A 122732-nucleotide genomic window follows, 5' to 3' on the forward strand; every position below is an offset into this window, starting at 1 on the left:
TTTTTATTGTAGAGTTTCAATTTCCAATGCAGAAAAGAATCTTTTGATTTATTTTACATTTTTTTCAGTTCCTGATTTTTCAACATCTAACAGTAAACTGGAAGGTGGTTCAGACAGTTTAGCTAAAAATAAAAAGATTTTTTTTTTTTAAATTGCTCTGTTTTTCTGAATTAATGACATAAAGAAGAAACCTACAAACTACTTTAAAGAAGAATTAAAAAAAAACAGCTCTGTGTTTCAAATGTTTTTTTTTTTTAAACAAAATATCTCATTAATTCAGAAAAACAGAAAAAAAATTAACATGAAAAATGAGCTCATATATTCAGAAAAACAGCTGTTTTTTTACATAAAAAAAATTATCTCATTAATTCAGAAAAACAGGACAATTTTTGTTCTTCTCAAGTGAATGCGATAAACTTACACAAAAGAGAGGTAGAGAGATGAAAAGTACAGTATCGGGAAATATTCAATCATATGTTAATATTAAATCATTTTGATGCTTTGTAGGAACAGTAATTGCAATGCTAATGAATATTAGGTTAGCAAACAGAACATCCGCCCGACCGCAGAGCAGCCGTGTTTTCATTGTGCATCATCAAAGTTGTGGTCGGCCATGTTCAAAATACTGAACGTAACCAATGCATTCAACTCATTCTGACTATTCCTGGGTCGTGTTCAGCTCTGACAAAATGTAGCAAAGCATTTATTTAAACAGATACAGGGGTGCATTGAACATCTGATGTGTTTGCAAGTGCACTGCACTCTAACCCCTTTGTTAATACTGCAGCGTTTATGTGCATCTCGCTGCTGGTTGGGTAACACCTCTGACACACCCACCGAACGAGAGAAAATGTACTTCAAAGCCTGTTGCACACACATGTTGTTCAGACCAGAAACCGTAGCACACACTGCACACCGTTTTCAGATTGAACGTGACCCTGATTAACTGCTGCCTTCACATGGAGTCGAGTTTATTGTGTTCAGTTGAAGATGGAAAGCTGCAAGTTCAAAAGTCGTGTCCATGACTTTCCCATGTGGCATTTCACAAGTTCATGAGTTTCATTTGAAAACAGCAATTGTTCAAAATGGTCAATCAAATATAAGCTTGTGAGAATAACAAATCATTAAAAAGATGAATGGTTTGATTGTTTCTGTGTTAATGACGGATCAGCATTTCGGTCCAAAATATTGTTCTTGCAGACCGAAATCCTAAAATGATAAGGTCAGTCGATGATGAGGAGACACTATGCCTCCCTCGCCATCCACACCATGGCCACCATGTCGGGAGAGGAAATAGAGGGCAGAATTGTCAAGCTGTCATCCCAAGACAGAGTCATCTCAGCTTCGCCACATATTAACCTGAGTTTCTCAAAATATTGCAGCTTTTCCTTCTTTGTGAGTTTCAGCAGCTTCCACCCGATTTCCTGAACGTTCCTGTGGTTAAGACATCCTGAAGTCGACCTGAACTGATTAACCAGCATGCAATGCATTCTGTTGTTTACGTGATGTTGGTGCAAACACTATATTGGATTTTGAGGCTGGGGTTGGTGAGGTTCCTCCAACTTTCCAAGTCAAAAATCCGACTTCAGGGAGCGTTCAAGTTGAAATTTTCAACTGGGAACTGGAACATAAACCACACCCACTTCTAGTCTCCTATCCAATTACAGATACAGAGACGGATCATTTTGTAGCTTGAACAGATACAGATACAAACAATGACGTCTCTGTGCACCTCCGGTATTTATTTTGCATGTGTTCACTGTACTAACCTGGCATTACATGGTGTACCATGGTGTACCACGGTGTACCATTTGTACCACATAAAGCTGGTTATTAAGCAGCAAGCCTGAAAGGGTGTTTATTACAGAGGCCTGACAGATTGATTCTAAATTATAATTAATCAGTTGATTTTGACCCACAGATTGTGATTGTGCCCTGTGAGTTTCATTTATTCTGCTTTTCTTCTGGCTCTACTACAATCACCGTAGACCTGCAGGACTCCCAAGCAAATTAACAGTCTTCACGCTACCCTGCAGCCATAATGAAAATATCAGTCAATCAAAACCCATATTATGCTGCGAAATCCTACCACATATCTCCAGACCTGCATACAAATAGAAACTGCAGAATAAGCGCTCGGCCTGTTCCAGCTTTATGGCTGTGGCGGTGTATCAGTGGAGCAGTATTTAAAAGCCTGTCTGCGCTGAGCACGTCCACGTTTTCTACTTTGTTGTCTGTTTGACGTGCAGTAAAACACATAATCTGGATGTTAAGATGCTTTGGGGAAATCCAGCCTTAATTCTTGGAGGTACAGAGGAGCAGGGCATGCAGGGACGTGGGGCCCATCTGCGACCTGTCTGCAGGTCCGGTGATGTATAGCTGTGGGCTGGACGGCCACAGTCGGGGCTGTGTGTTGCTGCTCATTGTGCCATGGCATTCAGGGCACTTCAACCCCCAGTCCCTCCTTACAGGTACCCCGCAGCCCGCCACCGTGCGCTACTCATTTACTGCTACACTGGTTTTCATAATTAGCGCCGCAAGGCCTCATTAAATCTGCTCTAATGAATAAATATTGTATTTCATAGCCTGATTACCAGATCAGCTCAATGCTTGAGCGTTGTAAACAATTACTTCCCTAAATATTCATCACCCCAAAGTGGATGATCATTGGTATTTAATACAGGACTAGTATTTTCAAGTGCATCTTTATTATACTAATAATAGTTTTTGAAATGTTCCTTTTGGAGGGAAAAAGGGAGGATAAAAGAGGAGTTGTTTACTAGAAGTTGTATTGTTGCTATACCCTAAAAAAGTATTGTATGATATGATCATGATTTTCTCTACAATGTTATTAATGGAGTAGAATAATTCTCAAGCTGAACATTGTGAAATGTTTCAAAATATAATGTTCTACTCATATGTATGTAAAAGTAACTGGGCAACACAGTTTTACACATAATATAAATGTATCCAGTAAACGGATTCATTTTATTGTTGTTTATTTGCTGTGTCAGTATATATTTCTTTTTTTTTTCAGTATTGATGTTTTGATTCATTGTCATGTAACAGTTGTGTAACTAATAAACACGACTGACTTAATTAGCAATTAGTCATTTGTAAATCAACACAATTATTTGATTACAAATTCTTATGGGCTACTTCAGTCACATCAGTTAATAGCATCAAAAGGCTCAATCACTTGACTTGACTATAGTCCAGTGACTGAGGACTTAATCAGTGACAAGTCCGAACCTTAAAGGAATAGTCTGACATATTGGGAAATAAATTTCTCATTTGCTGAGTGAGAAGATTGATTCTACTCTCATATTTGTAGGGTGAACATGGCTTATTTTAGCATAAAGGCTGGAAACAGGGAACAAAACCAAACTATAGCCTCCAATAAAACTCACTAACTAATATGTTGTATTTAATTTGTTTAATCCGTACGAAACTGAAGCGTAAAAACGACAATTCAGCGTTTTACTGAGGGTTATGTGCCAGAATATTTCTTGGCCGGGCACAGGTTGCCAGGCAACCACGAGAACCAGGAAGTCACTGGGTGAGACACAATTTTGTTAGCTCTGGATGGGCTAGCTGTCTCCCCCAAGCCAACCCAGTTTTTTTTTTTTTGTTTTGTTTTTTTTAGAGCCATTTTCCCCAACAAAAGTTAAGTGACAAGATCAATATGACTCTCATGTTTTTATGCTACAATATGTAGCAGGAGCCAGTTAGCCATTAGCCTGGAAAGACAAAAAAACATGGTTGTTGTAATATTGTAATGGTAATACATGAGGGGCTCAAACTTATGTGACATAACATTTAACTGAGAAACATTGAGGGGGGTGCATGCATTCACTCAAAGACTGATCTGTTCGAAACAGCTTCAGCTCATGAAAAATTCTTCAGTATGTCGGTGCACCGCCACAGTTCAGACAGCTGAAGCTAAAGAAAAAAGAATATGCACACATTTTAAACAATTTTATACATTTAAAGGAATTACCACTTACGTGCTGTGCAGGTATGCTCTCATTGTCTCCATGGATCCCAGTGGGACATCCATACTGGTGATCTGGTGAAGTGTTGCTGGTGTCCCTATGGGTGGCTTTCTTCATTTTTCCAGGTACTACTGCTATCACTGCATCTCCCATTTGCTTAATGAGTGCAGAGCAGCAGTTATAAGATCATCTAAAAGGGTGATATCAGATGTTTCATGGGTAAAAACGTCATGAGCGAATTCAGAGTCATTGTAGTCCCGGACCATGCAGGCAGACTGGACCTGGAGGACCAATAAACTGAGGAAAACTGCTTCAAAGCCTGAATGGTGAGTCATGCCATCCTACATGTACAGACAACGCCTCAGCTTCAGTCGTTGTTGTGTGGTGATGCCAGGATTACACAGGAGTCGAAATGTCTGGAAAAATAAAAGATCTTGACAAGTTGTTTGAGTCATAAAGAAGTTAAATACTACAGTGCTGTTCATGTGATCATCTGTTTCGTAAATGGATGGTTCCAACATTTTTATTGTGAGTAATATGGTATTAATATTAAACTCATTATATCAAAAATTAATGCATGAATAAATAATTTGGGAAAGAAAAGAAAAATATTAATGGTCTCGAGCTCTCCTCCTGTCTACCAAAATCCTCGCCCCCAACCCCGGACTGCATTTAGGACTCGGTTCCATCTGCAAGATGTGAGAGTAAAGTTTGCCAAATCCTCTCAAAATCTTTCAGCTTGTCCTTAATGATGAATCAGATTCTCTCAAGTTGAATTGTGTCTATCAGTTCTGTGACCCCATAATTTTAATGTTTAACATCTTTCATTTTCCAGAACAATGGGATTAACTTCTTAGCAGTGATAAGGACATAAACCAGGACATGTTGTGCCTGTTTCAGTGCCTAAACTCACCTATCAGAACATTAAGTACCTCAGACAAAAAAAAAGAGAAGATATCAACCCAGTAAACTTGTATTTTTGAACAGAGCTGTGAAGTAATAGCATTGCTCACACATGAGGAGAGACCTCTGGAGATATTTTTTTTCTTTGGAATAGTGTAATCTGTGTATACAGTTAAACTGTATTAAACAGTGATGTGCATTTATGGAACATGTGAATGCAACTCCAACTCTCCAATCACTTTTCCCACTCTGCTTTTACAGTGGCTGTAGTTGGACGGTTTAGGTCAAGTAATGTATCTTATAAACAGGATATTATATGATCTGACCCTGCTAACCCCTTTAAGCATCCATCCAACCTATCTGGCCTTGCGCTCTCAAACCAAGGAAGATGTACTTTTACATAACTTCTTACTTTAAGGAAGCTAAAAATTGATGACTTATTGTGAACATTTTCAGACTTACACTTAAAGACAAAAATTTGGAGGTGTTATTTGTAGGTTATTACGCAGTAATTTAATCACTTGAGATCAAATCGGGCTGTATGTGGCCCATGAACCAAAATTACACTAATATAAATGTTGATAAACCTCCAACCTTCTGAAGATCTTCAATCACCAGCAGCATTCGGGATTTTTCTCCTCCATGTTTCAATAACAGCAATTACAGCCGCCACCTTTCTGGACAGAGCGATGGTCAAGTCAAAGAAAAGTGATAACGCGATTCTGCGGTGATCAACGCTTTAATGAAAATGTACTGCAACCCAGTAAGTACAAAGCAACCATCACCAGAACAGTATCAACAGTTCAGCGTTGCTCCTCTCGTTAGGAGTGCGGCGCCTGATAAATACAAGCAGCAGTATGATAACCTCCACCTGCCATTACCCTGAAGAAGAAATCTCAACCGTTGATTATTTTGAAACAGTATCATATAATCAGAGTGTGTCCTGCCGCAGGTCGAATGAAGTACATTTCAAAGATGAACGACACAAAGGTTAATTCCATGTCATTTTGTGTGGAGGATTACACTTCTGAACAGAAAACGCAGGCCATAACTCTATTGCCACTTCAGTGCCACCTTCAACCATTTCTACTTAACAGTGTAAGGCAAGAAAATGAGCCAAAGAGACTGGAGCAGAGCGAGAATGTGCTTTAACAGGATCAAATGATTTACAGGTATGAGATTCCCATTAGAGTGTGCTAATTGTTTCCACACCATTAGTGACAGTTATCTAATGAAGGATATTTAACCAGGCGCTGTAGTATATCACACAGTTCCTGTCGGTTCAGAAGTGAGAGGCAGTGGACCCCGGTCTGTGCCCTTTTCCACCCGCACCGCCTCAGGAGCGCTCGGATCATTCGGCCATTTCTACAGGACGCCTCGACTAAAGCAAACATTTTGTTTTTCTTTTCAACATTTTCCACTTTCGGCAGACGTACAAAGGGATAAACGACTTGTAAAAAACACAAGCATACATTTGCAACTAGAAAAAAAAAAAAAGGCACAAAGACGGATTCCTTGGAAGCCAATTCATGTTCAAGTGGGCTGTGTAAAATATATACATTTAAAACAATGTAAGGTAAAATACAAAAATACAGTAGATCATCTAAACAAGCCTGTTTTTTTTTGCAGCAGGTTGATGATTCAGGTATAAAAAAAGGGGATTTTCTTTTTACATATTACAGTATGTACATCAATCATCTTAAAACATTTAAGATCAGGGGGCTGTCAACAGTTTAAGGTTGAGACATTTTGCTAACATTTGTTTGTTTCCCCCCCACAATCAACCAGTCTTAATGTAAGGGCTCAGTATCCAGCTTTAGGTTGAGAGAACTGGCTGCGAGTTCTTCCCTGCAGATGTCAGTCAATGCTCAAAAAAAAAAAAAAAAAAAAAAAAAGTCAGAGTTCACCAACAGAAACAATAAGCATTGTGTTGCAATGCTTGAAACATTAGGAACATTATTTGAACTGTGTGCGCGCATGTGAAAATGGTCATTCAGGTCCAGGATGAGCTTCACTTGCTGCTCTCCTCCATCTCCTTTTTCAGGCTGCAGAAAGAGGAGAATCTCAGTGTTAAAAATAGACATTTAAATCAAACCACACCACTTGAAACTTTGCAGTTACTCCACTGACCTTTTCAGGTAGGCGTGCACGTTGTCATAGCCATGATATTTAGCCAGGTAAACCAACACTCCTGTAGCACAGCGACCGTCTCGGGCCCGACAGAAGCTGCAGTTGCAGATCCCTCTGCATGGCGGGCACTGCCACTCCTGACCAGGGACAATGAGAAAGAAAATCAGTCACACACATGATCAAATGTCAAACTGTCTTGTATAAACTCCTATAACAAAAAATGTTTTTATTTATGCTTTACATTACACCCCAACTTTTTTTGGAAATTGGAGCTTCTATGTTTCATTACTCACCGGATCCATCAGAGCGTCTCTGACCTCCTCTCCGTATCGGTTACGGAGACAGGGGCCGCAGAACTGACCCCTCACCCCCACGCACTCTGGATTACGGCAGTTGGTTTTGGTGTCGATGGTTTTCTGGCGGCACTGGTGGCAAGTGGATCCCTGAAAATAAAGAGAAAAATATCTGCATCGTCAACTAAAAGTTTTTGACAAACAAATGCAGCAGCTATGTTCAGTGTTGCAGTGAATGTGGGACCTACAGTGGAGCTGTTGTACACTTTATCTCGCACGGTGTTGCAGATGTTGTCCAGCTCTGCCTGTGTGATTTCATCCACAGGCCGCACCACATGCGGTAACGCCTTGGCACCGTTGAAGGTACGGCGACGAGGCTGCACATAAAATAAACAGTTGCTCAGAATGCAAATAATACTTTTACTGTATTTCAGGAGAATCTGATGCAACACAAAGGTGCACACTGTGACATGACTTACTGGTTCATCATCTTCCTCATAGTAGCGACTTTTGCGAACGAGGCTGAACTTGTCCTCGGGCTCTTCCTCTGGAGGCGGGCTGGGGGGTCCGTCCACCAATGTGCGGGACCGTGTGTGGGGTCGGGACAATCGCTCTGGGTTTCTCCTTCGAGCTCCCGGAGTTCCCATAGACCGCCGAGGAGCCTGCCGGGGCTGAAGAGGGTCAGACGGTACCAGTTAATACAGAGCATTGTGATACCATGTGATATTGTAAAGATGAGGGCTGCATTTCCGCATCACAATTTTCATTTTAACTGAAAAAACGACTCAAATATTTATCTGGAGATTAATTACCGTAGTGGACGCTGACACTGCTGCCCGTCTTGGGAAGAGTCCAGGTACTTTGTTCAGTTCTGACATGAGTTTTGCAAGCTATAAAATAAATAAATTATAAGTGAGATACAGCACTATGAAAATGGAGGCTATTCTGGCCCAAATCACTTCAGAATACAAATTAAACTTGAAGCAAATACAGAAGATTGTACCATTGCTTTGTTCTCCTTAATATTCAGGGCTCTCTTGTTCATGAAGTTCTCCTCTTCCTCAGAGTCAGAATCATGTGCTTTAATTTGAGGCAGTGGTTCAGATGCAGGCCTCTTCTTGCCCGTCTTCTTGGTGGGGAACGTCATGGCAATCTTCAAGCCGCTGGATCTGCGGCCACGCCTCGGAGGTCCAGAGTCGACTTTCTGAAAGAAAATACAGCTTTCGATTAGAAGAAACATTCACGGGGTCCGATTAAGTTCTGAAATGTGTTTCAGTTGCATTGCTCCTAAAAACTCACCATGGCCTTCATCTGACTGTTTATCACGGTCTCCTCAAACCCGCTGCATGTATCCTCCTCCGATGTGGCCTCAAACACCTTCGGTTTCTCTGCTGTCCGCCTCGTCCGTCTTAAGCTGCTCCTCTACACACAGACACACGATCTTTAGTTGCGGATGGTGCAGCAAAGACCCGACACTTTCACTAACATTTGATAAGAATAGTTCAGACTTGGTATTTTATCGTTACCGTATTTGCAAAACCTCCGTCAGAGCCAAAGCTATCACAGCTGTCATCAGAGGAAGAGGAGGAAGTCTCCATGGGAATCATCGGCGTGCTGCGGAAGCTCCTCAGACCCATCCTGGTGGATGGAGGCTGGGCTGCCAGTCTCTATAAATCAAAACAGGTAAGTTTAGAAAACAGACCAGAATTGTTTCACAAATGTAGGCAAGTCTGAATTAACATTTATATAACAAGTAGCTGGACTTCTTTTAAAGTGATTTACAGTAGAACTACAAGTAACTGTTAATTCATTATCAATTAAAGGTCCAGTGTGTAAGATTTATGGGCAGAATATGGCAAAAAAAATGTAATATAATATCCATAAGAATAAGAATTGCATTCTCCTTCACACTTGAAAGGGGAGCATGAGACAAAGTGCTTGCAATCTGCAAGCTCAGATGGCACAGCACTAAATCCTACATACTGGTCCTTTAACTTTGAGATTATTCAGTTGGTCAATATTTGGTAAAATTCAAACTGCTTGATTTGTACAAAAACCTTCAGAGCGAAGTTTAAATCCTCCATCCCAAAAGCTTAAAATTAGCAAATATTAACAAAGATGGGATCTTTTCGGTTTATTTTTGCTATAAATAAATAAATTAAGTTACTTGAACTGTTTGTCTATCAAGTGTAAGTTTCTATCAATAGACTTATTGATTAAGCTTAAATAAAAAAAACAAAAAGCGAATGTTCAAAGTCTTTAGCCTTATCTTAACGGACACACCCCTGAGACAAAGCTAGCCAAATGTAGGTAAGTAGGTCATATCTATTTCAATACAATAACTAAACTTTTTCAATTCAAGTCACATGCATTTCAGTCACTCTAAATGAACAAGCCAAAATGAACATTAGCTAGATACCTCCTTCTTTACTTTTCTATTTATTGTTAGAGGGGATGCTGCAAAATCAAAGCTTGTTAAATTAATGAAATTATTTACTCTTTTCATTTGATACAAAGCATACAGCTCATCACACCCAGTTTTGTAAGTTTGTAAACTTTCAAACTCTCGATTACCGTTAGTTAACCGTTAAAGGAAATGTAGGATTTAAATGGCAACCCAACTGATACAACGTGGTCATAAAGAAGATTTTAAAAAACACACACGATCGTTTCTAATGGGATTGTATTTTTAAAGAGAAGTTAAGATGTTTTTCTTACCATGGAGCGGGTGGAGGGCATTTTTCCTTCTTTCTGTCCCAGATAAACACAGGAACACACACTCTTATTCACTGTGCAGCAGCAGCTCTGCAGTGAACAATGCAGGTCCTGCAGCTGCACGCTCAGACTACACTCTGTTCATTTCCCGCGCCACCAGAAGGTCCTGAAAGATGCATGAAACGTAGTCCCGTAGTTTAATAACTTAATAAACATTCTGTAAACACTTGAGACCACATACATGACCGAAAGTATTGAGCAACATTTTAAAATGTTTTCGATATTTTTCCTAGTAATCAAACGGCATTAACGTCTTCATTTTTGGGGCATTTAAAAAGCGAGCGCGATGGTTCTTCCATGTACTCTGCCGTGGCGCGAGTTTTTTATTTGACGATTTGCATGCAAGGCGGGTAAATTGTTGAGCCCCGTCCAACTTTGAAAACAGGCCAAACTTCGAAAGGTATTTTTGTGTGTAACTTCAGCTTTACAACAAACAGGACGTATCAATTGTTTTGACTTCATAGTACAAATATATCAATAACACTTTGGGTTACAGTTGATAAAAGTATAAAAGAGATTTATTGGCAACGAGAACAGGAAGACAAGGAAGTTTAATTTAATAAAGCTAAATAAAAGAGAATAATAAGAACAGAAAGAGGAAAGATAAGAGTGGCAACAAAACACAAGACAAACGCAGGATGTATGCAAACAACAGGAAGTGGGCACGATTGAAGATTTTGAGAGGAGAACATAGCTTGACTGGGTGTGGCACACCAGAACAAATTAAACTTTGCACTGCTGGGTTTATGACCACTGTAAAACAATAGAATTAGTTGATCATGGAATATTTCCTTGCAAAAGTACTTCACAGAAAAAACACAAAAGAGGCAGCTCAGAAAGTAAGCAATCTTCTTCTTGAATAAAGAAGTCTGAAGATTTATTCACGCTCAGGGCATTATAACAGTTTATTTGGTTATTTTTTAAGAAACTTGGTCGATAATACAAACGTTTTTAAAGCAATCATACCACTGGTTGCCATGAGGTTTTTTTTTACACTTACTAACACACATTTCTCGATACAGTTCTTGTAACTGACATGCAGCTCAGCACAACAGTTAATCTCACAACTGAAATGCACTAAAACATGGGTGTCATTCTCAGTTTCATTCTGGCCCACAGCAGCATTGTGGTTGCCCTTCAAAGGCCAGTTGTAAGACATATGCTATATAATAACCTCTGTGTTCCATGATTATTGATTTTAGTAATAGCTTCATAATCAATGACTAGCTCTGAGAGCAGAGGTCTAGATAGATTATGACAAACAGGCATTTAAGTGTTCTTCACGAGTGTGTAACTATAATGGTGCTCTCAAATGGGGTCATGTTTACCATGTTTACAAGATGGGCCCACTGAAACTTCCTCTTCAAGTCGTGTTCACAACATTGTGAACTGGAAGTTGTCTGTTCAGCCACAATAAACTGACCTTTTGTGAACATATTCTGTTTGCAGGTTACCTTTTTATTCTTGGACTTTTTATTGCTTTTCTTGTATGTTACACAAATGAATCATGCATGCTGCTATATGCTTTAATAGGCTTAAGTCCTTTGCATTTGGCCACAAGTTCTCATCAACATCACGCCTTCTGTTCTTTCCTTTAACACGCTTGGAAAATTGTCTTTTTCTAACTCTGATCCATCCCTGGTAATCTTCTGCAGATTCTGTCCAGACATGCAGAATTCATTGTGTTGCAAAAGAGATATCTGATCATTTGGCTGCTTGTCATAAACTTTCCACCTCCATGTAGAAAAGAATTCCTCTGTGGGGTTATAGAGGAAATACAGAGTTGGGTGGAAGGAAAAGTGACACCATCCTGGGATGAGATATAAACCAGCCTGTGACTGGATGAGAACAGTGAATTTTCACATCCGTCCATACAGTCACAAAATGTTCTGCATTCCTCACAACAACATAAGTCTTTCATAGAGGTCATCAGGGAATGAAAACAGACACACAGTGTTGTGTGTCCTCGTTAGAAATGTATGCATTTTTATTTCTTTTTAGTTGCACCAGGATGTAGCAAATTACAGTCTAATTTACAGTATTTTTTGTTGTTTTGTATGGAAAATAGTTTTAAACCATTTTTACAATACTATGTAAACATGCAAAATGGAGTGCAACTACCAAAAGTTTTTGGTGGTGGTTGAGTTTGAGCAAGAACACTGATCACCGCGTGCATTTTCTGTGAAAGCAATGAAAAGTGATCCACAGTTTAGTGCACAGACCTCTATGTTGTGCTGACTGAGTCTGGAAAAAATGTAGGACTGGGATTCAAATGGTTTACAGTAGGGCTACCAGTAACAATTACGTAATAAATTAAAGGCCCAGCTCTGGGGATTCATTGGCAGAATATGGCAGAAATGGAAATATATTTTCATTTGTGTACAATCACCTGAAATAAGAATTGTTGTGATCTCCTACACAAGGCCTATTCAATTTGGCGGCCTGTGAGCCAGATCAGACCCTATAACAACCTCAATCCAGCCCTTTCATCATTTATAAATATGGGGAAAAGTATATCATTCTGATTTTATTTAAATAATCTGTTAAAATTGTACATTTATGGGTGTTTGCAGCTGTTTATCAGAACAGCACGCACACCTAAAGTGATTTATTCCAAAGCTTTACTGTCCAAAATAAACACAAATTAAACTGTTTCCATTCTTAGAATCTTTTTTTAGTGTAAGCTTAACATCTTTTCCATAACAACTCAACAGAGTAGTTTACACACACTCATCTTCACCAAAAGAAGAATAATGAGTCTTTATCACAGAGGTGTGGTGTACTAAGTAGCCTACAATTTGTAATGAAGACAAAGAAAGGTATCTTTTAAAATAATTTTACATATTGACTTTTGAATAATTCATTTTGAGGACCTTTTGAGCAGACAGAGTCTTGGGGAATCCCTGTGATTTCTGACGCCCCGGGACTGGGACCCCAGGTTGGGAAGCAATGTATTAGAAGACCATTATTCTATTAGAAGGCTAATTAGCCCATTCATTGGTTCTGACTGTTGTTAAGCACAGAGAGACACTCATTGTTTTAAAAAGTTTTAACTCAGGCTGTTTAAGCAGAGGGAATTTAGTCAAACTGAATGAAAAAAAGATGTTAAAAAACACATCATGTTTATTAAAACAAGATGCTACCTTTCTAATCTAGCATTACAAAGGTGGATTGTTTTTTTCCTGTATTTTTATGCATAATGTTTGTTTTCTGATCATGAAAACTAATTAATAGGAGAAAAAAAATTTAATTAAATTCCTGATTTTACAGGTCAGATGTAGGAAACGTAAACGTTGGCCCTTTGGCACTGCACTTTCTCCAAATCTGGCCCTTCTTAATACGTAATTGAATAAGTCTGCACTACACACAAGATAGCACTAAATCCTGTCCACTAGTCCTTTAAATTCTCAATTAATAGTTTGGTCAATAAAATGCAACAAAACGCTTGTTTGTCCAAATAATTTAGTTTAATTTTTTAATCTTAGAAGCTTAAAACCAGAAAATATTTATGTTGAAAAAGCTGGAATCAGTTTTTCTTTAAAAGAGCATTTGCTGCAAATCAACCAATCAATTAAAGAAGCGTGAGCTAGCAATTGTAAAAAAACTGAAATGCAAAAAATAAAGTGAAAAACAATGTTTGAATCGTCCACTTTATAACAATAATAAATATATATTAACCTGAAAGGAGGTGTGTGTTTAAAAAATAAAAGCTTACATACAGTATATATATGTACATATCATAGGCATCAGTGTGATTCTCTTAGAACAGGCAGTTCAGTTTTAAGCCTTTAAGCAGACGTGATAATTCGTATGTAAAACCCTCTCAGTGCTCGACATGTTCAGCCTACAAGGAGCTGTCAGTTCATGTGTGGCCCACATTAAGATCTTCCTCCAGCTCCACGCCCTCCCCTGCCCCCTCTCCTCGGTCGACCTCTGACTTGTTTATTGTCCGGACGTGGTAATCTCTTCTGTCGCTCCACCTTGATCCACCCCCCGTCGTTGGCTTTGGCCCCCTCTTTCTCCTCGCTGGGGCTTTCTGTCACAGACAATATACCTGGTATCATGGGAGGGCGGTTCTGTGGTGCGACGCTGTAACTGTTGGACCGTGGCCTCCCTGGTTGTCGCCACGTTTTGCTGGTTTTATTATGAATATAGTTACCTCTACTATTGGTCCATGCATGCCCCCTACCCTGCCCCCCTCCCACAGTTAACATGTTGCCAAAATAGTTGTTTCTGCGTTGGTCGTACATCGCCCCGGCGCTGAGCGGGCGCTCTCGTTCCCTCTCTGAGGCGCTCTCTGACGTGGTGCTGGAAGGGCTGCTGCCCTTTGACCCAAGATGGAGCGGGGAGAGTTTGGCGGACAGGCTGGCGGTTGGCGAGGAGCTGCGTGAGTCGATCCAGGCAGATCCATGGGCACGGTTTGGAGAGCGCCGCACAGCTGCGGCATAAGAAGACACCTGGCTTTCATGTGCAGACAGGAACTGAGGCAGAGTGCGGGCGTCAGAGCTAGTGAAGGCAGTCAGAGGGGCAGTCGACTGCAGGGATTTCTGGGTCGTCAACTGCCTCAGCCTTACATTGTACATCCACATGGGATCAATATCTAAAAAAGAAGATATGCACTAATAAAAACAGGAGCCCATTCTGTGTTCATACTGTTAAATACACTCATCATCGCTTGAATTCATAGGAAATTCAACACCAGCAATCATTATTTGTCCAGCAGTAAAAACTGTGGTAATGGTTTATTGGAAGGGGTGAGAATTCATGACACTGTCATAACCATGACACCACACCTGTCATAAACATGAAGGGATCTTAACGAATGTTTATGACTGTTCTGTCATTCAGTAATTTTTAAGAGGGCCAGACTGATGTGGTATTACTGGGAACGGAGCTGATAATGACATTAGGGAGTAAACAAAAAAGAAATCCAATGTCATTATATCGGTCGATATTGCAATGATCCTTCAAATGTGTTTATTAAGTTCTGGTGACATGGACATGTAATGGAGACAGGATGTAATTTAGAATCTTAAAAATAAACTTAATTGTCCAAAAGGATGTCAGGGCACTGAGACAGTATGTATCAGCAATGGGCACAAATACATCAAAAGATCATGAAATGTCATTAATGGTTAATTAAAACACAAGTAATTTGTAATTTAAAAATACAGTACAAACTGATATCATATTTAAGGTTGCCTCAGTATGGCTCTGACCTTAACTGCCCTACAATGAAAAGATGAGCTCTTCTAATTTCCCACGTCACACATTTGAAGCAACTAATCAGGATGTGTTGGAGGTGGAAGGCTGTGAATTCAGGAAGTGCATGCTGGGTTGTTTCATCCCGTCCTCACCTACGGATCGTCTGTACAAGCAGCTTTTTAACACAAAGTTGGCATTAGGCTCGTTCAAGTTGAACTGCAGGCCGTCACAGGAGACGGTGACAAAAAGCTGCAGTCAAGTCCAACAGTTTTTATCAGCGAATACACGAGAAGTGACAGAAATATTTACGTCCTGTTTAGATCATTTGTAGTCTACCTGCAGTCTGCATCACATTCAGATAATTACAGCTGAAGAAGTAAAGTTTGCAATCTTGATTGCTGAAGTTGGAGCAGAAGAGATCCTTCTGTCCCATGATCCTCTGCTTTTTATGTCTTCCTTGTAAAGCTCTCATTTTGATAAGTCCTATATAAATAACCTTTATTATAATTGTTATCAACCACAGATTCAACATTCATTGCACAACGTAAGACTAGGAGACTTTTCTACAACACGTGATGTTACACTAACTAACTGTAACCAACTGCACCCACGTGCGCATGATGTCAGAGGAAGTCGGACAGAAATCTACCCAGCATGCACTGTGCAGTGATCACGAGTGACTGATTCTGTGCAGGCCTGGCTCATCTCGAACGAGCTTATTGTTTAAGAACCCCGATCCTAACTTTACTTCAAAAACGACTTAATTAACTGAATGACATTTGACGACAACAGTCATTCGTAAACATGTCATGTCATGGTTATGATGGTGTGATGTCAGTCTAATGCACACCTCTTCGGTTGCTTCGGCACTCAATAAAAACACTATAAATAAAACAATTACCAGAGTTACACTTGTCTCTTGGGTTCCAGTCGATGTTCGCCGGCGTCGTTTCAATGACCAGTTCCACCGTCTTGATCTCGTCCTTTCCTCCACCGAGACTCCACGTCACTGCACAGCTGTGTCTGGTACACTTTGGTGACTTGACATCATTCTGAAGAGTCAAGTCATAAAAGAAGGAGAATATATGAATAATTATCTTTGTTGCACGTTTACTTTAAATGGCTGAAGTGTAGATTTTCACTGCATCACCTCATAATTGACGATGTAGTCCACTCTTTGGTTTTCCTGTATTCCTACGATCCATTTGTCCATCACAAAAGGTGGCTGCATTACAATGACATGAGTTCATAAAAAAAATCTGACAATGACAAACACAATACAGCCCACCTATAGGTCAAATGGAGTTACGTCAGAAACATAGCATAGACGACATGTGTCAAACTCGAGGCCTGCGAGCCAAATCTGGACTGGCACCTCATTTTATTTGGCCTGCAAGCAACAGCAAAGAAGAAGAAGCAGAAGCAAGGTGTCCATAAACTAATGTCCCAGAATGCACACGACTGAAGACGTCTAACGCTAAATGATATGAATAGCAGTCATTCTTGAATTTTGGGACAAAACAGTATTTTTAAGTGGTTTTTATTTGGACTTCTCAATTATGCTGGAAAATATATTTCAAAACAAACAATCATTAAATGTAGACGTCAACTCAGCCAGATTTTCTGTGTTATATAACTGACAAAATTATAGTTTTTTTTTTCACAGCATAATTGTAGTGAGTAGCCATTTTCTCTTAATGCTAATCAACATACACATTTTTAAACCATAATTCTTATTTAACTTTAATTTAGAAAGGCTACAGTTTTGATACAGGTGAGACAGGTCCTTATAGTTAAAGGTATAGCTAAAACTTTGTATGCCTGATTAAATCATGTTTTTGTAAATATCTGAGGATCTTGATGGAAATCTGGAAGACAACTTTAAAGGGCCAACATTTTCATAAGAATGTTCATATTTTTTCCACCTAAGTTATCAGTAGGTATTGTTAGTTTTAGATTTTTATGGCTTTTAACACATTTTTTAATTGTCTTAAGTTGTGAATTGTGTTTGGGTAAAGGAAGTTTTCTAGCACAGAGCAAGTTCAGACATTTGATTACAAAACATTTTACAAACTACATACATTTCTTATATATAAATCCTTTAAGAATACATTTTAATCAAAAAACTGGAATTAAAGTGTTAGCAGTAATCATTTTTATAGCAGCGTAGCAAAATGTTGATCATAGAGTGGCAATTTATGGAGAAATTGGACAGCAAAGACATGTTTGTGCTTAATGGAAACAAGCCAGTGTCTTATAGCACTTTGTATATTTAATTTTTTAAGCTGTATAATAGTTGTAGGCTACACTTGAAAGTTTGCTTGTGATTACTTTTCCTAGACTTCTGCAGAGACAGTTATGTGATATGATAACAAGTAGATACGTTTATAAAATCTTTACGCTTACAGCCCTTTGAGGGCAACCGTAACACTGACGTGGCCCACAATGAAACTGAGTTTGACACCTGTGGCATAGATGATATTTAGCACTGATTTTAAAGGGAAAAAATGTGTTTCTGTCGACACCTTAGTCATTCGCAGCACTTCCACATCCTGACGGTTGGCATTAAAGACGACATCTTTAATGTAGGTTACAGCGACGTCATCTCCATCCAGCTCGATGTACATTTTCCATTTGCAGTCCTTGAGAAGAAAAGAGCTAATGGTGAGATTATGTAGGTCTGGCACACTCAGACACTGCACCTGATTGTATGGAAAAGTTTATAATTGCAGTATTCTGTGTGGAGAACTTGGTCACTCTTGTATATAAACCAACAGCACAACCTAGAGGTGGTTTCATGGTAGTGGCCACAAAGCCTCATACAGTGGGGGAGGACAGACATTAAAACATGGACATATTATAAACAAATTGCAAAGAGACGAAAAATCAGAAATTTTATCAAATGCAATTTCATATAGAATATTTACAGCAGTTTAAAATTACAACATTACAGTGAGAATTGTCACATTTCATTAAATTCACCAGAGAAAAAGAAACAACAGTAATAGCAAATATTTTAAAGTATATTTTAAATTCCTTGTCAAAAATTTGATATTATTCTCTGTGGGATCCAGGATTAATTTCTTGGTCGATTTTAGGTGATAAGGGCGACGTTTTTTCCTCACGAGTTGCTGCCTGCGGGACACATCAAATCCTCACTAGGAGGCACGAATCTGAACAATTCCCCAGCCCTCTTCTCCCGCATACTGAATGCTGACGAAGCAGTAATGATTCTGCCAATCCCCAAAAGCCGTCGACGACACCGCAGGTCACTGCTTAACCACGCAGGGTTCATGGCACGGGCCAATCCATTGTGTAGTGATCACAGAGAAAGACATCAGAGGAGTGGCACTAACACACTCGTCTGAGGAGCCTTCGCCCTCTCCTGCATCGTCCCCGGGGGCTGGAAGCGGCTCAAAGGGGAAGCTTCAGCAAGCCTCTGGCTCAGAAACACACCAGTGGCCCCGCGCTGGCCTGGTGTCGGCACTGGACGGTCGCACCGGGGCTCCCAGGTCCACGCTAGTCTAATCACTCCAGCAGAAACAATGTCTGGTAATGATGCCTAGGACCCGAGTGCGTCTAATGACAACTCATACATAATTCAGCACCTTTCACTTGGCTGCACGGTGATATCCTCATTAGTAGGGGACCCTCAGTGGCTGTCAGATGGTGGCCGCACAATCGCAGGCCCTCATTTTGTCTTTGAGAAGTGCAGCTGCTTCCATGACATCGCCAGCAAAGAGGGGCGAAGAAAAAAATGCAGTGCGGGTTTGTTTTATTTAGTGCAAAAAACCTTCCAGTTTGTAAAAACAAGGCTGACACGGAACCTGACACCAGGCAGGGGAAAATAATTAGCTCTCATTTTCTCAGCCTCCTGTTTCCTTCTCCCTGCTGTGTTTTCTACCCACTAAACCACCACATGTCAGAAGAAATGGGAGGCAATTAGCAGGCTCGTTTCAGCCCTGCCGAACACACTGAAAGAGGACTATTTATGATGGGACAATGAACAGCTGAAAGATTAAATAACGTTTGCCTTTTAAAAAGAAAATGACTTCTGGCTAAATGGGCTATTTTTGATTAAATTCAAACAGCAAGTTAAGAGCCACCCTTTCTCCACAGTTTGAGACCCTAACAAAGGGCTGTGAGCGAGTCGAGGTGGATGTGCTACATGGCTGAGAATGAAATGTTTATTTGTCTGGTTTTATACATGTCTGGTGATGCCTTCAATGGTCAGTGTAACAGCCGTCATCGTGATTCCTCAGAACAAGAACGAGGCTGATTCAATCACGGCCAGACAACAAGCCTGATCACAGTGGATACAACATTTACTTGTGATTGTTCTTAATATTTTGGTTGCCCTTCACAGATCAAATCATGAACTACATCAGCTGCTCACAGCTGCAGAATATATTGAGTGTGTGTGTGTGTGTGTGTGTGTGTGTGTGCACTTCATTTGAACTTACAGATCTGCCATTTCCTGGTTTCCAGTGGTATCCATACACCAGCTCCAGATTTACAGTTTTACTTCTCTCCACCTCTTTTTCCAGCTCATCCTGGGATGACAAGAGGTAAGACTCAAACACACACAGAAAACAAAAAAACAACAACCTCTTCCTGAAGATAAAGAAGAAACTACTATCTAATCTTCTAAGGTTACAAAAGAATAAATGTGATAAGCGATAGAGTCCTATGATGAGCCTACTGACGCAGCGATAACCTCCACTACCCCGACAGACTTAATGATAACCCCAAGTCACCTATCCCTCTAACCTAGGGGTGTCAAACTGGTGGCCCCAGGGTCATTTCTGGCCCCCTCTCCCCCTCTCTCAGGCCTGTGACATGTTGGCAAAAATCTAATATAAATTAAATTATTTCATTTATTTTTTTCTAATTGTTTCATACAGTTTTAAACAACCCTTCAATTGAATTAAATTCATTTAAAAATATTGTATTTATGTATTTCTGAGGGATTACATGTTGCAATTCACTGATATTCCATATCCACAAAAGAATAATCTGTTCAACAACATTTCTCTATCAGCAAACACGCTAGCAGAGCAAAGTTATCAAATGATAGTTATGATAAGTTATGCAAAAAAAAGCGAAAGCTTTCGCAGCACAGACAAAAAATGACAATGCTCAGCTCGCTGTTTTCATCAGTGATATTAATGTTCAATTCAAAGTGACAGAAGAGTAACTCAGTTTGTCGAATGTAGGGTTAATTAATGTATATAAAAATGTATGGAAACTGTACTACTTTCTTTAAGTTAGTAATGGGAGCAAAAAACTACATTTTCACAAATATTGCACTTTCTTGCAGGACATGAACACTAAAGTGGCCCCGCTATGAGATGACAGTCCGATCAGTGGCTCCAAAACAAAAGCAAGCACCTTTTGTATTGTATTGTTAACATACAAAAAAAATTAATATAAGTAATAAAGTATATTAATTAAGTTTCTATGAAAAATTAATTAATAATGAAGGATTCTTGATATTTAAAGAGCATTTTTACCAAGAAACAAAACAGAATAAGCAGCGATTTACATGATTTTGTTTTTTGATTAGTATTTATCTTATTTTGTTATTTATTGTTTACTTATCTAATTATGTTTTTTTTTTTATTTCTAAGTTATTATGTCATTATACAAAATAGGGCCAAGTAATATATTGATATAATATCAATGTCGTCTGTCTAGCTGTCCTATTGTCATTATATCCACATTACTGACGATGCTTGATCAAAAGACTTTGGTCAAAAGCATTGTGAGACTAAAAATATTGAGATATTGTTTATAAGCCATATTGTTCAGCCCTAATACAAAGCTGTACGCGATAGTATGCTCTCACTGAGAATTAAATAAAGTTCCAAAAAAGAGGAAGAAGAGGAAGAAGAAGAAACTTCATACCTTCAGCAGAGGTGGGAAGTGGACTAATCCGAGGTAATCATTTGTTAGCTTTTCAATTTCAGCCTGACAAGGAGAAAAGGGAAGATTCACTGTAATTCCATATATCAGGGAGCATAGGATGGATTAAAAAAAAAAAAAAGACAGTTGGTTAACTGTGTCTTGCCTTAAGGTGCATGACGTGACCTTTGGACTTGACCCCCATGTCCCGCATGTCGTTGTCAGTGAGCAGCAGTAACCTCTTCCCAGTGATGTGATTTTCTTTAAACAGGTCAGCGTACAGCTGCATGCCACATGGACCCTCCCCTGAGACAGAAAAGATTACACTCAGTTTATAAACAACACATGAAGGCTGGGCTGCACCAACAAGACTTCACTTTTAAACCCGATTAAATCATAGTTTAACTTTAAGTTAAGTTGCACCTAACCCTTAAAATAGCTTGAATTAATAAAGATTAAATTTAAAACTCTGTTTAGTTTTTACACTATATGTAGATTAAATTTCACCATGTGAATTCACCAAGTTCTCTCAAAGAACAAAATTAGCCATCATGAGTAGGCTAACTAGGCTAACTGAATTTTTAGCTAGCTAGCAGACAATATACCCCTTTTATTAAGCTTTTAGCTAGCTAGCTAGCAATGTCATGCTAACGTTACGTTAATTATTAGCTAGTTACTTTGACAATAAAAGTTAACTTTTTTTTTTAGCTAACTAGGAAACAATCTAATCTTTGATTTCTAACTTAACTGTTTTACCTAGCTAGCAAACAATGTAATGTTTTGTTAACTTTTTAGCAAACTAGCTGACCTTTATATATATAAATATATATATATATATACAGACAATACAAGTTTTTAAAAAACTTTTTAAGTAGCTAGCAAACAATGAGACAATTTGTTAACTTTTAAGCTAGCTAGCAAACAAGTCTACTTCTTGTTAAGGAATGGTTTTCCCCTCCTCTTTGATACATACTAGGTCCCGAGTGCACTTGGAATTTACTTATTTATTTATTTATTTCTATTCATTTTAATTTGGGTTAGCAGGCATCTCCATACTGATTAAACTTTATTTAGTTTTGGTTTAATACTTGGGTTCACAAAACATGACAGTAGTTTTTAATAGCGCAACAGAACTCTGCTTAATTTTAAATCTAGATTTACTCATTTTAAATCTAGTTTAGACTCTGATTAGACCTAATGTTATTGGTGCAACCCAACCCAAAGTCAGATTTAAGATCATCTTGCATGACACCATTCAAGGATAGGACATTATGTGTTTGAAGGTATCATTAGTTTTGTGGCTGAAAGATTGTAAGTAAAACCTCATGGCGTACAGCATGAAATCAATAAAGATAATTATACAAAAAAAAAGATCATCTTGCAGGATATAACACCTGAACATAAAGGAACAAACCTGCGCCAAATATTTGTTGCATCCAGAAATACTGAGGGAATAAAAAGGAAATATATTAGTTTTAATAGCAATCATGTGGTGTTAACATCTTAATGAATGCATTAGTTTTAAGGTAAATGCAATGACACTGACCACATGCTCCTCTGTCCACGTATAGATGTCAAGGGTGGGCAGCAACTGCATAAAAACAAAAGACAAACAGAAGTAACAGCAACAGAATATAGATGGATACAGACAGAATGAAATATGTGTGTGTTTATGACAGACAGATCTTAAAGTGAAAATCACAAGACTTAAGTAAATGTTATTAAAATGGAAAATAGCCATGTTTTTCATGTCTTTCAAAGCTATTACTTTTCCAGTTATTGTGCTGTGCGATTAAGACGACTTGCCTCTAATGGTCTATATCAAACCGAAATGTCCATCTGACTGATCTAACGTGATCTATTTGAATGATAAATCATTTATTGCTCATTAAATGTAATCAGGCAGAAACTTGCCAGCCAAAATAAAGATTTCATCATTGTGCTCATGAGACTGGTGTGTAATGACAGAAATAATGCAATGGAAAATTGGAGGAAAGATGACTAAATGAATGAGTAATCCCCATTCACTGTCTTCTTCCCACGACATCTGATAACAGCTCAGATTGTGAACTGAATGCCGCTCTCAATAGACAGTCACTGCTGCCTGCCATACATCTCAGTGCAGCCCGCCGCCTCATAAAGCCACTCAGCCCTGCAGCGTTTTCCGCCTCCTCCAGAGCTGCCGCTCGGAAGTAAACAGATTCAGAAACACTCTGACACTGCCAAAGTCTCGCTGGAGTGACTTAGCAGCCACTTTTCATGCAGCACATTGTGTTTCACAAATGTGCTGCTATGCTTCTTTTTATTCAGACCAACGGCATGTTGTTGACAGAGGTACCTAGATCTCAAACTCAAAATGCAGGGCACAGTTTTTGTGTTTATGAATCTGCAGGAGAGAAAACACTTTTGAGTTGAGTTTAGTTCACACAATTCTGCCCCCATGTGGACTGAGTGAATGATGGGTAACCAGACCATGAATACGGGGAGTGACCAAGTGGCATGAAGTTAATATCACAAGTAGAGCAACAACAATTAAGTTTTTAATCAATTAGTCCAGTGGTTCTCAACCTGGGAGTCGAAACCCCCGAGGAGGTAATGAGATCATTTCCAGGGGTCGCCAGATGGTTGTGGAAAATAAAGTAAAATAACATATTGTGGGAAGCAACAAAGAATGAGAGGCAGGAAGCGGCTCTTAGTGGCGTCAGCCCCTTAAAGAATTTAACATAGAGAGGCTCAAAAATATGTCAAATACAGCTGGCCAGAGGAAATGTGACAGACACATCGATACTGGTGAAAACTACCAGCACAAAAATTATAATTACCGTAAACCACCATGTTCTGAACTGACACGAACACTAACAAAGACTATTATTGGTATTTTGTAATATAAAATAGCAAAGTTAGCAAACTGTTCAGTTCGGTAAGCAGACTTCCTGCTTTTAATTGTTTATTATCATATGAAACTGAATATCTCTGGGTTTTACTTACAAAAAGCGACATTTAAAGACATTATCTTGAACTTTGAAAAAACTGGATGGACATTTCTCACTATTTTCTGGGTGAAAACTGACAGTTAACTTTAGCCTTTGCTGATAAATGGCAATAAAACGACTGCAAGTAAAAATTCACTTTGGACAAGCAGATTTCTAACCCTCTTGCCCGAGCAGGGAAAGTGAAAGAAAACATTATTCAGTGTCATTAATGTTGCACCCTGGTTTGGTCCACAAATGTCTTATTTTGTCCACAACACAAAAGTATTCAATTTACTGTCAGAGAGGAGCAAAAAAACAGAAAACATTCAAATTTGAGCGTCTGAAAACAGATAAATTGGACATTTTAAATGAAGGAATGATCAAAACAGTTGGAAACTAATTTAATAGTCAATTAATTGTTATAATCTTTGCAGCTCTAAAGTCACTTAGAAACTATATATGTTTCACAGTTTATTTGGCATTTTATAGACTGATTAATTGAGTTTTACTGATTGATTAATAGTCAAAATAATCAGCAGATTAATCAATTATGAAAATAATCACAGCCCTAATCAAGAAGCAGCTCAACAAAAATGCCTAGAGAAACATTATATTTTATTAAAATGATGTAATTCTCTGTCCCGTTCTCTCATAAAAACAGGGCTGCACGATATGGTAAAAAAATCTTTGTTTTTTTTTTGCGATTATTTTGAGAGATATTGTGATATGACTCACAGTTAGTGGGAATGATCATTTTTGCATCGTAATTTTCATTTTCACTGACAAACTCTCATGCTGATGTGACATTTGTTGGGGTCTGTACCAAACAAACATGCTTTCTTACATCTGGAGAATAGGATTTGTAGGCCATTATTATTATAATGCTGTTTTTTTCTTTAAAATCAAAGCATTGCAGGTCCTGTGATTTGGATATTGCACTTGGCCATATTGCAATTTTGATAATATTTCAATTAATTGTGCAGTGATACATAAAAATATAAAAATCAACATAATTCTCAGGAATTTCTCATGCTGTGTCCTTTTTCATCACCACTGGTTCATGTATGGAAAGTAATAAAATCAATCTAAGACAGACAGATGTTGAAGAGTTGAAAGAAACTGATTTATTGGCAAAAACGTGAAGGATGCAGGAAAACATCACATCAAGAGGCTGCTAGTGGCAACTAACAAGTGTGAGAGCTGAATGTTTCAGGATGACCGAAGTGTCTGGATTTCACAGAGGGAAATGCAAATATCGGTGAGAGTCTGTGTTAATTGTTATGTCTAGTCTAGTACGTACAGGGCTTTATGGCACAGGAGTACAGGCGATGTTTGAACAGGAATATTAGCTTGTGGCAGGAAGCTAACAAGCAACAACACAGGAATACAGAGGATTACATCCTCATGAGACTGACTGATGATAACAAGCGAAGGGGACAATTTAATGGGCTATGCTCAGGGAAGCATGTCCTTCCCCCAGATGAAGCATAATACCTAACTGAACACTAATGCTAATACGATTTTCTCCACTGTAAAGTGCACGTCTTCAGGCTAATATTCAGTTAGAACATATGGTGTGGTGCTGTCTGTGCAATGTGTCTACAGAAGGAAATTATTCTGTTAGAATCAGTACTGTGGCGTCTTTGGCAAAAACTCATGATTGAGGTTTCTAGTGCAGGAAATGTATTATTCAAACTAGGGTGTCACGATGTGCATGTACTGACACTAGGGTTGCAAATTTTGTGTAATTTCCTTAACAAGTAGTTGAAAATGCTAACAACTGATTAATCAATTAATCATTAATAATTAATAGGGGCGTTACGATTCTCCAAATCCATGATTTGATTTGGCTTTTGATTTTCAGATCAGTTCGATTTTCAATTTACTGACAGCCATTCTGTTTTTTAGACTATTCAGAGCCTTGATTTGTAAAGATCAACAGATCAATAGGCTTCATACACCAATGTCTTTATAAGTTAAATTTATTCTTGAGAAAGGCCCTAAGAAAAGTCACATTCATGACTGTGTTCTTAAGATAGCTCATTTTAATAGTTTTTAAAAGTTGACATATAATATAACTTTTAATACATAATATACATATAAACTCTCTTTTTTCTCATTTTAAGTTTAAGCTTGTTATTACAAGGATCTTTTCTTTTTGGAGATCCCTGTGGACAAAAGCAGTTTCCACCACCCAAACTGATGCAAAAATTAAAATTATCTAAATAAAAATCTCCAACTGCATCTTTTTAACTTAGCTTATGTACTACCCACTCTTAACTTTGCCTTGGAAAATGTCCGAAATCACTTTAATGGTCTTGTTTGCTTACGTGGGTCATATAGAGGCATCCCCGATAAACAGAGCCAGTTTCATAACCAGATAAAAAAATCTGTAGTAGCTTTAAGTTTCCTCATTCAACAAATGCCTCTGCCGGGCAAAAAAAATGTCAAATGAGGTACAATTTCCATTTCTTGACTATCGATTAATTATCAAAGAATACATTTTTAATTGGTTAAACTCTTAACGCATATTAAGCGATTAATGAGTAATCATTAACATCCCTAACTGACAACCAGGATATTAAAAATGAAATATTGATATATATATGATATATTGAGGACATAGATACAATTCAAAGGACATACAGTATGTTCACAAGGTGCTGGAGAAAGTGTCATTGCACTTTTTGCACACGCTCTCTCTTCACCTTCCTATACGTGTATTTTGAGTGAAATTTGCAAAAAAAAAAGACAGCCAAAATCCACAAGATGAACATGAATTTGACTGATTCTTATTATTACTGTTATTATTATTCCCAAATTTTCTAAATTATTAAATTATTCTGTCCACTATAAACATGTAGTGAAAACCTGATATCGTGACAGCCCTAATTCAAACATTATTATCAATCTTTTTGAGCCTAAGACTTATTGAAAAGTTAAAAAAAAAAAAAAAAAAAAAAGCTAAAATGAGGGAACGAAGCTGACAGTCACACAGCAAAGTCCCTCTCCTGCTGTTTTGAACCTGGGTCAGTCAGGGAAAAAAACATGTACTTTCTTATCCTGGAAAGAGACCGCGTCTCAACAACTGCACTCCACCACATCCGGAACAAATTGGCCAATCTTAATGTCAGCAAAATGTCACTTCATCATAAAAGCCTGGCCTTCTCTAAGCAAGTGGCTCACGTGGCTCTTTTCTTCACAGCATGGCACCATACATCTGGTACATTAGGCATACAGTAAATGACATCCATAATATCCATAGGTGGAGGGTTACAAATACAGGTAGATTCTATAAGATGTTTCTATGCTATATTGAGCTGTTTCTCAAAGCAAATCATGAATATAACTTGGACAAAGCAGAAGAAATAGTATAGTTCTCCAGGGACAAATGATTATTGATTTAACAAGCAATCCATTAGGAAATAGTGCCTCCACAACACCAATAATGCATTAAGTGGAATCATAGATGCAACTGTGGCGACACAGAGCGTCGGAGGGCTTTATTCACTGTCATCAGACCACGCGAGGCGTCCCGTCCCCAGAGTCATGTTGATTTTGTGTCCTTCTCTGACACAGCTCGACACGGAGGAGTTCTGCCTGGCCTGCATGTTGACCTGCATGCCAGAGTGCAGGACAGGCCGGCCAAAGTCCAAGGAAAACACGTCGTCAAAGCCTTTCATCATGGACTGCAGATTCCCCTCCTCGTTACCGGAGGTTGTGATCTGACACGACATCTGTGAACTGTTTGATTCCTCCGTCTTACACTGATAGAACGACTTAGCACTTATCTTTTTTGCCACAGGTAAGAGGAGCTGAGAGGCGGAGACAGGTGGAGAGCAGGGACAAAGAAAAAGAAAAGAAGAGAGGATAGAACAGAAAAGGAAGTAAGTAAACAGTTTCAAAACCACAAAATAAGAGTAAATAAGAAAAGAGGACAATTTTAAACACGAGATGGGATTTAGAAAACTAGACTGTAAGGAAGTTAAAGGGATAGTTCGGATTATTTGATGTTAGGGTGACCAGATGAGAATGTGTGAAATTCAGGACAGTGAGCTGGGGGTCGGCGTGTCATGCCAGAAGGATTAAAAAAGAATAATTAAGAATAACGGCAATCCTAGAACAGGTGACAGACATGTTACACTACATTTTTTTATCACAAATTTCTCCTGCAGTGGAGGCTGCACTCTCCATCATCTGGTTTAAACTGGTCAGATTACATAAGCAATCTGTTATTTATGGCCTAATCAGTGCAGCAGACAAGTGAAGGTACATCTATTAAAACACTAACGTATTTTACATGAACATCCATGACATTTTTTAGTAACTAAATGCAGGAATTATGGCTTTCATAACTGATTTGAAAGGTATTTCAGCCACCTCACAAATGTTTACCTAAATCAATTTAATAATATCAATTTAAGTGTATGCTATATTTTGTATTGTTCCAACAAGAAATCTCTCTCCAAACCAAACAGACTTCACTGGCAAAATCTGCAATTTTACCTCAATGAACAAGGGAGCTGCTGGTCTAAAGCTGCCTTGATCGGTTAGTTCATGTTGTTGTGTGACTTCGGTGAATCTGAACTATCGTTTTAATACACAGCAGTTCCACAATAACACAAACAAACTATTACATCAAGGCAGCGGTAGACCAGCAACACCCTTGTTCTACAAGGTAAAAATGACTGACTTTGCCTAAGGAGTCTGGTGGCTTTGGAGAGAGTGATATTTATTTGCTTTGTATAACAGCAGGTTCCCTTCAGAAAAGGCTGTCTGATGGCAAGATAGTGGTGAAAACTGATTTTTTAGGGTTTTTTAAAGTTAATGTTTTGGGGTTTTTTTTGCCTTTTTTGATAGGACAGCTGAAGTGTGGACAGGAAAAGGGGAAAAAGAGTGGGGAGATGACACGCCCTATTGGTTCGCTGCTGACCCACAGCCTCGTGGCGTGGGGCGTGTGCTCTACTGACTGAGCTACCAGGCCACCTGACGGACCGTTTTCGAAGCAGCTAAAATACATTTTGTTGCTGACCCTCTCCACAGCAGTACATTGCCTAGCTTCCCCTGCTGGTGGCCCTCTCCGCTTCTCCTAAATGTGGTCACACCAACCAGCATGTATTGTAGGTGATACACTGATAATGGACAATCGCCTTGCATAACCCCACATCAAATAAGAACAAACAATCCCTTTGACAGAGCAGAACAATAGAGCAAGATAGGAAAAGAAAGGAAACTCGTGAAATGTTTTTCTTTACTTCATTCAAAGATTTTGTTTCAAACTCAGACTATAGAATCTGTGTTTTCTTGAGTGACAGCCTCAAAGATATTTATATACTACTGTGGCATTCATTTTTAGGAAACAACTGCGTTTTGTTCACAGAAACAAAAGTGAAAACAAGGAAAACCAGAACACAATCTGCTGTGTCTTTTGCATGCAAGAAGTCCAATGCAGGCAATCAAAAGAAAACAACACAGCCATGAACAGCAGGTCAGAGGCTGGACGCTCACAGTTCATGATGAATTCCAGTGAGGAATGCAGCATTCACTCCGTGCATCATGATGCAAATGCACTTTTTGGCCATCCATGCACTACGCTGCACATAAACGCAGCACTGCCAATAATATACACTGCCCCATAATGTTCTCATAATGTGCCTTTTCCGTCACTTCTCATTCCACACTTTTTATTTTCATTTCACTGCTTTCCCATTTCCACTTCAGCTCAGAGGAAGAAAAGAGGATTTCTGCCCCTCCCCTAATGAGACTGAGAAAACACGCATGTGAACAGCAGTGTAAAAGCGAGGCGCTTAACGCCGTGACCACTTGACAGTTGGTGGTGTCTGTCCTGAGGGTGAAGGTGGACTAAGGTGGAGAGGGGACGATGAGGAACTCACCGGGCTGTTGGACTGCTCGATGAGTTTGCGCTCCCACATCTTCAGACGCCGCTCGCGCTCCTTCAGCTCCTGCTCTTTGGTACTCAGGTCTCTCTCCAGCTTCTTAAGTCTCTCAAGTGTGGCTTCAATCTCACACCTGCAGTTTACAGCAACAGGACAATGTGAGGTGTAGACGTGTTGAAGCCTGGTTTGCTTTAATATTTTTTTTTCTTTTTGTCAACAAATCCCATTAAAAGACCACTGTGTATTAGTTGGGGACTATTTTTAGCTGCAGATGAATTCACATTCTAGTGCATAGAGACTATTTTTGCAGCAGAACCGTATATGTGGGATTGATTTAGTAATTGACTCAAGTACAGTGCTAGTATTCATTAAACTGAAGAAACATGTCATCTAGTGCAATGCTGTGGCTCACTGATGTGTTTTAACCCCTAAAAACATTCTTGTTTTCTCTTCATTTTACCTTCATTAGCTGTAAATAGCAATCCTCTGCTCCAGTTTCACATATTTGAAGTGGACATGACTATTACACAGAAAAAAAAACGGTGCCAACACCCACTAAAATTTGGCTTTTATCTCCAGTGGGAAAGGGTACAATCAGCATTCACTCTCGGATCAAATGACTCTGCAGCAGTCGTGAGTATTTATTGGCTCCAGCTCTGATTGGCAGTGATGGAAACATGACACCTGGGTGCCCCTTTTGTAATGGAGTTAATCAAGATTTGTCACTTCTGTCTGTGACTTCTGCGGCTCTATTGTTCCCTTTCCATACACATTTTCTCTCTTGTTTGACAGGGTTTGACTCAGTGCATCAGCATGACAGGGCCACTCACAGGAAGTTGTGTCTGAACAGAGGCTTCATAAACCTGTGTGTGCAGATATGCAGCCAACGCACCCGACAGCAGGTAATAATATATCACTGGTTAAATGATGATAGGCTTTATATGTAAATTTACAATTATATTCTAATTTGAAATGTAGTCAAACAGGATAGCGTCGACATAATTATGAAGTGTAATGCATTTTTCAAACTCAAAATGTTTTCAAACAAATGAAATATACAGTCATCAGTGGAAAACTTCAGTCTGGATACCAGCAGACTGACTGCACATGACTCCGAAATTGTGTTTGTGTCTGAAAGAAAATTCAAAATATGATTAAATTGGTGAATGCAACAAGTTCTCCCAAATCACTCGTACGCACCACTTAAGAACAAATTCGTTCGTACAAGTGGTTCTCAAATGAGGACAAGTGTTTTTACGGCTGTATTCTTCCATTAAATGTGGAAACTTCAGGATGTCCTTTAAGTTGAACAACGTTTGGCAGCACAGGAGTTGTTTTGTTATGACTGACCCACGTTTTAGTCTTTTCATGGGATTTGTTAACAACAAGAAAATATTTGTCCTTTAAACAACACAGTGTTAAAAGTAGTGAAATCAATCAGTGCCAGGACAGTAAGCAGTGACACACACTAAAACAAAATAAAAACTGCACTCCTCTGTAAACAACCCAGTGATGCCCTGCAGTCAGAAGGTGATTAGTCTGCGTCTGAAGCTTTGAATGCCAAGGACAGGACAATGTCTCATGTTCACTTCACGCTGGGGAAGTTTGTTTTGCCCAGCGGGTGGGGCCGCACAGTGTGTCGTGGAAATCCATGCTGAGCTTCAGCCCAACAAAATCTCAGTTCTCACACATAAACACACGCAGCCCAGGCAGGAAAAGCCCATCTTTACTCCACCCTTCTCTCCGTTTCCTCCACCCTGACACTTCCCACCTCAAACACTCTTGCTCAACTTCTCAAATTAGCATTTCATGTCTTCCTGTACATTGTCGTAGTTTAAGAGCTTCTTATACTGTCTTATCCAGACTGTTGCAACACGAGCAAGTGAATGACTCCTTCTTATTCTCCAAGCTTGTTTCCAAACTGATCTTATACACAGTGCAACAGGAGACATCTGTTTAGTTTTAGTTTGATATTTAACTAGTGACTCATATAATAAACTCACACAATAGTGCAATATTACTTTCGCAACCAACACAGCTGGCGCTTGCCATTTGATCTTTGTCTGTACAAACAATTTACAGTGGAGTCTGTGGGCTGCTAGTGTACTGGATTTGACATGAAACAATGCTCTCCGTCATCGCCTATACTGAGTTTTACTGTACACACTCACTGTTTAGCTGCTGTTTTTAAATTATTTTCCTGTTTCTGTTGTCAGACAACAGTATGAGCGTATGGTGGCTCGTAAATGCTAACGTTACCTGTTAACCAGGGAAACTAAGAGTATTTTATGATCTTAAGGGCTCATAAATACAGCCTAAAAATACCTATATTTTGTGATCACAGAGAGGGTCAAAGGTGGCAAAAAGCTGCTACACAGACCCTGAACTCTGTCTGAGTGAGTATATGTAGGAAAATGCTGGTTTGCTGCTAAAAAGGAAGCTGATGGTTTAAGATGCTTAGATCCTAGTAACAATCAGGAAGACCATGTCATCACCGCCTCACATGCATTATGTCAATATGTTCAAAAATGCATGCAAATAAAAACAGTGATGATGGACAGGAGGAGAGAACCAGCTGAGTCTGTCTGCCACACTGCTCAGGACTTTGTTGTCGTTTTTTTTGGTCATTTGGTCAGGATCATCTGCCCTAACTTTAGCATTAACCTGATTCTTAATCTAACATCAGCATCAGGTTTAAATTCTGATCCCCTTTTGACTTTGTGTTCTAATAACAGCTGAGTAAACTTGGTATCCAGCAGAACCTCCTGCTCCTCCTCCTGTTTCCTGTACTTAGATATACTGTGCTCTAGGCTCATCTATGTTGAAAATAATTATTCGAAGATGGCTAACAGATGTTGTGGGGGAGACCTGTTACATAGTTGCTCTAAGTTAGCTAATATTAACTAATGATTGCTAATGATTGGCATAGCTTAGCTAGCTAGTTAACTAGTGTTTTGCCAATGTTAGCTATCAGATGTAACTAGCTAGCTATTGCTGTAGATTAGCTACCTAGTTAGCTAGCATTTTGTTAACATTAGCTATCAGATGAGGGTTTTTTGCTATCGGATGTAACTAGCTAGTTAATGTATGATGTAGATTAGTAAACTAGTCACCTGGCCATTGGCTAACAGACTGTGTGCATCCCCCTCAGACAAAATATTTTGCTCAATCTGTGGATATCTATGTGATCAAGAGTATGTTATTTGTGTTGTTTGAGCCCTTAGATACTCAACAATGGAGCAAAAATGGCCAAATATTACTGTTTTGCAAAACATAAGAGACCTGTTCAAAGTAAGTAAAATTCATCAATACTACTGTATGTCTGACTTGTCTCTTTAGCCAAATCACACACATTAGGCTATTGTATGTGGTCTTCTTTTTAACTAATTTAATATTTTTCACTTCCTTTCACTGAACTCCCACTTAAACTCTTTGGCAAGGCCCAAATCACCACTTTGAAAACCTCTGAGGTAAGCAATTAGCAAGAGTTTTGCTAATGTTAGCTTTCAGATTTAACTAGCCAGTTAATGACTGATGTAGATTAGCTAGTTAGTTAGCTAGTGTTTTGTGGACATTAACAACCTTAAGTTGTGACTAAATGTCATGTTCAAGATTTGGTTTTCTCTTCAACATAGGCAACCCTAGAACGTAGCATAGGTTAATCTAGGTTCCACGAAAAGGGGCGGGACTTTAGGAAGGGTCATGACACAAAACTAACCCATCAGCTTTAGTTTTACTTTGTGTTTAGTGCTAATTAGCCAATGTTAGCATGCTAACACACTAAACTTGGATGGTAAACATACCTGCTAAACATCAACATGTTTAACATTTTCACTGTGGGCATCTTAGCATACTGAAGTTAACATTTAGCTCCAAGCATCGCTGTACCTAAGTACACTCTCACAGTGCTGCTAGCATGACAATGAAGAGGGCTATATTCATACACTGAATACCCAATATGCCCAAAATTCAGCCCTTTAACCTGACAGAAAGTGTTGATTTGAAACTCAGTCAGCTACAGTAGTAACACAAAGCAACTGCACTAAAACTTAACAGTCTGCAAGGTGTGTTGAATCTATTCCTTAGTAACTCTGGGCAATACAATTCAGCTAATTGAAAAAAAAAAATGGTACTAAGCCCATTATGTTGAGGTCAACATAATATCTCTTGGTTCTTTCTGCTCGGATCTCCCACCAGCCTCTGCTTCCATTTCCCGCCAGCTGAGTTTATAGCATCTAACCTCTTGAGCTACAACAAATGCGTCTTTCTGTGTCACACATTCTCGGTGTCTGTTTTCCAGCAGCGAGATTCACTCCAACCTGCTCCACCTGCAGATGGCTGCCTGGACATGATGCCACCAGCTCAACTTCTGAGGAAAAACCTCAGAGCGCAGACAAGCCCCGCAGAGAGGCAGACAGAGAATAAAGTAACAGCTGAGACTCAGGCTGTGCTGAACATCACCAAACCTCCAGCTGCTCATACAACCCAATTAAACACTTCTACTTGAAAAAGATGGTGATTATTTTTAGGGCCTTATGGGTAAAGAGAGGAAGTATATCCAGATGGATGATTCTTTGGAGGTTTTTATGCCTTTATGTAGCTATCAGTGTAATTATTAAAGATCTATATGCACGATCTCAAGTCTTTTTTTGTGTTTCACGGCCCCCGTCAGCTACATTTCCACATCATTCTTTGAAAACAGTTGCACATTTCCTTAGGCTGAGGCAGTATATTGGTGAAAAAAAAAAGAGAGTTATAAATACATTTACTGGGCCCGAAGAATGGCTGATCTCATTACCTCCATTCAGCCTTGTTGTGAAGGAAAGAGTTGCACTGTTGAGGAAGTTGGCTGTCATTAGACATGGACTCCAAAGTAGAGAGGATCTGCTTGAACACCGGCCTTGCCTAAATCAACATACAAACATTTGTTGTGTGTGGGATTCAAATGACACGTACATGTGTTGTTAATTTGCATGCTATTGTAACTCAGTGGATCACTCACTTTAGGATCCGTCACCCAGCAGCTCCTCAAGAGCTCGGCGAAGCTGGCGGGACAGCCACTGGGGATGGTTAACCTCTGAAACACACGCACACAGTCAGTCAGTCAGCTGCAGGATGAGCTGCTAGTTAGTGAACTGAACTACACTGAAGTGACGCTAATTTAAAGGAGTAGTTTGACATTTTGGAATGAGCTTGTTCACTTTCTCTTTAAGTTGAGATTAACTGAAAAATGTCCCTCTCCTTCTGGTGTAGAAAGGTCTTTGATTCCATTTGAATTGTGCCACAAATTACACATATGTCATTTGTCCATTTAAAACAATTTTACAAGTCAAGAAAGTCTCAGTTTGTCGTAGTTTAGTTGAGTTTTGTGTGAAACTGCATAGAGAACCACATCTCTCGTCTCACCCAATATACGTCATCAACACCAACATTGCTGTCCTTAGTGACGTTATCTTACTTGAAGTGTTTTATTCAGCGACTTCTGGTGCTTTTATCAGCCGTGAAGAGATAAAATGAGTAAGAACCACTGTTATGTGTCTACATCACACTATGAAAACAAACAGGCATCGTAGCTTCGGTGGCTAACCATTAGTTTTTGGCAGGGTTAGAAGTAACTAATTAGAAATACTCAAACCACTGTAATTAAGTAGTTTTTGGGGGTACTTGTACTTTTATGAGTAAATGATTTTCAAGTCTCTACTTCTACTTGTACTTAAGTATTCATTTCACCATGTAATCTACTTGGTTACTTTCAAAAGAAAAAAAAAAAACGGAAAAACAGAAAAAAAAAAGAAAATTAGGAAAAAACAATGGGTTTTGTGTCTTATAAATTCTTAATGATTAATCGATTGTTAGCATTTTCAGCTAATGGTTCAGGAAAACACACAAAATTTACAGCCCTAGTTTGGAGAGGTGACTGTGACGTCAATGGTTTAAAGTAACTAATACTCTGAGTAGTTTTTGGGCTTTTTGCCTTTATTGTGACAGTGACAGCTAAAGATATGACAGGAAAGGGGGAGAGAGAGAGAGAGAGAGAGAGAGAGAGAGAGAGAGAGAGAGAGGTGATGACACGCAGCAAATAGGCCGCAGGTGGGAATCGAAGCAGCAGCCGCTGCAGAGGACTGACAGCCTCAAGTAAGTAATTAAGTTTCTTTAACAGCAAATAAACTTCAGTTTTCTATGGATTAAGCAAATGATATATAACACGTTATTTGGTGAAATTAAAGGTGTTTGGACAGAAGGCGAAACAAATGTTCACCTTTTGACCATTTGTGTCATATTTATTGGCTACAAGCAGCCAATGCACCAACTGTGCAGACTTTAGCCGTAAGCTAGCTAACAACATACACACCAACCGTGTGTGCGGTATTGTGTGTTTGCATGGCAGCTACGCCTCTGACTGAACTCACCAGAAACTCCAGGTCCTCCTGTCGTTTCCCTGCCTGTCTCTCTCCTTTTTCCTCTAGTCAGTGGAGGTTTATGTGAAGCCAATTCAAAAAGTTCTGGGACAAGCACAAATCTTTAGCTGAAGTTGAAACATTTAAAACTCAAGTGGACGACCTTTCACATCTAATTGTGCCCCACGGGAAAATTAGCATCTAATCAAATCTGTTTGAAGACCCCGCTTCAATTGGTCTCACCATTTACACTAAACTTATGAAAGAAGAAAACATTTCATTGAAGGTGAACATGTCAAATTTTACAAATGCAGTAAACAGTAGCCTGTTGATTCCACTGGGCACAGCACGTCTGGTCCGTGGTTTTGATCCCACGTCCACATACGCTGCATGTCCCACCAGCAGCGTATCAAAAGCAGAGTGTGTTTTTTGTCCTTCTGATAATGCTGACTTGCTCAGATTTTGTTGATTTGGTCTTCTTTCTTTGATTTTTGTGCTTCTTCCGTGGATAAGTAGGCTACATAGTTAAATAAGTTCCTGTTTTGTCTGTTTTTATGATCACAAGTCTGCAAAGGGTGTTTATTTTGAACACTGACCAGAATCTCTACGCTTTTTCTTGGTCTGACTTTCTGCCCCATTGATCTGCTCTGTGACTGATGTCGTATCCATCAAACATAGATAAGGTATATCTGAAGCTAAGCAGAGCAGAGAGCCCCTTCTGGGATGTGCTGCAGCGCTGCTGGTGGAATCACAAACATTGTGTAGAACGGCAGCGATCAGCTCCGTGCCCACTGGAATCAAGCCGTAACCGATATAGACTACTTCTTTGTCGCCCATTGAGAAAGTCCCCAGACGTGTTTATGTAGAGCAGGGAAGCGCCACCACTGTTTACTCCCGTTTCCAGCTTTTTATGCTAAGCTAAGCTAACCATCAGCTGGCTCTCGTCAAGAAAGCAAATAAGAACATTTTCCAAAATGTCAAACTATTTCCATGACAGATATTTCACACCTATGACCCAAGCAGGGACATAAGATCTGAATAAAGTACAACCACGTTAAGGTGCAGTCAAAAAGTGTTCCTGACATATTTCTAAAATCACTGATGATCCAAAACATTGATCCAGTGTGAAGGAAAGTTTATTCATCTGGACAATAATGACTCCCCAGTTCTGAGGGTCATTACTGTGTACAAACATGAAATCACACACTGAAGTACCTCATTTTTCTCCACCACGAGCCAGGCCACTTGTAAACCTTCCAGGCCTTTGAAGGGGATCTCACGGGTGAGCATTTCCCAAAGCACCTGCCACAGAAGTCAAGAACGAGGGTCAGTAAAGTACGCATGCATGTGTGCGCTCTGCCAACATACACAACATGTATGAATCTTGTGTTTTGCCTCTTTGGGTGTCTGGCTTTCACAGAGGTAATACATAAATACTGCTGAGCAGATAAGTATATTTTATCTACTTACGTGGCAGCTGTATTCATACACAAATACACATTAAAAACATGTTTCTGTCTTTCTCCGAGACAAAATGCAACATATAAAACAGACAAAAAGATTCATTTTAGATTTCCAACAATGATTAAAGGCTGCCATGACTTCTGAAGCACAATAACAGTACTCAGTGAGTATTCAGCAGTGTCAGACATAACGACCTGCGTAGACATCTTAAAAAATTAGATCATGAAAAGGTGAAGGAGCCATTTTTCAAACACCCACACGCTCTGTTGTATATGTGTACCATATTTCTGCATTTCTGCACTTCCAGCTGCCTCTCATTACATGTATGAATGTGGTCTACTATAGAAATGAGCCTCTTAGAAAAGTGTTTGAGGAGGAAAACTGCAGACTTTAAATTTGCAATAAAAAGCACTCATTGCAACCATAAACATTATCTGTTTATCTTGTAAAAATCCTACACACATCTGACGAAACAGTTTTTGTCAGTTCATTGGGAATTTACATCAGTAATTTAATCATATATAGTAGAAACTGCAATTTTTAACCTGATTGCGGTTAACCAGTAGTGATTTACAGCTTGAGAATACCTCCAAAAGTATTTAGAAAGTTTTCAGAATAAGCCAAATGCATGTTTCTAAGATTCTGATACTTATGCAAACGTACAAATCACTGCTGTTGTCAACTTAAAAAAAAAAAAGAAATGCAGAAATGAAAATATCAGTTGGACGGGTGGAGTGATTTAACTGCAATTTCTTCAAATGCATTCAGCATACTCCCTTCATTTTTACACAATAACAGAATAGAAAATAAGAGACATTTTTGTGTTGCTTAGTGAGATAAGATTCTAGAGGACAAGCTAAACAAAAACTATACACCAAAATAAATATTGACAATTTATGTTGTTTATGTGTCTCCTGCTGGGGAAGGTAAGCATTTCATGAACAATGTCCATTATAACTTTCCACAGTTGTTGTTCCTTATTGAAAAGTTTCAGCTGATCTGCATCCTTCCAGTTAGTTGCTATCATTCTTTTAGCTGTCATGCATCTGCATCCAGTTGTTATAACTTGTTTATAAACCATCAGCAGTATGATTTCAAAGGTACAGTGCTGGATAATAATGAGTAGTATAGTCAATAATCTTACCCAGGTGTTGTGTAAAATTTTCCCATTTTATCTTGTTTGCAATGCCATCGAAGATCCGAGTCAGATCCACCCACCCTATTACATCTAACAGGGATTAAAACATGTTCTATTTACAAAATTATAATTGATCATTCTGTTCTTTAATTGATTTGGATGCTTTGTGAAGGTTTTTCCTGATATGATCCCATTCTTCACTTTTCAATGATCTACCTAAGTCAGTTTCCCAATTTCTTTGAACTGCCATCGAATTTTTCCCTGATTTTTCCCTTTGATGCAATTTTTACATTCTGTCTGACAATTGGTGGGTATGATTACATCTTCTCCTAAATATCTGCTCAATTATGATCTTATTTACACTTATTTTAAAAAGGCTCCATTTAAAAAAAAAAAATCATCAGATCATCCTTTAAAAGCAAAATCGGGTTGGATGGCTCCAACTTGGTCAACTCAGCATGTGAGTTTCTTTATTCATCAAAGCCATTAACTTCTGTAATCTTTAATGTGCATCAATAGCACTTATCAAACAATTAAAGAAATAACAGACATAAATTTGTATGTTGGAAAAATCAAAATTAAAAACCACAACTTATGAACTCTGTATAAATAGACTAAAAGTGACTTTTTGCAGTCTTATTGGGGTTGGAATTTAGGAGAGTTTAAGAGAATGAAATGCAACATTACATTTAATAAAACAAGAAGCTCCTTCTGATCTATAATGGCAAGTTTTGTACATAATGTTTCTTTTCCAATTGTGAAAACTAATAAAGTGGAGAAAACAACAAAAAGGTACACATCTAACTTCGTATGTTTACGGGTCAGACAAAGGAAATATAAACATCCGGCCCCTTGGCACTAAACTTTTTTCAAATCTGGCTCGTCTAATAAAGTAATTTGAGTATGCCTGGTCTGCAGAAATCTTCTGAGTATGCAAGGAAAGGAGAGGAAATGAGAGTAGTGAAGAGGAAGTGGCACAATAGACTGGAAAGTTCCAGAGGCCCCTCTACAATTATGGAAGCAGTAGTGTGTAAGAAAGTGTGTGTGCACGTGCGTAAAATATATCCTTCTACGATTAATGTTGGTGCTTTTATACTACTTTAATTAATATTCATCTGTTTATCACTTTATATTATTAAATGGCTTTGTTAAATACTTGATTCTGATTGGTCAATCAGAGCATTATAAGTTCTGTTATTTCTGTAACAACATACTGTTGTTAAGAAGAACAGACCGTTGCTATGGACACAGTTCTGATCATAAACTCTGGAGGAAAAATACAATATAAATAAATAACTAAAATCATTTTAATCTTAACATTTTGTGTCTTTTGTTTTTGTTTTTGGTAAGTCGCCATGTAATAAGCGGGATAATATATAATGAGCAGGTCACTGTTGTGAAATAAACCTCTTCAGGATGATTCAAGACTCCAACGTGAATCACACGAATAATCGTTATTTATTTCACAATGGTGACCTGCTGACTACATTATTCCTGACATGCTCAGGCCTGTTATGACAGCATTATTATTGTAGAAAAATAATAAAATTTCAGTATTTAAAAAAGAAAAATAGGTGAAACTGTCCTAGACAGATATACCTACTCTGAAGAATGCAACAAACACCAAAACAATGATCTTTACCACTTGAAATGTATAAATAGAGGTATGAGTTACACGAATGCTGCTTTCACCACCCCTCCTTCTTGTCACTCACCACACCGTAGGAGAAAGTGTCACAGGTCTCAGACACCGGCAGACTCTGGATCACCTCTGGAGCCATCCAGGGAAACGTGCCCACCAGTGACATGTGTGTAGTGTGGGTCAGGAACTTAGATGCCCCAAAATCACAGATCTGAAGTGATGAAAACAGAATTGAGATTAGCATTGCAACTAAACAAATTGCATCTGGTGAAGTTAGCAAATGCTACAAATGTGGGTATCTACTGCACTTTTTTTAAATAGTATGCAGAGGAGGGAATTACTTAAAAAATGGACACATTCCATCAGCGATATCAAATAATAGATCATAGTAGTTACAGTGCAAACAAATTCCAAGGTGTGCATTTTTATATTTTAGAAAAAGTTGTTATAACCTGTAGTTTATGCACACCTGAGGGTAAGAAAGGCTACGACATCAATCACGTCATCAATCTACGAGATCAATGACGGATGATTTAATATTCCACCACTCTGACCTGAACAAATCCAACTGCCATCACAGTTCTTGACTCTTCAAATTTAAAATAAAATTTATTCTATTCATTTATTTTATTTCCTTATAAAGTTCATCATAAAGCTCAAATATAATCTGGCTTTTATAGAGCAGTTTGCCCACAAATTCAAATTAAATGCTTCGACATAATCTGTCAGATCAGATATTATTATAGCCAATATTTATTGGCTGTAATTTCATTCTTGGAATAATAAATGATAATATAAATTTCCCATCACTGGGCAATGATTTATCAACCCCAATATTTATTGTGTATCTGTAATTGAAACCAACACCTGTCATTTTCCTCCACACATCGACAGACGTCTGACATTTTAAAAGCAGATGTTCAGTAGTTTCATCTTATTTTCATCTGCAGCTCCAATTGATTCCAGACACGTAATATCTTGCTTAATTTCAATTTTTTACTGAAAATGATTTTAATAAACACCTGGGAGTCAGATTCTGTACTTTTGCTACTATAATTAACCGTACTAGTACCTGTATTGTTTTAAACGTGGTACAGAAAAAGTATCGATGCTTTCACAATCTTAGTGCAGAGTTTCTTGCGTGTCCTTTTTTCTTGTTCCAGCTTAATGCTTCACCAATCCACATTGCTTTTGTTCTAATACCAGATGCAATATTTCTTACAGAATACTATGTTTAGTTTTAAACCAAGCTCCATAGCTCCACAGCCTGCATCTTCTTTACTTTTGTACAGGAAATTCCTTGTTGTGACCTCCCTGGTATGTGGTATCCCTGGTGTTTACTCTACTGTATTTGACTCTGTTGCTATTTTCATCGATGCAGTGTCACATGCAAATGCAATTTGGAACAATACGCTCTTGTTTCATCTCAGAAAATTATATCTATAATTCATCAGACACTTACAGAGAAAAAGAGGCTTCAAAATATGTCTGGATTTATTGAGCAGTTTTCTATAATATGTACCGATTCGCTTGCAAATAAAACGTGCAGTGGATTGTTATGAGTTTATTAAATGTCCTATCGATTAGTCTCATCCAATAAAACACCTACAGTACAGTAAATCACACCGGTGATGCAGTCAGTGGTTTCTTGTACATGCTAAGTTAGTCACTGCCCTCTTGTGTCCACAAACTGTAGGTAAATAACACACCCAGATTTTATGCTCATATTCCTTTTAAATTCTGAAATAAAAGTTGAAGCCATCAGTTAACCAGACAGTATCACCACATCAGAGCTGACTCACTGGGAAATCTGAGCTAAAACTCCACAAGTCATAATAAAAACCTACCTTAAGAACCTTGTCTGCTGCCAAAACAACTGAAAGAGAAAATAACGTGTTAAAGAACACAAAACATTCACGTGTAGATGAATTAATATGTGTTGGACACAAAAAATGATGCTGAAACTCAAATCCATTACCATTCCTGGACTTTAAGTCTCTGTGGATCACCTTAACAGGGGCCTCCGAATGTAAATAGTGCATTCCTAAAACGGAAACAAAGATTTTTTTTTAGAGAGATTTCACTGGAAATTCTTACAAACTGGTGGCTCTGATTCATCACATGGGGAAATAAATAATACACCCTTCAACTGCTAATGTTCCTCACCGTTTTGAAATACTGTATGTGTAGCGTAGCAATGAGCTGAGGGAGACCCAGAGCTGGGAATTCATTAATCAGCAACATCAAGACTCCTTAACACTTGATTATTTATGTTTCCATGTAAAAATACACCTACACTGCCTGCTCACACTAGAGCAGGTCACCCGAGTCAACATCAGTGATGACAAATAATAAACGAGGTCTTAAACCAGCTGCAAACAGTCAAACATTCTTTCCTGCCTCCTAAAACTGTTTCACACTTTCACCGCTAAGACAAACTTTTTACCCAAATTTCTGATTCAATCTGCTGATAGAAGGTACCACATTACTAAAACTTCCTGTAAGTCTAAAGTTAAGATAGGCGTAACATCTTATCTTAGTTCATCCTGTCTTCTAAATGCATGTACCTACAGTGTATTATAGCAACCAGCACTATTTTACATGTTACACGTGTAACCTGCTGTTATTTTGTAAACAGGACAAAAATAACTTCTTCTTAATTTCCTAACCCCTGCAAAAATAAAGGTTTTAAATTAATTAATACAAAGATATTAAGCAGTTATCCAGTAATATAATCACGGAGGTAAAAAACTGTCATATTCACCTCTGGCGATCTCTGCAGCCCATGTCATGATCTGTCCCATGTCCATTTCCTCACTCTCATCGCTGGACAGGTAATCATACAGCGACCCGCCACTGGCATACTCTGTGGAGAAATGTGAGTTCGTATCATCGGCAGTGTATCAGTGACTGACAGCTCGCGATGGTGAAATGTCTTACGGTGACAAAACTGCCCTCTCGAGGCGTTACATTGTACATGTGAGTGCAGTATGTGAGAGCATTATGTGAAAACAATTGAAAATTGAAATTCTGCCAGAGGACGCCTGGAAGCCAACTGACAGCGTTGTGTTTACAGATTGCTCCTGTAACCGTCGCTGTGGGTGAGCTCAATTTGTCACAGTGTAAGTGAACATTATGAGCTTCCCTGTCCCCTCGAGAGCCCACGTTATCAAACCTATCAAAAAAAAAAAAAAAAACACAAAGGAATAGACTGTCTGCTTTGTTTTAAAAAGTTTCAAACATTTTTTTTGAAGGGCTTGACACTGTAAAAGCCTGTAAAATGTAAAAAAAAGCAAATCAACATTTTGCTATCTGCAGACAGACAGCTTATGAGATCTTATGAGGTAAAGAGCTTGAATAAACAAGCACTATCATACCAGTTAAAACAGCAGGAAACCTCTGTTTGTGCATAATAACCCAATTATGAACCAGCACAGTAATGTAAACATGCACCGGCACCAAGACAGGAGACTAATTAACTATCATAAAATACACCAATGGATTTTATCATATGAGACTGCTTTTGGATGAGTTTTTTTTTTCACTTGCAGTGTAGCTAAATATGGCTGACAGTAGACACACAAACATGTGACTAACAAGAGCCAGTGTGTAGCATTCAATGATGCAAACACCTTGTCTCACCCTCCCCTTCCAATCCAAACATACACCACTGGGCTTGAAAAATAAACGTGTAACAAATGTTAATACAGAACAACAAAACCATGTTTTACTTTGAATATAAACTCAAATAGTTGCAAAATACTTTAAACCAGTTTGCATTGTATTTCCCAGCAGGGCTGTGCATTAGCAAGAAATTGGCAATACAATACAAATCACAATACAGGGGTTAAAAGTTTACTTTTTTATACAATCAGGTAACAACACTGCTATCTAGGGGCCATTTAGGGTGTATCCTGCAACATTTTGCAAACTAAGGTGCAAGGCGCAACAGAGGTGTATTTAGTCTCTTAGTTAATCATAGGTGTGTTTTGGGTGTAACTTGAAGGAAATCAATCACGGTGTCGCCTCTCGTTCCCTTTCAGATCCAGATGCACCTGCTTGTGGTGCACTGCTATTTAAATGACAGATTTGGCAAGTTGTAGAGGTGAACAGAGAGGCTGAAATGAGCCACTTGAAGTAAAACAAACACTGTGGTTTACCTGCTGGTCGGGTGAGTCGAGTCATGGGGGGCGGGGTCTTTAAATAACATGCAGCGACAGCTAAGTTCACCTTACTTAACCTACATATGTGTGCAAGTGAGGACTTGTCTGCTTCTGTTTTTTGAACCTTAAAACGTTCAACCACATTCCACAGATAATAGGCTACCTGTAGTTATGTGAAAACTCCACTTTCATTTTCAACATCCACCTCCTCCTCCTCCACCTCTAATGTCACAGACAAGTTTAAAACGGCTTCTACGAAACAACAAACAGCCCTGTGGTGTGTCTCACAGGTAAATGTACTTTCACCCCAAAACAATGACAAAGCTTAATTCATTATGTTTATGGGACTGCTGAGTGGCAGCAGATATTGTTAGCGGAGACAAACAGGTGTCTCAGACAGGCTGCAGATATTGGCTGTTAGACAGAGGCAACTGTCCAGCCTGAGGCTATACAGTATGTCAACAGACAGAGGAAATTTATAACAGAGCTGATGAATGTGGACATGGCTTGGTCAGGTTGGCCATAAACCTTTTTCCTGTATCTGGTGCTAATTAGATTCTGCTTTGATGAATAGAGACAGCGGCCAGCTCCTTGACAACAAAAGCTTTCTCTTTCACAGCTGTAAAATACTACAGCGGCTGTCTGATAAGGTGCCATGTGCTCTGAGTCTTCCTCCCCTGGTCAGATGCAATTCTGCAAGTCATGCCCTGAAACTGCAAATTTGGTGATCACAACTTCAACTGCTTTCACTGAGCGGTTTAAATTTGTGTAAAGAAACAATAAATATGTGTTGTGAGCTTTTCACGCCACAGAAACAGGTGTTATTAACCCCTCAGCCAAATTTGAATGATTAAAAAAGGGTTAGGGTGTCTCGGTGTCAAACACCATTATGACCTGAAAATGACCTGAAACACGAATGCAGATTTTATTGGACTCGTTCTGACATTTTTGAGCCACCAGAGCCAGAGGACGGTGACAGGATGGTATTTTCTTCCGTCTTTGTCGAGTCGTTGGTGCTGAAGTGAGCTGAAGTGAACTGCAGGGCTGGTTTGGACTGAAAGAAGTCGCTTAAGGTACGTTCGTGTTGTTCGTGTGTTGGTTCGTGGGGCTTATATAGTGTTGAGACATATTTCCAGTCCGCCAAAAAATGCATACCATAAGAATATTTGCATAACATTTAAAGGTCCAGTGTACAGGATTTGGTGGTATCTAGCAGTGAGCTTGCAGGGTGCAAACACCCTCGGGTCACAGTGCATTATGGCTCCAACACGTTACTCCACCTGTGACACCAATTCAGCAATCAACGTGATTGCACGCCAAGATTCACGGCTACAAATTGTCATCAGTAGCCCTCTGGTTTCAGGCTGTTTTAACTGACTCATACCTGCCAAATACCTTTTCAGAGTCCGGAACAACTCTGTGGTGAAGAATGCAGGAAGACGGCGTGGTTAGTTTTTTTTTTTTTTTTTCCTCTTGTGTGTTTAGCAAACATAACACACAATCTTTAAGCTACTGTTAAGCTGCACCCTCAGCTTACCTACACACTTTAAAGCAGACTGAAGTAACATAACTACCCCTAACTATGGCATAAAGCACTTTTCTGTGGCTTTACATTGCTGGTATTTCTCTCACACACAACAGTTCTTATTTTCAGGTGATTATACACAAATGAAAACATGCTTATGAATATTATATTCCATTTCTGCCAAATTCTGTCAGTAAAGCCCCTCAATCTCATTGAACACATGAGCAGACAGAAAAAAAGGGTACATGTAACTGCAAGACAAGGAGCTGAGCGTAAGATGGGGCAATCCATAGAGTTACCCAACTTTGTTAAAGTGTCATATTGAACAAGATGTACTGCAATGCAGCGTTTCAGTATCACGCTCCATTCTTCAAAAAACAGATCTAATTATTTCAGAATGGTATATGGTCTATGTCATGATTTAAATGATAAGAATGTTATGCAGTAGAAAACAGACTTTGCAAACAGGTTTTATTTTTCATTTTTAATCAGCATTAAATAACTTAAGGTGTTTAAAGAAAATGAATGTTTATGAATGTTTTGATCACGTTTTTTTTTTCTTTTTATCTTGAGTGAGTATTTTGTTACAGGTTTTTCTTTTTAGGTGCTAATTTTGTTAATTGTATGAAGGGTTTTTGACAACACAACACAATTTTGAGCCTGCATTTACTGTTTTGAAAACTGAACCAGCCTTTTGTTTCTAACAATTCATCCAAACAATAGAGAAATACTGTAGTAGAGATAAACTGACATTTTTAACAATTACACACTCAGCCTTTTTTTTCCCAGTTTTTTTATCCTGTGTATTAAAGTGTTTTTACTGTTTTATAGTTTTTAGTTTTTATTGTTTCCCATTGTTGTCTTGACTTGTTTTATTTGTGGTAATTTTAATGGCAGTTGAATATCAAATTCCCTTCATGGGATCATAACGATTTACCTGCCTTTATTTGACATGTTTCTTTATTTATTTACCATTTCACCACTATTGCAAGGTTATATCATGGCTACTTACAGTTACACGTCAAATTCATTCTACAACCAAGTGGGGGGGGCAGCATGTCACCAGAGTAACTGCTAACTGTTGCTAAATGTAGCTGCTATCTGTAGCTGCTAACTGTAGCTGCTGTTAGCTCAGTTAGCTCAGTTAGCCATGCAGCTAAAGGTTCTAGGGGTCGGAGCCTTGGGAAGTGTTGGTGTTTACACTGTTTGCACAGGAGCTTTGGACCACCAGAAGAAGAAGGTTCTCAAGCCCAGGGCAGGAGGTGAGGGTTAGGGTTAAGGGGGTTAGGCAATGGGCACCAGAGCAACAGCCAGGCGCACTGGGCGCACTAAACACCGCATCCGAGGCCGATGGAGGCAGGTTTGACAATGGGGAATACAGTACTTTGGTGATGTGCAGCGGCTCCTGCCAGGACTATGACTCTGGGGGTGATGAAGACACTGCAGATGGAGTTCAGAATTCAGAAGGAGTACAGTGACTTTTTTCTGTTTAATAAGGAAAACAGAAAAAAAAATTACACATGCCACAATGCTGCTTGAAACAAGCAACCAATGGCAGACTTATACCTGCAGTGTGCGTCTGGTCAGACAATATTATTGTAAACTGAATATCTACAAAATACATTTTTCTTTTATCAAAAAATTGCAGCTCCTGCTGTTTGGATATTGGATAATATTCCATTTAATTGTGTAGCTATGCTACAAAACAAGGACTTTGAAAATGTCAGTTTGGATTCTGGGACATTTTGATGGTGGCACACTATTTTCTTGATGCCCCCGGATCAGACAAGGTTCCTAAAAAGGAGAGCTAAAATAATCAACATGATATTCCACAAGTAAAAAAGTCTGTTGAGAGAAACTGTTTTGGATCTAATCCTTAAACACCCTTGTCCTTGATGGAGCACACCTGTGTCTCCATTTAATGTCTGTTGAGCTGCTTTGTCCTTCAACACAGTGAAGAAGACTGTCCTGTCAAAACACTGGTAAAATAAGTAACCATTTTCCCCCAAAAGCTGTGCTTTTCCATGGTCTGCACCTCTCCAGTATTGATGTGCATTCCTCCCTCCTACCTCCTGGCTGTCAGTCCACTGCAGCGGCCCTGGTTCGATTACAGTCTGTGGCCCTTTGCTGTGTCACCCCCTCTCTTCCTGCACCCTTTCCTGTCTATCTAGAGTTGTCTCAAGCAAAAAAAACACCCCGAAATATATTAAAGAAAAGTAACTGACGGATTAATTGTGATGGTAAAAGCAATCATTATTTTAAAGCCCTAAAATAAATAAAAAAAACTAATAAAAATCCCACTCATAACAAAATTAGACAACAATGTAAAAAGGCAAATTAAGAAACTGCCCAAAACAGGAGTGTAAGGTGACGAAAGTATCCAATCAATGGTCTTAATTAAAGAACAGAGAGGGGAGGTCAATGCTGTTACAGTAAGAACTAAGGCTGCATGCATCTCTGCAGCACCTCTTGTCGCACATTTAACCTTTATCAAACTGTTTTCAACAATATTTTAATTAATTGTGCAGCCCTAAAAAGAACGTATATGACATTTCCACAGGACAGCCTCTGTACTCCTGCCTGATGAAAGTTTCAACAGAGGCATTGAGGGCCCCTTCGCTGCATGTGCTTCATTCTTCTCAGCCTCTAACCTAGACACAAAAACAAACAGGGGCACACAACTACTGTATCAATGTGTGCACTTCCTGAACCCTCTGGCATTCACTAATGCTTCCATAGAAACCTCTGCATCATTCAGTGTTGAGCAAACTGCAAATGGTGCAAACACAGTCAGCTGTTGCGTCCTCTATCGTGATGTAACCCAGTTGATCTGTTGGACACTGATTGTTAATGCGATTTACTGTATACATGATATGGTCAATATCAATCATTCAATTAATTTTAGTGCAGCATCACCATGCAGCGTGGTCACAATACACTTTACTAGTTTGGTTGACTCATGATAAACACATCTATCATCACACCCAAGTCTTCACCCTCCCTTGGTTTTTGTTTTACATGACAATTGGCTTAGTTTTATGTGCACGTTTACCTGTATGAATTTTTGCCCATATTTATATTTTGATCTGTATCCAGCTACAAATGTGAGAAAGTTTCATGTGCATATTGTGTATTGTTGCATTTTACCCTAACATTCATGTACAGCCTGATGACACACACTTTGTGATATCGAGCTATAATAAACTTGACTAAACTTTACAATTAAAGAGAATACACAGGACAAAACATATGGCAGGCAGATAATAATACTTTAAATGACAGAACCACATTAAAAACATCATTTTTAAAAGGATGTTTAAAAAGATGATGGACCCAACTAAGTTTTAAGTGAATAAAGGCAGATTTTCAGTCTTGCTTAAAAGATTTCAACTGAATGTGCTTCTTTTACATGTAAATGAGGGTCACTCCAGAGATGATCTGAAGGCAACAGATTTTTTTTGTTAATTGAAGGAATGACCAGGAAACTAGCACTGAGAGAGCGAAGAGGGCTTGCTGGTGTATGTGGAGTAATTAAGACAAATACAAGTGAAATACAGTCATGCAAGACAAACTGTATTCAGAAACATCTTACCAGTAACAATTCCATAGTTGGGAGCCTCAAGAATCGCGCCATAAAACTGGATGATGTTCCGGTGGCTGAGGACACTGAGGATTTCAGCCTGAGCAAAGAACACACAAGGAGAAAACAAACATTTGAAAATCATTACAGACGAGATGTAAGTCTGCAGCCACGCTGGCGACCAACGGTGCTTTGAGCTACACGCTAATGTAAGCATGCTAACAGTCTCACAATGACAATGCTAACATGCTGATGCTAAGGAAGCATAATGTTCTCTCCACCATCTTACTTTAGCATGTTAGCATTTGGTAATTAGTACTTAGAACTAAGAGCAACACAAAGTACAGCTGAGGCTGATGGGAATGTCACTTTTCCAGATCTTTGTCCAAAAAATAAAGTGTTCACTTCAAGGCAATTCATCCAAATGTTGTTGAGACAATTCACAAATTGCAGCTCTGTATGTTATGTCTGTTTCTCTTTTTATGATCATGAAGGGCGCTACAAGAGACACACAAATAGCCAATCATCATCAACAGGTGTGAGACAATGAGTGCAGACGGTGAGGAAATTAGTAAAAATGACAGGTCAGCTCATCAGTATTTAATGTGCATCAGAGTGATGTCTTTCCTTTAACATTTTTTAAATCTATCTGTGGAAATGTACATATTTGTGTGTTTTTCATTGTCAAATTCTTACCTGTGTGCCTTGATAAACAAAAGTGGTTAAATTCAACCATTTTTCTCCTGGTCTTTATTGAAAATAAGTACTTAAAAATGACCTATAATGATCAATCTTTTACTGAGATTAAACATTTTAGCATAATACAGATATCAGTTCCATGGGAATCTATCTAATCTAATAATTGTTGAGACACTGGACTAAATAACACAAAAGTTGAGGTCATGATGGAAAACTCAGGGGATCACCACAGTCAGCAGAATTCATCCTCCTGGGATAATAAATGACTGTACAAAATTTCACACCAATCCGTGAAAGAGCTGGTGAGATATCTCAGTTTGGACCAAAGAGGTGGACTGACTGATCGACAGACATTTCCATCTCTACAGAGAACGCAAGAGTATATAAATACATGTTAATATAACATAGAGGCCCAGAGAGATCACTGTGAAGCCATTCCTAGAGTGAACAAAAACCTGACAAAACCAGTTCATTTAATTGTAGCCAAACACTATAATTAAATGAACAATTGCCTCAATGTGAAAGGATTACATTATTATTTTCACTGAACAATCATCTCTCAAACAGTTGAGTGAAGTTGAATGGATATCTGTGATCTTTTACAATTTCATAAAAGAAACGATGAATAATTTTCTGAACATCTTATCACAGGCCAACAAATGTAATGCAATTTGCCTGAAACGATTTCAAAGATAATTCTTTTTTGTCTCTAAGACAATGAGCCCGAGCTTTCAAAGAGATTTCAAGAGCAAAATACATTCTTTCATTTGGCAATAATGTTTCTTTTGCAGCACATTTCTAAGAGTGGGGGAGTATAATGACCATGAGTGATGGGTACAGAAGTCACTACATCCCCCCTAAATGGGGTAGCAATTAAAATGATTACTATACTGACAATTAAAAAGTATATGAAAAGCACAGGCAATTATGACTCCTACCTCGTTTTCAATCTTGAGCAGCTTTTTCACTGCCACCTCTTTGTCCTGGGAGATCCACCTGGCTCGGTACACACTCCCGAAGCTGCCGCCGCCACAGTTCTCGAAGAAGTGGATGTCATCAAACTTGATTTGCACGAAGGAGGCGCTTGGAGACAACATCTCATAATGACACTCAGCACCAGCTCAGCTTCTGAGGGAGGGAAGGAAAGACGTCTGGCTCACTTAACAAAGTCCTCCTGTGTATGGCAAAACAAACTTACTCCTGCTGTGCAAAACACTTCAAAGCGCAGCTTCACTCTGAAACACTGAGGGTGTGACTGCAGGTTATGATTCTGCACGTAGTGTCAGCGTGATATCCCTGGTTTTAGCTCTGTGATTTAGGGGAGATCAGGAGCAATTCTAACTTCTTTTTTTTTTTTTTTTTTACATTTTCCTTCATAACTCTCTCAGGGTGACCAGACGAGAACAGGGGAAATTCGGGACAGGGTCGTATCATGTCAAAAGCAATAAAAAGTACACAGTATTTTAGGGTAACATCAGAAAGTAACTCATCTTTTCAGCAGCCAAGATGGTCATTAAGCTGTAGGAGCTGACAACACAGTCATCTGCTCTAATTAATAATAAAACTGATACATTTTCACCAATAAGAACAAGACTATAATCTTAAATTTGTTTCAAAAAGTCAGTGTTACAGTTGCCCCCTTGTTACCCTTTTAGTCCCTGCCCCCTTTTCCTCAAGAGGCTCTTGCCTTTTGCCAGACTGCCACTGTGAATAAGAATTCGTTCTTAATGACTCGCCTGGTCAAATCAAGGTAAAATAAAAAAATAAAATAAAATAAAAATGCCCCCTTGCCTGGGGATCATATGCATTTGAAATCAAAAGTCTACTTCTATTTTTGCAGCAGACTAGGCAGCTATTCTAAAAAACACATTAACATCTGGCTTTGGTCTTCAGGGGGAAAAGGTACAATCAGCATTCATTTCTGGGTCACAGATATTTATTGGCTCCTGCTCTGATCAGCTGTGATGGAAACACGCAGGTGAACACACTAATCTTTGCCCCCTTTCAGCAGAGGCAGTGAAAGATTGTCTGCTCTGTATGCTGTGACTCTTAGCTCCTTTTTCATCCATATGTACTGTTTGACTTGACTTGGTTTGACTCAGCTCAGCATGGTGGAGTTTGCAGCAGCTTGAAGGTGTTTATTTACTGATGACAAGCATCTGAACAGCGGATAAACATTTTACATCCGAAAAACTCTTCACAAATGACAGCTTTTATTATGAAGTAGCAAAATTGGGAAATATTACGTTTTCATCAGCAGTAACTCAACACAACTCCTATCAGCTGACAGTGAACATAAAATAAAGCAGATATATGCGAATAAAAACAGCGACGCAGGAGAGAAACTAAGGCCGAGACTCTGACTGAGCATGTGCAGAGTACGTGTCATCACTGATAAGAGAACTTGACTGTGTTACAGTCACCCCCTGTTACAATGCCCCAGTTTCCCCTACTGACCATCCTCTACCTCTTTCTCTGCTCCACGCACACTTCTCATCATCAGTACTGGTAAGCAATGAGCTCAGGGTCCAGACTCTGCTTGTATAAGGACGATGGCATGCCTGGTATGCTGCGATCATGCAGCCAAAGTCACAGACTATTCCAGCACCTTCCACTGTGTTCAGTACAAGTAAGGCCACAAGCAGAGGGAGTGAATAAAAATCTGATGATAAATACAGTTATACAGGGTACAATTACAGCGTCAGATTGTAACTCTGCACTTAAGCCATAGAGGTGGAGGAGCAGAGGGCAGCCAGTCATAGGTACTGACTGGAGAATTCACCAAGCATACATGTTTTTGATGGTGGAGAAAACCAGAGCACCCAGAGGAAACACATGCAACCACAGGGAGAACATGCAGACTCCACAGAGAAAGGCTGAGCGAACCGAGGATTCAACATTAATGTTTTGTTTGTTTTGTTTGTCAGAATGCTATATATTCATACAAACTGGCTCAGGTATTAGAGGTTATAAATAACAACAAAGAATAAATAAGTTAGTTGCCATAGTTAATCTAGGGCTGCAAAATGTCAGAAAATAGTGACATTGTGTCAAAATGTCAGGGTTGCCAGGTATGTGTGACAAAACCAGCCCAGCAGCAGATCAAAACCAGCCCAACAGCCAATCAAGCCGGTGCCAGCAGGCGAAGAGCATAGGCACGTCATATTTGTTTATGTGGGCGTGCATGATTTGCGTGGCAGGTCCGTTTGTGTTTGTGCTCATCTTGGAGTCAGTTTGGGAGGATTTAGAAAATACATGTGTGTATTTATAGATATTATTAATGTAATTTGCACGCAAAACAGGTCCACCCAACCAGTGGACAACAAATCATCCTGCTGCAACACTTGCACATGCATTTTATGCTATTACTTAAACAATTAATCAATAAACAATTAAGTTCAATAGTATAATTCTTTTTTAACACTTGCCCGGTTGAGCAAATGAGCTGCTAATTTTACTAGCCCAACATGGCATTTTGTGAGGGTCAGCAATCCTTATTGTTGAGCCCTGAAACCCATGACCGTCTTGCTGTGAGTCAGAAGTGCTAACCACTGTGCCACCCTGCTGCCCAATCCTGTCCTAAAAAGCCTCTGACTGGAGAAACCCTCGTTTCTGTTCATCTTTTCTGCAAAAAAAAAAAAAAACAAGCTCTTCCTGCCCATGCTGAGGCCATACACGCAGTACTTGTGCAGGCCAGGGTTAGAAATGTGATGCTTCCAAGCCGGAGTGCACACAGATTGATTATGATATCCTTTTGTTTGTCCTTATTAGCATAAAAGCATCTTGCAAAGAAATAATCCCATCATTACAGGAAATTGTAGCTCTGTTATTGTTCATAGGTTCCCCATTTACAGCTGAGCAATTACTGCTTTTAAAAGGCTGTTACCTGGGTCTTCATTGGGATTGCTATCCATCCCAGCGGGAAATGCCTCCATTGTCACAAAGGGGAGCCATTGCTTTCTGCTGATTTACTTGTATTCATGCTATACTTAGCCTCACAGCAATCTGCTCAGTGGATCAGCCCACAGTATTGTCCGGCGTCCACTCAAGAGGCCAGGGTTACTGGGATATGGTAGCACTCCTGCTCTCCCTCCTGCCAGCTCGCTCTTAACAGCAAACATTGCAGTAAGCACTGCAACAATAACGGCCGGATACTGGCCATACGTCAAGCCACAGGTAGTTACTGTATTCACAAATGAATATGGATGAAACGATGTTTGGTTTCATGATAAACTGCAATAAAACCCCAGATGATTAGTATTACTGTTCCAAATTTTAATTATCATGATAACTGTCTTTGATTACAGGGCTTAAAAAAAAAATACAGTAAATACAGTCCAGCATCAATCGAGCCTCCCACACCTCATTTACACCTGGTATTAAAATCTTAATCTGGATATATTATCTGGATCGTTGGACAGATTGTGTTTATGCCTACAAAAGATCTGAACACAGACAGGCAGAAATTATTTCAGTGTTTTCATCAGCACTTTTTGCACACATTTTACAAACACTGCGATACAGGTAACTGTGATAATTTTGAATAAAAAATAAATCATACAGCCCTGTCAGCTTCTGTCTCACATCCTAACAGTCAGCAGCACGGTGACAACCACAGAGACATCCAGATGTTCATATCAACAAGGTTGGGTCAGATTACTTTGAAATGTAGAAAATAAATAATGTAATTAAATCCTTCTTTGATTGCTTCAAAATCAAACACTGAAAATGCTTCACTTATACTAAAAAACAGGCATAGCCACAAATATTTGAGATCCACAGTCTTTTTTCACTCTTAAACATTTCAAAACATTCATCATTTAGAGGCGGTCAAATCAAATTACCCTCACAAACACAGTACTGGAACAAACTACAGATGTTCTCTTGGGTGTGTTCTACAACATGTGTGATGGTGTTTGTTTTATTAAAAAAAAAGTTTCATGCGTTTAAAAATTTCCGTATTTTAAAGGCGTAAAAAACGTAATCCTTGACAATGTAACTATAATTTGATTACACATTTTTCAAATGTAATCTGGGCCGATTAGAGTTAGGGGAGAGCAGGGCATAAAGTGCAATTTTTCTCTTTGCACAGAGATGCATTTATTTAGAGCAGTCATTCTCAAATGTAGGAATGCCACGACTCAGTTTGATATCTGAAGATCTTCTGCAGGCCACCCAAACCTTTAACCACAACTCTGACCAGCACATGAGACTAATCGCACCAATGATGAGATAAGATTTGTTCTGGTGTTGTCATCAAATACAGTGTAACAACTGTTAAACTAGATCAGATAAATGAAGTATAACATGTAATTTAAAACTCACAGCTTTGTTTTATTAGATCAAATTACTTTTTTTTAAAATTAATCATAAATATTTTATATTTATAAAATTCAAACTTATTTTTCATGACCTCTTAGGCCCACCTGCAGCCCACACTTTAGGATTCATTGATTTAGAGTAACAACATTTCACTGAGAACAAAATACACACGTCCTCCGCCAATACCGACCTTTTTAAGGAAGATTTTGGATGATTTTGGGAGCAATCAGACTGCAATTTGACAAAAGAAACACAGGTATTGGGCAAAAATAATGGTTGGCTGAGTGACTTCCTGTGGACGTCACAGTAAGTTCCATGTTGCAACTTTCCCCTCTACACTTTCGGTCCAGCTCTCCCCTACTTTCTTTGTAAATACAAAAAATGTAACTGTATTCTATTACAGTTACAAATAAAAAAAGACATAATCAGATTACAGATACATTTAGTAAAATGGGGATTATTAGGATTACAATTAATAAAGAACAATATACTACCATGTACAGTGCACACACACACACACGCACACACACACACACACACAGCTGTCAATTCACTATCATGACCTCTAGAGAAAAAAATGCTTCACTGGGTGGAAATTCCACAATGTCTTTGTCTTTAAATCAATCAATCAATCAATAACTTGCATGCAACAAACGAAGGAACAGCTGGACTAACTAACAAACCTAATTACCAACACTTACAGCTGCAATGATTAATTTCTTATAATCAATTATTAATTTAATGCATCTATTTTGACAGTGATCAATCTTTTTGAGTCAAATTTCAAAAGTCAAAATTATCTTATTTCAGCTTCATAAATGTGAATATTTCTGGTTTCTTTACTGCTCTGACAGTATTAAGATGTTTGAGGACGTCATCTTGGGCTTTGATCAACATGTTTCACCTTTTTCTGACATTCCATGCACCAAACAACTAAACTGTTACTTGAGAAAATAATCTGATTAATCAATGATGCAAATAATCATTAGTTGTAGCCCTAAAAACACTTTTTCACACATTTTCCTGACTAATCAGTTAGTTGGTTGGTCCATAAAATGTCAGAAAATGGTGCAAGATGTCGATCGGTGTTTCCCAAAGTCCAACATGACTGTTTGACGTTTTCTTGTCCTTACACAGTGACTCAAACCGATGAATCGATTATCAAAATAGTTGGCGATTCCTTCGATAATCGTTGCAGCTCTGCCTGTTAGATCCTGATCATGCTCTGAGTGGCTCAGATTATTTTTGGTAATTTGCATGACAGCATGACTTTATAAAGACATGATGCGGATAGTTAACAACAATCAAACATGAAAAAACAAACCGGCATCAACAGTGAAGAAAATATCGCTCTTGTTATGACTACATGTTTACATAAGTCCTCGATATAAACTGCTTTCCCTATGACACCCGAAGTACCATCAAGTGAACTGTACTACTATCGCTACACATCCTCGTCTTCGGTCTAACAAAACTCTAATACTGTTTATGTTCACATGGATGCCAGTGAGCTGCCATGAGAAAACTGCCTCCAACTTTTACCCTCAGTATGAGTCGTTATAAACACTCAGGAACTGCTACATACCGGCATTAAGTGTGAAGTTTGGTCGTCGGTCGGTGCAGGAGGTCACACCGGGCAGAAAGTCAACTTTCAGAGAGAAAAAGCAGAGAAATCAGAGTTCCGGGAAATCTCATGTGACGTTTAAGGATTTCTCCACTCTCTTTCTCTCTTTCTGTTTTACTGGTTGCTCAACTTCTTCCTACGGCAGCAGCGGCTGCAGCGGCACTGACTGGACCGAGGCTGCGTTCACCCACCATCCCGATAACAACAGCTCCACCCGCTGGAGCGCGCGGGGACTGACTCCATGGACACACGGCGTTGTTTTTGTTTTGTCTTTTGGGTTGTCTTTTTTTTTTTTTGTTTTCCTGGGACACTGGTGGTCCGTCTGTGGTCCGCGGACCAGTCGAGGTCCACGATGAAACGGGAGAAAATGCAGGATTTGTCAGCTGCTGTTTGTAAACGGACCAGAAAGATTGTTCAGTCTCATTATTAGTTAACTAAAACTAAACTAACTACAACCAGGAAAACTTTTGCTTAACTGAAATAAAAATTAAAAGTCAGCTTTGGAAAAAAAAAAATAATAATAATTGAAATGATATTGTGTAATAACAAAAATCACTAAATAAAAATATACAATAAATATCTCAGTTACAGTCTTTTGGACTGATCAGTAACAGCAATGTTATTATAGTTAACTAAAACTAAACTAAAAACCACAACTAGCCATGATTTGTTTTGTTTTTTTGTTGTTGTTGTTTTAGGTAGGTGAAATAAAAATAAAAATTGGCCTTTTCATTTGAAACAATATCGTGTAATTACAAAACTAACTAAAATAAAACAAAAATATACAAGAAATGTCTCAGTTACAGTCTCTTAGACTGATCAGTCACATTCCCAAAGAGGTTATCATAGTTAACTAAATCTAAACTAAAAACTACAACTAGGTGTGAAAAAAAACATTTTAGTTAACTGGAATAAAAATGAAAATTAGGTTTTATGAAAAAAAAAATTTAAACAGTATTGTGTAATTACCCAACTAAAAGATAAATAAGAAATGTCTCAGTTATCATCTTTCAGACTGAATATTCAATTTATTATGAGGTCATAACTCAACTCAGCAGAGTGAGTGGATTGGTCTGGACCCAGGTATAATAGTTCTTGTCAATTTGGTCAAATTTGTCAACAATAACATTGGTGGCATGTTGACAACAGGCATTGGTGCAGATGTTTATTGAGGCTTGATGACTGTGAGCCTTCAAAAAGTGTTGTGCCTGTATTGGCAAAAACCCCCAGTAAAATAACTAAAACTTACACTGAAGTTGATAAAAACTAAACTACAGAGTCTATACATTTTGTTGTGTTTTGTTCTTTTTTTTTGTTTGTTTATCTTGCATAGTATGCCTTTAAATGTTTCATAATGTGAACTTTAGGAAAAAGTTACTTTAAAGCCTAAAAATTAATAGTACTGGAATTCTGCTAAATTTTGGAATCTTTTGTCAGTTTTATTTTGTTTTCATTGTCTTTTAAATGTTGAATTCATGCATTATATAAAGCATTTTGAATTGCCTTGTGTCAAATTTGACATTCAGTGTTAATTTTTTGTTGATATTGTGACATATTAATTCAAATATATATTTAGTATTGTCTTATTGTTAGAGGTAGTGATGCACTGTACTGCATTATACTGATGTATTTAAATCACAATATATTCTAAATTAATACCTCCCAGAAAGTGTCAATCAATACTGAACACTATTATTTTTTTATAGTTAGAGTTTATGGCTGAGCTGTTGTAATGGACTGCATTAGATTTTACAGGTGTCTCTAATTAAGTGGTCACTGAATGTATGTAAGATGATAAGCTCATAATTATAACGTCCTGCTTTACAATGTACTCAAGAACAGCTGGTTACACATTAATCCATCAGTGCTAATGTAATGATATTGTGTTACCACCCTACATACATTCACTTCTGATACTTTAAAGTAGTAGGTTTTAAAAAAAAAATATTTTTAGATTCTACTCTTACTTATGAGAAACATAGGGCTCACTTTTGATTTTTGACTTTTAATACCAACCTTATTTCATGCAGATTTCATATTGGGAAGATAACAAATTTAAACATATTTAAATACGTAAATATAAATATTGTTAATAACAGATTATTTGTGGAGAATGTACAGTATAAATGTACCAGTTTAACTATATAAAGTTATGACTGTAAAGAATGTACTGATGAAATAACAAAACAAAGCAATAATGACAATACATCACACAAATACATCTAAAATATTTAATACTTAAAGCACACAAAAGTTTGTCAGACATTTACTGTATCTCAGAAAGAGAAATGTGCTCACATTAATAAAAAGTCAAACAATCATAATAATTGTTTGCATGCTGAGGTCAAAATAAATATTTGTATACAGTTTACAACACATAGGATTCTCACAAACTTAAATATGTATAAATATTGTTTGATACAAAATATACGAAACAACTGAATATCAGGAATATCAAGACTTTGCATTCTTAAAGCATCAGCATCACATAGTGTTTACGTCTAAAACGTTAATCTGATGAATGAGATCCCCCAAAGATTAATTTCTTCGACTGTCGCTCTTGTTTGACTCGGAGATGATGGTGATATCTGCAGCACAGTGATATGAGAGGTACTTCACCCACCAACAATTACTGTTGTTAAAATACCACAAATTACTGTAATAAAAGGCTTAACAAGTCAGGCAACGGCGTCTGAAACAATATCTCATTATCTGATACTTCATTAGGTCCTCCATGTGACAGCCTGTACTGGAGTAAATTCATCCCAATGTGGTGAAGCAGCATCAGTGTAACATTTCTGTCCCTGAGTGATCTCAAGACCTGCGTGGCTCAAGTCCGTGAGAGAGCTGAGTTAGCGTCCTTTGGTTGTCGATCACGTGGAGCTGACGCACGTATGTCCGAACTTCTGGGTGGTTCTTGCTGGCCAGAGGTGAATCTGGACCTGGCAAAATTGGACAGATGATACAAGTTCCCTCAAAGAAAGTCCCTTCCCTTAAGTGTTACAAAGGAAAAATCTAAGATAGAATTTTTTCTCAATTTATCACAGAGGCAAATCCTAACAAACTTATCTCAGGTTAGGAAATCCACTGAATCCAGCATTGTCTATCAATTTCTGTCAGTTACCTAACAACCTACACTGCTTTTCTCATCTTGCCAAGCTAAACAATGTTGTAAGTGTTAGTTATTCTCAGTGAAACATACTAAAAATACACTGAAACATACAAAAAACAGGGCAAAAACAAAGTTGGGCACCTAACTTTTTGCTGAAAATCCAAAGATATGCAGTGATAGCAGTCACAGTCTCCACCAATATGGATTAAGTAAGTTTGCTAACACTACTGTTAGCTATTGTTATTGTAACACTAACAGTGTTAACTACCATGCTAACAGTAGTGTTAGTTAGCTGACACTACTGTTAACTACTGTTAGTTACTGTTAGCTATTGTTAACAAACACTAATGGAGTTTAACTACCATGGTAACGGTAGCGTTAGTTAGCTGACACAACTGTTAACTACTGTTTGTTAAACAATGTTAACTACCATGCTGGTGGTGTTAGCTAGCTAACACTACAATTAGCTACTGTTAGTTAACACTACCAGTGTTAATTACTGTGCTAACAGTAGTATTAGTTAGCCAACTCTACCATTAGCTACTACTACAGGTAGAAAAGTGAAAATTAGGACAGCTTAACAGTTATTCTAAGGTGAGGATAGATGATTTTGGGAAGTTAGGATGCGCAATACACATTTCCTATCTTACGTTAGGATAGGAAGTTTGGAACTGTTCATTTGTGGCTTTTTTCCCCACATCCTTACCCTATTAACCATGGTTACCAAACAGTTAAGATAAGATCTGCGAGTTAGGAAGTTTCTGTAATATGGCCCCAGGGGACTAAGTTAAATGTATTATTTGCAATCGAGCTTCTGGGATGCACACTTACTGAATGGTTGGCTCCTACAGTATTGCAGTATCTTCACTGTGTTGGCTATCATCCGCTGAAAGACAAAGAGCTGTAATCAGCAACAGACATCTGCAGTTAACTGAATGGCTAAACAAAGATTTACACCATGTGTTAGGCAATTATCTCCACCTTCAGAGCCTCACCATTTTCTCAAAATTGACCAGATTGTCGATACATGTCTTGTTGCCCTCATGAGTGAAAGTCATATCTGCAAGAAAAACAAAGCAAGTAAGTCAAAGCAAAGGGAAGAGAAAATATTTAGATGCAGTTCAACAACAGACACGAAGGTCAAAACTATGTTAAATTTAAAATTAACAGTCATCAGACAAATAATTCTGACCTTTGATCAGCAGCGGCATGAAGGGAATGATGGGAGGATCCAACTTGGCAACTGCCAGTCGGTACGCCCGGTGGTTCCTGGACGGGTCCTGTGGAAACAATCACACTGTTCTGAGATCTACCGTCACTGTGTTAATCAGATCCATCACTGGGCCGGTGATGGATCTGAGCCACACTAGACGAGCTGACAGTGCAAGAACACCGATTTTCAATTCAGCATACGCTTGGACAGACAACACAACAACTCAAAGACGGAGACACTTTAAAGCACAAAATGAGCCGTTTCAACTCACCATCAAGTTTTCAAATTCCCCATAAAACTTCTTGAACTTGCTGGGAAGTTTCTGTGAAAACAAACAAGACTAAAAGTTAAAGAGATAGTTTGGATTATTTGAAATGGGGTTGTGTGACGTACTTATCCAAAGTCATTCTACCTACAGCAGCTGAGTACTAGCATGGAAGCTAAGCAATGTACGGCTGTGGACAGAGTTAGCAGCAAAACACATTTTAGTCACTTAAAACAAGGTCCAACCATAAAAAGTCAGTTCAGTTAATATGTACACTATTTTTTAGAACTAGAGAAGCACCGATTCCAATTTTCTTAGCCGATTCCCATTTCCGATTTCTTTAGGGTCCGACCTGCAGATTCCAATTTTGGCCGGCTGCAATTTTCAGTCTTTCGAAGAAGAAAACACAGTCACACAGAAAAACGTCCATATTTAGAACGTTTATCTCTTTAACTTACCATCAGACAGTTTGTTTGTGTTATTGTGTGACGTTGTTTTGAAAGGTTAGTTCACCAAAGTGTTGAGAGTGATAGGGGGTTATACTTCTTCTTTTTCGTTTACTTTTCTCCAAACTCTTTGGACCCACTCGGTGAAAGCTGGAGGTATTCCCAGGCTATCTGGCTACTAGTTCACCTACCTTCCAGCTCACAAACTTCTGTTTTAGAAAACTTTTATTTTTTGGGATCCATCTATCATCAACGTGAACTGAACAAAGAAGACAGAGCTCACTGATCACGAGAACAGGGACGGGCACTGGCGAGGCTTGCACCGAGGGATCTGCTAACCGTTAGCCAGCTACTCGGCAAGCTAACCCACCTCCCAGCTGTTACTCTATTCTTGAAAGTGCAGCTTCCTCTTCTTCACCCTCCAGGTTAGGGGTACTATCAGATACATGTAAGTAAAACCTCTAGACTTGATTACTCTGTGACACATAAGTCACATAATAGCACATAATAAGACAAACAAACTAAGTGATCGGGGCAGCAGTAGACCAGAAACTCCCGTGTTCTGCGAGGTAAAATTGCTGATTTTGCCAATGGAGTCTGGTTGAATGAGAGAGAGCGATCCTTGGCTTATATAATGGTGGATTCTCATCAGAAAAAGCTGTCTGACAGCAAGGTATAACGAGAAAAATATCCTAAATAATAATTACCCACCTCCCAAGTCTGATTCAACCTGCACACTGCCGGGTTACTCAGTCCCATGATTATAGCAAAGAAGGCGTTCAGATTCCTGTACTCCTTACAGCTTTGACAGAAAACAAGAAAATGTACATTAGAGTAGCGAATAAACAAAACTACACGTTGAGTCAAAGAAAACAAAGTCAGACAAAGTCCTGCTTACTGGGCTGCAATCTTGATGAACTTCTTGAGAAGCTGCACCCTCTTACTGAGCTGAGAACACAGACAGATCTCTGTGATCACCCAAAACTGGATTTCATTAAACCTCCTCAGGAACAGGTCCAGGTTCACGGTGGTTTTCTTTACATTTTGCCTCCCAAATGTGTGGTAGATGAGTTCAAGCTGTTGGACGCCAAAGAAAAACACAACTGAGTGTCTTGTGAGTAATCTAAACCATATTTAAGAAATCGTATAATGAATCGGTTCGGCTTATGCCACCTGGTCTCACAGTCATACCTCATGTACACAGTGAAACAGCTCCCAGTCATAGGAAGTCATGTGGTACGCCACATCCTTAGAGCTCATTAACTCAAAGCTGCCCAAGAGCCCTGTGGAGGGACCCTCCTGCTCAGGTAAAGGGGTCTAGAAAAGAAGAAAAAATTCAATTTATTATTTTTTGTCGTGCAATTAAAAAAAAAAAAAAACAATGCTAGGACCAACTGAGGAATATATCTTATTGTGACATGAACATTCTTAAAATATTAACAAGAAATAATAGAAAAGTCAAGAGGGCAATTAAACTGCTTCTAAGTGTAAATACTGTAGTTTCACTGTACAATAAATATATAAAAAGATTAATATATTTTCCCTGTTGGACAGAAACACTGTAGGTCTCTAAAAGCATTACTTCTCAGGAAATGAAAAAACTGTGTTACTATTTTCTTTAGTTAAATATTTGTAAAAAAAATACAGACAGACATGACAAATAACAAATGGAAAATGTAAACGGCAAACTAAACTGGAGCTCCGAGGTTTCTGTCCAACAGTGGCAATATGTAGTTATAAAGAATTCTGCACATTCATAATGCTGCTTAAAAGCTCACTGGATCTTAAAAACATGGAAGACAAATTTACATTATGCTATATTATTATAAATATTACAGTCAATAATATAAAAAAGCGTGTTTGGAAACAGATTTCAGAGTAACAGTCATCAGAGATGTACAGTCATGCACTGCATTAAGTGACCCCTCTCTTGTATGATGACAGTGTGCTGTGTGTCATGTTTTGTTCTGGGAAAGACTAGCTCACCAAAGAATCCAGCTGATCCCTCCGGCAAGCAAACAAACGTCCATTTATGCTGAGTGTGGAGAACACCGAAATATCATTGGGCTTGAAGATGACTTTCTCTGTAGAAGAAAGACACAACATGCAAGGGTTAAAAATGGTTTCAATTTATAATTTAGAAAATGTTGCACACCAACGCCCGACAAAATAACTCCAAAAAACGAAAGAGGATCCCGCTCAGATTGTATGAAGATGTTTAAGTGAGGTCTCTCTACGGCCTGTTTTAGCCAGCATACCAGTCTGTTGGTTGGTCCACCACACTGGTGCAGACTGAAATATCTCAATAACTGATAGATGGATTTCACTCATGGCTCCCAGATGATGTTTCCTACTGACTTTCATGATCCCCTGACTTTTTCTCTAAGACCACCACCAGGTTTCTGCTTTAGTGAAATGTCTTGATAACTATTTGATTGATTACCATCAAATTTGCCATCAGGATCAGCTTCATTTGGCGCTAATCTCCAAATGTTAGCGTGCTAACAAACTGCAAAATATCTGCTTGTTAGCATTGTCATTGAGAGTGAGTTAGCAAGCTGATGTTAGCATTTAGTTCAGACCTCTACTAAGTACATCTACTTAAGTACTGCACTTAAGTACAATTCTGGGGTACTTTACGTGAGTATTTCCATTTTGTGCTACTTTATACTTCTATTGCAATACATCTCATAAGGACATATTTTACTTTCTACTCTACTAAGTTTATTTAATAACTTCTGTTACTTTGCAGATTCAGATTATTATACTGATGCTACCATGATGACCTTTCTTTCACTAAAATTCAACTTGAATCCTTTTTATCAGTCAAGTCTGAGGAATCACTTTTATAGATAAAGATACATTTTAATTGATCCTCAGAGGGAAATTCATATTCTACCCAGCATTACATATAAAGTCATTAAACTTTGCTCTGCCTTTACCAGCTGCAAATTAAACTGATTAACAAATTAATGCAACAATAATTATAATCCAATCATATAATGTGAAGCACAAGTTAAAAGTTTGGAAACACTTTTTATTCACTGTTCTTTCTTTATTTTTATAAGAAATGGTTCAGATTATACCAACAGTGTGCAGAGCTTCATCAAAGCACAAGGTTGCTACTCTGAAGAATCTAAAATATCAAAAAGTAAAAAACTTGCTGAAACTGCACACTTGTAGGTCGACTTGCAGGGTCACTATGCACCTATTATGTACTATATGCTGCTAATCATTCAATTTGCACAGTTGAATTTTTCTAGATGTTGTTTTTTACATTTACAATGGCTGTATCCCTATATTGTTGTTTCAGCTCACTCCCTGAGTGCTCTCTATGTCTATTCTCTTTTAAGAGCATTGCTATTGTATAGTATTGCTTTTATGTATTTTACTTGTGCCTTGCTGCATAACCAATTGCCCTCTGGGGGCAAATAAAGTTGAAAGTTAAAGTTAAAGTTGACAGATGCGTAGGAGAAGACCATGGGTCGACAGTAAAAAGCAAGAAGACTCTTACACACGTCTTGTTCACTTTAATAACTGTGTTATTAAATCTCTGATTTAATAAACTCAAATCTTTGATTTAATAACAACCGCAGAAGACAATGTGCACGAGTCTTTCTGCTTTTTAAGAATCTAAAATATAAAACATATTTTGCCTCGTTTTCACATTTTTTGCTTACTATATAATTCCATATTATTCAACATTTAAAATAAACTTTGAAGACGAGTCCAAACTTTTGATTGATACTGTATATGAATCTGGAATGGGCCATTCTGCACAATTAATATTTTTACTTCTGGTATTTTAAATATGTTTTCATGCTAGTGCTTTTGTATTGGCACTGGTACTTTTACTTCAGTAAAGGATCTGAGTACTTCCTCCACCTCTGACAGGTGGCTACAGCCTCACAGAGCTGCTCAGTCTTTTGTAAATAAATGTGCTTGTTTTATTTCTAAAATATACTTAACAAAGTGGTTGGAGTAGTTGTGGTGTGAGAGATGATGATAGTACTGGACAATATATACTGTTATATTATAATTAATATAATATTTTACCTGTCATACAAGAGCTTTTTCATGCTACATTATACACACAGGAAACCTGCTGACAGTCTTTATTTTTTCTTGCAAATCCCAAGTTCATTAGTTAGATAAACAGTATATGAGCTCCATGATGATCAACTCCAAGCAAAAGAGAAGCTACAGCTCTGTATTTGTTAACTTGCCTTTCAAGTGTGGACGAGTAAGAGCTACATTAGTTCTTTGGCACATACAATGGAATAACACTACAGTAAGAAGGAGTCACCAACCTGTGTTGGAAAACTGAGCTCAGGTTTTTCTCAGGCTGCTTTAGAGGCCATTCTTTAGCACATCCTGTAGCAGCCGTTCACAGTCAGCAAACCCGCAGCAAAAGACAGCTCATTTGTCACTAAATCAGCCGGGGATTCATTAGTACTGTACAACACCCTGCTTGTGCCGCCCCCAATCATTTGATTAACAAGTAGCTGCCGCCGCTCTCACCTCCTGCCGAGCTGAGGTTGACGAGGAGCAGGTCCTCCGCTGACCCCAGCTTGTCGGCCACAGCACCGATGACCTCCCTGACTGAGGCGGCCACAGGGACACGGATCGTTGTGTAGGTGTGGTCACAGCAGTAGACTTTGAACAGGACTGGAGGCATGAATCAGAGCAGACATGGGGCGGTCAACAAGAAGGAATGAGGGAGCGGTGAGGCAACACTGCAAAGTTAGTTGGATTTACCCAAGTCTAAAGGTCATTAGATCAGGGGTCATGGGGTGATTCAGAAGAAAAACAGATATAGCAGCTGCATGTAGCAACAATATATTGTATATATGATTTTAGTCTGGAACTTGTATTATACACTGACCCAAACGTGAAGTCTTTTACTCACTTTCATCATTACTCCTGATGGGCTGACGTTTCTGAAGCTTCTCATCTCCCATACTGAACTGCCGCAGGAGGACTTTGTGCTGCGACAAAGTCGAACAGATTCAGGCATCACAACACAACACAATCTACACATAAACTTTAACTTAAAGGAAAAAGAGTCAGTATTTTACCTTTTTCTGTGAGACTCTGGCATCTTCAGTGCTAAAACATGAAAAAGAAACAATGAATCTAAAGTTAAGTATGTTTGCTCATCTACCAATAAAACCCGAAGAGAAAAGACATACAGGAGAAACACGGTGACTAAACAATGATGCATACAGATTTCACAACATTTTATGGTAAAAACAGTAACTCACTTTCGCTTTACAATCCTTTCCAGTTTTGTTAGTTGATCCCTGAGGGTTGGAATCACTTTGGCGTCACTAGAAACCGCCATGAGAAACTCCTGCAACACACGTCCAAAAGAAGTATTAGAAGTAAACAAAAAAAACATAAGAATTTCATGATATCAGGATTTCTAATATAATATGAAATATGAATAAAATATGCCACTTAGTCAGTTTACTTAATGACAGAAAAGAGGACCCTGAAGGAAAAAGGTTGGGAACCACTGGTCTACAACATAAACTGTCACTGAAAGATTAAAAAAATCAATAAATTTTTCATTATAGCGCATTATTATTGTTATTATACTCTAGTTAGTTATGTTACTCGTGTCTAAAGCTGACCTCCAGGAAGGCCACCGCGACATCCTCCTCCTGCAGGTGATCTCCATGCACGGCAGCCCACTGCATCACCAGGCGGATCACCCTGCGCTTGTTATTCAGCGTGTAGTCCAGCTTCTCCTGCTCAGAGCCCTGCGAGGCCTGGGCATGGTAGGTGCACAGCAGTTAAAGATCAAAACAACATAAGCAGAACAGAGTAAGGTCAGTTTCACAGGGACGTGACGCAACATTTAACCCGATTATGTAACACAGCGCTGAAAGGATATTGGGCCATCAATACCGGACACAGCTGACTGTTTGGGATGAAGACACAGTGCATGAGCACAAAGTCATCTAAGGCTGAATCTGTGGCAAAAAAAAAAGACAGAAGGTTATGTCAAACACCTGCGAAGCCAGCGTAAGAGCAGATCAAAGAGTGTCCATCAGGCCTCGATCCACGTGGCCCTGTGTCTGTCACCTCTGCGGGCAAATGAAAACCATATGTATCCACACGAGCGACAGTAATTAGATCAGTTCTGTGATGTGCGGCTAATTATAGACGAGAACAAACAGGTCAGGACAGAGCAGAGCGAGCAGACAGAGCAAGACAGGAGGAGGAGGAGAGGAAATTTTGAGAGCACTGGTGGACTCAAGGGGAGCACGGAGGTTAGTCGCCCCCATGTTAGAAAAAATGCGTCAAAAGTGCCCTCTTGGATGCCCCTATGATACAGAAAACACAATGAATTGCCTCTAGAGTGTCCCAATGTCCAAGACAATGTGATAAAGTGCCATCTTGGGTGCCATTCGAGTGGACAAAATATGATAAAGTGCCCTCTCTAAAGCTGTTTGACTGAACAAAATGTGATAAAGGGTGTTCTAGAGTGCATTTTCAGTGGATAAAATGTGATGACTGCCCTCTAAAGTGCCTTTCAAGTGGACAAAACATAATCAAGTGCACTTTAAAGTGCACTTTTAGGGGACAAAATGTGACAAAGTGCATTAGAGTGCTCTACAAGTGGACAAAGCGTGATCAAGTGCGCTCTTGGGTGCTCTTTCAGCGGACGACTCACAATAAAGTGCACTCTAGAGTGCCATTCGAGTGGACAAAACATTATAAAGTGTCCTCTAGAGTCCCCTACAAGTGGACAAAATGTGATAAAGTGCGCTCCAGAGACCTCTTTGGGTGGACTAAACATGATAAATATGCAGTTGATTCCCTTTTTATTTATTTATTTATCTTTTTTTGCAGCCCCTAAGACACTGGGAGAGAGAGAGAGAGAGAGGACGAGAGAATAAATACATTGCATAGAAGAAAACCCTTCACAGTAAATGATCATCATATTGATAGATTGTATTAGACAGCATGATGCATGCTGAGCAGCACTACCTGACTCTGTGAATTGAGAATCCAATCGCATCATTTCAAGGAGGTGCTCCAAAATCTTCTCCGGAGTCCCCGACATTACCTTGTATCTGGAGCAACAGGGAATAAAACACACCCTTCACTAATCAAGAAACACTGGCTCTTAATGCTTAATGCCACGGCTACGGCCCTCCACTGATTTGTGTTACTTGAATGTGTGTGTGTGTGTGTGTGTGTGTGTGTGTGTGTGTGTGTGTGTGTGTGTGTGTGTGTGTGTGTGTGTGTGTGTGTGTGTGATTGCTTCATTTGATAACAATCCTATTTACAATCACAGAGTTCTCAGCCGACTCAAGATTAAGGGGAGTCCAGGCTAAGAGCTGTCAGAGAAGCCAAAAAAAAAAAAAAAATGTAGGGGCATCTTCTCCGTGAAGGGAAATCAACACGATCCAGCCTCAGTTGTTTTCATTACTTGATAAGAGGGAGGTGCACAAGCCATGTTGTGTCTTCCCCACTCAGGACGGAGAACACAGTCTTGACACTCTCATGTGTGAGGAGCCGAGTTGATTAGAGGGCGACCCCAGACAAGTAATTGTGACTTGCCAGACCTTCTTTTTCCCCCTAGGAGCGAGGCCATCATTACCATTAATGTGTCTCTCTATATTACAGCGAGCGCGGCGCACTGACAGATGCCTCTATTAAGACAGCACTTGCTGGCCGCAGTGCACAGGACTGCTCTGTGCATGTGCTGCCTACGCATGGTCACACTCTGGCGGATAGAGTTCAGTCTTCAACGGGCACTTCAAATGTTTGTAAGGATAAGGAGGGTGTTATTCTATATTTTTCTGTTTCATTTATCCATTATATCTATATATTTTTGTCCCATAAAAATCTATCTAGCCATAGATTAATTTAACTTAGCTTAGCTGTCTTCAGACGCAATCAGGCATTGCAGCAATAAGCCTTAGCTTTGTGCAGCATTGTGGAGGGTGTGAAGGCTGTTTAGATCATAACCGCTGTGAAACAATCAGGAAATGATGTTTTAAATTGAATTATTTCTCTAATTCACCAGCTTTCTTGCTCCCGGTGCTCCCGCTGCTCATTCAGTCTCTATCTTGCACGACCACATCTTAGACAACGATCCAATGTTTTTTTCTGTTACGATGAGATTCTGATGTCTAAAGTTTACTTGAAGCAGAAAATCTACTTCAGTTTAATGGTGAAAAGTTCTGTGTCAGTTGATCTTGATGGACTGTGTTCACGTCCAGCCAGAGTTGTGATGCTGTCCTCCCACCATTGTGGACTGGGATTTGGTACTTGTGGCTTGTTACATCCACCTGTGCTGCAGACAGTGCTGAGAACTGGCCCTTATTTCCCATGATGCATTACAAACACCAACAAAATGTTGGTGACTGTCATTTTTGTGCTGGTTTATTATAGTTTCAACAACAAGTGAAGTCGCTGTTACATTTCATCACTCCAGCTGTATTTCACTATATGGCCTTGGAACGTGTCCCTTTGCATAAATATCAATGTAGAATTTCTGTGAAAGCTTTCATTTATATCTGGTTTTCCACTGCATATCTTCAATAAATTGCAATGTAGAACTTTTGAAATGAGATCGGCATGTCAATCGGTAACATAAGTCTGATATCTGATGATTGAAATCCATCAATATCGGACCCAGATACTGATACTGGATTGGATCGGTCCCATCTATTCCAAATCAGCATGCACTCTCTCTCTCTCACAAAGCAAAGGAAGCTTCTTGGTGTTGCTATTTTGCAGCAAAACTGCAACACAGACCCAGATGTCCAAACCTGGTACAGAAAACAAAGGACGCAGCTGTGGAATATCATCTGGTTCATGAAATCTTCTGGATTTAAAAGATATTGTAAGCTGACTGCAGAGCTGTCTGATCTCCAGCTTACATGACTGGCCACTGCAGCGTGACGTCAGGTTGCGCAACTCCAAAAGTTGACTCTGTTTTAACTTTCGCCACCCTACGGCCCACAGCCTAAACATACTGAATGAGATGCCTGTCCTTTTGGCCGCAGCGCCTGATTGTGTCTGAATGTGCCCGTATCCCTCTGTGCCTCAGAGCTCCACTCCAGGACCTTTAAAGACTTATAAAATATCTATATTCTATATACTGAACTATTAACACCCATGGTGCCTACTGGAGGTATAGTTGTCAGCAAATATATTAATCTGCATACAACTACATTACAGTGTGATATAAACCATGTACCCAATGCAACATCTGCAACATAATCAGAAATTAGTATTTTCCTTGGCCTGTTTTGTTTAAATAAGATGTAAAGCAAACACACACTCACACACTGCATTTAAACTCTTCCTGTCTGTGTGAAGTGCAGTGGATTGTGGGTAGATTTACTTGTAGTTGGAGGATGAGGCTCCGTGGCTGGAGGTTCGACTGCCGCTGAGGCTCTTCTCTAACACCAGAACATCCTGACCGTGCTCCTTCAGACGCACCGTGTTAGCCTCCACGTCCTTCACACACACACACACACACACACACACACACACACACACAAATTATACATTTTAAAATACGGTATGAACAGGAAGATGTGTGAGCTGATGAAGACGTGATCAGATCAGATCAGTCCAACACAATGAACCAGATTGTTTACACTGGAAAGTTGTCTAGTTCTGTTTGTAGTGAATATGTCCTGACTCTGATGTCATAAACAGTGGTGGACTAAGTATTCAGTCAAATGTAGTACAAAGTACTGCATTCAGACCCTTATCAGCAAAATTTACTTAAAGTATTAAAAGTAAAAGTACTCATTGCACAGAAAAACGGTCCCTGTCTTTTTTTTTTCTATTATATGTGATGACTTATCTACAACTATTACAACAACTGATTTCTAGTACATATTTAAGCCATTTAGGGTGGCTATTGCTTTCTTTACATTCTGCCTACAGACATCATATTCAGCTCTCTGTCTCTCTCCAGAGAGATTAAACTGCCGGTCACATCCCAGCTCAACCTGTCAAATCTCCGCTGCTGCCTGAACATTGAATTCATGACACCATCAGAGCTCCCAGATGGAGGTTTTCCACACAGCAAGTTTGCATCCACAGCTAATTAACCCCAAATCTGCCTTTTATTTGCACAAGTCATTACCAGTATATTTCAGATGTAGTGGGATGACTCAGCTAATGGTTGCAGAGGGCTGGGGTTCAATCTCAAGGGGCAAATTCAGTAACTTTTATGGCTGCGGTGCTGAGTTTTTGCCAACAGATGGCAGTAGCGCTTAGTAACTGTTACTGTTGATGCATGACCAGAATATAAACAGAAACTCACCCTCAAAATCCTGTTGAAGTCCTCCTTATCTACTCTCAGGAAGTGACAGTTGTCCTCTCGCAGGACAATGGAGGCGGCGCGGGGGGCGTCATTGACCAGAGCGAGCTTTCCAAAGTCGTCTCCTTCGTGAAGAGTGCAAACGACACCCTGCGCAACACAGCGGACTGATCAGTTACTGACCAATCGATCAATCAATCAGTCGGGTTTGATGCTTTAAGAAATAGTCTCATCCCATTGGGAGGAATACCTACTTTTCCATAGATGACCACGTTGACGGAGCCCTTCAGAATAATATACCATGATGTGCCTTCCTCTCCCTGACTGAACACTGAGAGACAAAAGAAACACAGCTGTCAGATTATAATCTGACTCTGTAATGCATTTATACATTTGTTGTTAGTTGTTATATCATTTTATTAGATCTATTTGTTGTCATTATTTAGTCTCTGGATTGTTTTCTTTTTAACACTTTGCATTTCATTAACTTTTATCCACTGTTTAGAGCTTTTATTTAATGATTGATTTAAATTTATTTATCTTTATATTTTAAATTTTCATCCTGCCTCTGATGTTTCCTCATGTATGATAGCATGTTCTTGTTTTAATGAGTGCTCTTCTTATTTTAGTTCTTTATTTAATTACAAAATCATTGCTTTGAGTGTGTGTGTAGGTGGATGGGGGTGGGGGATATTGTTTTATTGTATGAAACACTTTGTGTTACATTTTGCTTGTGTGAAAAGTGCTACATAAAAAAAATCTGATTGATTGATTGATTGATTGATTGATTGATTGATTGATTGATAAAGTAGCAGTATGTAACAAATGCGTGTCCAAAAATTAGTCCTGCAACTCAAACACAGATTTTTTTGTATATTAAATAGTTTGAAATCTTATTTTATAGGTTGAAATTCTATTTAATATACGATCTGTGGTGAAAGCGAGGTGTTTCTGTGAGTCCGTCACTGTAAGGTGATCTGCTGTTTATAACTGTCAGTTGTCTGTCAGTGTAAAGCTAAGTCTGTTATCCTGAAAACAAAAGCCCACCGCTCTGAAAATACACACTCTGGAGTTGGTGTTCAGTGACTTTCTGCCAGACTCCATTAACATATTGCTCAGTTTAACCATTCTGAACATTTACTCTATCTAAAGAATTATTATTTATTTCTTACGACTCATAAAGAAACCAAACCAAACCAAACAAAAACACAAGTTACAGATCAGAATAGTGTTATTGTCAGAGAAACCAGTATTTCAATTTAACATTTCCTTAGTCTCTGATAGCATATCACAGTCATTTTAAGATTTATTACAGTAAATATGTTACAGATCTCTCCTTTAAACTGTTTCACATCAGCTTCATAGGAAAGAAATGATTTGATCACATGACTTACACACTGTTCCTGCCTTTGCATGGGACTCAAAGATCAGCACTCCTGCCAGCTCTCTCTTAACCTGTGCAAGCAGGGGAGACGGATTCATAACTCAGGATGATCAATATCAGCACAACTTTTTTTTTTACTTAGTCATGCAACAGGGAGCAGCCATAAAGAGCGCAGCCTCACAAAGTCTCCTGCTAATCAATACCCCACTGGTGCAAAACAGATTTTCCTAAAATTGAATGTGAGCTAACGTGCAAAAAAAAGGTGTTCAGTTTGCAGCAAATACTTTTCTTTCTGTTTGACTGTGCAGCAACACAAACTCATGATTTTACTTGAAGAACATCGAAATCCAAATATTTGTAAATGTGTGATAATAAGTACTGAGATTACTACACATGAACACGTGTGTTTGTTCATACTCTTGAAGTAATGACTCACTTCTGTCTTTTTAAAGGAATAGTTTGGATTTTTTTTTAAGGTCGGGTTATATGAGGTATTCATGCAACCCCACTCATACAACCAAGGTCAGCAACAAAAGATATTTTAACCACCCCAAAAAATCAATACAAGTTTAACTGTAAGCTATATTTAAAATATTTTCACCACTTTACCTTGCCATCAGACAGCCTCTTCTGACAGGAAACTGTCATTAAATAGAGTACCAGTCAAAAATTTGGACATTCCTTCTCATTAAATGTTTTTTCTTTATTTTTATAACAAGGGCCAGTTTATACAACAAGTGTGCAAAGCATCATCAAAGCAAAAGAATGAATCTAAAATATCAAAGAACAAAAAGTGCACACATGTAGATTGGCAGGGGCATAAGGGAATAAATATTCAATGATGCTGTTGTTTTTAAATTTTGGATTACACATACAGAGGACAGTGGGAGAGTATTTTGCTTTTTAGGAATCTAAAATATAACACATGTTGCTTTATTTTCACATATTTTGCTTATTATATAACTCTACACATTCTTTCATAGTTATGATGTCTCCAGTATGAATTATTAATTATTAAAATAAAGAATAACTCAATTTGATACATCAGTAATTCTACCTCTACCTTGTTTGTTTGTGTTATTGTGTGACTCTCTGATGAATCTGAACTAGCCATTTTTAATGTCAAAGTCCCACAATGACACAAGCTGTCAGATCCAGCAACTCTCCTATTCTGCAAGGTAAAATCTCTGTTTTTGCAAGTGAGGCTGGTGGCTTTAGAGAGCGTGATATTTGGTTTATATAACAATGGCTTGTCATTGCAAAAAGGCTGTCGGACAGAAGTGAAAATATTCTAAATATAGCATACACTTGAACTGAAATTGATTTTTTTTAGGTGAGCCTTTTTTTAGTTGGCTAAAGTACATTTTGCTGCTGATCCTGTCCACAGCAGGACATTCCTACACCAGTACTCTTGCTGCTTCTCCAAACTGGGGCAATGTCATCCACCATCTACTGTAGGTAGTAGACTGACTGTGGATAAGTACCTCATCCAACCCCACTTTAAAAAAATACAAAATACTGTGTCGCTTTAAATGTCACAAGAGTCTAGTATAGTTTTTACAGCTTCAGGAGACAGAACCGATTTTAACGTCTGCACAGGGACCAGCTGTACTCACGGTGGTGGACAGGTGAGATAAGGCCTTTATATGGAGCAGTTCTTCATAAATGATCTCCAGATCATCTGCGGTTCTCTCAGACGGACTGAAAAAAAAAAGGCAATTATGTAAATGAAATCAAGACATCATCACAGTGATTCACTTGACTTAATATTAGATTTCTTTACGGTTTCCTCAGGATCATCCTCATGTGGGCGTCAGGTCCGATCTGCGAGAGGAGGAGCAGGGTGTCCTGCAGCTCCTCTTGGCTCTCCTTCCTCTCCTCCTCACTGGGCAAAGGAGCGTCCTCCTGCTCGTCATCCAGGAAGCGGTAGAAAAGGTATTTGTCCTGGAAGCTGAGCTCCTGGTCCACTGCGGCACACAACGCAACACAGACAGCAGGGCTTGAATTTAAAATCTCCGCTTCGCACGTACACAACGTGTGCAGACAGAGACATCACAACGAGTCTCACCATGGTTGAGAACACCCTCTTCCAACAGCACCTGCCACATGCCCACAGCCTGAATACGAGAGTGGATGCAGGAGCTCTGCTGCATCTGCCAGTCGACCAGCTCTGTCCCCACGCAACACTGCCTGGGAAAGACACAACGCTTTATAACATCTTACACAAAGCTCAGCGGTTACATGATCATGTGTTCGCTTACTGTCTGTTTTTATTAATTAACTGTGTTCTGGTCCTGTTTTTTGTTTCTGTTTCTTCACTAATCTGTTAACACGGTGTTTAAAAAAAAAAGCCATGAAAAGCTCATGTTCAGTAGGGCTGTCACTATTCTCCAAATCCACAATTCGATCAACTTGACATCAAATTTTAAAGTGGCAGTTCCATGTTTTTTTAGCACTGACTGCCATTGTTAGATTTGATTTGTAAAGATAAACAGATCAGTGATTTTATGCCCTGACACCTGTCATTTACATTTTTAAATTCTTCTTTAAAAATGTTTATATGGTATGAAGTATGATAAGCCATGTTGTGTTGTCTGTGAAGTCTTATCTTTTGCTATGGACACGTGCCAGAGGTCATAAGTAGGTAAGATTGGAGAGAAGAAGAAAAATGTACATTGCTTAGCTTCTTACACCGGTGCAACAACTGCCATCTACTGGAGGTAATACACAGACTGTGGAAAAATCCAGAAAGACTGAGGTAAAATTTGCATTTGCACTTTTCTGCATTTTTGCCATAATGCTAAAATGCAAAAAGGCGGTGGACACTGTTGGCCACTGCCATTAACCCTTGTGTTTTTCAAAGTTTCCTCTCTTTCTCTTAATCTTTGCACTCATCATATTTGTATTTGCAGATTGCTTTAATGTTTTTTTTTGTCTTTTTGTGGATTTTTATGTTAACAAACTGCTTGCTTCACAATACCCACCCCAACCACAGCCTGTTCACCCTGCTGCCATCAGGCAAGAGATACAGAAGTATCCGCTGTCGGAGCAGCTTTGAGACCCCTCAATTCATTTTATTCCATTTATTATTTGTTCACCCATTTTGCTGCATATATGTTTTTTAAAAAAGTTTTGTTTTTGTGAGTAGCATAGAGACTCCACCTTGCATCTTGTGGTACAATAATGTGCTGCAAAATGATAAATAAATCAACCTTGTAACCTTGAGGGACACATTACGTACGTTGAATTGATGCAATCTTCCACAAATATTGAAGAATTAAGATGTCAACTAACCTGTATGTCTTCAAGTGGTATTTCCTGTCTCTGATCATGTGAGGCGCCCTGGAGAGGATGGCATTGCGGAGAATCTTCCCCGCCCGCAGGATCTTCTCAGACGGGACCTACACAGTAGAACTCAAGTTAAATCTCAGCACGATAGAGTCTTTCTGAGCATCTGCCACACAAACAGGTAATGATGGAGGTCCCTACATACAGAAGGCGATTGAGTTTACTACCTGAGAAATGCATTTAAGGTGGGGTTTGGCTGGACTTTCAATGAATGACTTCTGCAAAGTGAAATGAAACAAAATATAAGAGGATTTGAAATAAAATACATCATGGATGACAATGAAATGAGGCTTTTCTGATGATTCAAAGCTCAACATCACAGAAATCAAGTGAAAATAAAGGTTTGTCATTGCAGAGCAGTGAAGTAATTGGCAATAAAAGACATCAGGGGGACAACAACGTGTCAGACAAGTGCTGTTCCCGTCACTGTGGGCCCCAGGATGCCTTCGTCACTGCTACTGTGTGACTCACAGCTGACATTATGTGTTTATTAGCTGTTCATTTTAATTGAACTCATGGCGTCTTTATTGCCTCTCAATAAAATAATAGTCAGTTACCAGTCCTGACTGGTGCATTCAATTGCCTTAATGGGTCACAGATACTGTGCATTACTGTATATAAGTGTGTATCTCTGTTTTTATCCCTGCTGAGGCCACGGGGTGGGCTGCAGGGCTGTGACATTTAAAATGCATTCTGCACGCTCCAGAGAGCAGCGTAGCTCGTGCGTTTATGTGAAGCCTTTAAAGTTCATCACTTATTTACAAGAAAATTGGTCCACTCACTATCCAAAGAAGCTGGGCTTTCAAACTTAATTACATCTATATGTTAAAGTAAATTATAACTGTTTGTTTATTACACAACAAGAAAATATGCTATAGGTTGCTCTTTTTTTTTTTACAGATACTTTGTTACTGTGTTTAGGTAGGTATCTGTACTTTACTTGAGTATTTATATAAACTTTTACTCCCTACATTTTAACACAAGTATATGTGCCTCCTACTGAGTAGAAAGTACTATTATTAAAAGAACAATAACACATGACAGTTAATTGGCAAAAGACAAAAACAATGCAAAAGACGTAACAAGACAAAAGGAAGTCTTGAGAAGGCGTGGAGAAAAGGTGTCTAGTGAATCTGTCAGCTGCCTGTGAGAGGATTTTTAGTACAAAAGGACTCACTTTTTTGAACCAAAAGGGCACTCCTCTTTCCTGAAGATTCTGGCATTTGCCAATGTATGTTTATGTAAGAACAAAATCTACAAAGAGCACACTTTGGCACATTTTAGTGGTGACATATTTGTGCAAAATAAATGATTATTTCCTCAATTAAATTGCAAAATATTTTCTAATTTCAGATATTTTTAATAACTGTTTTCAATATTATACATGAGCATTATAGGTTTTTAAAATAAACAATTAGTTTGACTTTTTGGTGTGATTATTCATAGGTGCAGTTTACAAATAATGTAAAGAAAGAAAATTAAACCATGTTGAGGCTATCTGGTGAATGAGGCCCTTTGAGAAGCAGCTTCTGTTGAGGCTGAACAAAAGATTTTGGTGTTCCTGTAGAGATGAGAAGATTTCTAATTGAAAAGAAGGGTTAAAAAGTAGACCTGAAGCATGTTCTTGTGTTGATCATAATGCTTCAAGTTCTGCTGTTGACATTAAACAATGATTTGCACATCGTAGCAGAGTTAACGTTCATTATTTTCAGCATGTATATTTTTTATTCTATTTGAAATTAGAATAGTCTTCAAATTATATTAATATGACATGAGGTTCGGTTAGCTTTGTGCAGAAACAGCTGGTGCGAATGTCCTTGAGTAGAGAAACTGAGGCGCTACTTATTCAAGTACCTGTACTTCTACTTGAGGAAAGAATGTGTGTACTTTTGCCACCTCTGTCTTTTTTTACGTAACAGAACAATCATGTCGCCGTGTTGAGGCTAAACTCTGGGAAGGAACAAAGCGCAGGGGTCCATAAATCAGCTGCGGTGCCACGTTATCAACCCAGTGGTCAGGAAACGACCACAGGAGAAAGGTGGGACAGGAACTGATATGGATGGAGACAAAAACTCCACTCATCTCGCTTATATTTAGACCAGCTTTAAACAATCTTCACATTCCACGCTCATTTACATCCTCTGTTTGAGAGGTGCCTTACGGTTAAGGACGTCAGGCGAAACAGAAGCACAGGATGATGTATATCCAGGATTTGACCCGCTGCCAAAGTGTTTACTCACAGTAACACTCTGCTGGACAGGAACAAGGCCAATAAACCAGCACTGTCTCGCCCTCACAGCCTCTCTCTGTCTTTTGCAGCACGTGGCAACACTTCATCACATAAATAATTCATGCGTATCGAGCAAACTACCTTATTCTGATGTTTGGAGACTGACACATATGAGTTGTTGCTTATGTTCTCTTTGTCCGGCATTCCTGTTGGGAGAAAACACAGAGTATATTTATAAAGTGACTTATGATCTGTGACAAACAGAGATTGTTAAGAAGAGTGTCCTATTTTCACTCGATCTAACCCCGGAGGAAATGTTGAGTACAAAGGCCCTGCAGGTCCGTGTGTTGGAAGAAAATGCGTTTTACATGATCTTGTTTTATTTTCAAAAATTATCCCGACATAATAAATGTTTTTGGGGCTCCAATCTGCAGGAGAAAATCGTCTACGTCTCACAAACCTGCACTAAGCGATTTAGATTTCTCCTTAAATAAACACGTCATTAGACTCAATTACTGTACAGAGGCAGTAACGTGATGTAGCAGAGGGTGTTTAGGGTGGGGTTATTTATTTCTCAGTGTTGGGACCTTTAAGGCACCGCTGTTCCCCTCCAGGACAAACAGCACAATCAGTCAGTGCTGCTCAGTCACAACTGTATCTGCAGGGAAAAACTCGGCTATTCTTAGACGTGCCTCTCAGACTGCTGATACCACAAAAACCGATACAGAATCAACTCAATACATAGAAAGTGGAACACAGCCAGAAGAGTAACATCATGCTCGTAGCTATACATCCATGAATAAAAGTCAATCTGTTTCTGTATGACTTTGTTCACAGTGCTCTGTGTTATTCCTGGCTTCTTCAAATTTCTGCTTATTTTTGTATCAGTTCTTCGCTGTAAAGATTTTTCTATTTGTGTATATATTTGTTAGCATTTAAACAAGCTAACCCCTGGACAAACAGCGTCCAACAGGGACAATAATAATAGAAAAGTTACAAATTTAAACAGAAGGGTTAACGGCTGTCAGCAACAAACTGAGTGACAGCTTTTTCTTAGTAGACCAACACAGTCAGCAACAAAATCAAGGTTATTAATGTTAACTATCACTTGTAAAAGTTTGATTATGTCCCAAACCTTTCTCAACATCAGAGTAAAACTGGATGTACAAAGTGTCTTTTGGCAACAGAAGTACCGTCTTTTACTAACCTTAAACAACAGTTTAGGCCAAAATGCACTAAAGTCTGATGCTCACGTTTGGAGGTGCACACATTGTTTTAAATGGCAGAACACGCACTGAAAGCATCTTGATGCACGTCAAACTGCCTTGACGCTCGCACTCTCGAACTTGTTTCGATTTTGGAGCATCAAATGAAGACCGGAGCTTTTTCTTCTGCAGCTGCAGTTTATGTTTGGGAGAGTTAGATGGAATAAAAAAGACATTAACGTGAGGAGCGAATGCTGATGGAGCTGCAGCTCCACCTGAAATCAGGTAAAAGAAAAAACGACCCACAGGAGAGAGGGACAGTGTGTTAATATGGACAGATGTGCTGACTTGATATAAAAACTTTTTATGATCATGAATCATAATATTTCTGTACACTTCTGCAGTGCATGATTTTTTTTTTTTACTCCAAGTCCGATTTGTGTACTTTTAAATATTTACTTACTCCATGCCAATTAATCATAATCACTTTCTTTTAGCTCCGTTTTTGGTCTCCACCAACTCCTGAGGGAAATATCTGGATATTTAGCTGTTAAATTCTACATTATGTTCATTTGTCAGTTGTTGATTGTGCTGAGCAGGTAGTGCACAGTGAGTTTTTCAAGCTTTTCACTGAAAACGACACTTTGAGAGCAGTGAGAGTGAACTAAAAAAGTGAGCTGAAACTCACTGTAAAGCTCACTACATGTGACCAGATTCATTATGTTATATTATATTTATATTGTCATTTAATACACTGTTAAAATAAAACTGATTATAGCCTCTTCAAAGAAGAGACTCATTTTGGTGCATCTCTACATCTGTGCTTCTTTATTGCTTTTTAGGGAAATTAAAGGTTCAGTAAGCGATTCTAGAGAGAGATTGTTGATTACTGACTCTTTATTCCCAGGTCGTCAGAATTACCAACGCTTTGAATTGGTGGCTCAAAGATTAATTCCCAAGATGTAAGTATCTGACGATCTGTGAATGAGACTCAACGACCAACTATCCTGCCAACGTGCGATTGGCCAAAGTTTCAGAGAGCGAAAAGAGCCAGGAGGAGGAGCAGGAGTCCAGTTTTCTATCAGACCACTTGAATTACTTCAGGTTATTTTGGAACTTTGCCAAAAATAAAGTGCCTACGCCAGCTTTAACACAGCTGTCCATCATTTTACTTGTGATGCAGCCATTCTGGTCCATGTGTCAACACACCACTCATTCAAGTGTCACAACAATTTAATCACTACAATATGAGTGCAGTGTACAGTATGCATGTGAGAGAAGGATCCAAGAGTCAACATTAGTTACAAAAATCTAAAATTTAATTTGTTAGTAAAGGACTTTATCTACTTTGAGAATGTCACAGAAAAGTGTCTCATTTTATTGAATCACTATGAAAAATAAATAGGGGTCACACTTTATTGTACAGATGTTACAAATCGTTAGACAAAAACTAGAAATTATATATTCTTTATTAGACCTTCATAGAACTTATTAGGGGGTAATTAAGGACAAACTACAACAGAACTGCACAGGGGGTCCCTGAGACTTTTTCTGCTCCTTTTTCAAAGTGAAATGTTAAAACACTTTTCAAGCATTTTCGAGATGCATTTTCAAGCTTTTCCAGCTATTTAAAGCTGTGATAAATGACATATTTATACACAAAATGATGGCGTCATGTCTTCATCGCATTAAATCAGATGTTATTGTGCTATTATCAACCACAATTATGTTTTGTGATAGAATTCAACAGGTGATAAATTAAAGGAAAACTGTAAGCAGGCTTGATTTCCTTTTATGGTTGTGAATTCTGTGCATTTTCCTCAACTGATAGTTGAAAATGCTTACAACTTATAAATCTTTAATAATTAAAAAAAAAAAACAACAAGCTCTATAAAAGTACAGAAGCCAAACTGAAAAAAACTAATATCATTCACATGCAGGGTAAAGTTTGTGATGTAATTCATTTACTACAACGCCAACAGCAAAATAGCGTCTTGAAAAGTAACAGATGTCAGAAATACATCATCTGTACTTGTATATGTCAGAATATGTCACCTCCAGGCACTACAGGAGTCATTCTTCCACTTAGACTGTGGCAGACTGAAAGGACACTCATCAACCTCTATTTCTTTTTTTCTTTTTTTTTTATCTATGTAATTGGCAAAGACATAGTATAATTGTTCACTTGACTGGCCAGGGGATTTGGGCTCTCAACAGCTCAAAAGCGATACAGTTGTCTCATTTTATGCGTTTAAACTGGCAAAGACCTCAGAATTTGTATTCACCGCAAAGTACGGCATGTTACGACTTATTACTGTAAAACAAAGTGTGACCCAGATATGTTCATGCTTTAAAAGGCGCACAGGTAAAGTGGTAGTAAATGCATGACATGAGTGAATCAAACAATTCTGACTTTAAGAGCTGTTCGCACTGAAGTGCAGCAAAAGCACAGTGTTGTTGTAACTAAGAAAAACTATTTAAAACATGTTTAATTCATTCAACTTCACCGCTACAGTTACAGAAGCACTAAGCTGCCGTGGATGTACTGTACCGGAGAGTGCATCAGCCTCCAGCTGCTTGATGCTTGTATGATTCTGTCTTGGTGTATTCATGCATTCAGTGCATACTGGAAATCCCCTAAGTACTGCACTGTATACTGTATATAACAGTGATGAATACTAAAGCAAACACATCAACTTTTCAACGCAGCTCAAAAGGCTACGGCAGACACATCAGAATCATATGGTGAGTTCGAGAGTGTAAGGTTTTTAAAAACTTTTACGTTTGTAACACAAAATAAAGAAACATTTTCTTTAAAATATGTCCATCATTTATGAGCTCTTTAAAAAATGCATGACAATATACAGTGAACGCACTGGCAGTGAGTGGACAGGCTCTCTGGATTTTCTCACGGCACACTGCTGTTCATCATTTTTATGGTACATGACTTTGAAACAAGTTAAGTGCTCTGTTTGAGCAAAGCAAAGTCAATATTGAGTTAACTTGCAACAGAAATGCATCAATAAAAGTATGAGCTTTTATCACAATGCAAGAGGACAAAGGAGGTTGGGACAGTTAATGGAGTTAAGCAGACAAAAATGTTATTACGTATTGTACAAAGTAAGAATTTATGTTATATTACACCGCCTAAAAAATGTCTGACCCCATTATATAAACAAGGAAAAGAGTTACTTCTGGAATATTTATAAAGTAAAGTGAAACCAGTTACAGTAAACAGAAGTTCTTGATAAAGTCTTTGACTGGAGACAATCTGCATATCATGATTTCAATAGAACTTTTCTTATCTGAACCTTTGTATCTTGAGTAACTAATATGAAAGCTGCAGAATGTAAACCCAATGCATTACTGCGCCTGTTTCTGATTATATACCACTGAACACACTTTTTAAAACATCCTACCAAACCATGTGTGCACACTGCAACATTTAAACATCTGGGAGCACCTGCACTGTGCTGCTGATGTTTTGAAGATCCTGTAACAATCAAATTCAAATCAATGCTCAAAGAATGCTTTCGAATCGACGACAGCCTGTACCATGTGAAAGTCGATGCAACGCCTGACAAACTTTTGTGTAAAACAGAACAGAAACAGATAAACAGAAAGCTGAGGGCTACTTACTGTCAGCACTACAACCACTTTCCATCACACCATAGGGTGGAACGAGCAGTCCAGCCATGCACTGATGATATTTCTGTAAAAGTAAGAAAATACATAAACAAATCAGTCATAGCAAATATCAATTTTACGGACATACGTTATATAAACCACACTAAAAAAAAAAAGCACATCACCATGCAGTGGTAATGTGGTTGCAGTACATGATATAACAATCATTAGAGGACTGTAGCATCATTAAGACAAAAGCAGCGAGACAACTTTTCAACTCTCCCTCTTGCGTTTCCAGTTGACCCTTCCTAAGTCCCGCCCCTTTGCCCTCTGCGCTCTAGTGACAGTTGATCCAGTCTGGTATTTCGGTCAAATTTCTTCTTTCCTGTCTCTTGTACTTAGATATTCTACATGCTCAGTTCTTCCATGTTGAAAAGAAAACAAAATTCTGAGGAGGACCCGTAAAAGTGACATATAGTCACATCTAAAGTCGGCTAATGTTAGCAAAATGCTTGCTAACCAGCAAGTTAATCTTTATCAGTCTCTAGCTAGCTAGTTACTTAGCATAATGTAAGATGTAATTCTATATGTCACTTTTACAGGAAAGGAGAAAGTTGACCGAGGTGCCACGTTTGCTCAACTGTTATTGGAGCACACAGCAAAAAGGGGCGGGGCTCAAGAGGCGCCTGTATACAAGAAATGACCAACACTACTTTTGAAATAAGACAGAAGAAAAAAAGCACTCAAGCGGTGCATTTTAAGCTATTGCAATAATATGCATTGCATAACAATAACATCAATCTGGCGTGTATGACACTGTTAGATTATTAAAACTGATGCATATGAGAAGCATTTTACTGTTGTGAAGTTAGTGTTTGGTCCAGTGAAGAACAGACTTTTTTTTTAAACATTTCTCTAATTTGGAACCACTTGTTTAATTGTCATAATTCCCCACATTTGATCAGATCATCATGTTTTTTCAAGTAAAATCTAAATCTGACATGTCACGAGTAATTCCAGCTATCAGATAAATGTAGTGAACTAAAAATCACATTATTTCCTTCAGAAATGTAGTGGAGTCGAAGTGTAAAGTTGCATATAACATTCTCAGAGTCAAATACAAATACCTCAAACTTGAACTTGAGTAAAAGTACTCGGATCACCACAAGATACAAACATCCAGTGTGTTGTAGAGGAGGGGATGAAATGTGTCCGAGGGGTGTTTGATTCATACTGTTGAATTGAAACGTCCTCGGTTCCCTCAAACATTTCCTCTCTGTCTTTCATTAATGTGACGTCTATTAAATACAAAATAAATAAATAAATAATACACCAACTCCTCTGACATCACTTGTCTCCAGGCTGTGAGGACAAAGAACAAAGTCGATGAGAATTTTGTTGATATTTCATCCTCATTATTCCAAACATGCAAAAGTAAGTAGGGTTCAATGATTAATGATCACAGAGAGGGGTGACTGCCCTTTTGTATTCATTTGTCATTTGAATAATACATTAAACACAACTTTGAGTCAAGCTTGATCCTCAATTTCAGTTTCTAGTCCTCTTCGTCCTTTTCTCCGTTTCTTCCTCCCCATCACGCACTTAGATTGTTAGACTGATTTATCATAAAGCATTTAAACCTTATTGTTGTTCAAAATGCGGAGAGCCACAGAGCAAACAGAGCACGACAGTACAGTTGTACATGTCGTATACCATCACCGTGTCCTGCAGCATCGCACATGTTATGTAACATCACAGCGCACCAATGCACTCTTGTAAATGTCATGTTTTTGTTCATGACACTGATGCGCAAAGAGGTCAATCCAACCATGAGCCCTGAAAAAATTATTGCATCTTTCACTGCGAGGCAAGATCTCGGGTCGAAGTGGAACATCTACCGAGGTGGAGCAGTTTTCTAACGGCAAGAAAAACACAATGCTGGAAATTCAACATCTTGATCACCACCTAAATCTAATGAATTTATTCCTTCACTCAAGCTGTCTGTTTGGATATCTGTTCACAGGGTATATAGGGTAATGTTTACAGTATTACACTGTATTTTCAACAGTGTCTTCCTGTAGAAGCTGTGTGCAGTATGTCACTGTCAATTTGCAAGGTATTTTGAGAAATATTACAATATCTTATAATATGTTTGATGTAAATCAGTTTATTTAAAAATGACAAAGTAGATAGTTCTACAGTAACTTTACTGTGGTATCACTTATCGCAACTTGCAGGCTATTTTTCCAGTACTTTACTGTAGTTTTTAACAATAAACCTTTGACTGTGCTGCATCTTTTGAAAAACGAACACTTAATTGTATAAAAGTCTCCCTACCACATAAAACATCACTCGAATACGAGCTGATTCTTAGAATTTCAGTATATTTTCCACCCCAAACTCAGTTTTTAAACAATTTGTCAAGCAGACTGATGTTTGTAGACTAATCTGTGGTAGAAGACAAACAAAAACTGATTATGTGCCAAAGCAACTACGTTATAAGTCAATAAAAAGCTGATTGAGGAACATTAGTGACCGACCTCCTATCTTCTGGTCAGAGGAGACTGAACGAAAGCTGGAGCATTTGTTCCTGGATGTTAATGCACTCTCAGAGGTCATGTTTTAAATTCAATTCGACCCTCTGGAGTCAGTTAATCACTTTAGCAACCCTTTAGGGGCGCACAGCCTTTTCCCTCAATTAAGGAGCAGTTTTTTTTAAAAAGCATTTCCACGTATCCACTCAAAAATGAAGATTGACATGCCGCTCATTAAGATACTAAACAGCATAGATTAAAGTCAGCGAACAAAAACCACGCTCAGATTATGAAAACGTGTCCTTTGTTAGGGGGATTTGGTACAGGTGCAAACAACAGATTTAATTATTCACAGTTAATCGAAGCGACAGAACTGAAGTCACTTCAACAATCTTATCTGTCTTTGTTGACAATTAAAGGATTTGGGATTAGGGAGGAACACTTAAACTGAGCAGCACATGAACAAATGAACTCAGCCCCTCTGAGCCGATAAAGCCGCGCTCCCTGAGGGGTTGTATCCTGCTCGCAGGGCGGGGGTGTTGTTTTACAGGAGGATTACGAGCATTGACAGGTGTGTAAAAAGCACTCAGTTTCTATTTTGTTAGTAATGACGTCTCTGACTCCTACGACACACAATGCATTTGTTTCCAGGAGGAGCTTTGTTTTTGCGACCTCCGTCACCAGCCCTCTTTTTTCATTTTGTCTGTACATTACTGTATCAGAGCTGAAACCATTAATCCGATTGACCAGAAAATTTATCGACAATCAATCAATCCATCCTTAGACTAATTTTTCAATCTAAGCTTCTCAGTTGTGAGGGTGTGCTGCTTGTTTCTGTCTATGTTGAATATTTTGCAGGTTTTGGGTTGTTGGACAGACAAAAACAAGACACTTGAACATGTCGTTGTGGGCTTCAGGAAACTGGGACAGGCATTTGAATGCCCAAATGATTAATGGATCAATTGAAAATTAATCAGCAGTTTAATTAGAATAATTGCAGTCCTCCAATTATCTGCAGTTACCAGTCTGTCCATATTCCTGCCTTTGTTTGTGTTCTGTGAAAACTCTGCAGCTTGGAACTGTTGTTTTGCTTTTTGTGCTCATCTCTTGGATAGGTAGGCTACATAATTAAATTTCTTTTTTTGTCTGTTTTTGTGAACACGAGTCTGCATGGGATCTTTTGTTTTTTTTAAACTGACCAGCTTTTTTATGCCATTTCTGTGTCTGACTTCCTGCCCGCTCAATCTTCTCTGCATACATACTCAGTGTGTGCAGTATTTGCAGAGCAGCAAACTGCTTCTGGGACGCACGGCGGCGCTGCAGGTGAAATCACAAGCACTATGTAGAATCGCTGCGACCAGCTCCAGCACAGTGCAGCCATGGCCAGCCGGTTAGCTTAACTTAGCATGTAGAAGCAGCTACCAGGGCTCTGTCCAAAAATATATTCTTCCTACTGGTCTTTATAGAGCTAACTAACTACTTAAAACTTTATATCTAGTTAATAACATCCAGACAGACCCAGGCTGATTGCTTTCCCCTGTTTCCAGCCTTTAAGCTAAGCTAAGCTAACCAGCATCTAGCAATAGCTTCATATTTAACATACAGACATGAGTGTGGTACCTATCGTCTCAACTAACTCTTAGCAAGAAAGTGAGTAAATGAATTTCCAAAAATGTCAAACGATTCCTTCAAAGTCGAAATAGACAACTTTTCAAACCACTCCTTATTGTTTTAAGGTGGTATTATTGTTTGTACTGCTGTTGGAAAAACAACACCCATAGCTTAGCTCCATGAAGAAATGATCAACACCACTTTGGAGAAGAAAGAAGCATGTTCTCTGAAGAGGCAATGTGAAAGCTACTGAAATAATGCACACCACATGTGAATATGTTGAACTAAGGTTAGCCTATTTCTTCATGCAAACAAATAACCTACAGCAGGGGTTGGCTTCAGGTTGGAGGTGGGCATAGTGCTAGAAAACATTTAGAGGAAAAAATGGTGCCCAGTGGCAGCCAGATAAAAGCAAGACTTATTATGAACCAGTCTAAACCCTGATGGTGTCATAACTCTATAGCCATTACACAGTGAAATCAATATTTACTCCATAATGATGAGTTAAAGCGAAGAAGTTGTCTGCTGTAAATGGATCAGTCTGATTATTCACACATTGGCCCTTTAATCCCAGAAAATTATTGAAGCATTAAATCATTTCACACATCAACTAGAGGGATTAAAACTGCAGATACACTCGAAATTCTGACCAAATGTTTGGATAAATACATAAAAGGCATTTCTGGCGTCCCAACTTAAAGATTTATAAGCTTTGCTAATTAGGAAATCCTGAACAAAATGTGCGTGCCATGTTCCCTTCAAGTGCAAATTCAAAAATTCATGACAACAATCGCTGACAACACCTCACGTCACAATAAAACAACCGCTGGGTGTGATTTGTGCTGCTATACTTCCCTGTAGTCTGTCACTTTATAACCATAATACTGGCAGAGATGTTCTCATCATCTATTATGTCCAGTCGTAGAGGGAAGATGTGCTTTTTAGGATCACTACACATCAGCATTCACTGACAAATGGACAGTCAATAGTCATGAGGCACAAACTCCACCGGGACTCACAGCCGGTTCTGCAGAGAACATCTACTGTTGTATTAATGTTCCTGCCTACGCGCAACGTCTCCATCATGGGTAAACCTTTAGGCCTGTTTGACGGGGCCACGATTTGACATCCAGACAGCAGACGTGGTTTAGTCAGAGAGCTCACAGCGTCTGATTCAAGTCTATCTCTTATGAATTATTGTGTCATTTTTACAAACACTTTCAGAATAAGAATTATGATGTTTGACGTGGTACAATTCTGATTTTACACTCGAAAAAAACAAGGGTTCTTCCTTTTCTATCCAGAACCATTTTCTTCTGAAGAGCCCCTTTTAGAATAGGGGTCTCATCAAAGGATCTTTGTAAGAACAAGTGGTCCATGAGGAACCCTTGTCATCCAAAGAACCAGTTCATCAAGGGTTCTTTGTGTCCCCAACAAAGAGTTCTTGGTAGAGTCAACTAGTTGGGTTCTAGATAAAAACCATTGGAATATAAAAGGAGCCTTAGTAGAAGACTTTGGATGAGTCCCAAGGAAGGTGGAAAGGTTCTTGACAAAACCCCCAGAGAGGGTTCTGGGTGGAAGCATTGAAAAAAGTTCTCCTGTGGGGCCAAGTTGAGGAACCCTTTATGGTTCTATGAATCATAATTTAAATGGGTTCTTGGTAGAGCCCATGGATGAGTTCTCATCAGCACCTGATGAAGGTGGAAAAGCTTTTAATAGAATCCACAAAGAGTGTTCTGGCTGGAAACATTACACCATAGAAGGGTTCTCTAAAGAACTTCTCATTAGGGACTCTAGGTGATACCTTTCACAGATGGTTCTAGGTATGAGTCTTCAAGTTGAGATCAGAAGAGTAGAGTAGAACCAGCTCAGTGGTTTCTATATAAAAACCCATGGAATATAAAAGGGTACTTGGTAGAACCCCTTGAATTCTTGATAGAAACTGCAGAATGGGTTCTAGGTGGAACCACTATACCATAGAAGGGTTTCTTGTAGAACCTCTCATTGGGGATTCTCGGTGAAACCTTTCACAGACAGTTCTAGGTATAAGTCTTCAAGTTGAGATCAAGGTAAAATGCTCTAAAAGGGTTCCAAGTGGAACATTAATAAAATGTTCTACTGGGAACCAAAAAGGGTTCTCCTATGGGGACAAACCAATGATATCATTTATGGTTCTTTGTATCATAATATAAAAGAGTTCTCGATAGAACCCTTAAGGTGGGCTTTTGATAAAGTATAAAAAGGTCATCGGTTGAACCCCCTGGAAGAGTGCTTGTTAGCATCTGAGGAAGGAGGAAATGTTCTGGATAGAACCCCCAGAGAGGGTTCTGGATGGAAGCATTGCACCATAGAGGGGTTCCCAGTAGAACTGCTTATAGCAGATTCTGGATTAAACTTTCACACATGGTTTTAGGTATAAACCTTTCTGTTGGGCTCTAAGTAGAACCACCTAGGAGGGTTCCAAGTGGAACTTTTATAAATGGTTCTACCAGGAACCAAAAAGAGTTCTCCTGTGAGGACAAACAGAAGAACCTTTTATGGTTCTAGGTGACATCTTTATTTTTAAGAGGGCAGGTAGATGTGTAGGAGTCTAAGTCTCATCACATCAAGACTCCAGGAATAAAAACGAACTTTCATCTGATCTGAAGTCTTTGACTTCAGGTTTCTGCTTTGTGCTTCAACCTGAAATAAAATCCATCACTGACAAAAGAAACACGTCTTTATCAACACATTTCATTCATCTGTAGTCGAAGCATCTCTCAAGTGGGAGAACCAAGAAAGAATGTGGCTCAAAACTGACAAGAAGAAAATATCTGGAAACAAACAGATACACAACAAGAACTAAAGAATTACTTGTAGATTAAATTCCATCAACCTTTGGAAAAAGCACAAGATCTTTCTTAAGTTCTAAGTACTCAAACTGCCGACCACGAAATGCCACAGCTGTCAAAATAGCTGTGCAACTGGCATTAGAAAGATACACTGAACTGTACGTGATTATTGTAGTAATAGTTGAAAAGCGTCAGTCACTCTAAGGAGAACCATTTTGTGGCAGACAAAAATACCAATATTTACAAACACCGGACATATTTGGCTCTATAATTACAGGTAACCATGGATAATCTGGGCATGGACCCAAGGGCCCAAAGGGTCAGGAGCCTTGGGGGCTTCACCTGTAAATGTCATTCATAATACAATCTGACTACAGAGACAAATAATAAGCATGAGAAGACACAAAATGACCACAAAGAGACACAAAACTACAGAGAGATGCATAACTACAAAGAGACTGAGCTGCAAATGTTGTGCATTTTCCTTAAACTAAATGCTACCAATCAATAATAATGAGATACAAAACAACACTTTCAAACTTTTTCATTTTTTTTCTCATTTTATGTTCAGGTTTCTTTATTCATAAAAATGGCTCCACCAGGCAAAACGATGTCAAATGAAGTGCGATTAGTAGCATTTAGTAGCAATTATTTATCAATTAATACCGTTTTAATCTGTTGAATTCTTAATGCCGATTACATAATCGATTAATCATTACCATCCATAAAAGAGACTCTAAATAAATGTAAATAGATGTAAAGCAACTACCAAAAAAACCCCAAAAAAACAACCATAAAGTCTGATGATGGGGCCTTTTGCACATCTGTCCAGGGGCCCAGTGTCTAATAATTCTTCCATGCAGGTCAATAAATAACATCCACTATGCTCATGACATTTGATCATAATTTTGAAAAGACAAAACGAAACATAGGGGTTGCAGATTTTGTGCATTTTCCTTTACCACTTAATTTTCTCAGAAAATGCTAACAATCGATTATTTGATTAATCATTACGAATTAAGTAAATAGATATTTTTCTCATTTTTTTTCCCGATTCAACAAATGACTCTGCCACCCAAAACAATATCAAATGGGGAGCAATTGCTGCCTTTTCTAGACTATCGATTAATTATTGGTTAAATTCTTAACTGTGATTAATGATTAGTCATTAACATCCCCAGTTCAAACAGTTTAAATAAATAATGTCTGATATACTTGACTAATAAACAGGTAGACGTAGAGTACACAGACATCTCAGAGTCACCTGAGTGTGTTAAGGGTATGATCGAGCGTTCATCCTCACATAAAAAGGGGGTTAGAGATGTCTGGAATACCAGATGTGCCGCTCTGTATTCCTCCTGTGAAGCTCGGTCAGCTGTTAGAGCTTATTTGCTCTCATGCACTGACTTCACTGCTCACAGCAGCAGGAGAGCTCTCACAAATCCTTTAACCTTGTCTTCTACTGATAATGTTTCATTTTTCTCCCTCACACACCTTGTGTATAAAAACAGTTTGAAGACTTGTCACCAGGGAGTGAAAAAAACGGCTGAATATTTGGCCCATATCTCTGTCTGATCTGGTTGCTATGCTTTAAAGAGTCCACCGATAAGTGCAGTCTTATCTGTGTCATAACGGCAGATCAGTGAAGATATTAACCAAGTCATCTCAGTGCATTCAAGCTCCACCTCTGTCTTTCACGCTTCAGCACGTTATTGCATTGTGGGCATCAATGTGCATGAATGCACAGCTATATTTTGAATAATTCACCCCAGATTACGTAACCTATATAGTGCAAAATGTTCTCAAAGCATTCTCTGATTGTTCTAAACTCTTACAGGCACACTTCAGGCCACTTGGGAAAACAATTGGGGGAAAACCCCCCCAAGAGTTTCACTTCACTTCCTCACACTTCCTCCAAACAGGAACACTTAGGATACACTGTATATTCTAGTAAATCTCTAGTATTCTCTTCTGGTGAGCATAAAATTTTACTTAAATTTGGGTTGCAAATTCTTGAATTTCTAGATAGTTCTGCAACATCAGCCAGAGCACCTCTGAACAAATGCCTATCCAGCATTTTTTCACTTTTCCCAAACGTTACACAGTGTTTCTCATGCAACAAACATGCCGGACTGTTCAAAAGTTTGCCAAAGATTACCTAACGAGGTTACCAGCGTCCCATGCGGTCTAGTGTTGTTGTTAACGACTGCGAGGTCCTCCACACCCTCTTAATCCAGGTGTTAGCACACACTCCAAACAAGTAAGTCCCAGAGCATGGTCCAACATGATCCAGAAGCTCCGTCACCGCAGCAGCAGCCCGCACGCCGCTCTGAGAGCAGAGTGAGCAGACTGTGTCAGCCCAGCAGAGTGCCAGTCAGCTGCTGACTTCTTCTGAGCAGCAGTTGCTAGGTGATTACTCAACTCCAGTCACTGAGCACACAGGAGAGCATGCTCCATCTCTCCCTCTCTCTCTCTCTCCCTCTATCTATCACAAGCCTTAGCTAACCTACACACACACACACACACACACACACACACAATAAGGAGTAGTTGCTCATTTTCAGCTCGGCCACCTTGACAAAGGAAGAGCTACAATCTGGTCCGTCTCGCAGGATGTGAGGACCAATAATCAGAAGTCTAAAAACTGATTGCAAAAACGTCCCTGCTGCTTTCATCAACTTACAACTCCACGGGGAGACATTTTTCTCTGGCGCAATTTAGTTACACTGGTGAATTTTCCTTTGTGCCTCCAGTCCAAACGTACAGACAGTAACATCCAGTGTCCCGTTCAGAACAGTGAGCTCCTTCCTCTCAAGGACACAGACCAGATGGTGTCTTATCTTTGACCTTGTTACTTATCAAAGCCACAAGACAGCTGCATTGAGCTCCCTAAACGTTTTCCAAACCAAGACGTTAATAACATTATCAAGAGCTTATAAATATATACAGTAGATCTTCCAACATTGAGACTAGATTGCACCAGGATTAATTTAAGATTTAATTTAAGTTTAGCAAAAGTAGGTTTAAACCAAAACTATAGAGTTCGATCAGTGGAGACGCTGCTCTTCTAATAAATGAATCAAAAATAAAATGTAAATTTAAATATTATAATGATTTCCAGTGCTGCTCAGGCCGAGTGACAGAGTAAAAGAGGGGAGAAACTTTTGGTTGATCTCTATTCCTCAGCAATATGTTAAAGTGCTTGCTAGCTAGCTAAAAGTTAACAAAACATTAGGCTGCAATGTTTGCTATCTAAACTGTTTGCGAGCGAGTTTGAGAGCTCAATAGAGCAAAACTTCTATGACCAAATAATAGAAGAATAAAACATTTTAAATTGGAGTTCAGAGTTTGGTGCAGCAGTAAATTTAATATAGGTTTAGAGTGAAAACTAAAGTTTAAAGAAAGGTTTAAATTGAATCTTTCTTCATTTTAAGCCAGTTTCAAAGTTTGGTGCAACATAATTTAAAGTTAAATAAGGTCTCTCCAGATGCAGAAGCTGCCACACAGTTCTGGTGGGTTGTGGGCGATGACTGAGAGGAATTATTTATGTAGGAATCTATGCATCATTTGTGAGGAAAGATAGTTTCCCTGTAAGTTTTAAAGTAAAATATATCAAACTAAGTGCTGTCTAATGCACTAGTTCCCAACCTGGGCGTCCTGACCTCCAATAGAGGTCACCAAAGCGTCACGGGGTGGCGATGTCACTCTCTGCTGAACGGTGTCATCCTGCATCATAAACAGTTAAAACCAGAGCTTAGAAAATGATGGCAAATCATCAATTTGTCAAAAAAAAAAGACAAGCTTATTAGTATAAACCAGTTTTATTATTTGAAACTACTGCCCTTAAAGAACTACCGCTGCACAGTCAACATGTGAATTTAAGCGTGTTTTTGCAAGAGTATGTCTGTGTGATCTATGTTTTCTGCATATGTCGTTGGTAATGCAGCTGCTTGGAGTCTAAAACAAATTTCTCTGTGGGACAATTAAGTATATTTTATTGTATCTTGCCTCATCTTAGAGAATAAAAGTCATTTAAAAAATAATAATTAATCACACTCACTTATAAGTCAAACAAACTGTTTCATCAGTTCATTTCATTTGCTGGTAATTTGTGGACGACAGTCTTGATAAAGGTAATGAATTTAATAATGGAAAATAGTCATGGCTCATACAATGCTCATTAATTGAAAAGTAAATTTGAACAGATTTAATATTTAATTGGTTTTGTTCAAGCCTTTCCAGAAGTGACAAACAGTCATACCACGTGTTTAATGAGGAGTATCGTGAAAATATAAAAGACATGACCCTAAACATGCCATTTGATGCTCACTTCTTATAGCTTTATTTCTTTTGTTATTTCCTCATTTATTGCATTCAGAAAATATGACAGTATAAAAAGTGAGGATGTAACTCAGAAACAGTGAGACGGAGCTGGACAGGAGACCACCATGTCAAATCGTACTCCCTGCAGTTTACACTCCCGACTGATGGAACAAACAAAAGAGCTCAGCTGCTGCAATTCCAGTAAAACCACGTTAAAGGAAACAACGCCTTCTTTTGTATTTGTCACTGGTCATCCTGAATTTGATGGAATAAGCGCTTGTACTGAACAGGCACAAATTTAAGATGAGGCAAATGCATAATGTATTTTGAATGTCATTATGATGGACAGAGCAGACGGAGGCACTGGACAGAGAACATACTCCATTTTCCTTCTTTCCTCCCCATGCTGCTAACAAATTTGATTTGAAATTTAAAATTGATTTACTTTTTTTTGTTTGAATTCAGTTCAGCTGTGTGTTTGACTTGAAGATACAGCTTCAGCTCAGCAAAAAGACAAACACATTCGAGGTGATGATATGGAAGACAGAATCTGGAAGGAATCTGGTTTGTGTGTTGACTGAATAAGCCCTGGACACGTTATTCTGCACTACGGAAGTGTGCTGGTGTTTTGTGACTTCACAGTTGGTGAACTTTCATCCCTGATCTTTCTATCTTATTGATTCAATTTAAAGGGATAGTTGAGATTATCTGAAGTGGGGTTGTATGAGGTATTTATCTGCACTGGTGCACAGGTGGAAGACGCTTGGTGTATTGCAGTTCAAATAGCGAGATGGAGCCTCAGACGGTATATTAAATATGTAGAAATCCTTATTTAATATACGATCTATGGTTGAAGCGAGTTGTTTCCCTCCCCAGGCTCGAGGAAGCACTGCAGGCTGCAGGAGCACTGCAGGAGCACAGGACACACACAGCATCCTAATTTGATAATAACAAGCTATGACAAGTCCTACGCTGTAAGTTGATCAGCTGTTTATAATTCTCAGTCGACGGTTAATGTAAAGTTAAGCCTGTTATCCTGAAAACAAAAGCCCGCTGCTCTGAAAATACACACTCTGCACTTTATATGAAGTGTGTGCCTGCGTTACTGCCTGCCAGACTCCGTTAACATACTGCTCAGTCTTAACTGTTAGAAACATCTACTTCTTCTACAAGTTTATTGATTTCTTACAACTCATAAAACAGACATTAACTTATTCAACAAACATTCAGAATTCATTTTGAACTCTAATTAACATGAAATAGGCAAACAAAAACAGTTATTCTGGGCCAGAATAGAAATTTCACAGGGCGGCACCGCAGCTGCGGCGCTGATATCAGAGAAGCGAGCGCTTCAACTTTGATGACTCTGAATTCTGATGACATGTCATGGTCATTTTATGTTTTATTACAGTAAATATATTACATATTTCTCCTTTAACATTAGACTTTACAAGAGTTCATGAGTCAAGTTCAGCCAAATCAAACAATGCTTTTAGAAAGTGATGGGGGCAAAATCATCCATTTCAAAAAGTGGTGTGGAAATGTCCCCAGTGTAAATGGCATGAATGGGCCAAAATATTCTAAATATAGCGCACACTTGAACTGATACTTTTGCTGCTGACTCTGTCCACAGCAGTACATCAGTAACCTGCTGCTTCCTGATGATAGTGACCTCGAACAACCCCAAGCCGTCCATTTAACCTAAACCTAAATTCTTAAGTAACCTCTGTAAAAACTGTCACAACTAAACATGTTGTGGACTGAATTAAGAAGAAAAAACTGAACTGATAATAATAATTTGTAACAAAGCCAGCTGTCATGAGTCCTGTTTTATTGTCCAGGTTGGAGTTCAGATTGTGGGCGTTCGATGATGTAACAACTCTGTGAGCAGAGATAAGGAAATACACAACACAAATGTTTTGATATAATCTTCCTGCTCTTTCAGTGCACATTTCCGCCGTACACTTGGAGCGACTTTGGCTCTGGATGTGGCACGCTACTCGGATGCTGAACCACAAGAGGATCCATGTGGCCTCGTTTTTCCAACCCCCCTCCACCCAATCCTCAGACACCAGAGGGCACACTGCGTCCCTGCCACTTCCTGTTCATCAGCTTTCTCCGCTGGCTGCCCACCAGGCTTCTTATATGGACTGATGATAGTGACACACCAATCACCCCCCCACCCACCCACCCACTCTCTCTGCTCAGCACCCGACAGATACGCCTCGAGCTCAAACATGCATGCAAAATACATACAACTGAAAGCATTCATAACACAGTGTTCCAGTACACATGCTTATAAAGCCTATGATGTCTAATTTGTCCCACTGAATCCAGAATGTCAGAGCTTCCGGATAATGAAAGCAGGTCTGTTCAGGCCACGTGCAGGCTGTAAGAGAGCTGTCTTACAACCATGAAGGCAAAAATCACAACCGTGTTGTTTCAATCACAGAGCCCATCGGAAGCAGGAAACAAAGGGGAGAGCAAATTGATGATCAGGCCATCTAAGCTTGGGTCAGCATGCCCGTGTGTGCTGAGCTCGGCTCATGTCTACTCTGTTAAACAAACAGCACGCGGCTGCTCGTTCACAGAGACTGTGGCCGTCAGCAGCGGGAGAAGATAAATATCAAAAAGTTGCATGCATGAGTGGCACTCGTAGGCATTCATACATGCAGTGAGACTGACATGTGTAGTTTTGCATGCACCGCTGTCACATGCAAGAAACATTAAAGGGACGGTACCACACGTTTACCATCAGATGGCCTTTTCCAGCGATATAAGCCAAATATCACTTTCCCAAACCAACAAGACTCCACTGGAAAAAACATTAAGTTTACCTTTGGAGTAGCTGGTCTACTGCTGCCTCAGTTGGTTAGTTTGTGTTACTGTGTCACTTCAGTGAATCTTAACTGACCATATAAATCATTGAAGTCACACAATGACCACATAGTCACATGTCGATGATTTGTCACCGCCCCTGGGCAGCTGATACCAAGGCAGAAGGTACCCTGTGGCTGCAGTATCTCATGCAGTCAGACAGCTGTTTTTAACATGTGATTAACACTGTGAAAATGCAACAGTTTGGTTAGATTTATGCACAAGGTCTATCATATGACTGTTTGGGGTCACCATAACAACATGAATGAAAATCCTGTGAGGAACATAAGTCATATGTCACTGAAACAACTTGCGATGCGAAAGTCACGTGATAGAAGTCATATCGCTATGTGCCCAACAACTTTTAATAACGTTTTGGTTTCACACACAACATGAACATCGGTCCCCTGGGTGGAAGTCCTGAGTTTCTCTGAGTCGAACACCCACCCCACCCCCTCCACATTTGGACTTTCTCCCTCTTTACACTACGTCAACTGCCAGAGGGATCTTACACAGATGCAAACGGGTACCGTCCGTGTCTGTATGAGTCACCGAGGGGCAGTGACAGTTTGTCGGTGTATCAGAAATTGGGACTGAGACCTTGCTGCAGTAACACAAACAAACAAACTGATTTAGGTAGAATTACAGTTTTCGCCAGTAGAGTCTGGTTGCTTTGGATAGACCACTATTCAGCTTATATGGCAGTTTCCTGTTGGAGAAGGCTTTCTGGCAGCAACGTAAAGGGGTGAAAATGAGTGTAAATAATACACTGAATACAGATAAGTACCTCATATGGCCCCACTTCAGAAAACCTGAACTATCCCTTTAAGGCAAATGAGGAACAGGTAAGATTGGCGTAAACAAGCATTAGCTTTCTCTACATAGCCGCTAATTTACAGAATAAGCCCATAAAGATTTTAGGAGAAAGAACCAAAATACACTGAATAATTGACATGGACAGTCATGAATAAGTAATACCATCCATTGGTTCATTAGGGCAATGCTGGGCTCACTCCAGAACAGTTTTATAAGACTGCTTAGCCACAGGCGTTCTGCAGGAGGACAGAACAGTGTGGGGAGGAGGATGAGGAGGAGGAGGAGGAGGAGTATAATTTTGTTTCAGGGCTTTCTCCTCGGCGTGAAGCAGGGTAGGTAGTAACTTTACCTCAGCATCACTGCTTTGCTGTCTCCCCACATCAACTGGCATCAATCAATGCTACCCAGGACTTCGGTGCTGTGAGCAGTAAGAATCCTCAACTCATGCAGCTTCAGGTTTTTCATGCACCACAAAAAAGGTATTTCAGTTCAGATAAAGCCTGTGTGAAGTAGCTGAAGTTTGTTTATTTGAACAGTCAGGAAGACACTCAGGGAAGTTGAAGGCTTTTTGTCCCAAAAGTACATCAGAGCTGGCAGGCAAAGTCTGATGTCTGATGCCACCAGTAACAAGATCCTACATCAGCAATTTTTCTGCATTGCGGCACTGCTGGGAAGAACAGATGAGCACCATAGCCAAGCAGAACAATTTGGCGAAACTATAAAATACTGGGAGCGAGTAAAATGATTATCCGTCAACAAGCCGATGTGAATTTTGAAACGGTGGCCCTTCAGTCACAGCTCGCCTGACCTGCGAGGCAACGCCAGCTCAGCACATCCAACAACAGAGAATCCATGTATTGATGCTAATGCTGCAAGTGGCTGTCATGGGTTTTTGGGGTGAAGTACACCTGGAAACACAACTGAGGGCACAGACAATTTACAGTTTCATTTAGCAGACACTTTCATCCAAGGTGATGTACATCTGAGAGCTGATACGACACAGCAAGGATAAAGCCAGGAGAGAACATAATGAGTATGAGCCATGAAGCAAAGTTTGAGTCTGATAGGATGTAGGTGCCTACAGGCAGTGCAAGAGGCAATGCATGGAGTGCATAGGATGCATCAGATTTTTTCTTTTTTACATATATATATATATTTTTTGCAGTCAATAAAGTGCAGAGGTGTTCACAAAAAAAGCTGGGTCTCGAGTATTTTCTCTCTGCAGAATAAACAGAGTTTGTTAACAAAAAGAGGGGTGGGTTGCACCAACTGGTCTTTACTAAGCCTGGTCCTGACTGCTAAGTCGGTCTGAGTCAAGACCAGTATTTAGAACTGACTTTGTGTCAGTTGCACCAACCAGACATAAGCCTAGTCTTCTGTAGTGTTAAACTAGTCTTAATTTTTCTCTTAGATTAGTCTTAGACCATGTCACAAAAGATACCATGTTACCATGGTAACAGTCATTGCCATCAACTGATCAGTGGCACCCAACAACAAAAAAAGAAAACATGGCTCATAATTTGCAGTTTGCTAACATTGCTATGGTGAGAGCAGTGATTTCTTTGGGTCTATATATCTTTTTTAACATCTTCAATGCAATTTTTTTTTCCATATCGGATTTGCTTTAATATTGTTACGCTCTTCACTGTAACTGTTTAGTTCCTCCAAGACATATTTTCTGCTGGGGTAAATGGAGCTGCGAAGTTGGATGTTGTCACTCAGTCAGAAGTCTGACAATCTGCTATATCGAAGCCATAGTCAAAGTCTATCCTTGTGAAACCGGCCCCCAGTTTTAGAAACGTGGATGCCCACAAGACCATGGCTGTTGCCTAGCAACAGTATTAACAATATTCCACTGTCCCCTGCTTGTCTTAAGAAACCGGCGATTTGGAGATAAATAAAACATGACATAAATGGCAGTTCAGATAAAATAGATGATATAATAAAATAGATGTCAGTGAGCACATAGTTTCAACTGATTTCACCATTGAACTAGCAACCACAATATCCCCAGACTCCCTTAAAGCATAGTGCAATTTTGAAAGTTGTTGAGTAAGGAGAAACTTAATGAACTTTGTGAAGAGCTGTCAATTCTGCAAATGGTATTTAATTCTCATGCCTGATGTTATGTCTGACTGAATATGAGTAATTTCCCACCTGTATTGCTTTAATTTTCCACACAGTTCTGTTGAATAGCTCGTCTCTTTCAGCATTCATGGCACAGAATGGAAGACATCTGTGAGTAGAGGCTGTATATCTGTAATAATCACCTGGGTTTTTAACCTTACGCCTGCTCCTGACTGGGCATAAGATTTATACCAGGTCTTAGCAAGAAGAAGGCTTAAGGTTAGATGGTACAACTGGAATAACTATTAGGTTGGAGTTCAAATGCCAAGTTAAGACCGACTTAGCTTAAGACCAGAGTAAGAGTTGGTGCAACCGGCCTCAAGGAAACACAGAAGAGAAGAGTCTAGAGCCCTCTTATAATTTCAAAAGGAAATATTAAAGATGTCCATCACACATTTCAAGACAAAAATATACAACAAAAATATTCTTGAAATAATCATTTATGTCTGACATGTTTTTTTTTCCACCAGTTACCTCTAAAAATGTCAAAATGACATCTACCCATTCCTCCTTGAAAAGTCCAGAATCAATGAGTATGTAAATATTGTTGAATATGTTGAACTGTTACACACAATACGTCTACTACTTCATTTAGAGGCCAGTTTTCATTGTATGGTTTCCAAATAAGTTGTTATGTCACAAAATACTCATGTGTGCATATCTTAAAGTCAGAATTAAGGACAAATCTGTAATATACATACTGTGATAAATCATAGAACGACCATGATATGTCAGAATCTATTTTTGTTTTGGCCACACTGTCCATCTTCTGTTTATCCATTTGAAATAGAACTAAAATTCATGCTAAATGTTCACTGAATAAATCAGTGTTTGTTTATGAGTCATAAGAAATCATTAATAATTGGTTGAACTGGCTTAACTTTACGACAGACAGCTGACAGTTATAAACAGCTGATCAACTTAGTGTAAGTGTCATCGTCACTTGTCATTGTCAGCGTATAATGTCTTTTGCTTGTGTAGGCTGAGGGCTCAATTATACTCCCACAGATAAGTTCTGTTTATATTACTTTCTGGAATCAGCTTGGAGGTCAATGTCCCTGCAGCCTGCAGCCAACCTGCCTGAGCTTCGAGTCTAGGCTTAGGAGGATGAGGCGGGGGGGACACAATTCTGTCCAGTACTTTCAGTTTGCACTGTAGTTTTTTTTTAATGCTAAGTTGTTATATATTTCACCTCAATTATAGAAGAAAGATCTTTTAATTTTTTGCATTTTGAGAACATACTTCTTTTTTTATTATTTTGCACTGAGAATAAGTAGACTTACCATTTCAAATTCATTCTCAAAATGCAAAATAACAAAAAAATTCCCCTGAATTATTTTTTCTTATACCCACCACAAATACTGAAAGTTCCACATTATTCTCGATATTTCAAACATATTCAGGACATTTTGACTTTACTCTCAAAATGCAAAAGAAAGATTTGTCTTCTTTTTCCTAGTGTCTGACCCTGATACTTGTCTGCAGAAAACAACCTTCTAGGGTCAAACTTCTGCACAGGGACGCTCAAATATCCAAAGTGAAGTAGCAAAAATCAAAGCTAGCTCCTTCAAGCTAGTGACCTGGAAAGGTTGACACAAGGTCAGAAATTATTTATCCAATGCTGTCAACTTAATTGTTTAAAAAACAGACTGATATGAAGAGGGTTTTTGATTCTTTATACCTAGACTGCAGGAATAAAATTGCAGTGAAAGCAGTCCCATGATATCTGTTATCTCTACCAAAACTACATCATTGCAAATCAACCAAAGCCGGAGAGGTTTAAGGACAATCAGTCATCAATCAGAAGCCATAAAATCTCATCTGAAGCAAACCTTACCGAGGAGGTCGCTCCAGGGCAGGGGTGAGATGTGCAGCCTATAGTAGCAGTTCCACGTGATCCTCAGCGCACATCCAGACCGGGTTAAGTATCCAGTCACACTGCTGCTGGCCGGTACGCTGACACAGACACACACACGCCCATAATTTAACAGCCCCTTGTGCCCTCCTGTGCCGGAGGAAATGGGCCGTCTCTCTGAGCAAACCAGCCCATTGCTGCCTCTCTCCTGCAGAGAGGGAGCTGAGAGAGGAGAGGGGCCTCTGCACAGAGTGACATCGACCAACTGACATGCAGGATGGAGAGACGAGGTGCATCAGGACCATAAACAATACTGTATCTCTTTAGTATCTTGTTAAAATCAATCTATACTCTATTTTTACAAATATTTACAGTATTTGCCCTCACATAGCAAGACATACTTTCATGTTATAGTTGTTCAGTCTTTAGTGTATACAATAAAGACATCAGTAAACACACAGAAGCAGAAACAATCTGCTCCTCCACAGCACTGCACTTCCATCTAGTGGTCAAAAGGCGTAAACCTTCAGCACCCTGATGAATCACTAATGCTCTCTCACACACGTGGGTGCAGAAGGTTACAGCATAAAAAGTTGACAGCTCATGTTGTACCTGCAGGGGGCCAACAAGACAATAACTTCACCATCCAACCCCCACTAATCCACAGGACACTTTGCCTATATGCCACCCACGCTTTGGCTCGCTCCGAGCTCAATTCGTCACAGTTTTCACATTCAACGTTTCAATACCGACAAGCTAAAACAGGTGGCTGTTCCCCGGCTTAAAGCAGCCCCCTCAGTAGGTCATAAATACAGGATAAATGGACACGCTGCCTTTAAGCGACCCACTCAGCTGTATTTATTTCTCAAAGAACAAACATATATCACATATATTCAATTTAATATCTGAATATTTCTGGGTTAATACAACAGCATTAGAGGAGAAATGGGAAATCCTGAGATTAGGATCACAAATGAACACTGGAACAAAAATAATGAGCGCTCACAGAGAATTTCCCCTAAAGAATAAGCTCTGCAAATAGAAATTTATACATAAAGCATATTACACCTGAGAGACTGAACCACTATAAAAACCGATTCACCCCGTCTCTCTCCACTGTTCACTGGAGGCTGGTACGTTCAAACACGTGCGTCTTGTTTTAAGATAAGACGGTGGTGACTGGAGGTCTTTAAAAAAAAATCTTGGGTCTTGGGTCTATTACTGGAAATATCTTTCTCCATCTTGGGGGACATGACCGATTTGAATCATCTCCCAAAGGACAAAGGTTTTTTTTTTAGCCTAGCTCAGGGTCAGCAACATGTGGCTTTAATTGTCATTTATCACTGTTGTAGGTCTAAAGTGATTGTTACATCCTCAAATTGTAAAAATGTGAAAAAAAGAAATAGTCTCAGAGGAAAAGGTTGCAGACGCTTAATTTGTGCTGGAGGATCTCTGTCTACCTATGCGACTGGATCCGGTGCCTCTTTTGTCACTATAAATATAATAATAATATAAAAAAATGTGTGTAATATTTAATGTTATCTGATTATTACTGGAAGCTCCACAGCTCAGCACATGGACATTGGTGCTGCAAAATGGTGAAATAATAAAAATTCAGAGGTGTAATGCTGATTGTTTAATACCGGAGCACACCTATGAGCCACTGTTACATTGACTTTATGAATAGTTTCAACATGTGGAACATGAGAACATGTTAACTGTAACATTTCTTTTTATGGCACACTGATTTTATGCTATTTTGTGCTATGGTATGTTTGTTATACAGTGAATCTGGAAAATGCATAAACACTTTTGTATCTGCAGTCCATGACTTGTACCAATGTAAAAAGAGTCACTTTTTAAACTTAAAATAGTAATAAAACAGTTTTATAAACACACTGAATCATTTCCACTTCATTATTTTGCTAGCAGAATTTCTTTTATCTATAACCAGGGGTGTTTCATTCCTAAAAGCAAATGCATCCTTGGCATTTCTGTTTGAAGAAATGTGTTTATGTAATGTCTCTAATCTTAGTCATCTGACACAAAGCTGCTTTGACGTGTTTTTTTCTGGTAACCTTTTCAGATCTCTTGATTCAAGCACCTACCTTGAGTTAATCTCGGAGATGTGTCACAAACTGGAGCATTTCTGTGGGCTGATAAAAGTACAGATGGAGCAGACAGAGGCACTCACCTCCCACAGGGACCTGAACTCCCTCTGTTCAATGCGTAGGAGCTCGCTGAATTCCCGAGTGACAATGGTGGCATGTCGGGGAGTGTTGTCCAGGATCGACTCCCCGAATGCTGTGCCAGTCCCCAGTGTGCATATCGTGACAGCATCCTGCAAGAAACAGAGATGGTGCTCCACGTAAATGGTCATTTTTTTCTAGTTCTGGGTACCGATGAGATTGATTGCAGGTCTCATTTGACCGGAGAGGTTTCAACTCTCTTTGGCACTGGGTTATTTCAATCCATACCTTAAAGGTACTGAGCTCAGATGCTCGAATCAACATGGTGCATCACTTGTTTCACACATTTCACAGAACTCTGTTTTATATTATAAAAAAAAAAAGGAAAAAAGATATGTGCCATTTACTTGTGTGACTGGTGTGCAAAGGCCTTTAGACTTTCCTGATTTAGGCCCAAATCTGAGACAAATCAGTGTGATATGCTCACATGCTCAAAAGAAGAGTGCCACTCTGACTTGTACGTCCCTCTAAGTTTGGTTTAACCCCATTATTTCCGCTTGAAAGTTGTACCTGATAACTTGACGTCTCTGAAACTTTGACATCCAGTGAACCAGAGAGGACGGCATACCAGCTGGTGCCAATGTCTCCTTGGCGGTACACTAAAAAACACAGGATAAAAAAAATCAACATGTTAATTAACATCCTTCTATACTCTTTGTTTTACAGTATGACAGTTTGAGAGTCCGTGTTTTGACTTACAGGTGATGCCTTTCTCCAAGCACTCGTAGAATCCACACAGACAAATCTGCTGCAGCAAACTGAGGTGGAATCTCTCGAACGCCTTCACATTTTTCAGACGTGCCAGAATTATGTCGACGTCTTCCCCAGAGCGCTCTGCTGGTCTGGAGACATGAAAGGAAAAGTGCAAAGTACAGTTACAGTTGGCTGCAGTACGGTACCTAAATAGGCTACAGATCTCGAGTCAGCCAGAGCAGCAGAAGTGCATCTTGGCCTGGATTCTGAAGACATGTGAGGCTCTGCAGGAGGGACGTGACACCAGTTTATCCCTGGAGAACGCCGTCTCCTGGTTTCACGTTAAACCTCTTATGTCATGACTTAAACTCAAGGTTGCACAACAACAGTTCCCTGGAAAGAAGCTCAGGATTCACAAATGTTCCAGTTTTCATGATAACACACAAGTCAAGTTCAAGCACACTGTTCATGCCAGTGTGATGGTGTTTGGAAAATGTTCAGTCAGGAAGAGCGTCTTTTCTTTCCTGCTGCAAGTCTATCAGCTGACTGAGGGCGGTCTTGATATAACCTGCACGTGTCGATACTCTCGCTGCTGTCAAATAAGTAATACTTAGGCCTGACACCATCTCGTCAGTAGGTCAGTTGGTTGATCATTATTTTCTTGTCCAATCAAATTCTCATTGGTCAGACAGTCGCTGATGTTACTTTCATATCCGTTATTGGACATAAGCAGACCTGATGTATTTTATTTTTTAGTGAGAGGCTGTTTACTGAACATTTATTGAACATTTTCTGACTCCAAATTAATTGACACTATGTCAAAGAACGAGCACAGATCACCTCATCATCCTCCAGCCTCAGAGGACAGGACGTGTGTGGATTTTTGTCCACTGGACAACAAGGGTCGGACGGCAGCTGTTCAAACTCAACGATGGATCTATAACACCACCAGCTGTCTGTGATCTGACTTGAAAGCTGTGACTTTTTTTTCCATGTTTTAGGTTATTTCAGTGTTTCTTTTCTAGGTTATCCTGTTGTATTTGGCGTTAGCTTGTTGTTGCTCTTCCCACGGGCTGGGTTGATGTTGGACTAATGGCTGCGAGGGACAATCAGGAGAAACTGTGTGAACTTTAAGCCTCATTTGAGGCGACTAAATAACAAGAGTAGCAGGCTGATGCTGTAACTGCTTCATGTTGTTTTTTATGGACATTTATGCTGCAGCACAAGTTGCCTTACAGCTCAGCTTCGTCTACAAAAGCAGGCGTGACCATGATCACCAGTGTGTGCTATTTGTGTGTGTTGTTACTGTATTTAAATTTACTTTATAGACATGTCCTGAAGATAACAATGTAGCTATGTATGAAAAAGGAACGGTCAAAGCACCCATTAAATACCCATTAGAGATCAAATGCAGGTTATTTTCCACTGACCAATCGATCAGTTGAAGAGTAGGTAGAATTTCAGTCGACCAAGATTTACTCTGGTTGATTAAAGATAATATTTATTTATCTAATCATGGGCGAGAGCCTCATGCTCACAGCCTCTCTTTCATGAGTAGATGCACGCTTCCTTTTGCAAGAGACAGTGCTGTTGAGATGGACGAGTGCCAACATGTTCAGCCGAGATCTCCAAAACCCTGCAGCTCACACCAAAACAACACAGATACATAAATAGAACGACAAGTAAGAGGAAAATGTGTATTTTTGATTTTATTTCACTATGACGCAAGTGTTTGTGAAACTTATCTCCTTTAGTCTGACGCAGTTTTGGCTCTTGCTCACCAGGTGGGTCTGTCAAAAAGAGACTGTTTACAGGAAAGAACTGTTTACAGTTTAGTATGGAAACGCTTACACAGACCAACTCTATACATTGTTGTTTACCACACTGAGCTCTAACAACGTGAATCATATAAACTGTGGCAGAAAATGCTGATCACATTCACATCATCACAGACGTGTCGGTGTGTGTGTGTGTGTGTTTGATCCCTCTTGCTCCTCTGCTGGCTGCATTACACGGTCCCAAATGTGTTACACCGAATCTGGAGCCTCTGATGTAACACGTGGGTGGTTGTACTGTAGCTTACATCACCTTTCAATCCTTATCCATCCTTTTAAAAGATGAAACCAAACAGTATAAATAATTCAGAAAGGGAAACAAGTGCTTGTTTCACCGCTGCAACAGCCCTCTGGTTTAATGTGGCTCTAAAAATGATTTACTGTCAGCTGTTATGCCGCAGCACAATAAAGGTGTTTCCACTGAGCAACAACTTGCAAGCAAATGGCTTCATAATGTATTGCCTAACAACCTTTCAACTCACAGGAGTCACATTAAAGCATCTCTATACCTGGGATTTCTCAGCCTAGGGGTCAGGGTCCCCAAGACAGTCGTGAGATAATTTCTGAGGGTCCCAGATCAAATATTGTGGGAGGCAGCACAGAATGAGAGCCAGGAGGCAGCTCTCAGCTGCACCAGCCCCTTAATAGTATTTCAACACTGTTAACTTCATTCTAGAGCTGCAACTAACAATTATTTTCACTGTTGATTAATCTGTCAATTATTTTATTGATAAATAAATTAGCTGTTCAGTCCATAAAGTGTCAGAAAATGGTGGACAACGTCGATCAGCGTTTCCCAAAGCCCAAGACGATGTCCTCAAATGTCTTGTTTTGCCCACAACCCAAAGATATTCAGTTTACTTGCATAAAGGAATAAAGACACCAGAAAATATTCACATTTATGATGCTGAAATTAGGGTTTTTTTCTTAAATAATTCCTCAAACCAATTAATCAGTTATTGAAATAGTTTAATTTAGTAAATGATTCATAATATATTAATTGATTGATTGTTGCAGCTGTATTTTGTTCCGTCATAGTTTTCATCAACAACATTTTTCACTGACAAAAAAGGGGACAGTAGCCAACTAAAAAGTAAGTTATGATGGCAAAACTATGATGAAATATACTGACAGTTTTCATCAACAAATAAAAACGAGACAAACATGTTGGGAAGGGACGAGCAGAATTCGATACGACTCGAGGTATTTATTCCTACAGAAGCTTCGCTCGGCTGTTAATAGATGTTTCCTCCCAGAGTATGAGATTAGAAATTTTAGAGAAAAGTTTAAATAATGCATTACGTTACATTTTAGTCCACTAAATCTATTGTGGATTTCGCTGACTAAAATGTTATATTTAATCAACTACAACTAGACTGAAACTCAAACAATTCAGATGACTGACTAAAAAATGGCATTTTAGTCAAAAAACTTAAAGCTGTTGTCAGAATTAACACTGATTCAAATAAGGCACAAACAATCTTCTAACATTTGCATTTTGTAACATAAAACATCAAACTTAACAAACTTCTCCGTCTAGAACTCAGCATGATGGGAAATGAGGGCCGTATTTTAAGCTGGGGAATGATTTGATTACATTGTACCAGTGATATAATTTGCCTTAAAAGAGATTTTATCGGGTGTTTTCAGAGAGTCAAAGTGAGTGTGCACGAGTTCTGATTAGATACACACACAAGAACCCTTTTTTATTTTGGCGCTTTTGTTCCATGGTATCTTGCTTAACAAAGAAGCTATAGCCAGTTTTGCAAGCTATCACATGAAATGACAACTACGGCGCGATAGCTTCTTATAACTAGATTTGCCGCCTCGTGGTTGTTTGCCTCCACCAACCAGCAAAATGGAAGTTGTCACTATATTGACACGTATTGTTCCAGTGAATGATTTCCAGTGAAACACGCTGTCTTCATTTAGAAACTATTTTTAAACAGGAGTACAGAGGGCTGATAAAGAGCTGAACATTTTGATGTCACAGTGAAGTTGTAGATATAAGATATCTGGGTAAAATTTTTGTCATAGTAATTAGTGTATGAGTCCTTGAATTGTGGCTGAAAATGTGTTTTGTGAGGTCACAGTGACCTTGACCTTTGACCTCCAAATTCTAATCACTTCATCCTTGAGGCCGCATGGTTGTTTTAGGGCTGCCGCCTGATAGTCAACAGTTCGAATCATTAGTTTAAGCCCCCGGAGTCGACTGAGATTCTTCCAGCCGAGCATGTGTTTTTTTTCTTTGTCAGTTAGTGCGCATCACAGTTACAGCATAAAACAGATAGAAGCTTAGGAGAACATTGCAATGAGCAATTAAAGGGAATCATATATATATTTTTATACTAGATGATGCACTTGTTAAAAAATATCCTCAGGATAACTGTTGGTCGACTGATGAGGGAGGATGAGAGGAAGTCATTGGTAAACACGTTTCAGCTCTTGTTTTCATCTGTGTCACTGCACACAGAGCAATGCACCGGCATAACAGGCTGTAAACTTTACAAACTGAGTCTCAAAATCACCACAAACCACAAAACTAACTGTGATGGAAGAGGAGGGCGCGCTGACAGCCACCTCATCCAGACGCACCCGCGGAGCACACACGCCTGCTTGTTGTTTGTGCTTGTTTGTGCAGATCGTTGTTGTTAGCTTCTGACAGCTTTACGGAAAGGGTCACAACAGGGAATTAACTTATTATAAAGAACAAGATGCGTTTCATTTAACCAGAAACAGCTGTTTAATTGCTCTCACCAAACTCACCAGACTCACTTATCATCAGCTTCATTAAAACTTTACAGAAACTAAATAAACTCACCAAAAACATCTTGGTTTGCCTTTCCACTGTCCCAGCAATCACCAGCTCTGGTTTGGTCCAAATAAATCTTTAATTCAAAGGAGCATGCAGGACGGGTGATGCTGGACAGTGGCTGCAGCCTCGGGAGAGAAGCTCTGCAGGTGATTTTATAACTGAACTCTATGAGGAGGCAGACTTTTAATTTATCTGACTGTGTGAAAACATCAGAGATGATAAACAAAGGCATTATAACATGAGTCTAACTGGCAAAACATACTCATCCAGGCTCATATAGGAGTTAAGTGTGGCGCAATGCACTGTAAAAAAAAAAAAAAAAAAAAAAAGGACGAATCGTCAAATATTGGTATTGGATGGCCAAATTTGATTCGACTAGGGAAAATCTTAGTCGGGGACAGCCCCAGGTCGTTTGTACCATGTTTGAAGAAATTCCTGTTTCTGATATTTCACATTCAAAAAAATGGGACAGACATGAGGTCACGGTGACCTTGACCTTTGACCTCTGACCACTAAAATTGAAAAATAAAACTAAAAAAGGATTTCTCTCATTCTTGAGATGTCATGTTCACAAGAATGAGAGGGACAGACGGTAAAACCTGAAAACATGTTGCCTTAAACCACAGTTGGCACCTGGTGTTCCATCTCAAGACTCGGGTCAACAGTTGACTGGACAGGAAATAGAGAGTGAGTCAAAAGGTGGGTCACCTGAAAGTCTGATGTCACCATCAACTGAAAAACACAAGGTGTTGGTGTTTCCAGCAGAGCCAAGAAACTCCTACAAAGCTTTAGCCCGAGCTTTCTGCAAAATGGATTTTTTGCTGGGGGTCGTGATCAAAACTCTGATTATTCTGGGGGATTCGTGAAAACTTGAAAATGTTGAGAATTACTGTTGGACCGTATTATCACACCTGAAGCTAACGTGAGAGAGCCGCCGAGCAGAGATGTGTGGGAGCCTGAGTTTCAGAGCCAAGGTGTCTAGTTGGAAGCAAAGTCAACAACAACAAAAAAGCTTTCAAAAGGTGCTGATTTTGAGTCAAAGTGAGGACAGAATGTTTTCATTATGTGGCAGCTTGTTACAGGATGAACTTAATGCTACAACTGCTTCTAATTTACAGTCTGCTTACAGAGTGTGAAACTGTGATGATCCAAACTGTTAAAACAGAGAACGTGTTCACTTATCTTTTGCATGAAACCCTGACAGTGACAATGGAAACATACATGTTCATCACCTGACTTCCTGACTCCATCGCAACAGAACAGTAAAGTGAGGCACACATGCGACAGGTATTTGCTGGGGAAAAGGTGAGTCATACAAAATCCATTTGATTTGAGCGACACAGGTGGCTTGGCCTCGACGACTAACCGGAGGATATCACTGTGCAAACACGTCTGGCAGACTGCGTCACATTGCTGTTTATAGCTGATGGACTTTGGACCCTTTCTTTGTCTCTGGCACTCTGTTTTTCTTCCTTCTCATTCTGTGTGTCTAAGACCTGTGGTCTGTTTACACCTGAGCTGTGTGCAACATCCCTGCAGCAATATGTTCACTCTCCACTGTAAAATAAAGGCAAATAACACATTATACACACTCAGATTGCACCACCGCCATTTTCTTTTAGAAATATGATGATTCTACCTCACTATCTCTGCTCAGTGCCAGGGTAATGTTGAAAGGCTGACTGACTCTTCCTAAGCCCCGCCCTCTTAGGTCTGTCCTCCAATAACAGTTGAGCAAGCTTGGCACCTGGCTGAACCTCGGCCAACTTCGTCTTTACATGTTTCCTATTCAAATTAATTGAACCTTGACCTCATTTGCCACTGACTTTCAAAGCAGAGGAGGGAGAGACTGATGGACCCTGATGAAGGGAACCCCAAACCTGTGACAGAAAAACTCAAACTATCTAGCAGTCAATTTATATAGATCAGCTAGCTAGTTTTCTAGAGTCGTGCTAACATTAGCTGTTAGATGTAAATAGCTCAGATTGAAAGTAGGCTAGAGTTATGCTACAGAGAAAAACTCTAGCTAACTAGATAGCTAACAATTTATGTTTTTTAAATGTGATTATATGTCCCATTTAGGGCTGCAACTGATGATTATTTTCATAATCAATTAATCGTTAATCACTCAGTTATTTTCTGGATTAATCAATTAATAGTTATTTGCCTAGAAAATGTCAAAAAATGGTGAAAAATGTTGATAGATGTTTCCAAAGCCTAAGATGACAACCAAAAATGTCTTCTTTAGTCCATAACGCAAAGATGTTCAGTTTACTGTCAAAGAGGAGTAAAGAAAACAGAATATATTCAGATTCAAGAACCTGGAATCTGAGAATTTGGACATTTTTTCTTTAAAAAAAATAGTCAAAATAATTAAATGTTGCAGTTCTAGTTGCATTTGCAAATCCCCCTGCAACATCTTTTAAACATCTTCAAATTTTGTTTTGTTTTTTCAACACAGACAACCTTAGCTCAAAGCAGATCGTAAGTACAGGAACCAGAAAAAGAGAGACTTGACAGAGGTTACAAATAAGGCGGGACTTAGGATGGGTCAATTGAATGATGTGACCAAACCAGGGGAAATTATTTCTGGCTTTTCGTCCTGATCATCAGCTGCCTGCAGTCAGTGACAATTCACAGCAGAAATCAGTAGAAATTAATCAAGTCTCAGGCATTAGGACAGATGATATCCTGCCATGTTTATTTGTATGAAGACACAGCAGTACATTTACTTTCTCATAAACTCAGATTTTTTTTTTGGTTTTTTAATCAGTGATTATGTGATTCAGTGAGTGTCACGCTGTACAGCAGCACAGCCTGGTTTAGCAGCCTGTCTGTGAAGCTTTTAACTAAACTACATGATCAAATACAAATTTTGTGCAAAGATTATTGGCCAGCCCGTCGCACACTCCTTTCAAGCCACTCACAACAACAGCATGCACAGACTTGCTAACAGTATCTCCTCTGACTCTTTGCACATTTTAAACAATGAACACCAGCTTCTGCCCTCTAACAGGTGATTCAGAGTCCCTCCATTTAAATACAACAGGCTGGAGATTTATTTTACTCATCAGTCTATCCTGTTGCTAAACCAAAATCTGCTGCTGCTAACTGAGATCTGAATCACAGACCATATAATGTGATACACTAATGTTAAGTGTACAGTATTTTTGTTATAAGTTTGATGTGTTTTGTACATTTGTGGACCACATCATATCTGTGTTGATTCTTTAATTCGTTTCTAATCTCTTGAATGGAGCTGCCCAAGGATGCAAAATGAATTTCAGTGTATTCTGACCACTAAGTTGTATCACATCTTATTTTTTGAGTCTCAGGGTGTGAATTCAAAGTGTAACATTTATCAAAAATTCCCACAACAGAGTGAATCAATTAATGCGTATATATCACACATAGACACATTGCAGCTCTTTTCGGTGGATGATAGACACGATCATTACAGTTGTGCAACACTGCACCTGTCAGTGGTGATGCAGACTGACGGTGATTCATAAATATCTGAAATCAAATGTACTACTCACTGCAGACTAAAGGTTTTTTATAGCTCTTACAGATCTGCAACGATTGGTTAACTAATTGAGTCGAGCAAAAGAAAATTAGTTGCCAGCTACTTTGATAATCAATTACTTGCCATTTTTCAAGCAAAAATGTCAAACATATGCTGGTTTCAGCCTCTTAAATGTGAGGATTTGCTGCTTTTCTTTGTCATTTATGACAGTAAATGAAGACACTTCAGGTTTTGGACTGTTGTTACTTGAAGACAAGACTTTGGACTCTTATTATTAAGATGAGCAATTTTCACATTTTTTGACAGACTAAACAATTAATTGTGAAACTAATCAGCATATTAATTGATAATAGAAATAATGATTAGTTGCAGCCTGACGGTTCACCTACATTGCAGCTCTTTGCTGTGGATGATAGACCTGAACATTACAGCTGTGCGACACTGCACCTGTCAGCGGTGATGCAGAATGACGGTGATTCATAAATATCTGACATCAAACTGCTCACCATATCATTTTTTATATCTTAATGGATCTAAATCCAGTCTTCTTATTTGATCATTTTGTAAAGCAGGACCCCTGCAGCTGCCTGGTGGTTCTGACAGGCGTGCATGCAGTAGTACTGAAATTCATCTCACGGAGAGTTTTGAACTATCACAACATTTGTCCTGGACATTAACAATGATCACAGTGAGTGACTGAAGCAGCCAGAGGGTATTTACATGCAGTCAGTGATGAGTGGTGCAAATAAACCTTTCAGTTTCTTTTAGATTTACCTATTCAACCAATTCACTGTATATAATAGGGATGTACAGTATATTGAATATCGTGATAATGCAATAGGAAACTGTCTACTGGACTGTGACTCAACCATGATATTACACAGTGAATTATTTTGTATGTGTAATTGTGCATACTGAACTTAAGCATCCATTACCAAAGACAATTCATGCTTTTTTTGCACATCCTTAGGCAATGGGTGATATTTTTTATTTTATTCTATTTTTTTTTTTAAGTGGAAGCACTTTAAGTTAAAAGGGGGAATTACTGTCTCAGACTGATTATTTAATAAGCAACATTTTTTTTCTCCAAGTCTTTTCTTAATATCGTATCATAAATATTGAATAATGGCTGTAATTATTTTGGTATTATTGAGTTTTTTTGGTTAGATCCCCAGTATACAAATTTTACTCCGTTTTTCTGTGAGTATCAAACGGGGAATCACCTCTTAATCTGGCTACACAACCCTGTATCGTATGATGCTGAGTAAATCTACCTTGTACCTTTAACAGTCCATCTAAAGCCTGTCTAAAGTTAGTAGCCTTGTTGCTTAGATTGCTCTTAGCTTTTGCTCCAATATTTCACTGCCCGCTGAGTTTGTCCTCGTCCTGATATGAGCACAGCAACGCTTTCGAGGATGTCCTAATGCAAATCTTAATTCCGTTGGGAAATTAAAACTGTGGAGACTACATCAGTGTTAATTAATTAATAATCCTGTCACTGTAACACAACGCCCAGGCTCTGGAGGAAAATCTCAAATCGTGTCGGTCATTTCCTCGCTCGCTCGGTGGCCTGAAACGAGTTGGTGCACGGCGGTGACAGGATTTAAATATTAATAATTTTTTTTTTACCTCTTATCCAGACAGATAATCCACTCGGCAGATTCCGACGAATGTGAAGAAGTGTGCGCCGCAACCATCTTGAGATCCTGCTGCTGCTGCGGCTGCGGCTGCTGCGAGTGATGCTGCGGTGGTGGAGGTGGAGGTGGAGGAGAGGAGAGGGCTGGACCAACAGCAGCACTTCATCTGCCTTCACTCAGTCACTGCTGACAGTCGATACTGTCCCCACTGCTGCTGCTGCTGCTGCTCACCTGACCAGGAGGAACACAGAGTGCAGCTGTAAATGTCCAGGGAAAGTAATGATGCTCAGGCTGTTCTGAGAAAAAAAAAAAAAAAAACGTGACTCACTTTGCAAAAGCTGAAAAAGCAACAGTTTTCAGAACATGCTCAATTTAAACATAGAGTGGGGGAGACCAGGGGTATTTGTAACATTTTCCTTCATAACTCACCAGCAAGACTGAAAGACATTTTAATATAATTAAGAAATAATAATATATTTTAACTAATAAACATGAGACTATAAAATTAATGCAAGAAGTACGATTAAAATTGTCCCTTTGGTAGGTGTAATTGTAACTGTGGTTGTGGGCAACTGAACCTTCCCAAGTCCCACCCCTTTTTGCGCTGGGCTCCAGTAACAGTTGAGAACTGGGCAAAACTTGATACCTTCAACTTTCTCCGTTTCCTGTAAATGCAACACATAAGGTCACATGTTAAGTTAACTAATGGTCTCAGCGTCCTTACTAATTAGCCAGTTTATATTAGCAAAACACTAGCTGTCAGGGACCAAGCAGTGAGGCAAAGAGAAAAACAGGGATTTGTTAAAAAAAGAGGGTTTTTATTTACCCAAAAATGCAAAAAAATATAAACCAAGAACTTAATAACTAGGCCTATAAAAGAGGTCAACAGAATATAACTAAACTCAAAACGACGGCAACAAAACAAGGCGCTAACTGAACAAACTGAAACATGAGGGAACATATATACTGGCTTGGCCAAACCAACTAACACACAGGGGGGAAACAAAAATGGGTGTCCACTAAACTAATACACAGAAAAAACAAACTAAACCCAAACACCCCTCTGACATGGCTGGAGGTGGTATGGCCTGATGAGCTGGCCACAGTATTTAACAGGTTCCACCCCTGTGCCACACCTTTTGCCTGTCCAGGAGGAAACCACCCCCACCAGCATGGTAACTCAAAAGAAGACAAAGAAAAATGATTTATACAACAGAAAATTACTAAATTTAACTTTACAATGTGAAAATGTGTGCACTCCATTTAAACAGTGTAAAGCTAAAGGAAAATAAAGAAATTATAACTCAAATAAACTGTAGTGTGGACCTGAATTGTTTGGGGTGTGGCTGACTGCAAATTAAATTAACCTGTGCATTGAACAAAGAAGTGAGGTGAGTGTGCGCACGGTTTTACCTTAAACTGTCCATTTGTGTGGCCTTGGCCATCACACTAGCTAATGATTGATGTAGCATAGATAGCCAGTTAGCTGGTGTTTTGCTAGCATTAGCTGACTTAAGATGTGAATATATGTGGCTTTTACAGGTCGCCCAGCAACATCGGTTAACCATCTTTAAAATTTTTGTTCTGTTTTCATCATAGAGAAGCCAAGTATATAGAATATATAAGTACAGGAAACAGGCTCAATTGTCACTGGAGCACAGAAAAGGGGCAGGACACTGAAAAAATCACATATAGCACATGTACCACTGTAGAAGGCTATCTTATCAGGTTATTTAAGACTTTTTTGTATATGGGTAAAATTATCTTAGATGTCGGACATTTTAAGCATTCAAGGCAAAAGTCTGATTCTGTTTTTGTAGAAAACTAGCCAACTATTCCCTCCCGGCATGCAGTCAAAAGACAGAATGGATGTAACGTTAAGAGGGAAAGCGGGTCTATTAGCTGACTCTTCCCAGACTGAGAGAGCCCAGTGAACACGGCCAGACCAGGACTAAAACAGCCTCAGAGGCCAGTATGATGACAGGCAACTGGCTGCAGTCCCGGCTAATGGAGCTCATGGCAGGTAGCGGTTACCTACTAACCTATCTTATCACCAGGAAACTCCATAAACAACCTCTGTACTGTATTCCCTGTTGGTCTCGGAGGCTGTTTGTCCCAGTGACTGGTCGTGTTCATCAGGTGACTGCTCAGCCTGGTTCTGTTGCCCACTAATGGCGGCTAACAGCTAACGGTTACTTTAGCAAAACATAAGCTAATCCATCTGTGTCTTTTCATTAGGATACTCTGTAATTAGATTACCAAAAGTTGAAGCTGAGTAGCCAGAGGACAACAGAGGGGAAACCAAAACATATTGTCTCCATAAAATATGATCAGAAACACTCTTATGATCAGATGTATTTTCCCTCCATGTTTTGCGATGTCATAAGAAAGTGTTTAATTCGATACAAATTTAGTAACTTTCCCAAGTCCAGGATGAGTCATCAACAGCTTTTAATCATTTTTCAGAAAAAGGCAACGTCTATGAAACAACTTTTTGACATTGTTGGGCCAAATACTAGCGTACAGCACAAGATATGATACAAAAAACACTGGAACACTGATTTTGATTTCATGGGAACTTTACGTGTTTGTATTGAGTTAAAAGTATTTTTACATTTAAAGTTACTTAAAGTCTTACTTAGGCATTAAAATGTCTAAAACACTACATATGTGTTCATTTTTGTATAAAAAAAAATTCAGCACACCTTCATGAAAGTGGAATTTGTTGCAGGGCTTTTGTATTGGATTTCATTGGTTTTGGCATATGTTTGCCTAAAAAACAGACAACTGAGTGTAAATCAAATTGTTTGGAGAATATGGTGGAATAGTAGTTGTGAGTTAGAATGTCCTTGTTAACTGATGCAACATAAGCTGTAGAACAATAACAAAGATTTCTAACAGTTCATCTTTAAGGTGTGAAATGTAGCCCACGATGAGAAGCTGCTCAGAATAACTAATCTTTATTCTCTGCTTTTGTCACGACCCGAACGCGTCTCCCTCCCACAGCTCTCTGATTTAAAAAAAAAAAAAAAAAACGGGACTGGAGGTTGAGTGAAAACTTACAGAATGTGTGAGATGATTATCTCTTTTACAGCAGCCTTGTGATTGTTAGAGGAATATCATGTTACATGACTGCATGCACTGACCGTGAAGCAGTCGGCAGCTGTCTGCAGGTGGAGGACAGGGGAACATGTGCTAATAAAGTGTCCAGTCAGCACAGTGAGTGACTTCCCCACTGGAGGAGATTAACATGTTGTTGCAAAGGAGACACAGAGGGCATTATGGTGACCTTAAGGGTAGTGTACAGAACAACATCCACATGATAGCTCATATATATCAGAGACACAAAGAAATGGCATGAACTCCATCCATGAATGTCTAAAATTAAATGGCTTCTTGTATAACTGACTGCAACTGCCTCCTGCAGCACTTAGTATAGACACTGATGGCTTGTCTTCTATCAAAGCGGGAACATTTCCATAATGGCCCTGAGAAAATGATGCTTTGTAATAAGAGGCCACATAATGAAAGGGTCATTGGTCGCTCACAGTTACCTTGGCAACAAACTGCGACTGTGACAGAAGTAACAAGGCTCGGCGGCGCAGCTCCACAATACCGTCTGTGCTGACGAAAATTGTGAAGAAAACCGTTTGCATGTTTCTTCCATTATTTTTTCTTTGTCATCACTTATACTGAAAATTGTGGGATTTTTTTTTGTAAATTTTCACGACTTTATACGACATAAAATACCACATATAAAAAAAAAAAAACACAAAACAAAATAATACTTTAAAATGGTTTCATGTACCATGTAGGACTGGAGGACTGGTTGTTCACAATAGCTCAGTTGAACAAAGTAAAGATAAACAGATAACTAAATTTTATTGTTATAACAAGATGTTTTGCAACTATAAGAAGATAACGTTATTATGACACAAGTTTGTCAAGTTACAACAAGAAACTTTTCTTGTTATAACAATATACTATCTATCTTGTTATAATCCAAGTGCATTCATGATACAAGGTGTTATTACACAACTTTCTTAAATACTCAGTTCTGGTGGGTCAATTACAGCATTCTGAAGTCTGTTGTGGGTTTTTTTTAATAGCACACCATTGTTATGTGACCATTGTCATTGTAACTATGAATGCAGGTCTGATCATAGATTGTGGAGGACAATCAATGTTTTTTAAATCTATGAAATCATTTTAAAATTAATATTTTTAAATAAAATTAAATGTTTAATGTTACATAAAGATAAATAATATATCAATATAAGAAAAAATTCTTCTTATAACAATAAGTTTTAACATTTTAACAAGATAAGTAGTATATCTTAATATTTTAATGACATGAAAAATATGTAAACAAATATCTTGTTATAACAAAGAATAACATCTTAACATTTTTTTTATTAATGTGCTTCTGAGCATACAAGTCCAAATTCATGTGATCAATTGAAAAGTGTGTCCATAGATGAAAAATATGCAATTTATGTGTCTCTGCCTGATGACACTTGAAAATATCAGCCAATTCTCTCCTGTGACTTTGTTGTGACTTCAAGAAATCAAGTTGATAAAATGATTGTCATTGATGAATTGGTTGCAGATGTTTTTATAACAGATAAATCCTCAAATGCACCTGTTGTATATGGTGCTTTAGGGTTTTGACTGTTTTGCCAAAATTATGAAGCATTTCCTGCTGTTTCCAAGGTTTAGACAGAGAATACCTATTTCCCTTTAATTTCTTTATTTTTTCTTTCTTTTTTTCCCCTTTTTGAAAGGATATTGGGAATGGGGTGCAAGTTATCACTGCTTGTGATGTGCATCACATTTTTGGGACCAATATTTAAAATCATATACTTCTATCTGCCACAAGATGTCAGCATTCTCCTTGCAAAGAGTAAGAAGACGAGCATATCAGGGCTGAAGGTGACTCAATTTCCCATTCAGAGTGAAAAGGGAGGATTGTTCATCCTTAACTTTGATATCTGTGGTTTCCTGGAAATGTTTTGCCTGTTTAATTCATTCATTCATTCATTCCAAAAAAAATGTCAGTCTTGTGGACATTTTATACATTTTTATTCTCTGCATGAGTATTCTGACCTCATTTCAAGAGTTTCTGACAAAATATCTTAATTATAGGTCCTTAAATTAAACGTATTGTGTTAAATTATTGTTCAAACAGTCAATAATACACATGCTCACATACTGAAGGTGCATATCTTCATCTCTGTCCTCTGAATGATCAGCATATACGTTTACCATCTCATTGTCTCCCCCTCTCTTGCTAAGATAAATAATGGGGCTGAGCTCAGGCCGGGACATGCACAACAAAAAAAACATTCCTGTAACGCTGCATACCACCAACTCACAGCAGCAACAGACCAACACATAACAATGTGTGAAGATGATGACAGTACGCACTGCAGTGCTTTACCACTACACCTTTGTTATCACTTCTCACAAGCTGCAACTTACTGCTCCCTCAGAGAGAGATACCATTAAAGGGGCAGTTCACCTGCAATGTCTTTTACATATAGTGCTATGTATCCATTTAGATTGTTAAGGTGTGAGTTGCCCGGTTTTGGAGATATTGGAGATCTCCCTCCAATTTAATGGAACTAGATGCACTAGGCTTGTGGTGCAAACATTCAGTGTCTCACTCTGGAAACGATGACCCGGTTACTCTAGATAATCTACAGACTTTGTTGTGAGCAGTGTCATGTAGGAACTACTAATACAGTACAAAGACAAAATAATTGTTGATCTAATCAAAATTTATTTTCTTTTGTAATTATACACTCATTCTATCTTTGATGCTTGCAAAATATTTCACAGAAGTAAGAACAGATGCAACAAAGGACTGGGAAAGTTGAATGAAAGCTCAAAAATGACTGATGCTGGAAGGGACATACAGATTTTGGAGCAACATACGATGCCACAATGCGACTTAATAGTAAAAGAGTTCGGGTATAAGACCGAGCTGCCAGCAGTCCAGGCTCGTCCTCCACTGAAAATGTGTGGTGTGTTATGAAGTCGTATATCATGCAAGAATAAGAAAGAATTTCACTTTGAGACTTTAACACTTAATGTCTTCAGTTTCCAAACACTTACTGATTATAATTAAAAGAAAAGGTGATCTAACACAGTGGTAAACCTGCTCCTGTCCAACCTTTTTTTGGACATATTGCACACATCAAATTCAGGAAAAAATAGTTTGAACATTAAATATTTTGTC

General features: G+C 38.9%; 3 protein-coding genes across 7 annotated transcripts; all 3 read right to left on the reverse strand.

Moving 5' to 3' along the window:
- Positions 1-5618: 5618 nt before the first annotated feature.
- Positions 5619-10181, reverse strand: cdca7a (cell division cycle associated 7a). 2 transcript variants are annotated; one of them, XM_084725136.1, is made up of 10 exons: positions 10040-10181; positions 8848-8988; positions 8621-8743; positions 8325-8525; positions 8134-8211; positions 7801-7992; positions 7570-7698; positions 7322-7471; positions 7029-7165; positions 5619-6943 (listed from the first exon to the last, which is right to left on the reverse strand). In XM_084725136.1, the coding sequence occupies exons 1-10, from the start codon at positions 10058-10060 to the stop codon at positions 6910-6912; spliced, it is 1206 nt and encodes a 401-aa protein (XP_084581262.1). In that variant the 5' UTR covers positions 10061-10181; the 3' UTR covers positions 5619-6909. The 2 variants fall into 2 exon arrangements, with proteins under 2 accessions (XP_084581262.1, XP_084581263.1); XM_084725137.1 differs by lacking the exon at positions 7570-7698.
- Positions 10182-13641: 3460 nt separating this feature from the next.
- map3k20a (mitogen-activated protein kinase kinase kinase 20a) lies at positions 13642-51804 on the reverse strand. Its single transcript, XM_084725138.1, has 18 exons — positions 51622-51804; positions 49997-50084; positions 43481-43582; positions 42564-42760; positions 40790-40927; positions 37688-37774; positions 35077-35151; positions 34873-34979; positions 30072-30207; positions 22752-22796; positions 22620-22650; positions 21372-21511; positions 21209-21271; positions 19765-19854; positions 17827-17943; positions 16452-16526; positions 16203-16353; positions 13642-14696 (listed from the first exon to the last, which is right to left on the reverse strand). The coding sequence occupies exons 1-18, from the start codon at positions 51778-51780 to the stop codon at positions 13975-13977; spliced, it is 2523 nt and encodes an 840-aa protein (XP_084581264.1). The 5' UTR covers positions 51781-51804; the 3' UTR covers positions 13642-13974.
- Positions 51805-59846: 8042 nt separating this feature from the next.
- Positions 59847-116774, reverse strand: rapgef4a (Rap guanine nucleotide exchange factor 4a). Of its 4 annotated transcripts, XM_084725139.1 has the most exons (31): positions 116484-116774; positions 106685-106827; positions 106496-106584; positions 105931-106077; positions 84775-84847; positions 80072-80136; positions 77868-77918; positions 77647-77753; positions 76421-76542; positions 76136-76319; positions 75969-76053; positions 74363-74423; positions 73223-73299; positions 72972-73118; positions 72036-72151; positions 69665-69750; positions 68565-68643; positions 68302-68452; positions 67930-68018; positions 67744-67774; positions 67575-67653; positions 67187-67333; positions 64652-64749; positions 63857-63982; positions 63564-63742; positions 63377-63467; positions 62226-62276; positions 61934-62021; positions 61737-61801; positions 61573-61627; positions 59847-60571 (listed from the first exon to the last, which is right to left on the reverse strand). In XM_084725139.1, the coding sequence occupies exons 1-31, from the start codon at positions 116549-116551 to the stop codon at positions 60444-60446; spliced, it is 3078 nt and encodes a 1025-aa protein (XP_084581265.1). In that variant the 5' UTR covers positions 116552-116774; the 3' UTR covers positions 59847-60443. The 4 variants fall into 4 exon arrangements, with proteins under 4 accessions (XP_084581265.1, XP_084581266.1, XP_084581269.1 ...); XM_084725140.1 differs by lacking the exon at positions 77868-77918; XM_084725143.1 differs by lacking the exons at positions 105931-106077; positions 106496-106584; positions 106685-106827; positions 116484-116774 and adding an exon at positions 103719-103832.
- Between the last annotated feature and the right edge of the window lie 5958 nt (positions 116775-122732).

This window comes from Lutjanus erythropterus, chromosome 8, assembly GCF_056507025.1.
Source record: "Lutjanus erythropterus isolate fLutEry1 chromosome 8, fLutEry1.hap2, whole genome shotgun sequence".
In the NCBI taxonomy this organism is placed as follows: Eukaryota; Metazoa; Chordata; class Actinopteri; order Lutjaniformes; family Lutjanidae; genus Lutjanus; species Lutjanus erythropterus.

What these genes read in the sequence shown, in the direction of transcription:
- cdca7a (XM_084725136.1), bottom strand. Translation starts at nt 10,060, where the DNA reads ATGCCCTCCACCCGCTCCATG. An exon ending in ACAGTCAGATGAAGGCCATG is followed by an intron (nt 8,526 to 8,620) that starts GTGAGTTTTTAG and finishes ATTTTCTTTCAG; the next exon opens with AAAGTCGACTCTGGACCTCC. An exon ending in AAGTGTACAACAGCTCCACT is followed by an intron (nt 7,472 to 7,569) that starts GTAGGTCCCACA and finishes CTTTATTTTCAG; the next exon opens with GGATCCACTTGCCACCAGTG.
- map3k20a (XM_084725138.1), bottom strand. Translation starts at nt 51,780, where the DNA reads ATGTTGTCTCCAAGCGCCTCCTTCGTGCAAATCAAGTTTGATGACATC. An exon ending in TGCTCAAGATTGAAAACGAG is followed by an intron (nt 50,085 to 51,621) that starts GTAGGAGTCATA and finishes TTCTTTGCTCAG; the next exon opens with GCTGAAATCCTCAGTGTCCT. An exon ending in ACTACATCGTCAATTATGAG is followed by an intron (nt 16,354 to 16,451) that starts GTGATGCAGTGA and finishes TTGACTCTTCAG; the next exon opens with AATGATGTCAAGTCACCAAA.
- rapgef4a (XM_084725139.1), bottom strand. Translation starts at nt 116,551, where the DNA reads ATGGTTGCGGCGCACACTTCTTCACATTCGTCGGAATCTGCCGAGTGG. An exon ending in ATTATCTGTCTGGATAAGAG is followed by an intron (nt 106,828 to 116,483) that starts GTAAAAAAAAAA and finishes TCATGTCTCCAG; the next exon opens with ACCAGCAGAGCGCTCTGGGG. An exon ending in TGTCCGGTATTGATGGCCCA is followed by an intron (nt 68,453 to 68,564) that starts ATATCCTTTCAG and finishes ACTGCTGTGCAC; the next exon opens with CTACCATGCCCAGGCCTCGC.